This window comes from Mesoplodon mirus (genome assembly GCF_964341445.2).
Source record: "Mesoplodon mirus genome assembly, chromosome: 18".
Lineage (NCBI taxonomy): Eukaryota > Metazoa > Chordata > Mammalia > Artiodactyla > Ziphiidae > Mesoplodon > Mesoplodon mirus.
The window spans coordinates 7940783-8081820 of record NC_138994.1 but is presented as its reverse complement, the minus strand read 5'-3'; the positions used below and the strand labels follow the sequence as shown (position 1 = coordinate 8081820).

Sequence of the window (141038 nt, the reverse complement as noted above, 5' to 3'; positions counted from 1 at the left end):
ATTCAATATTCTGTGATAGACCATAATGGAAAAGAATATTTTATATTTTATTTATTTATTTATTTATTTATTTATTTTTGGCTGTGTTGGGTCTTCGTTGCTGTGTGCGGGCTTTCTCTAGTTGTGGCGAGTGGGGGCTACTCTTCGTTGCGGTGCGCGGGCTTCCCACTGTGGTGGATTCTCTTGTTGTGGAGCATGGGCTCTAGGTGCGCGGGCTTCAGTAGTTGTGGCTCGTGGGCTCTAGAGCTCAGGCTCAGTAGTTATGGTGCACGGGCTTAGTTGCTCCACAGCATGTGGAATCTTCCCGGACCAGGGATTGAACCCCTGTCCCCTGCATTGGCAGGTGGATTCTTAATCACTGTGCCACCAGGGAAGTCCCGAAAAGAATATTTTAAAAAAGAATAAATAGATATGGATAACTGAATCACTTTGCCATACAGCAGAAATTAACACAACATTGTAAACAAAGTATATTTCAATTAAAAATTTTTAAAAATACATCTTGGAAACCTGTATATACCGATGCCTAAAGAACGTCCTCTTTTTTTAAAAAAACAGCTATATTGATTTATAATTTACATAAAAATTCATCCATTGTAAGTACACTGTTTGATGATTTTTACTAAGCTTATAGAGTTGTGCAACTTTGACCACAATCCAGTTTTAGAATATTTCCATCATCCCCAAAGTTCCTTCAGGTCATTTACAGTTTAACCCTCATTCCCACCCCTAGTCCAGCCAACTGCTGATCTGCTTCCTGTCTCTAGGGATTTGCTTTCTCTGGAAATTTCATAGAAATGGAATCATAGGATATGTAGTCTTTTGTGTCTAGCTTCTTTCACTGAGCATAATGTCCTTGAGGTTCATCCATGTTGCAGCATGTTTAATTAGTTTGTCCCTGAGTAATAGCCATTGTATGGATATTTCACATTTTGTTTATCCATTCACCAGTTGATGGATATTAGGACATTTCCAGTTTTTTTTATTATGAATAATGCTGCTTACAAACACATACAAGTCTTTGTGTGGGCATATGTTTTTATTCCTCTTTGGCTGATACCTAGGAGGATTGCTGAGTTGTGTGGTAAGTTTATGTTTAACTTTTTAAGAAACTGCTAAGCTGTTTTTCCAAAGTGCCACACCATTTTACATTTCCATCAGTGATGGATGAAGGTTCCAATTTCTCCACATCCTTGACAACACTTGCTATTATTTGTCTTTTTGAAGAAGGCCATGGTAGAAGATGTGAAGGGTTACCTCATGTGGGTTTTTTGTTTTGTTTTGTTTTGTTTTTTTTAATAATTGACTTTTTTTTTTTTGGCTGTGTCGGGTCTTAGTTGCGGCCCTGCAGGATCTTCATTGAGGCATGTGGGATCTTTCCTTGTGGCACAGGCTTCTCTCTAGTTGTGGCGTGCAGCGTTTCTTCTTCTCTCTCTCTAGTTGTGGTGCACAGGCTCCAGGGCACGTGGGCTCTGTAGTTGTGGTACGTGGGCTCTAGTTGAGGTGTGTGAGCTCAGTAGTTGTAGCACGTGTCCTTAGCTGCCCTGTGGCATGTGGGATCTCAGTTCCCTGACCAGGGATCTAACTCATGTCCCCTGTATTGTAAGGCAGATTCTTTACCACTGGACCACCAGGGAAGTCCCCCTCATGTGGTTTTTAACTTGCATTTCCCTAATGTTAAATGAAATTGAACACTTTCATACGCCAATTAGCCATTCATATCTCTTTTTTTAATGAAATGTCCATTCAAATCTTTTGTTCATTTTTCAATTTAGTTACCTTATTATTGAGTTGTAAGACCTCATTCTTACATTCTTAGTAATCCGTTGTACGGATGGGCCATAATTTGTTTGTCTCCTACTGCTAGTGCTTTAAAATTTTCATTTTATGTATATTTTACAGTGGGCATAATATATTAGTGGAATAGTATATATCACTGACATAAATAACTAAACAAATACATTTGGGGGATACACCTTCAAATCATTTTACTGAGAAGAGAGCAGTAAAGCCTGGTGACCCCTGGCTTGAGCCTTCATCCCCCTTCTGCACCCCCACCAGCCCCACCCCATCCCTCAGGCCTATTCCAGCCATCCTGAGATTGATAGAAATACTGTGAAACGCTTGCTCCTCTGGCAGCCCTGGGACCCCAAAGAGCCTGACCGGTATCCCCTAACCAGTGGGGCAAACGAGGCTCTGAGGGTGACTACCTGGAATGTATGGGCACAGTCTGACTCTCCAGGGGGTCCTCTGCCATGACCCAGGGCCCACGCTTCCCTTAATTTGGGGATCTCCAGGAAGGATGACCCGGTGATATTCATGTTGGGGTTCCCTGAGCCCCGCAGGGCAAGGAGAGTTCAAAGTCCAGGAACGTGGTCTGGGGCTGGGGCTGCCCTTGGCCCCTGTGCTCTGTCCTGGCCTCCCTTCCCCCGCATCTGCCCAGCCTGATGACATGGCCTCACGCATGGGCTCAGCTCAGAGTGCTCCAAGGGACGGGACTCTGCTGGTCATTTCCTTCCTCCCTGATTGGTTCTTTCATCTCCTTCATCATCTTCATCATCATCATTGTCACCATTTATTGCAGACCCTGTGCCTGTATGTGACATACAGGATCCCATTTAATCCTCCCGCCAACCTTGTGAGATGGAGCATATTTGTTCCGTTTTGCAGAAAAGGAAACAGAGGCTCGGGGAGGTTACATGACTTGTCCCTAGGGACAAAGGAGGAATTCAAACACAGATTTGACCAACTCCAAATCCCACCTTTGACTGGATGCTGGAGAGCCTGAGGGTCCCCACAGACCCTGCCCATCCTCCACCCAGCCTCCGGCTCAACCTACAGGGTGGGAGTGGGGAGGTTAAGCCCAGAGTAGGGGGGATGTCAGGGGTACTCAAGCCTTCTGTACTTTGGCAGGAGAAAGCTAAACTCTGTAATCACACTTTGTGCTTTCACTTTCCTTCTGTCTCTCAGTAAGCACTTCTACTGGAAAGCTCCAGACCTGTCTGAGCTGAACTGAAGGAAGAGGGACCTGTGGGCACCAAGGGCAGCCCAGGGTGGAAGGGGCAGGAGAGGAGCAGAGAGGGTCAGGGCCCCTGTGGCTGATGGTTTCAGCTCCCAGGAGCTCAGATCTGATGACCTCAGCCTTGGCTCCTGAACCATCCATGAATGCCTCCCATATTCAATCCACACCCCTTAGCCTGGCATTCAAAGCCTTTCCCTCATCCAGCTTCAGTTCTTGGTCCTCTCTGTGCTTGCCTTCAGGAATTTGCTCACATTGTCCCCTCTGCCCAGAAGGCCTTTTCCTCCCCTTCCCCCCAGATCCAACACTCAAACTCTGGTCGTCCTTCAAGGCCCAGCCTAGATGCATCCTCCTCCATGACGCCTTCCTGGATCCCCTTAACTACAAATGACATCTCCCTCTCTGAATTCCCACAGCCCTTGGTTCATACCTCTCTGAGGGCATATTCCATCATCCTACCAGCAGTATTGATTGTTATCCTACTCAGCACCTGTCTTCCTTCAGATCATAACACCCTAATCTTCCTTGGGAAATCATGTAGCCCCCAACTTCAATCATGTGGTCCAGAAGCAGCTGACTTCACCCCCAGGATCCAGGGAGGAGCCAGAGCATTTCGTCTTCCCTAACCACCCTCATCCCCACCACCAACCAATACAGAGATTGGTTCAGGGAGGGGCCTGTGGCCCAGTCAGAGTCAGTTAAATAAGGGCTTTTCTGGTGTGGAGTGGACAGATTCTTTCAGGTGAGACTGATTATCACAGGATACAGTCCTAGGAGTGTGAGCATTTCCAAGAATGAAGCCAAAACAGAGAAGAGCAGAACCATGCAGATTTCATGTAACATGTTATAAGAACCTGGATCCAGCCAAGCCTGAAGCTGTGATCCCTTCAGACATGAGGACAAAATATTCCCTTTTTGAGATTGGTTCCGTGTGGATAACTCAAAGCATGGACTTAGGGCACTAGCTAACTTAGGGGACCAACAGAGGAAGAAAGGAAAAGATTTCAGCTTTGATAAACGTATTTAGAATTTTGCAATCAGAAAATCTAAAGAGTCAATGTTAATTCTGGCATACACACACACCACACACGTATTCCAAAAAATAACACTTCAGAAAATAGCATTTGAAACGGAGTTACTTTCAAAAGTGAGAAGCACACAATCTTTTCTCTCTAGAGGTCATATTACTTGCAAATGAAAAACCCCAGAGTGATTTACTCCCTGTGCTCTGGTTTTCTGTAGCTAATGTCCTATTTGAGCCTACGGGATGGAAGCTCCTGGAAGGCAGGGGCAAGGACCTCTTGCCTTTGTGCTCTCACAGCACCAAGCACAGGGCCAGGCCCACAGAGATGCTCAGAGATGAGTGTTTGAGAACTGCCTGGATGAGGAATGAACACTCTCACCGTCCCGGCTGTCTCCACTCCAGCCAGGAGCCAGCCCAATGCCCTGAAACCCCCACTTTCTCCCCAGGTATGAACTAAAAGCAGGCAGCCCTGCCCTGAGCTTCCTGCCCGCCACACCCAGCCCGTGGTTCCCGGTGAGCAGGGGTCAAAAGACGGTGATTGCCCTGATTGCGAGAGCTCTGCGTCCCCAGGGATACATCTGAAAGACAATGTGAGGCTCAGAGAAACTTCCAGGCACTTTGGCCAGCATCTGGAGGGCAGCCAGTGGTGTCTGGGCCTTTGCTTCTGGAAGCCATCTGCTGGGGGTGGAGACAGGGGCACTGTGCCAAAGACGAGCAGCTCTGGAAACCAGCAACAGGGAGAAGCCTGATGCCAGGCAGAGGAGGAACCAGAGCAAGAGGCCAGGCCTGGGGGTCCCTGCTGCTCAGGGGGCTCAGGAAGACCCTCAGTATTCTCCCATCTGCTTCTGGAAGCTAGTCTTTGGGCAGTCATTCTTACTCTGGGCACAATACAGTTCACGAAACAAAGTATCTTAGGGACACTATGCTGTCAATAGACAACAGGGTGAAACAGTGATATATTTGGTGTCCTGTCTGGTGTATTAGTCAGGAGAGGCTATGACATGCTGCGGTAACAAATTAATCTCCAAATCTCAGTGGCTTAACACAACAGAGGCTTATTTCTTGTACACACAAAACAGCTGCAGGTAGGACAGCTGTCTTTGTACAACAACCAGTGATCCAGGCTGCTTCCTCCTAGTGGCTCCTCCATTTCAAGCTATGGCCGTTATAGTCACCACTAAAGGAAAAGAGAGAACAGGAGGGTCAGACACCAGCACTTACTGCCTTGGTCCAGAAATGACACGCTTCACTTCCATTCACAGCCTGTTGATCAGAGTTAGTCACTTGGCCCCAACCTGACTGCAAGGAAGGCTGGGAAGTGTGGAGGAGCACATGGCTATTCAATGAGCATTAAGTGCCTCTGCCTTGCTGAGTGTCTCAGGAGACAGAGGCACAGAGGAATAAACAGACTGTAAAGTTGTTTACTTAGGTTTCAACCCAACTTTTCTATTCGCTAGCTATGTGACCTTGGGAAAGTTCATTTCTCTGAGCTCTGCTTTCCTTGTCTACAAAATGGGGATAAAATAAGAGTCCTTGCCTCATTAGATCGTTGGGAAGATCAATAGACAAGTCTTAGTGCTTCGCTACACCTGGCACATGGTAAGCACTGATAAATGACACTACTTGGGGGGAATTCCCTGGCAGTCCAGTGGTTAGGACTCAGCACTTTCACTCCCGTTGGCCCAGGTTCGATCCCTGGTCAGGGAATTAAGGTCCCACAAGCCTCGTGGCATGGCCTAAACAAACAAACAAACAAATAAGTAAATAAATGACACTAATTAGTCTCATTTTGTTTAGAAAAATTTGAAGATGCTCAACATATGATGATTGAAAAATATAAAAAATATAGCTGAGACGTCATCAAAGCTTGCATCAGGCCTGACACCTCCCTTTCCCCAGCTGGTCCCTTTCTCCGCTCAGTCCAGGGTCCCCTTGCTCTCCTTCCCTCCCCTCTAGAAGAACTTATAAGGACCTACAGGGTGTGAGAATTCTGCCCCCTTTCCCAGGGGTACGCATATCTGAAGCCTTAATGTTGGTTGTGGACAGAAAGTCTTGGTCTTCAGTTGAAGGAATTCCAAACCTTAGGAGCAGGTGAGAAAGTGGGAGAAGCGCCCCTAAATGTTGCTCCTGCTCCTGTTTATGGCAAACGGGGTCCCCAGAGAATGGAAGACTTCAGTGTGGATATTGAAGTCCCTGAAAAGCTTCGTGGAGGAGGTCAGATTTAGGCAAATGTCTTAGAAAGAGGGGGACCTTGGGGTAGCTGAGTGAGGTGGAAAGCAACGTCAGAGACAGAGGAAGCTGTGAGGAGCCCAGCTTGGGGATGGGGTGGGGGACAACCCTTCACATACCAACAGCCCTCTACAGTTTACAAAGCAAGGTCACAAGACTGGTTAAAATGCAGTGGGACTCAGTGGCAGGGCCAGCAAAATTCAAGCTCTGCCAGTGTCACTTTGTCACTGGAAAACAGCTGCGGAGCCAGGGACCACATTTCCCAGGCTCCCTTGCATCTAAATGTGGCCTAAGACAGATTCTTGCCAATAGAATCAAGGCTTTTGAGAAGCGGTTATGCCTCTTTGCTTCCAACTAGATGGGTGCCAAGGATGACAACTAGACCAGGGGATGGTAGAGCCTCAAATATGCAAAAATCCTGGCCTCAAATCGCTGCGTGGAAGAAATGAAAACCAGGAACAGTTGCTATAAACTGGTGCACAAGTGAGAAAGAAACATACTATATGTGGGGGGGTTACTTGTTACAGCAACTAGCACTGGCTTAAAGCATGATAAGTATACCTTTCTTTGAAGGGGGTTTGGGAGCACTGTGGGGAGTACAGAGGGGTGACAGTCCCCCTCCTCGACACTGCCACTGTCCCCCCACCAACAGCCCTTTTGCCTTGCAACAGGGCAGCTCCCGTGCCTTCCTCTCCTCCCTTCCTCCCCTCCCACGCCCTTCCCCACGAAACAGACAAGCCCCAGGATGGGTGGAGTTTGGACTTGCCCAGTTTTCTCCTCGAAAATCGTTCCTCGGAGCGTGAGTTGGAAGTTTTGGCCCTTGTGAGAGGTCTGGGCAGCTGACTCTGTAACTGGGTGGGGCGACATGAAGCAATGGGGCTGGAAAATCCATTGAGGGTGGCAGTCAGTGGGGGCCCTGGAAAAGCCAGCCCAGGAGTTTGGCTATTTTGAGCAGATTAAATCCCAGGTATTTCAGCCTCTCTCTCCTCCCCGCAGGCTGGGCCAGCAAAGGACCAGAGGCTGTGGCAGCTTCTCATAGAGTGGGCAGAATAGGTCAGCTATACCACTGACGCTAGCTTACCTGTCCACAGAGGGCCACACGCGTCCCAGGCCATGATGGCAGCAACCCCACCAGAGGGCTCGTTGAATGATGTGGCCCAGAAGGTTGGGGAGGAGGGACACGAGAGCACTTTCCCAGGGCCCCTTGGCACTTCCCTGCCTTCCCTTCCCAGGAGGGTGTTAAGGAAGGCCTTCCCTTCTCAGGAACAGGATAGAGAAAGGAATTCAGTCTTCCACACCATATTGTGCCTCTTTCTCCCTCCCAGCACATGGCCACAATATTCTTAACCTTCCTAGACCTTCTACAATTGCCTGTAAATAAATGGCACCTCCCCACTCCCACTTGCCAAACCTAGGATCTCCTGATGGGCTGTCTTTTCTGTCACTGTTCTGGCATTCAGCTCTGCTGCCAACAACAGAAAATGAAATTTGAAAATTTTCCATTTGCAATAACATTTTTTAAAACAACATGAAATACTTAGGAAAAAAGTTCACAAATTTTGTGTAAGGCCTCTGCACTGAAGACTACAAAGTATCGCTGAGAGAAATTCCAGAAGACCTAAAGAAATGGAGAGATATGTTCATGGATTGGAAGACTCAATATTGTTGTGATGTCAGTTCTCTCCAAAACGACTTTTAGATGCAGCTCAATTTCAATCATAATCCCAGCAGACTCTTTTGTAGAAATTGACATGTTGATTCTAAAATTTTTATGGAAATGCAAAGGACCTAGAATATCCAAAGCACCTTGAAAAAGAAGAACAAAATGGAGAATGTATCCTACCTGTCATCATGACTTATACGGCTACAGTAACTGAGATATTGCAACACTGTCATAAGGATGAACGACAATGGAATAGAAGAGAAACCAGAAATAGACCCACAATTAGACAGTCCTTTGATTTTTTCATAAAGTCACCAAAGCAGGGACTTCCTTGGTGACGCAGTGGTTAAGAATCCGCCTGCCAATGTAGGTAACACGGGTTCGAGCCCTGGTCTGGGAAGATCCCACATGCCACGGAGCAACTAAGCCCGTGTGCCACAACTACTGAGCCTGTGCTCTAGAGCCCGCGAGCTACAACTGCTGAAGCTCACATGCCACAACGACTGAAGCCCGTGCACCTAGAGCCCATGATCCACAACAAGAGAAGCCACTGCAATGAGAAACCCACCCACCGCAACCAAGAGTAGCCCCTACTCACAGCAACTAGAGAAAGCCCGCGCACAGCAACGAAGACCCAACACAGCCAAAAATAAATAAAAAATAAAATAAAATAAATTTATTTTTTTAATAAATAAAGACACCAAAGCAATCCAAAAGGAAAAGGGAAGTCTTTTTAACGAATGGTGTTAGAACAACTGAAAATTCATATAGAAAAAAATAAACTTCATTCCCTCCCTCACAAAAGTTGATTTGAGATGAATCACAGACCTCAGTCAAAAGCTGAAATTCTAGAAGAAAATATAGGAGAATATCTTTGGGACTTGGAGGCAAAGTATCTTAAAATAGATCATAGAAAGAAATAACTGTTTTTAAAAAGATTGAAAAATTAGACTTCATAAAAATTAAAAAATTCTGCTCATCAAAATACACTATTAGGTGGGGCTTCCCTGGTGGCGCAGTGGTTAAGAATCCACCTGCCAATGCAGGGACCAGGGTTTTGATCCCTCGTCCGGGAAGATCCCACATACCGTGGAGCAACTAAGTGCACCACAACTACTGAGCCTGCGCTCTAGAGCCCATGAGCCACAACTACTGAAGCCTGTGCACCTAGTGCCTGTGCTCCACAACAAGAGAAGCCACCGCAATGAGAAGCCCGCGCACCGCGATGAAGAGTAGCCTCCGCTCGCCACAACTAAAGAAAGTCCGCACACAGCAACGAAGATCCAACACAGCCAAAAATAAATAAATAAAATAATAAATAAATTTATTTTAAAAATACACTATTAGGTGTAGTATAGACAAGCCTTAGGTTGTGAGAAAATATTTGCAAAATATATCTGACAGGGACTTCCCTGGTGGCACAGTGGTTAAGAATCTGCCTGTCAATGCAAGGGACACGGGTTCGAGCCCTGGTCCAGGAAGATCCCACATGCTGTGGAGCAACTAAGCCCGTGTGCCACAACTACTGAGCCTGAGTGCCACAACTACTGAGTCTGCGTGCCTAGATCCCGTGCTCCACAACAAGAGAAGCTACCACAGTGAGAAGCCCGCGCACCGCAACAAAGAGTAGCCCCAGCTAGCCGCAACTAGAGAAAGCCTGTGCGCAGCAACGAAGACCCAACGCAGCCAAAAATAAATAAATAAATAAATAAATTTTATATATATATATATATATATATATATATATATATATATCTGACAAAGGACTTGTATGCAGAATATATAAAGAATCCCTACAACTCAATAATAATAAATAAGAAGAACCCACTGTTTTAAATAGACAAAGGATTTAAATAAAGACTTCACAAAGGAAGATATACAGATGGCTAAGAAGCACATGAAAAACTGCTTAACATCATTAATCATCAGGAAAATACAAAATAAAACCCACAACAAGACACCAATATACACCTACCAGAACAACTAAAATTAAAGACTGACAACATAAATGTTGGCAAGGATTTGGAGCAATCAGAACTCTCATACGTTGTTGGTAAGAATGTAAAATGGCACAACCACTTTGGATAAAGATCTGGTAGTTTCTTAAAACAAAAGCCACCTATGATCCAGCAATTCCACTTCTAGCTATTTACCTAAGAGAAAGGACAGGGGCAGTTGAGAGTCCGCCTGCCGATGCAGGGGACATGGGTTCGTGCCCCGGTCCGGGAGGATCCCACATGCCGCGGAGCGGCTGGGCCCGTGAGCCATGGTCGCTGAGCCTGCGTGTCCGGAGCCTGTGCTCCGCAACGGGAGAGGCCACAGCAGTGAGAGGCCCGTGTACCGCAAAAAAAAAAAAAAAAAAAAAAAAGAGAGAAAGGACAGTGTATGTCCTCAAAAAGACTCACACAAGAATGTTCATAGCCACTTTATTCATAATCTCTAAAAACTAGAAACAGCTGCAGTGACTATCAACAGAAGAATAAATAATTCTTCTGGTATAATCATACAATGGGACGTTGCTTAGCAATAAAAAGGAATTAACTACCAATACATGCAACGTCATGAATGAATCGCCCATTATGCCAAGAGAAAAAAATTAGACACAGAAGAGTACATGTAGTATGATTTGATTTCTCTGAAGTCCTAGAACAGGCAAAACGAATCAATGGTGAAAATATCGGAATAGTGGCTGCCTGGGTCGGGGGAGGAAGGGACTGACTAGGAAGGAGCATGGGGGACCTCCTGAGGTGATGGTAATGTACTATATCTTGATGGAGGTTTGAATTATATAGGTACAGGCACCTGTCAAAATTCACCTAATGTATCATTAAGATCTGTGCCTTTCTTGTATGTAAATTTTACCTGAACAAGATAAATATTGAACTTTAGTTAATTATATACCTCCTGAAGTGTTTAGGGGTAAAATATGCTAATGTCTGCAATTTTCTTTGAAATGGTTCAAAAATTCTTTCTGTTTTGTTTTGTTTTGTCTAGTTTTTTGTTTTTGTTTTTGTTTTTGTTTTGCCACACTGTGTGGCTTACAGGATCTTAGTTCCCTGACCAGGGATTGAACCCAGGCCTTTGGCAATGAAAGCACCGTGTCCTAACCACTGGACCTCCAGGGAATTCCCTCAAAGATTTTTTTAAATGGAGGTATAGGTGAATGGATGGATGGATGGGGAAAGAAAGAGAGATGCATAGACATGTGATTAAGCAGAACAAAATCTTAATTGTAGAACCTCAGTGGTAGGTATGTGGGTGCTCAAATGCAATTCTTTTTTAACTTTTCTGTATGTTTGAAATTTTTCATAATAAAATGTTTTGGAAAAAAGGGCAAAACAAACAAATCTTCATCAACACAGTCTGGACTAATTTCTCTCCTACTATGAGACCATTGAGACTATCCCATCAGGCCCCACACCCTGGTCCACATCACTCGCTGCAGGTCATTGTGGATCCATCATCACTCAGACACTCATTCCAAGCTACCCAATCCCTCTCCTCCCCTTTCCAAACCCTCCCCCTGGGATCTCTGGAACTCCCACTCTACCTCTTCTGGAAATTTCCCCTACCTCCTGGCCCTAATGGAAACCAAGTTCTCCCCTGAGACACTGCCTCCTGCTCAAGAGGAAGCTATTTTTTCTCTCATTTTCCAAGTACCTCAGAGCTGGGGGTGGGGCAGGTGTTTTTCTTACTCCCCACAGCTCCTTCAAAGTCATCTCTCTTCCTTCCTCCCTTAAAAACTCTAGTTCCTTCGAAGTCCGCACCAACTGGCTAAACCTCCGTGCCTCTCCCCAGTGCGTCCACCTGCCTCCTGACCAACCTCCTAATTCACTGGGAACTTTCGCTCCAGGCACGGTCCACACGTCACTCCCACACCCCATCGATATTCTTGTGACCTCGCCGTCCACAGGGATGACTTTTCAAGACGCTGGCCTCTCAGTTACTTGACCTCCTCACCTCCAAAGCTATTTGCCTTCACACCATCTCAGCCACCCATTGCCCTAGAACATGCTAGACTTTGTCCCACCCTCAGGTAACATCCGCCTTCCCTCCAGCTCTCTCTCTCACTGCACCAGTGCTCCAACATCTCCGGTCCAATCGCCCCAACATGTTTCCCCACAGCCTCCTTTCTTATTTCCTTCCTTTCTTCCCACCAAAATATCCTGCCTCCTTTTCCTGCTTTAGTTTTCCCTGTAGCATTTACCTCCTTCTAACATCAATAAAGCCTACTTATTCATTTTATTCGTTGACTCCACCCAGGAGAATGTATGCTCCGTGAGGTGTTGCTGTCTGTTTAATCACTGCTGTAACCTAGAACAGTGCTATGGCATGCAGTAGGTGCTCAGTAAATGCTTGTAAAAAGAAAGGAAAAAATAAAGAAATAAAGAGGGCCAAGGGAGAGACAGCTTCAATTAGAAAATAGAAGCAATCCCTCAGGAGCACCCTCACCTTCCCATGTCCCCATCCATACCATGTTCTCCTACTCCTCGTGACAAGTGGAAGAGCGTCCCTGCTCCTCTCCAAGACCATTCGCTCCACATGGGCTCTAGATGCCGTCTCTTCTCACCTTCTCAACAACCGGACTCCTGAGCTGTTGTACCCCCTCTGCCATCTGTAAATTCTCCTGAATGAGATTACGTCACTTGCCTCTACTGTCTCCCATCTTTTCAAATTCATCTTTTGACCTCATATGCACATCCAACTACTGTGCCATTCATTTCTTTGCTCCTTTTGCCTCAGTCCCCATTCATTCTCAACCCTCTTCAGCAGCCATCTCAGCCCAGGAAGTGAAGCTTGGGATGGGAAATCATGTGCCAGGACAAAATGGAAAAACATAAAAGAGCCTGGGTTCCCAGTGACGCTGAGGAAAGATGGTACCAGCCCTGGACTACCCCTCTCCAGGCTTCCTTTTTTTTTTTTGGCTGTGTTGGGTCTTCATTGCTGCCCATGAGCTTCCTCTAGTTGCGGCGAGTGGGGGCTACTCTTCATTGCAGTGCGCGGGCTTCTCATTGCGGTGGCTTCTCTTGTTGTGGAGCACGGGCTCTAGGCACGCGGGCTTCAGTAGTTGCAGTACACGACCTCAGTAGCTGTGGCTCACAGGCTTAGTTTCTCCGCAGCATGTGGGATCTTCCCGGACCAGGGCTCGAACCCATGTCCCCTGCATTGGCAGACGAACTCTTAACCACTGTGCCACCAGGGAAGTCCCTCCAGGCTTCTATTTAGTGTGAGTGAAATAAATTCTGTCTTGTTTAAGCCATTGGCATTTTAGGTTTTTATCTTGTATCAACGAAGTGAATCCTAAATGATAGGTCTTATCTCTCCTATGATTCTGTGAAAAATGGAAGGCAATGGCTATATTTCTTTTCTTCAAAGTGCTTTGCAGGGCTTCCCTGGTGGCGCAGTGGTTGAGAATCCACCTGCCGATGCATGGGACACGGGTTCGTGCCCCGGTCCGGGAAGATCCCACATGCCGCGGAGCGGCTGGGCCCGTGAGCCATGGCCGCTGAGCCTGCGCGTCCGGAGCCTGTGCTCTGCAAAGGGAGAGGCCACAACAGTGAGAGGCCCGCGTACTGCAAAAAAAAAAAAAAAAAAAAAAAAAAACATTAAAAAAAAAAGAGTGCTTCGCAGAGCATAGATTCTAAATAAATGCTTCTTGGAAAATTAGGCAGAGGCATCAAAACAGAGGACCACGTGGAGCACCAGCCTAGGGTTTGCAACCAGGGTTCTTCTGTTAGGTCCACAAGTTTGTGGTCAAGGGGGGGGTTGAGCGAGGCAAGGGAAAACATACTGAGGAAGTAAGAGGAAGCGAGAGGCTGAAGGTAATGAATGACTCATACTTGGTTTCGTTCTGTTTGTGTCTAAGCTGATGAACTTATCAGTCAGAGGGTGCAATGAAGTTCCACTTCTAGGTTTCTTTTCTTTCTGTAACAGCTTTATTGAGATATAATTCGCATACCATACTATTCACGCGTTTAGAGTGTACAACTCAGTGGTTTTCAGTATATTCACAGACTTGTGCAACCATCACCACAGTCGATTTTAGAACATTTTCATCACCTCAAAAAGAAACCCCATACCCTTTAGCAGTTGTTCCCCATTCCTCCACCCCACCCCAACCCTAAGCAGCAACTAATCTATTTTCTGTCTCTATAGATTTGCTTATTCTGGACATTTCATATAAATGGGATCACACGATATGTGACATTTTGTGTCTGGCTCCCTTCCCTTAGCATAATGTTTTCAAGGTTCATCCATCTTGTAGCCTCAATCAGTACTTCATTCCTTTTTATTGCTGAATAATATTCCACTGAAAAGTCCATTGTGTGGATCTGCCACATTTTATTTATCCATTCATTAGTTGACGGACATTGGGCTGTTTCCACTTTGGGGTTAGTATGAATGATACTTCTATGAACATTCATTCGAGTTTCTGTGTGAATGTATGTTTTTAATTCTCTTGGGTACATACCTAGAAGTGGAATTGCTGGATCATATGGTAACCCTGTGTTTAACCTTTTGAGGAGCTCACCCCTCTGGCCTACAGCTGCTTGTGCTTGTGCTGCCCCCAGTCAGAGGTCTGTCGGGGCCTCCATTAGGGTTAGATGAGTTTTCAGTTGTTTTCCAAAGTGTCTGCACCATCTGTGTTCCCAGCAGAAGTGTATTTCTCCACATCCTCACCAATAGTTGTTATTACCTATTGTTGTTGTTTGTATCCTAATGGGTGAGCAGTAGTATCTCATTATGGCTTTGATTTGCATTTAGTTCCCTTAAGACTATGATGTTGAGCAGATTTTCATGTGTTTACTGACCATTTGTATATCTTCTGGGGGGAAATGTCTATTCAGATCTTTGCCTATTTTTTCCTCCCATTCTATGGGTTGTCTTTCACTTTCTTGATGGTATCCTTTAAAGCACAAAAGTTTTTAATTTTGATGAAGTCCAATTTATCTATTTTTTTCTTTTGTTGCTCATGCTTTTGTGCCATATTTAAGAAACCAGTGCCTAAGCTGGGGTCACAAAGATTTATCCCCCTACTATGTTCTAAGAGTTTTACAGTCTTAGCTCTTACATTTAGGCCTTTGATCCATTTTTAATTCATTCTTATATATTGTGTGAGGTAGGGATCCAACTTCATTCTTTTATATGTGGATATCCATTTGTTCCAGCACCACTTATTGAAATTCTTTCCCCGTTGAAATGCTTTATCCATGCCAGAAATCAATTGACCATAAATGTGAGGGTTTATTTCTGGACTCTCGATTCTATTCCATTGATCTCTATATCTATCTTTATACCAGTACCACACTGTCTTTATTATGTAGCTTTGTAGTAAGTTTTGAAATTCGGAAGGGCAAGTTCTTCAACATTGTTCTTTTTCTAAATAGCTTTGACTTCTGAATCCCTTGAATATTCATATGAATTTTAGAATCAATTTCTGGAAATAAAACAGCGGAGACTTCAATAAGAACTGAATTGAATCTAAAAAATAAATTTATCATCTCAACAGTATTAAGTCTTCTAATCCACAAATATAGGATATCTTTTCATTTATTAAAGAAGCTAGATCTTCTTTAACATCTTTCAGCAATGTTTTGTAGTTTTCAGGAGTATAAAGTTTCACTTCTTTTGTTAAATTTATTCCTAAGTATTTTATTCTTTTTTATGCTATTGTAAATGGAATTATTTTCTTTATTTTCACATTGTTCATTACAAGTGTATAGAAGTACAACTGATTTTTGTATTCTGAAATCCTTCTGTACTTGCTTATTAGTTCTAATAGTTTTTTAGTGGATTCCTTAGGATTTTCTATATAAAAGATCATGGTATCTGAGAATATAGATATTTTACTCCTTCTTTTCCAATATGGATGCCTTTTATTTCATTTTCTTCCCTAATTGCCCTGGCTAGAACCTCCAATTCTATGGGGGTTTTTTTTCAAATATAGTTTATTTATCTATTTATTTTATTTATTTATTTTATTTTTGACTGTGTTGGGTCTTTGTTGCTGCGCGCGGGCTTTCTCTAGTTGCGGCGAGTGGGGTCTACTCTTCATTGCAGTGTGCAGGCTTCTCATTGTGGTGGCTTCTCTTGTTGCGGAGCACGGGCTCTAGGCGCACGGGCTTCAGTAGTTGCAGCACTCAGCCTCAGTAGTTGTGACTCTAGGGTTTAGTTGCTCTGCAGCATGTGGGATCCTCCCAGACCAGGGCTCGAACCCCTGTCCCCTGCATTGGCAGGCTATTCTTAACCACTGCGCCACCAGGGAAGTACCTCTCTGGGGGGTTTTTAAACAGCTTTATTGAGGTATAATTGATATACAAAAAACGGCAGATATTTAATGCATACAATTTGGACACATTTGATGAATTCCATACATCCATGAAACCATCACTACAGTCAAGGTAATAAATCTCCAAAAAGTTCCCTCTTGTCCCTTTGTTTTGTCTTGTTTTTTGTGGTAAGGACACTGAACATGAAAGAAATCTACCTTCTTAACAAAAATTTTAAGTGCACAATACAGTATTGTTAACTGTATGTAGGCACCACGTTGCACAGCAGATCTCTAGAAATTAGTCATCTTGCATAACTGAAACTTTATGCCCATTGAACAGCAACTCCCTATTTTCCCCTCCCTCAGCCCCTGGCAACCACCATTCTACACTTTGCTGAGTACAGTATTGAATAGAAAAGGCAAGAGTGATCACCCTTGTTTTGTTCCTAATCTTGGAGGGAAACCATTCAGTCTCTCACCATTAAAAAACCTACTGTGGGCTTTTTGTAGGTGCCTTTTATCAAGTTAAGGAAGTTCTTTACTATTCCTAGCTTGAGTGTTTTTATCACGAAGAGGTGTTGGATTTTGTCAAATGCTTTTTCTGTGTGCTTTGAGATGATCATATGGTTTGGGTCTTTAATTCTGTTGATATGATATATTATAAATAGATTTGGGGATGTTCAACCAACCTTGCACTTCTGGGGTAAATCCCACTTGGTCATGGTGTGTAATCCTTTTGATAGGTTGCTGGATTTGCCTTGCTAGTATTTGGTTGAGGATTTTTTCATGTATATTCATGATATATATTGGTCTGCAGTTTTCTCTTCTTGTGGTATCTTTGCCTGGTTTTGTTATTAGGGCAATACTAGCTTCACAGAATGAGTTGGAAGTGTCTAGGTTTCTTTTTCACTCATGTTTTGGTCAAGCTTATCTCTTGATCTTTACAACATTCTGAGAAAAAAGCCAAGGCCTGGGAAGGTTTATCTGGGGTTCTCAAGTTGAGCATGCATCACGATCAACTGGGAGCTTGTTCAAAGCAGGTTCCTGGGTCCTGGCTCCATATAATCTTGACTCAGAAACGTTGCAGCAAGACTGGTGACCCTGTATTTCTAACAAGCGCTCCCCAAGAGATTCTGAGATGTCTCTCTCATTTCACTTTAAAAAACATTGGTAGGGCTTCCCGGGTGGCGCAGTGGTTGAGAGTCCCCCTGCTGATGCAGGGGACGAGGGTTCATGCCCCAGTCCGGGAGGATCCCGCATGCCGCGGAGCGGCTGGGCCCGTGAGTCATGGCCGCTGAGCCTGCGCGTCCGGAGCCTGTGCTCCGCAACGGGAGAGGCCACAGCAGTGAGAGGCCCGCGTACCGCAAAAAAAATAAAAAAATAAAAACAATAAAAAACATTGGTAGACTTGCCCAAGCTGACCCAGTTAAGTAGCCTCAGAGGATGGCCTAAGAAAATATTGTTTCTTCATATAGGAGTCTCAGAGGCTTCAGTGTGTTCATGTCCCTCATGAATATCTAAAGGGGAAGCTAAAGTAAGCGCTGTTTCCCAGACTTATTTATCCACAAAATCTATTATTTGTGGAAGACCGATGTTCCACAGAGCATACTCTGGGAAACACTGCCCTCAGAATTATTCAAACGTCCCTCTGAACTTTCACGGGGCTTTGTTCTAAGCACTCACCCCTTTGGCCTGCAGCTGCTTATATATGTGTGGCTGTGTCAGACATCTGTCCAGGCCTCAGTTAGGGTTGGATAAGTTAGGCGTTTGCCTCAAGAGCAAAATTTCAGGAAGTGCCAAGAAACTCAATTATCAAGATAAATTATTATTTGGAGGATGGGTCAACCAGATAGCCCATCAGGCAGCCAGTGGGATAAAGGAGGGTATAATAGTGTAAAGGGAGCTTAATGATTACTGTGTGGAGACCAAGAGCCACGGTCTGTCCAGGCGGGGTCAAGCCCTGGAGCAGTGGGATGGTTGAGCCAGCTCTGTTGTTTGTCTCCCCCATAGACTGCGACCCTCTCCAGAGTAGGGGCGGGTCTTTCTCACCTCTGAACCCCCAGTCTGAATCCACAGCGCCTGGAGCACAGACTGGCTCCACTCCCTCACGGGAATAATGCCACATTTTCTTACCTCCCAACTCCTACTTGAGCCTCTAACCCAGTGCTGGACACAAGGAGACTCAGCCAATTCATATTTTGAAGTGATTGAATGGATTTCATCTAGAAAGCTTCCCCAGAGTATCTGAGCCGTCTGCATGATGGTGCCTTGCTTTGGATGTGCTCCCAAATCTGAACTGGAGAGAGGGGGGCTGGGTGCCAGAGAATTTCTGGGAAAAGCCTGTCCTTTCCCAAATACCCTTCCTCTCTGTGTCCAACAGCGCTTGACCTCAAATGTGCAAGCTCTAATATTCATAAAACTTGGGCTGATTGGGCTGCCGCTAGATGTTTGTGATTTGTGCAGTCATCACGGCCTGATTGGGCTCTGTGACTAGGAGGCCCTCAGCCCTGACCTTGGAAAAAACTCTGAAAGCCAAGAGTGGTTGCTCAGGGGTACCTTCCTGGGCCCACCCTTCAGGCTGGTTCCAGGGCATTTCCCTGCCTCAACCCTACCCATTCTTTGCCTCATTAAAACTGCTTTAGGGGCTTCCCTGGTGGCACAGTGGTTAAGAATATGCCTGCCAATGCAGGAGACACGGGCTTGAACCCTGGTCCGGGAAGATCCCACATGCCGTGGAGCAGCTAAGCCCGTGTGCCACAACTACTGAGCCTGCGCTCTAGAGCCCACGAGCCACAACTACTGAAGCCCGTGTGCCACAACTACTGAAGCCCGCACACCTAGAGCCCACGCAGAAGCTACCACAATGTGAAGCCCCTGCACCGCAACGAACAACAGACCCCGCTAGCTGCAACTAGAGAAAAGCCCACGTACAGCAACGAAGACCCAACGCAAGTAAAAATTAATTAATTAATTTTTTTAAAAAACTGCTTTATAGGCCTAAAATCTCATCAATTAATTGGACAACAAGGAATAAGAACAGGGTTCCCTTTAAATAACTTGTGTAAAAATTATTACAGTGGCTCCATGTTGACCTGCTCAAGAGAGGAAACATGTTCACTCTCTTAGGCAACAGCTAACTGTAAATAAGCCTCCAGCTGATTCTAGAAGATTCTCGTCTATGCCATAAAAAGCTGATTCCCCATGACCTCTACTTATCAACACCTCATAAGTTTACTATGGGTTGCTTCAAGGGAACAGTGATGTCTTCTGGGAACTAAGCTTTATAGTAACTCGATTGTGTTAAATAAACTTCAGGGAGACTTCCCTGGTGGTACAGTGGTTGGGAGTCCTCCTGCGAATGCAGGGAACACGGGTTCAAGCCCTGGTCCAGGAAGATCCCACATGCTGCAGAGCAACTAAGCCCGCAAGCCACAACCCCTGAGTCCATGTGCCACAACTACTGAAGCCCACGTGCCTAGAGCCCGTGCTCCACAAGAAGAGAAGCCACCACAGTGAGAAGCCCATGCACTGCAATGAAGAGTAGCCCCCACTCGACGCAACTAGAGAAAACCCGTGTGCAGCAACGAAGACCCAACGCAGGCAAAAGTAAATAAATTTTAAAAATAAAATAAAATAATAAATAAAAATAATAAGTAAATAAAAATTTCAGGAAGCAGGGCAAGCTAGAGTCCAGGGAATCTGTGTGGATGAGCAGGGTTTAGGATGGCTGGAAAGCTGGTTCTTAGGGATTGTGGAATTGGCCCTGGCTCTAGGATGATGGCTTTCAAAGGAATGTCATCTCAGAGAGGGGTTACTGAGACCCAGGTTGGGGGAAAGGGGTGACTTGTCTATATTTACATGGTGGCAAAGCTGAGGTTAAGACGTGGGTCTCCAGACACCAGACCCTCTCTCTCCTTTCCCTTCCAACTCCCAGGGCCCAGCCTCTCTGCTCTAATCCCCTTACTGCTAGGAAAGCAGAAAAGAATCTGACAGCTGACTGAGAGCATGTGTAGGAAAGAAATTCAGCCATTTTCTCTCCTCAATTCGTCCTCTGCATTTTAAGCCATTACTTTTTATTGTGCCATGAAAGTCTTTGCGCTGTGTCCAGTGAACTTCAGGCAGGTGGGAAGAAGGCAGTGTAGAGGTGGGAGGCCACCGAAGTCACACGTGGGGTAAGGCAGCAGGTCTCACCCTTGGCTGCGTGGTAGAATCACCTGGGCCTCCAGGCCACGCCCCAGATCAGAATCAGAATCAGAATTACATCAGAATCCTCTGGAGCTGAGCTCAGGCATTAGGATTTTTTTTTTAACTCCCCTTTGATTCTAACATATAGCCAAGTTTGGGAACCACAGCAGTAGCGCCATTCTAAATCAGATGAAGCCAACGTCGGAGTGGAACAGCTGTGGTGGATGTTCACCATTGATGAAGACCAAGTCAGTGGGTCCCGGGCCCTCATCCCTCACCCGCCCCTGTCTCCAGAGAGACCCCCCATCATAGCAGCCTGCTCCGCTTGCATTTGTTCAGTGCATGCTTTGCCCCAACAGGCGTTCTGCTACGTGCTTTATGGGCGTTGCCTCACTTTCCCCACAGTTGCCCGGTAATCCGGGTGCGATTATTACCCACACTTTGAAGATGACAAACCTGAGGCTGGCTGAGACGGCACATGAACCCAGGTCTGTGTGACTCCTAAGCTTATCTTCCCGTAAATAGTTGTTGAAGTCATTATTCTATGGATTAGTACTATATGCTTAGACATAATAATGGCGTCAAGAAATATTTCCCGTGGGCCTCTTGGGGGCTGGGCACTGAGCTAGCGCTGGGTGTAGAGTGGCGAGCAGCACCGGACAAGTCCTGACCCTCGGGGAGCTTACGGGCCAGCGGGGCAGATGCCCTCAATTTAAAGACTCCACGCCAACACTCATGCCCATAAACGGGTCATTTCCAGACGCTGAAGGCTGTGAAGAAGGCCACCGGGAGTCTGGAACGGGGAGTAATGATGCGCTTGTGTCAGCCGGAGGGACAGGAAGTGAGATGTGGAGAAGGGGCCAGCTGGTTCCAGCGGGCAGGGGGCATGGTCCTGCTGGGCTGGGGCGGTGTACAAGCCAGAGGGGCCCCTCAGGGTTTCAGGCAGAACAGTGACAGGATCAGATCTGGGTCATTAAGAGACCACCCCCAAGCAAATGGATTCCCCTTCCATTTGAAAACCGATTAGCTGGGTGACCTGTCCTCCCCACCCCTACCCTCTTCCTCCTCTGGCAAAGGAGGGTCAAGACCAGTGGCACCTCAGGCCACCAAGCCACGGAGTCCATGCGTAAAGGGCTGAGGAGCACATTTGTCATCCGGCCCCAGCTCAGATTCTTAGGAAATACCAAAATAACAAGAGACCAACGTGGCCTAATTCAGCTAGAAGAGCTGGGAGGTTTTAATTAGAAACATCACAGAAATAAAAACCTTAATCCAAACCAACCCCACCAGCTGGAAATTCAGTCTCTCTTTCAAGGTCTTTAAAAAGAGTTTGCTTTATACTACACAGCGATCAGTTTTTGTACTTAAACAATATTTATGAGCTGGGAATTCTTCTTCATCCTGGGGCTAAGACTTCTTTACTGAAATCTAACATGAATACCAGCTTTTCAATATATTTCTATTTGTCAAATTATGTATATTTGAAGATAAGAAATTATTGTCCAATAAAAAGTTAAAAAGTTAAAGATGACTCTGGAGCTCTAACATAAAATAGTGGCCGTTCAGGCTTCCCTGGTGGCACAGTGGTTCAGAGCCCGCCTGCCGATGCAGGGGACACGGGTTCGTGCCCTGGTCCGGGAAAATCCCACATGCCGTGGAGCGGCTGGGCCCGTGAGCCATGGCCGCTGAGCCTGCGCATCCAGAGCCTGTGCTCCGCAACGGGAGAGGCCACAACAGTGAGATGCCCGCATACCGCAAAAAAAAAAAAGTGGCCGTTCTCTTAAGCCACTTTCTTCCCTGGGTTCTGTACCCAGTGGGTGCCTAACTATGTTGCTACTAAGGACACAGCGAGTGAAGAGGAGCAGGAGCACAGAAAGGAGGGGTAGGGGTGCGTCCAGAGCAGCACAGCAAAAAGCTGGCCCTGGCCCAGGCCCCGAGCAGGGCAAAGACAAAAGTCCAGATCCTCAGGGACCCCATGGGGGACAGCAAGAGACATGTTACATCTATGAACCCCCTGTCAACACATCCCAGCAAGGTCCTGAGCCCTTCCACAGTCACTCCAATCCTTGACACCTCCTTGGTCACAAGAACCAACACACACACATACACACACTGGTTGCCGTGAACACCTTGGGGTGTCAGGTTTAACAGAGTCAACTGAGGTCAGGGTTGACAGATCTAAACTCTTGTCCCAGCTCTATCCCTGCCAGCTGTGTGACCTTAGACAAGGTACCTAACCTCTCTGTTGGTCAGTATCATCTCTGGGAAAATGGGAGGAATAAACACATAAGACATTCTTTGTGGGGTTGCTGTGAGGACTGATGGGGTTATGGGGTGAAGTGGTTTGTGAGCTGGACCCACACGATTCATTAGATTCATTGTTACCTTGGGTCTGGCTCTGAAGCAGGGGTCAAAGAGGGACAGACAGGAAAGGAGGGAGAAGTTAAAGAGGTTGGAACTCTGAGACTGTCCCCAAACCCCAAGGCCCTGGCATCTTGCAGCTGCTATGGTCTCCCCCTGGGCTCTGAAATTCACAGACACTGTGAAAACAGCGGCGGGGGGCGCCCTCCGAGCAGGTCCTGGGCAGACACTTTTCACAAGATCAGATGTTCTCATGGCCCCATTCTACAGAAGAGGAAACTGAGGCTCAGCGAGGTTCTATTTCTAGGCTGAGCCAGGCATTCCCCTCTAATGTCTGAGTGCTAATCCCTGTGTCATGGGGCCATGTGTGGGAAGCACAGCTTCTGCAGAACAGGAAAGCACTAGAAGCTTCCCCCACGGAGCTGCCTTATCTTTTAGGCACAGGGCCCACAACACTTTCATGGGCCCATGCAAATGTTTTCATTTAAATTTATTTTAAAATCAAAAGATAAATTGAATAAAATAATGAATATATAATCATGAATCCAGCTTGGATTATATTCATTTTTATACCGAGGCAGTTGTATCATATACTTTTTAGTATTTTTTATGAAGGAAGAGGCCCACAAAGGCAAAAGTCATAAGTGGCCCTGGTGCCCCATAATTATGTCCCCACATGGGAGAGGAAGGTCAGGAGCTCCTCCTCCTGACACCCCACCTTCCCGCATGCTCCTGGTCCCTGGGGGTGCTCAGCAAGGAGCAAGCCCAGCTTATTAAGCCCAGCCCCTCAGCGAGGCGGCCGGGTCCAAGCCACCCTGGCTTGGGCTGCAGAGTGCCAACCCCACACGCTGTCCCGTGTCCTGTCCCCAACACCATCACAGTGTCCTCCAGCCAGGGCTGAGGAAGGGTGTGTTCTGATTCCTGGCAGAGCCCAGCTTCCTGTTTTTCTTCAAGTAGACGAGGTCAGGCTACTGCTGGAAAGGGACACAGGGACCAGTTATGGGCCAGCAGATACCGGCTGCGCTGATGGGCTCAGCAGCTGAGGGGGGAGGGGCCGGCAGGCAGGCACACTGGGCTCCAGGACCCAGAGGGGGCCCGCTCTTCCTGACACCCCCTCGGACCCCCCACAGACCTCTGCAAGGCCTCCTCGTCCTCTCTGACTTCCTGGGCTTCAATTTGCTCATCTGCGAAACAGACAGGGAGGTTCTGCAGTGCCTGCCCACCTTCTAAGAGGATCCAAGTCAGGCTGAGATGGGAGCAGAAAGGGCTTTGTCAACCGTAAAGACCCCATCGGCCATCTGCACAGTAGGGCTAGTGACCAGGAGCTGCAGTGTAACAGCGTCTATTTATTGCCTCTCTGCCCCTTGTGGGGTCTGTCCCTGTGCAATTTCATTTCCACAAAGACCCTATGAGGACGGACCTACTATTCCTATTTTCTGATGGAGGAAAGTAAGCCTAAATGCCTCAACTCTGGCCCCAGGGGCAGGAAATGACCGACGTCAAGCTGTGCCCATACCACAGCCTCCCCACTCCTCACACAGCTGGTGTGGGCTGTGGGAACTGAGAACTGGTAAATCCAGGTCTCCTTCTGGCTGGTGGATTTCGGGGCCCTGATCAAGGTGGCTGAGGAATTATGGGGTGGGGAAGGTAAGATGCTTCACTAACCGGTGCTGACAGACACCTGGGATTTATATAGTCAGTTCGTAGCCTTCAGCCTCAACCCACCTGAATCCTCATCAATTCAACACTATTCATCGAGTGCCAGCTGTATGCCAGGTGCACGCCCTCCTCCTCAGGATGCCTTGTTGGGACTTCTGCACCCTCCCGCCTCCAGGGAATGGAGACAGACTCTGAGTTCAAATTCCAGCACTGCCACTTACAAGCCATAAGGCTTTGGGCAAGTTTCATAACCCATCTTTGCCTCCTCCCCTGTAAAATGGGGATGATAATCGTACTGACCTCACAGGGCTATTATGTGGATTAAGGCATCAATGGGTTAAATTCATGTCACATGTTGTCATCAGCATCCTCCCTCCCCCCTTCCGTGCTTGGCCTCACTTCTCTCTTCCACTTGCTCTGCCCACTGCTCTCTCTGGTTTACCCCTCCTTCATCTCTTCCAGGGCCTTTCCTGACATCAGGAGAGACATCCAGGGAAAGAAAACACAGGCCAAGAGTACACAAGGCCAAGGACAAGGTAGGATGCGATCACATGAAAGAGCAGGGCTCCATGCTGCAAAGGGCCTTCCCTCCCACCGAGCCCTCTGGGGTCCAAGAGGAAGGATCCACGGGGTCGTTTGTGACGCTCACTCTCAGCCAGCAGCTGAAGGTCCAGAGGGGAGGACAAGAGGTAGCTGGGTCACATGGAGACTGGCTTTACATCTGGGTGACTCTGAGCGTGTACAAGAAATGGGGGTGGGGGGGACAGGGCCTCCCATCTGCAGCAAAAGCAAACCCAAGGCAGGACTTGTGGGATGCTCAAGGATTTGTGAGATGCAGAAAACTAAAACAAGAATTTAGTGGCCAGTACCATGGGTAGGCACTCAAGAAATATTTGTTGAATGGATAAATGACTCCATGTGGGAGTGGGGTAGGGTGTGTTGGAAACAGGAGCAGAAGGAAGATGGGGACCAATAAGGGTACCAACAGCCACATCTGCCATGCAGAATGTGGACCAAGATGGCAGCTCACAGGGTAATACCAGTAGCTAACCCTGGAGAAGCATTTCCTGTGTGCCCCAAGCACTGTTCTAAATGTCTTACCCATAGTTCTGTTATCATCACCTCTGTCTTACAGACAAGGAAACTGAGGCACAGAGAAATCAAGAAGCTGGCTCGAGGTTACAGGAACCCAGGCAGTGGCCTGTCGCTAAGCACTGTGCTCTCCTGCCTCTCAATTTACTCTGGAGAGGGAAGAGCCTCAAATTTCAGGTAATGTGCTGATTTTCCAGATCAAGCATCGTGTCTGCGGCTTTCCTAAAGTTTGTTTAGTTCATATGCTCTACTTGAGGCTCCTTCAGTTGTCTTATTTTTTTGTTCTCATTGTTACCTGTCTTTTCAGCAGCTCCAACCTGTTGGCCATCTTGGCTCAAAATCAAAACAATGTCAGCAGTTAGGAAAGAGGCGGAGATGGAGAAAGGGAATAGTCTGGAGCTCTGTTCTGGAGGTCACAGTCAAAGGACTTCCTGATAGTTTGGATGCGGGGGTGAGAATAAAAATTACACCCTTCTCGCTGTAAATCCAGCGATACAATGCATGTGAAGTGAATGATATAGGGCATGCAAAAGCCACGAATGATCCCCTAAAGCAAAGGAAACAGACGAAGGAAAGGAGGAGAGCTAGCAATGAAGAGGTTGCAGACTGAACCAGCCCTGATGCTGTTCCTGTTGCCTGGGGCTTCATGCCATCCTGCACTGATACAGGGCTCCAGCTGAAACATCCAGCAGGTGCTCCTGCGGTGGGCACCCGAGACAGCCTGGGTTACACCTACTGCCTGGATATGGCTGTCAACATGCCCCTGTGGCAGATGCTGTGAGGCACCATCCAAATCCCCAGCTGTTGGGTTGGCTACCCAAGCTGCCTTCAGCTGTCAGCCCTCTTTGGGTGTAGCCTCGGCTAAAGAAAACAGCCTCCCCCAAGGTCACACCTCCTTCCAGAGGCCACAAGTATCCAGTGACTGCTCATTGTTATACATGATGTTATACAAGCCAGCCCCTCCGCCCTGGCCCCAGCTGGAGATGATACTGAAGGGCCATCTTAGCTCTGGGCTCCCTGTGGGGTTAGCTGAGACCTCCACTCAGGCTGTGTCACATCCCAACTTCTCCGTCTGCCTGGTCTGGTTTCTGTTCCTTCCTTTCCACATGTATTGACCCCAAAAGTACTCCTAATAATCTTTCTGCACGCAAATCCCACTCCCGCCTCCCACCATCATCTTAAAATCTGCTTCCTGGGGAACTTAACCTGCAACAATCACTTTTACTCTCAATAGTGTCCTAGTTAGAATACGAAACACTACGGTCACCCTAGCTCCATGAGACCTACCAGGTCACAGCACTTGTCACAACTCATTGCAATGACTTATTTAGTGACACTAGACTGGGAGTCCCCTGAGGCAGGCAACGAACGTGGAGGTCTCATTCCCAATCATGCAGAAGCCAGTGCTTGTCAGGGCAGTGCTGAGTAAACATTTGTTGAATGGATGGATTAAGCACCTTATCTGAGAGTTTAGAGCCGAGGCGAGCTGGAGGGCAGGGGGGGAGGAGGAGGAGGAGGAAGCTGCTCTGAGCCCCTAAAACGCAAAGTAGCAGCAAGACACACGCAACTACCACCGTCCTCCCCAGTCTGCCTTTGCTTGTAGCTCCTCCTGGCTTTATTGCCTCCTCCCATCAACATCCCATCCCTGACTATAGTTCTTCTTGTTTATGGCTTCACTCATTTGTTCATTCATTCATTCATGGAGGACCTGCGGAGCCCTCCCTGTGTGCAGGCCCAGGGCAGGACACTGGGATACAGAGGTGAATACAACCAGCCCTCTGTCTTCCAGGAGCTCACAGGTCAGAGGAGGAGACAGATGTGGGAAGGGCTCTTGTGATGTAGTATGAGAAAGCGATAGTACACCAAGGCTACCCTTGATTTTTATTTGAGCAAGATTTCACTTGCACTAATGTTGGGCGGAGGGAGGAAAAAGGGTCCTTGGGTTTGTCTGCAGCCCCAGGAACGGCTCTGATCCCAATTGTACCCATACCCCCAAGAACTGCCCCCGACCCCGACACCACTGCTGCTCCACCCCCTCCCCCTCCCACCTCCTCCTGAAATCCATCAGTCCTGCGGCCCAGACCAGGTTAGGTGCCTTCCAAGATGACAAGTACTGAATCCTAAAAATGGCCCTGGGTTCACATTTCCCTTCCTGGGTAGAGGTCATGTTGTAAAGCTGGCCTTCTAGAGACAGTGGCCTCAGGTTGGTGGCCTGCTCCAGACCAGGTGGGCAGAGAGCTGGATCCTGGGTGGGAAGAGAACCTGACTTGTAGACTTGCCCCACACCTTACACAGCAGGCAGCCACCCACCTTCGTGGGTGAGGTTCTTGGGAGACCCAGGTCAGCTCCTGGAGGAAACCTGGAGCCGGTATGCAGAGCGGGCAGTGCCCAGGAGAGCCGCCAGGCCAAGCTACCTCTCCACCCGCCCTCTCGCTTCCCATTCTCATCTCTTGTTAGTCAGGGGGGCCTTGGCAGCTGAGGGAAACACACACAAAGCAGAATTCCAGAAACTCCAGGCTGAGCAGACTCCTGGCTGCTTTCTCAGTTCCTTTTTGCTTTTCTTAAAGGTCTCTGGTGCCGGAGCTCAGCCCCATGACCTTCCAGGCAGAATCCTGGTTGATGGTCTCCATGCTGCCTCCCTCCTTCCCCCACAATTACGCTTCTCTTCAGAGGCTTCTGAGAATCCTAGAAGGTCACACTGCTGGAAAGGACCGTATATAGATAGCGAAAGAGGAAGCTGAGAGGCTCCAGCCTAAGGAGGCGGCCTCCATCTAGCTGGTTCCCACCTGCCAGTTTGCATCTCCCCAGGGTCCCCAGCCTCCAGAAATGCAGCCACTAATTAGGTACCAAGAGGTATGGAGCACTGGAACAATAACACCTTCACACTTGTATGCCTGACCCTTTCTACAGGTGATGAAATAAAAAGGTGGAACAGAAAAGGGTACGGGGGTTGCTGATAACATACAAAGGCCACGATATGAAAGGAAAAGGCAGAGAGCTCCCCATCCACCAAGCAGAACAGGGGGAGGTGCAGACTTTTTCCAGAAGGATGAAGACTAGCTGGAGGGACTGGCTAAATGGAGTGTCTGAGTGCCAAGTGACGAGAAGATTGAGTAGAGGTAACTCCAGGCAAAAAAGAGGATGATCTGAATTGCTTTGGAGTTTTTAGGAAGAGACGTTTCTAGCCTGTGATTCATCCGGTGATTCTGATGATGCAACAGTTTTGGATAAGTGTATATAAGTGCATTACAACCCCCTTCCCCTCCCCTATCCTCACTCCTCCCTCTTTGGGGCCACAGAGGGGAACTCTGGGTAGGAGGGACTCATCCTGCCTTCACATGAAATGTCTATGCATTTATTTATTCATTTCTTTCTTCAGCAAAGATTGTCAAGCACCTGTTCCAGACCCTGATAAAACAATTGTAATCAAGGTAGGTGCAGTGTCTGCTCTCATGGAGCGTACAGTCCAATGGGGACAATTAAATGATTCCACAATAGTGTGGGGTAAAATGCTATGTGGGCAGAAAAAAGTGAGAAAGCTAAGGAAGCACAGATGAGGGACCCCTCAGTGAGACCTGTGTGAGGGAGGAAGTCAAGTCTCCGCCCTCATGACAATGGGTTAATCAAATGACAACGCCTCAGACTCAGAGGCTAGTTGTCTCCAAGATCACACATCTAGTGACAGTCACCAACTGAATCTCATCTCTATAAACTGACTTTGAATCCTAACTCTGCCACTTTCTAGCGAAGTGTCCTTGGGTAAGTTACTCAACTTCTCTGTGCCTCAGTTTCCCCATCTGTTAAATCGGGATAATAAGAAACCTGCCTCATTGGGCTGTTTGGAAAAAGTAAATGCATTAGTACAGCAATTCTTGTTTTTTTTTATTTATTTTTTATTGAAGTATAGTTGAATTACAATGTGGTGTTAATTATTGCTGTACCGCAGGTGACTCGGTTACATATATATATATATATATATATATATTCTTTTTCATATTCTTTTCCATTATGGCTTATCACAGGATATTGAATATAGTTCCCTGTGCTATACAGTAGGACCTTGTTGTTGTTTTTTAACTAATTTATTTTATTTTTGGCTGCGTTGGGTCTTTGTTGCTGCACGCGGGCTTTCTCCAGTTGCAGTGAGCGGGGGCTACTCTTCGTTGCGGTGCGCGGGCTTCTCATTGCGGTGGCTTCTCTTGTTGCGGAGCACGGGCTCTAGGTGCGCGGGCTTCAGCACTTGTGGCGCATGGGCTTAGTTGTTCCGCGGCATGTGGGATCTTTCCGGACCGGGGCTTGAACCCGTGTCCCCTGCATTGGCAGGCGGATTCTTAACCACTGCTCCACCAGGGAAGCCTGACCTTGTTGTTTATCCATTCTACATATACCAGTTTGCATCTGCTAACCCCAAACTCCCACTCCAACACTCCCCCACCCCCCTCCCCCTTGGCAACCACCAGTCTAATCACTATGTCCCTGATTCAGTACAGCAGCTTTTAAAGTGTGGTCCAGGGACCCTTGGAAGTCCTCAGGATTTTGTCTGGGGGTCCAAAAGGTCAAAACTATTTTCATAGTAATAGTAAAATATTATTTACCTTCATTGCTCTCCAGTGTTTTCCAGAGACCATATGAGGTGTGACATCACAACAGATTGAATGCAGAAGATGTGTGAATCAGACTGTCTTTTTTTTTTTTTCCTCCTTTCCTTTTCTTTGCGGTACGCGGGCCTCTCACTGCTGTGGCCTCTCCCGTTGCGGAGCACAGGCTCCGGACACGCAGGCTCAGCGGCCATGGCACACGGGCCCAGCCGCCGCGCGGCATGTGGGATCTCCCCGGACCGGGGCACGAACCCGTGTCCCCTGCATCAGCAGGCGGACTCTCAACCACTGCGCCACCAGGGAAGCCCCAGACTGTCTTTGATTGAACTAGACGTTACAAGGAATTGCAAAAATATTAAAAAAAAAAAAAAAGTCACCCTCTTCACTAAATATTTTTTATTTTGGAAAATAACAGTTATTTTTGCAAAGAATGTTATTTATACTGACATACAATGGGTTTGTTATTAGTTTTTTGTTTTGTTTTGTTTTTTTGCAGTACGGGAACCTCTCACTGTTGTGGCCTCTGCCGTTGCGGAGCACAGGCTCCGGACGCGCAGGCTCAGCGGCCATGACCCACGGGCCCAGCCACTCCGCGGCATGTGGGATCCTCCCGGACCGGGGCACGAACCCGTGTCCCCTGCATCGGCAGGCGGACTCTCAACCACTGCGCCACCAGGGAAGCCCCATCATCTTATATTTTAAGAGCATTATCGAGCAAGCCTCAACCAGATTAAGAAAATCCGACTAAGGGTGCTGCATGAATGCCCCTGGCAGAGGCATTTCCAAATATCTCCAGGGACAGCAATGACATAGAGGCTAGGGCATCTGGGGAACCCAAGTGGAAGAGATTTTGTGAGAGAATGCAAATTGGAACACTTCAACCAAAAAACAAAACAAAACAAAACCAAAAAACCCTTTCATGACCAGAAGTTCAGTGCAATTTAAGCATAAGAATTACCAAGCAAATAGTAAATGATAAACAAATAAGCTGCCTAGGAAGAAATACGGATGCAAGTCCATTTCAACACCAAAGATGAGTGAGGATACAAAATAAACACCAAATACAATAGAAAGAGCCTCACCTTTTCTCCTTGCTTGTTTCCATCAGTGATTTCCCAACCTCAGTCATTTGAATAACACCTTCGCGGGTTTTTCGGGTTTTTTCCACCTCTGAATTCCCACCTATGTTATTATTTACTTAGCATTCTTCTCTAAATTGACTCACCTTTTTTTTTAACTTAAATTATTTTGAAAGGAACCTTCATATTTTGATTATAGATGGAAAATCTATGTAAAACTATATCCAGTAAAAACCAAACATATTATTAAACTCTAGCTAGGCTCTGGCCAAAGACTAATCGAAGACCAACACTCTGTCTTGAAGAGATTAGCAAGTATTAGAGAAAGATAATATTAAAGACATTTTGGCACTAGTGAGACTTTCTCACCCAAGTGAGATTCTTCTTGACATCATTAGAAGGATTGAAAGAAAGTGTGACCCACTTCTAGGAATTTATCCTGTAGCTTTCTCCACTATAGCTTGTCAACTCCATGATGCAAGGGCTGGGCCTGTTGTGCTCACTACTCTGCACACACGCACACATACGCACACACACACCATGCCTAGAGCTGGCCTGGTGCATAGCAAGTGCTTAATAACATTTGTGGAATGCATGGATGAATTAACATGCAAAATGAAATAGGTACAAAGATATTTAATGCAACAATTCCTATAGTAGGAAATGGGTTGGAAACAGGTAACTCCATCAATAGGGGACCAGGTAAATTACATACCAGACATACAATGGGGTAGAATGAAACATGTACGATGTGGAACTCACTGATATGTAAAGTGAAATAAAGTACAGAGCTGTTGTGTATAGCATGCTTCCATTACTTTTTTATATATATATAAATTTATTTATTTTTGGCTGTGTTGGGTCTTTGTTGATGCACACGGGCTTTCTCTAGTTGCAGTGAGCGGGGGTCACTCTTTGTTGTGGCGGGCAGGCTTCTCATTGTGGTGGCTTCTCTTATTTTGGAGCATGGCTCTAGGCACTGGGCTTCAGTAGTTCTGGCACACAGGCTCAGTAGTTGTGGCTCGCGGGCTCTAGAGCACAGGCTCAGTAGTTGTGATGCACGGGCTTAGCTGCTCCGCGGCATGTGGGATCTTCCCGGACAAGGGCTCAAACCCTGTCCCCTGCAATGGCAGGCAGATTCTTAACCACTGCACCACAAGGGAAGTCCACTTCCGTTACTTTTTTAAAAAGGGGCTACCTGAATTTATGTGTTTGTAGATGCATGAAACACATCTGGAAAAATACACAAGAAACTATATTTTTGAATGGTTGCTTCAAAAGAGGGAAACCTGGGGCCAGAGGTGGGAGAAGCACACTCTTTTGAAATTTGTACAAAGTGCACATCAACTATTCAAGGAATAGACAAACCTGGAGGACTGGAGGTTTGAAAAACAAACTGGAGGACTTCCCCAGTGGCACAGTGGTTAAGAATCTGCCTGCCAATGCAGTGGACATGGGTTCAAGCCCTGGTCTGGGAAGATCCCACATGCCGAGGAGCAACTAAGCCCGCGAGCCACAACTACAGAGTCCACGTGCCACAATTACTGAAGGAACCGTTAGGGACTCAAAGCCCATCTAGCTTTCTGCTCTGCCATCAGAGGATGAAGTTTTCATGCTTATGCTCAAACACTGGCTGCTATACCTCCTGGCAGTGGGTCTACATTCTAGACTAAAGAAGGATAATAAGACAAAGGACAAAAGACAAAGGGTATGTGCCAGCTGGGTTGGTCCTCTTTAGCAAGTTTTCCCAGAAGCCCCACCCAGAGACTTCCATGTACATCTATCTCACTGGCCAGAATTTTGTCACATGGCCATCCTAGCTTCAAGGGAGTCCAGGAAGCATTTAAAAAGGAGCAGGTCACCATTAGGAAGAAAATTAGAATTTCAGTCTTAAAGAAGGATAGGCAGGATAACTCGTGAGTGAAAGACATTATTTTAAACTGATAGTAGTTATTAGTAGGCATAGTTTATCCACCGTGGTAGATATGGGAAGGGAAGGCAGGGAAGGTTTATTTTATTCATTTTTCTATCTTTCACTCTTCTAGCATAGAGTTGAAATTGAACAAGGGACATATTTGGGGGAACAGTGGGGGAATAAGATTAGATACCTAAGACGGAGGCTGGGAAGCCACTAGGAACAGGTTTGAAGTGGTGGACAATGAGGAGCCACAACAGGTTCTTGATCTGAGGAATGTTTTTTGAGCCAATTCAGTTCAACACACATTTAGTGAATACCAACTCCTCATACGGTGATAAAAATCTGCCCTTAAGGTGCTGTCTGTTAAGAGAGATGAGGCAGACAATTACCTGGGAAATGTGGTGCGTGGAGAGGATGGCATTTCATCGGGGCCTTGAGGGATGGGTGTGATTTGACAGGCAGAGGCAGGAGAAGACGCATTGCAGTCTGCAGGACAGCCTGTGGTCTGGATGCACAAGACATGGAGTGGTTCGGGTCGATGGTAAGGGTGTGTGCCAGGAAGTTGTGAAAATTAAGAGCCAAAAAGGTAAGTGGGGGCTGGACTGTGAGGACCTTGAGAGCCAGAGAACAAACGTGTACTTTATCAGTAGGCAATGGGCAGGCACTGAAAGTTTTGAGCAAGGGAGTGTCAGACAGACAGTAGGAAGGATCGGAATGGAAATGACAGAAGCAAGAGGAAACGGTGGGACATCACAGGGACACTGGCAGAAAGAGGAGCCAAAGGGAGGCCACAGACTCAAAGGGCGTTATGCAGGCAGGATCCGTGTGGCTCGGGGTGAGTCGAGAGAAGGCGACGACACTCCCACACTCCCGGCGTCGGTGGTGACATCACTAACAGAAGGAGAGGGGCGAGGCACAGGTTTGGGGGACTACGTAGAGGCAGAGATGACAGGCGACTGGCTAGAAGGTGGAAATGCTCTATGGGCCCCTGGAACTTCCGGTTTGGAGCTCATGATCGAGGTCAGAGCTGAAGCTGTTAATTTGGAAGTGAACAGTCAAGAAGGACAATTTTGGGGGCCAGATGTACCTCAGCTACAATATGTCCAAAGCCGATACTCCTCTTCTTCCCAGAACCCGTCTCCTCCTATGGGTCCTGACCTCAGCAGTATCAGCCCAGACTGGCCGCTCCCACCCTCAGTCCACGCCCTACCAGCTGACTTCTCTTCTCAATTCTGAATCTCTCCATATTCTGCTAGACTGTCCTGGCTCCCCATCCCCTTGCACTGCCCGAGTCCAGCCCCCACTGTCTCTCACCTGGTTTACTACAAAGCTCCCCGACCAGCCTCCTAGTTTGTAACCTGCTCCACCACCACCCCGACCCTTTCACACTGCAGACAGAGAAGCGTCTCTAAAACTGTGTTCTACGGACCTGAGGACACAGAGGGGGAAAGGGAAGTGAGAAGTGAGAGAAGTGAGAGAGTAGCATCAACATATATACACAACCAAGTGTCAAATGGATGGCTAGTGGGAAGCTGCTGCATCGCACAGGGAGATCAGCTCGGTGCTCTGTGACCACCTAGAGGGGTGCGATAGGGAGGGTGGGAGGGAGGCTCAAGAGGAAGGGGATATGGGGATATATGTATACATATAGCTGATTCACTTTGTTGTACAGCAGAAACTAACACACCATTGTAAAGCAATTATACTCCAATAAAGATGAAAAAAGAAAAAAATATTTTTTAATGAAATTGTGTTCTAGAAATGTTATCTTTTCCCCAGCCCAGCCTACTAAGTATATAAGGCCCTCTGCAATCCAGATAGAAGCCTGCGGGGCCAGCCTGAGATGCTCTCTCTCTCTCTCTCTCTCTCACACACACACACACCCCTTGCATTCCACACCCAAGTCCACAATGTGCCTTGACATGCCCCTTGTCTCCATGCCTGTACACATGTTATTCCTTCCACTTGAATGTTCTTCCCGCCTCATTCACCTGGCTCACTGCTATCGTATCTGGCAGCAATTGGCTCAAGGGTCACCTCCTCCAGGAAGCCTTCTTTGATCTCTTCTGTGTTCTTACCTCACCCAGGACTTCCTACTACCATCCACATTGTATTGCAACTTTGTCCGTCTCCTCTTTGAGGGCGGGCCTCATGACTCATTCATCTCTCACTGTCACCAGGGGCCTATTCAAGTGTCTGGCACACACCAGGTGCTCAATTAATGTTTGTGGAATGATTAAGTGAAGTTCGGAATGGATGAGAACTCCAAAGGAGAAAGTGCAGAGAAGTGGGGGGCTTAGGACTGAAACTTCGGGTGTGCCTCAATCTTTAAGAACGGGAGAAAGAGGGAATGCCAGGGAACTAAGATCCCACAAGCCACGCAGCACGGCTGAGAAAACAAAATAAAGAACTGGAGAAAGAAACAGAGACAGAAAGTACAGTATCCGTGAAGGCTCAGGAAGAGAATGGGCAAAAATATACCACTGACCTTCTTACTATCTCCATACTTTTGCCTTTTCCAGAATGTCATATAGTTGGAATCATACAGTATGGAATCTTTTCATATTGTCCTCTTTCCCTTAGTAATACACATATAAGTCTTTTAAGTAATATGCATTTAAGTCTTTTCATGTTGGATAGCTCATTCCGTTTTAGCGCTGAATAGTATTTCATTGGTTGGATGTGTCACAATTTATTTATTTATTACTATGGAGATAGTAAAAATATCAGTGGCTGCCAGGGTTTGGGGTGGTGGGGTGGGAGGAGGGAGGAATGAACAGGCAGAGCACAGAGGATTTTTAGGGCAGTGAAAATACTCTGTATGATATTATAATAATGAATACATGTCATCATACACTTGTCCAAACCCATAGACTGTATTATAGACTGTACAACAGCAAAAGTGAACCCTAATGTAAACTGTGGACTTTGGATGATTACAACGTGTCAATGTAGGTTCATCGACTGTAACAAAGGTACCACTCTGGTGTGTGATGCTGACAGTGGGGATGCTGTGCGTGGGCGGGGGCAGGGGGTAGATGGCAAATCTCTGCACCTTCTGTTCAATTTTGCTGGGAACCTCATGCTCTAAAAAATTAGTCTTTTTAAAGTCAGTGATTGCTGGGAACGTTTTCTCCTCCAATTCCCCTTCACCTTGCAGATCTCAGCTTAGTTCCTCAGGGAAGCCTTCTCTGAGACCCCTCCACTAAGTCAGTCCCCGCCTCATCCTCTCCCATCCCATCCTGGTGGTGGTCCTGGGCTGTTGCCCTCCCATCTGGTCCTCACCTTCTCTGCTCTGCACTGCAGGTGACTGACCCCTGCAGGCTCCGGACCAATGAGAGGCTCTGGCAGGAGACCAGAGGGTGGAACGTGGAAGGAGAGGAGAATCTTCGTCCGGTTCAGTCCTGAGCGGTATCTATGGAAGTGGATTGTATCTCCTCTGCGGTTCCAACTTCTTCCAAGTGACCCTGGCCCCCCGCCACTGATTACAGTGTTTTCCCCCCAACCCAGGACTAATAGTGGATTCCTGGTTACCTTGCCATCTCCTCCTGGGCTTCTCAGCTCTTCCAACCTCTGTGTAACCAATTCCTTGTATGAAATTCCATGTTTAAAAACTCGGAATGAGTTCTGTTTCCCTGGTTGGGCCCTGCGTGATACAGTACACTCTATCCATCCTCTCAACATCCTCATCACCTGGAATGATTTCGGTCCTCATCTGTAGTCACTTTTCAAGGTCTGCCCACCCTTGGGAAGGGTGTTCCCTAAGGGCAGGGCAGGGACTGGTCTGGAGGTCCCGCACTCCCTCCCCAGGGCCTGACACAGTAGGTGCCTGGAGCATCACACCTGTAGCTGGCTGCATATGAGAGCTAAGACAAGGTCATCTGACTCGGAGGCGGTTAGTGGGGTATCCATGTAGAGAAGGGATAGTGGGCAAAAAACAGACCGCCGGGGTTACAAACAAGTGGGAGATGAAGCAGACACCAGGAGTACCAAGAAATTTGGGAGTTGAGAGGAGAAAGAAGGCTGGGCCCATAGTGGAGGGGAAAGTCAAGACAGGGGAAGGTTTTTTTTCTTTACTGGTCTGTTTTTCGGCTGGGGAGACTCGATAACATTTGGAGGTTGAGAAGAAAAAGCTAAAGGTGAGGAACTGAAAGGCAAGAGATGTGGAGACACTGGGGCTAGAACACATGACCTAAGTGGTCTCTTAGGAGGATTAAATCCACCAGAAGGGTTGAGAATGATGTTGAGAGGAGACTGGAGGCAGGGAGGTGAGTTAGGAGGGGATAACCCATCAGGAAGTGAGAAGAATTTGAGTCAAGCCTTAACTCAGGGCTCCCTAAGAAGCCTAAGAAGGCTCCAAGGTCAGGAGGGGTCTCGGGTACGCCCAGGAGATGACCTCTTGGTAAGGTCAATTTTGCCCAGTGCTCCAGAGACCCCCCACCCAGGCAGCTCTGTGCTTGTGGAGATGAACACCTCTCTCCTCAGCCACGTCACCAGGGCTCCTCCTCTTGTCCCATAGCTCTGTGGCTCACCATGCCCCCTTCCATCTCCCCTTGCTAAGCAGAATTAGTGAGAGTCAATCAGGATCCAGAATGTGCATGCAATGGTGTGCTGGTAAATGCTGAACAACCAGCTTGCAGGTAGGTAGGCCTGGTTTATATTGTTTGCTCATTTCTGTGGCGTAAATACTCCCATCATGCCTGATTTCAAGCAACATGAGTTCCTGGTGGCAGGATAGGAAGAGAGCCCCAGCACACCACTGCCTGCACCCATTCCCTCTCCTGCCTCCCTAGTCCCACCAATACCTCTGGACTGGGTGGCAGCAATGGGGCAGGTCCAAGCCTGGGAGGGCAGCAACAGTACCACAGCTTCAGCCTCGGCCAGGTCCCTGATGGAGAAAGAAAGCTGCTTCTCCTTCAGGGACATCCATTCCCACCCCCCAGTCCTCTCTGATCTCAGCCTCACATCCGAGTTCTTCTCAAGCATAACTTCAGGATCTCCCAGGAAAGTGGGGCCTAAGACCCACAGACACAGAGATGCTTCACTAGCTACTTTCCCACTAGACATCGCTGGACACCGTGAACTGTGCTGACCAAGGCAATAAAAACCAGAATATAATTGCCTTTCTTCCAAAGCAAACAGAAAAGGAGAAATGATCCAAGAATGGCATTCTCTCACTGAACTCACTGAATTCACTCACTCTTCATCACTCTTCTACAGAAGTGATTGGGCAATTTGCTCCTTGAAGCCCACAGTCTCTTTGCATGCAGGAGAGCAGGGGCTCTGGGTCACACCTGGTTTAAATCCCAGATCTTCTATTACAGTGAAGTGACCTTGGGCAAGTTACTTTTCCCTGAGCCTCAGTTTCCTCATCTGTGAAGTTGGGATGATAATAATAGTTACTATTCTATGAGGTTAGACGGCAAAAGTTCTCAACTGGGGGCAGTTTTTCTCCCTTTGGAACATCTGTCAATGTCTGAAGACATATTTTTTGTTGTCACAACTGGGTGTAGGAGGGTGGTGTTACTGGCATCAAGTGGGCAGAGGCCAGGAATGCTCTTAAACATTGTATAATATATATGATAACCTCCCCACAACAAAGAATTATCCAATCCAAAATGTCAGTGGTGCCAGGTTGGGAAACCCTAGACAGGAGTGAATATTTAGCGAGGCTATTATGCATACAAAGCACTTAGAAATATCTGGTTTCTTTCTTTCTTTTTTTTTTTTTTCTTTGCTGCACACGGGCCTCTCACTGTTGTGGCCTCTCCCGTTGCGGAGCACAGGCTCCGGACGCACAGGCTCAGCGGCCATGGCTCACGGGCCCAGCTGCCCCGTGGCATGCGGGATCCTCCCGGACCGGGGCACGAACCCGTGCCCCCTGCATCGGCAGGCGGACTCTCAACCACTGTGCCACCAGGGAAGTCCCTGGTTTATTTTTTATAAGCTCTCAAAAAACAGAAGCTGCTATTCTTTTTGGAAGAGCATAGTCTTGCCCTTCCATTGCCAGACTTGAACCATGGGAGTGGGATGCAGAAATCCTTGACTGCTGAGAACCCAGCTCACTGCTCCAGGTATGAGTCATCCCATAAATACCAATTTATTTTATTTAAAGCAGAGCTGAGGCTGCACAACTGACTCAGGGCTAGAAGCCTTCCCAGGTTGTCGTGACTCAACTAGCTGAGCTGGAAGGAAGTAATTTTACCCTGAAGCTCTCCTTCCAGGAGATGCCAGCATTTGAAGGCTCAGAAGTGCTCAGTGCTCACTTGCAGTGGGTGTCATGTTGTTTCTTCCCTCACCTCACACACAGTTGGGCTTGGAAAGGCCTGGGGAAAGTAGCTGAAACCAGGAGTCCCAAATCTTGTCCTCACTGGTCTGTAGAGGTTTGTTCCTCTCCTGCAACCTGATGTGAAATTCCTTCTTGGGAGTTGCAACTTTAGGTCAACAGGTTCACTCTCTCCCAGTAATACACATTAGTGTTAGTGGATAGATTGAAAGACAGATAATATTGATAGGGTGGGTGGGTCGTGGCGGGGACCGAGAGAAGTGTCGAGGGAAGCTGGGTAAAGTACATGGGCACTGGGTGTCGTAAAGAAGGAATGGTGAAAGAGGGAGAAGGCAAAGGCAGGCCAGGGAATGTCTGCAGACTCTGGCCCTGTGCCCACATCTTTCCTGAGAAGCGGTGTGCCCAGAGGCAAACAGGTGGTGGAAGAGGCAAGCCCTGCATCAGCCCTGCTGATACTGACCTGTAACCCACCATCTGGCCAAGCTCTACCTCTCCCTGAGTCACAGAAATGAAAACCCTGTGGTTAGAAGCAGCTTTAAGGGCCCCCAGCTTCTTTCTTACCCATCATCTCCCATGCCAGTCAGTAGCAAGCCAGTTTATGCAACAGAGACTGTCCAGCTCCAAAGTATGGGCTCTATCTGGACCATGACCGCAAACACTTTAGTGGCCAGGCAAATGACATAGGTTAAGTGGTTGGGTGTAAGACAACGGGGGCTGGGGCTGTGAGGAACTGCAGGTTCTGCTCGAAGGCATTTAAATTCAATTAAAAAAAAACACTGGGCCAGCCAAACAAAATTTATCTATGGCCTGAGTGAGTGGGTGAGGCCTCTAGATGGTTAAATTTTCTGCCTAAATGAATGGTCTTCCATATCCCCTGACAACCAAGATGTCTGTTGGATGCAGATCTCCAGAAACAGACTTCAAGCTATGAACCCCTGTCTGCAAAGTGGTCCTGAGCAGGTCTTTGCTCCAACACTTCCAGAGATTGGGTGATCCTTACTTCCCCAGACAGCCTTGAATGGGGCCTGCTTACTCCTACCATTAGAGCCACTTACCACACCTGCCTGTTGTGAACCACTTATTGGGGTGGGGTGCCCAGGTAGGGGCATATCTTTTATTTTGCAAACTTTTTTTAAGTGTGGAAATATTTTCTTTATTATAAATAAAATACAAGCTCACTGTGGAAACACTGGAAAATATGGAAAAGCAAAAGTTAGAAAAGAAAAAATATCCATACCTCCCTTAAGCACCTCCCCTACCCCTTCCCCAACGCCCACCCCCACAACCCCATTCAGAAAAAAGCATTGTTGACACCTTGGTGCATATCCAGACTCCAAGTCCTTTTTTTATTTTTATTTATTTTTATTTTTTTTACAACTTTATTGGAGTATAATTGCTTCACAATGGTGTGTTAGTTTCTGCTTTATAACAAAGTGAATCAGTTATACATATACATCTGTTCCCATATCCCTTCCCTCTTGCGTCTCCCTCCCTCCCACCCTCCCTATCCCACCCCTCCAGGCGGTCACAAAGCACCATCTGATCTCCCTGTGCTATGCGGCTGCTTCCCACTATCTACCTTATGTTTGGTAGTGTATATATGTCCATGCCTCTCTCTCGCTTTGTCACAGCTTACCCTTCCCCCTCCCCATATCCTCAAGTCCATTCTCAAGTAGGTCTGTGTCTTTATTTCTGTTTTACCCCTAGGTTCTTCATGACATTTTTTTTTCTTAAATTCCATATATATGTGTTAGCATACGGTATTTGTCTTTCTCTTTCTGACTTACTTCACTCTGTATGACAGACTCTAGGTCTATCCACCTCATTACAAATAGCTCAATTTCGTTTCTTTTTATGGTTGAGTAATATTCCATTGTATGTATGTGCCACATCTTCTTTATCCATTCATCCGATGATGGACGCTTAGGTTGTTTCCATCTCCGGGCTATTGTAAATAGAGCTGCAATGAACATTTTAGTACATGACTCTTTTTGAATTATGGTTTTCTCAGCGTATATGCCCAGTTGTGGGATTGCTGGGTCATATGGTAGTTCTATTTGTAGTTTTTTAAGGAACCTCCATACTGTTCTCCATAGTGGCTGTACCAATTCACATTCCCACAAGCAGTGCAAGAGTGTTCCCTTTTCTCCACACCCTCTCCAGCATTTATTGTTTCTAGATTTTTTGATGATGGCCATTCTGTCCAAGTCCTTTTTTTTTAAATAAGTAAAGCTCTAGTCTTCTTTCTGGCTCCATAACCTGTAAACCCAGCGAGGAGATGCTTCACGCAGCGCTCACACCACGTTGCTTCTCTGGCTGTGCAAAGGGATTGCCCCACGCCAGCCGCACGCTCTCACCAGACCTGAGTTTCAACACACAGGTCTGACCTGCGTAGGCCTTTAGCCCCCCCAACCTCCTCGAGGGCAGGCACTAGAACCTACCTTATCCTCAGAGACTCTACAGCACCAGGCTCACAGCAAGTGCTCAATATAAGTGTTTCTAAATACACACCCCTGCCCCGCCCCGCTCCCTCCACAACCTACACACCTCCTTCAGCCGCTACGGCCCGGAGCAAAAAGGAAACACAACCAAAGCCTGGAGAGAGAGCACGCCTCGCCGTCTCCTAGGTAACCAGGTCCTAGTCTGGGGAGGGCCCACGCATGCGCACGCTCACCCTTCCTTCCCGTAACCTCCAGAAGAAAGCAACCCGAAAGACTGCCAGAAGCCGAGCGCGCATGTGTAGTTACACCAACACCCCTACAGCCTCCGCCTTCTGTCGATCCGTCCGCCCAGCAATCTCTTCTCTATAAACACTGTCCGGAAATAGTGCCCATTCCTGGAAACGAGGCCTCATTAACCAGTCGTTGCTTGGGGCGGTAGGACAGAACTGGCTGGTACGCGCTGTCTCATTGGTTAGATTGGGGGAGTGGGCGGGGCCAAGGGTCTAGGTGAGGCCAAAGCAAGGAGGCGCGAAGCGAGGCAAATTTGCTGCCGCTGGCGGAGGCGTGACCCCGGGGGCGGCCGGGGAGGCGGTGAGGGGGCGGGGCCCGAGGTGGGGCGGGGCGACCGTGGGCCCTGAGAGCAGTGGTCGGCGACCGGCGGCGGGAGATCGTGGACTAGTGGAGCGCGACACTCGCTGGTGGGGGAGATCGGCGCTCGGCCGGTAGGTGACTGGAGCGAGTCCCGGGGCGAGGGGCAGAGGGGATGGGTCGCTTCTCAACCCGGGGCCGGGTTGCGGCCTGGCCCGCCGCCCCGGAATGGTGGGGGTCGGCGGCGCGGCCGGGGGACCCACTCGCGCGCGGGCCCTCGACCCTGGCGGCCGGCCGCCGGCGCTCCCTCACGCACGCTGCCGGGGCCACGGTCTCACGCCGTGCTCAACCAGCACACCCGCAGGCCACACGCTCACCCGAAGCGCGCGCAGGGACGCCTTGCTTCCCCTTCTCCAACATCCTTGTTCCTCCGCGCCAAGCTGCCCCACCGCCAGGCCTGCCCCTCCTGCTCTGTTCCCTGGATGCCCCCAGGATGAGGGCTCACCTTGGCAGCGGGCGGAAGGTACCTAACGCCCGGGTCCGTGAGCCCTCCCACCTGTCCGGGCAGTGAAAACCTCAGGCCTTTCCTGGGAAGTTCTGGGGTCACACCCCTAGCCTGGGAGAAGAGACAGAACCTGCCCTTGGCACCCAGCGGGGCAGTGCTGGCTACTCGCAGCATCCTCTCTCTCTCCCTGACCCCTCTGTAATTCTCTGTCCACTCCACTCAGGACTTTATCTGTCGGCTCAGATAAAATATCCCATCTTGGAAGCCCATCGTGGCCCTGGCAGCCTGCAGCCACCGGGCACCAGGCAGAAGGAGGCGACTTGTAAAGTACAGAGAGTCCCACCTGCCCGGGAACCTCCTCGGTGCTGGGTAACTTCAGAAAAAGCCGTTTTTTCCTAATTGGAGTTAAAATGTTGCTCTCAGTCCTAAGGGTGGACTAGGGGATGAATGGAGAAAAGAGACAGAAATCAGTGGTGTAAATGGTAAAATTATTATTTTTTAACTGGGGGACAGTGAGTACCTGTCCCTTGATTAAGATCTTGAAAAGCAAATGAAGCTAAATGATGAGAGGTGGGGCCTAATACAAAATAGAAGTCTGAAGTTTATTCCAGGAAAAATGTTGAAAACCCCTTGACTAGAAACATGGTCTTTCTGAAAGATTAGAGGGAGATAGTATCTTAACATTAGTGATGTGTTTTTTACTTAGTATCTTCATACCTGTAACCTCCTTTTTCCTTCAGATGTCTGTGTGATAAGATAGTATTGTCCTACTTTAGAGGTGAGGCACCTGAGGCAGGTGTGTGTTTGTCGGGGGCGGGGGTGTAAATAGATCTTGCCTAATGCCTCATAGCTAGGACTCAGGGTGAAGACTTGAACCTGGGCCACTGGAGTCTTTCCCAGGCTCCTTCCCCCTGGACCAGGACCACATTATGGGACTTAAGATGCAGGACAGAGGGAGAAGTGTTTGCTGGGGTATTTATGCTTTTAACATGAGAGAACAGGTGCTTGTTTTACAAAGTGTTTGGATTTACTCTTGGTGTTTTTTAAGTGATGTCAAAGTCAGTTCCTTTGGTGCAGCAATGCCAGACATCTGAGATTTTCAGACACCTTGAGGACATCCTCGTTTATTTTGAAGGGTGTGGTGAACTTCTCAGAAGGCCTCAAAGTAAAAGTACTAGTCTCTGACTTTAATTTTAGAAATATATACCCAGGTATATGTTCCAGCACTTTTGCGAAATCAGACAGCGGTAAGCCACCAAGCTTTAGGTCGCCTTCTGACTGTTTTCAGAGTATAAGGAGCAGTTAGCTCTGAAGGGGGTTTTTCGCCCCTGGTATTGTCAGTTAGAGTTTGTGGGAGCGTCACCGCAGAGACCCTGCCAAAGGAGCCTTCATCTATTAAACAAAAATGTCTGGTTGGCCATTTCGCCTCAACAGACGGAGGTTTGGTTCCTCATTTTGGTTCTCCTGTTGAACACTGACTCCATTGTGATCCGCTTGGGGTGTTTGTATATCACTTAATGTTGAGAAGCAGTCCTGCCCTGATTGGTTGTCCAACTCCAGGCAGCTGTTGTGATTTTGTTTGGTGCGTGGTAACAGTTCATCCTGACCAGGGTCTGGTGAGAGATCTGTAGATGTGTGAGAGAGGTGAAGCCCGATCCAGGGTTGTTTTCCTCATTGTTGGCACCCTCTTACGAGTGTCCTATCACTTTGGCCTGCAAAGTCACTTTTAATTTCCTATTTTTTTTCCTGTCTCTATGGACAGCACATGAGCTTTCCTAACAGGCCTGCCTGCCGTGATGAAGAGCTGAGAGATTCATGTTGGTTGACCTGACACATGTTTTTTTCTGGGAGAGTAATTAAGAAATCTTAAAACCAAATTCAGTCCTAAATCAAAAGTGTAAGTCAGCTTGATACACACATAGGCAGCATCTTTTGTACCAATGGCTTCCATCATCTCAGAGGTGTTTTTTTTTTCCTGGCAAAAGGTTAAAATGCAACTAAAATTCTGCTTTCATGATTAATAAGTCACTACCGCAGTTGTGTCTGATGCTTCCTGTTTGCCCCATTTTAGTATTTCAGTTAAACTGGAAACATCTGAGCCTTATGGGCACTTTTGATGGCACCAATGTGAAATTGGCGGGAAAGGGGACAGTCCCCTGTCAGTGGATTTAGGGAGCTTTAAGGATAAGCCAGCCTCCCTGGCCGCCGCACGCCTGAGATCCTTCAGCAGGGAAAGGAATGGGGGTTGAGCACCGTCAAGGGGTAGGTGAGCGTTTAGAGTGATGCACGTGTGAAGGCTTTGCATTTGCTCGGTGATGCTGACTGAAATGTTGAAAGCAGTAGATTAGAAATGGAAGGCCAAACCTAGGGCAGATTGTGTGGTAGAACATTTCAGTTGAGCTGAGCGAGACACTGAAGTATGTTGGATTGGGGGTCTTCAGTTCTGGCCTTGTCTTTCTGCCTGAGTGACAATGCAGAGAAAAGTCACTTTTTCTCAGCAGCCTGTGCACCCTTCTTTGTACTCTATCAATAGTTTAAAAGATCCCCTTCCTGTGGTTGCCAAGGTGGGGGGGCGGGGTTGGATTGGGAGTTTGGGATGAGCAGATGCAAGCTATTACATATAGAATGGATAAACAACAAGGTCCTATTGTATCGCACAGGGAACTATATTCAATATCCTGTGATAAACCACAATGGAAAAGAATATGAAAAAGAATATATATATGTATAACTGAATCACTTTTCTATACACCAGAAATTAACACATTGTAAATCAACTATACTTCAATTAAAAAAAAAAAAAAGATCCCCTTTCCCTTGCTATTTTTATACCCTTTAATCTCTTATCCTCCTGATATAAATCCCTTGAAATTATATGGCATCCAGAGTAGTGGTACTTAGTGGCTATTTTCTGTATTTTCTCACAATACTCCCGTAAAGAAAGGCAGGGACAAAGATCAGGAATGTGAGACCTAGTAAGGAGAAATAAAGGGGATGAGATTACTCAGGAAATCAGTGTCATGCCTAGAAGCTAAACCCACGTTTCTTGATATCTAGTTCACTGCCCCTTCTACTAACTTACTCATGAAAGGGTAAGTTGTTTTCTTTTTTTTTTTTTTCCAAAACAGGTCAGTTTTGAATACAACTAAACCAGGGTAGCTGCTTTATTTATCTATTTATGTTAACAAGTATTAATTAATAAGTGTTAACAGTTAATTATTAGTTGATATTGATTGTCCATAATAATTATTAACAAAAGTCTAAAAGATGAATAGAGCATCCTCTGGGCGAGTCTGCTTGTCCCCATTTTACAGGTGCAGAAATTAAAGCAGAGTGGTCAGGTGATTTGCCCAGAGCGATAGAGCAAGTCCACGGTATCTTCGTATCCAACTTGGGGGTTTAGGCTGTCGCGTCAGGTCCAGGTCTGCCACTGTCCGCCTGTGTGACCTCAGGCAAATCACTTCGCTTCTCTAAGCATTGGGTGCCTCGTCTGTAAATACTTCGTCGTGTTGTTTTGAGTAGAAGAGGAGAGAATGCACGTGAAGTGCTGAGCTCGGTGCCTGGCACAGACTAAGCCATAGGACACAATGGCTGTAACTGCTGATGCTGGTTGTAGTAGTAATCACGGTACTAGTCGCTGCCGATTACCACTCTGACTAGACCTGTTTTCTGTAAGATGACGTCAGGAAGGGTCACACTGCCTGATAAGGGCAGTCAGTTTCTCCGCAGGACCTCCCGGGGGACACTGCTTCTGTCTAGAGGGTTTAGCTGTCAGGTTTTCCCTGTCTTACACTAAATACTGCCCTTACCACCCTCCAAACGACTCCGGCTCTGCCTGGTCAGAGTTGGCGAGCCTAACCCTTGGCCACCCTCGGCCCTCCCAGGACTCTGTGCGAGACGCAGAGCTGAGCCTTTCTAGGGCCGTCCTGTGTCCCCTGTGCAGCGAAGTGGGTCCCAGCCTTAACTCTGGAGGGGAACAAAAGGAAAACACTGTGTAGAATATAAGTCAGCAAGGACTCATTCTTCTCTGTTTGGGAGACCAGGAGGGAAACCTGGGTTCTGTGGGGCAAGGTTCCCACCACCATGTGGCAGCCTCAGCTCACTACGCTTTGGCGCCTTATTGCCAGTCTGGGGGCCCTGGATCCGCAGTCAGGGACTTGCAGATTTCCCTTTAAATCACCCAAGAAAAAAAGCAGTTTCACATTATATTTTAAATTCTTTTTTTTCCGCTTCTTAATACAAAACAAAAATACAGGCTCCCACCAGGCTGACGTTGCCTTTAAATAACATTTTGTTTTCTCTTGGGGAAGCTGCCTTCGTGGCCAAACAGTCATTTCTAAAGTGAACTTAGTTTTTAGAAAAAATAGATTACCGGATGTCAAGCCTCGTGTGGGGCTCGGTTCAGATGAAAATGAAACCAGCAGATCTGGAGTGGCAGCTCCACACTTCACTTCAGGCTGGAGGTGAGAGGCAGAGTGTGTCTGGGCCCAGCTCGGTAACTGGTCGGCCCCACAGGGTGCATTTGATAGGTGCCTTAGTCATTTTCCAGGCAGCTTTGCTTAGGTGAGCAGAGAACTTTCTCTGGAAGGTGAGTCACCCTTGCAGGGGTGTAGGTGACAGGCGATTTATTCCCCAGCTCAGTCGCAGAGGAAGTCTTGAACAGACCTTGCTGAGAAGCCCTCTGCCAAAGATCACGTTCATTTCGGTCCAAGGGCTTTGGAGGCAGGGGTAAGGAAGCAAACCGAAGGCTCCGGGGGCTTGTGGACTGACAGAGAGATGGATCCCCCGGCAGGGGATTCATGTGGACCCGGCACAGAGCCCAGATCAGCAGTGTCACTGCACTCTTGAGTCCAGCCACCTTGAGGGTGGAAGATGGCCCACTTCCAGTGAGAGTCAACAAAGAAGCAGGAGGGGAGCTTTGGCTCTAGGGAGCTGGGAAACCCCTTGGCAAAAGGCAGAGAGATACATACCATACTTTGGTGTGAAAGGCCTTTTGGGGAACCCTTTTCTACCTGCCTTCTTTTTCGCCGCCTGAGTTGGAGGCTCTGAAGAGCTCCAGTGATTAGGAAGGCTAGCTTCAACCCTGGCTTTCAGGAAACTTTGGAATTCTGAGCCTGCCACACTTCTGGAGCCAGTGTTTGGACTCAGAAAGAAGCCGCAGGGCTTCCCTGGTGGCGCAGTGGTTAAGAATTCGCCTGCCGATGCAGGGAACACGGGTTCGAGTCCTGGTCTGGGAAGATCCCACATGCCACGGAGCAACTAAGCCCGTGTGCCACAACTCCTGAGCCTGTGCTCTAGAGTCTGCGAGCCACAACTCCTGAGCCCACGTGCCACAACTACTGAAGCCCACACCTAGAGCCCGTGCTCCGCAACAAGAGAAGCCACCGCAATGAGGAGCCCGCGTGCCACAACGAAGAGTAGCCCCCACTCGCCACAACTAGAGAAAAGCCCACGCGCAGCAATGAAGACCCAACACAGCCAAAAATAAAATAAATAAAATAAATAAATTTATTTTAAAAGAAAAGGAAGAAACGGCAGAGGGAACTCCTGAGCCATCTCTTCCACCCGGTTTCTGGGTGCTGTGCCTTCTGACCCTCTTACCACTAAAGCTGTGACCAGGTGTGCTTCCAGGCAAAGAGTTTGTTCAGACTCTGTGTTCTAGACCAGTGCAGTTGGTGTTGAACTTGACTGCTGAGGGTCAAGGACCTCTCTTAAGCAATGTCCAGATCACCCCACCAGGTGGGCTTGACTTTATTGAAGCCACAGGGGAAGAGCTAGTGTTACCTTGTTTCCTTTATCTGTTGCAGGCTCCCCTCCAGCACCCCCTACCCACACCTCATCCATCTGGACTAGCCAGCAGTCACTTTGGGTGGGCGTGGCTAAGTGACCTTAGGCCTGAACCACTCTGTCAAGAAAGAGCTCTTTGAGTTATAGCCTGGAATGATCATAACCATTTGCGTGCTCTGTTTTACAAACGAGAAAATGGTGACGCCAAGAAGCTGAGTTGCCCAAGGCCACACGGCTAGTTAATTGCAGAATCTGAACTAAAGTCCACGCTCTTTGCACTGTGCTGTGCTGCTCCTTGAACGAAAGAACTAGTCCTGGAGTAGGAATTGTATTTTTTAACTATCTCCTCCTTCATATCCACACCCAATCCCATCACTCCCGGCCTTTCTTCAAGCTTTGCCAGACCTGGGGAGGGTGGAGCCAAAGCGGCAGCTGCTCTGAGTCTAAGAAAAAGTAAACAGAAAGCTATTTATTTGACACTGTCTTGTACCATAAGGTTCGTGTAAGCAAAAGGAGGTGAAGGTTGATAAGAAAATACAATTCTGGGCAGGGTTACCCGGAAGTCTCAAAGGTTGCCTACACCTGTAGGTCACTGTCCTACCTCACCAGGCAGTATCTTACCCAAAGTGGATCTCCAGTAGCTATGAATGACTGATTGAGAGGCTGTGAACCCACTGGGCACCAAGAAGCTCCCTGCATCTTCCTCCTGTTGTGTTACCTGCGGTGTGCAGGTAGCCAGAAGACCCAGAGTAGTTGGGCATCATTCCCTCGGGATCCGTCCAGCTCCTCTCAGTGAAGAGGCTCTTTCTTGTGGGCAAAGCTTGATGTCACATCTAGATGGTGGCCCCCATAAGTGCAAAGAGCTGTTGTATCTGAGATCCACCACCCACCTTCTGCTGACTGCGACCTTTCCTTTTATCAGAACAGAATTAGTCCTGGTCCATACTAGGGATAGGTGGGAGGCTTGGGAGGAAGGGGGCTTTGCCAGCCTCAGATGAGGATGCTATTGCCAATTAAGATTAGAAATGGAGGGACTTCCCTGGTGGCGCAGTGGTTAAGAATCCGCCTGCCAATGCAGGAGACACGGGTTCGAGCCCTAGTCCGGGAAGATCCCACACGCCGCAGAGCAACTAACTACATGCACCACAGCTACTGAGCCTGCACTCTAGAGCCCGCGAGCCGCAACTACTGAGCCCGTGTGCCACAACTACTGAAGCCTACACGCCTAGAGCCCGTGCTCTGCAACAAGAGAAACCACCACAATGAGAAGCCCTCCCACCGCAACGAAGAGTAGCCCCCACTCACCACGACCAGAGAAAGCCCGCACGCGGCAATGAAGACCCAGCGCAGCCAAAAATAAAATTTTTAAAAAATAATAATAAAAATATAAATAAAGAGTCTGCCTTCCAGAGATCCTCTGCGAACATTCCCTGTCATACCACAGGTCCCAAACCCTTTCCTCCCTTCCTGGGTGAGGATAAGAACGTGACCCTGTGTTGAAAGGGACATGTCCTCAAGCTGCTCACTCAGGCCAGTCTGTCAAAGGATGTGTAGGGCAGCATCTGAAACGAGGCCGTGGTCAGGGTGCCACCGCCAAAGGACGGAGCTGGACTGTGCACTTCCTTCCATTTACCCCCGTACGTTGGAAGCCTTCTGTGGAAAGCCAGGTTGTTTGGGTTTCTTGTTTATTCTGAAGTTCCTCAAACTAGTTCCTCAATTTCAGGACCAGTCACCAATACCTACAATGAACCTGACGCCTCTTCCCTTCCAAAGAGGCTGAGCCCATCTTTCTCCATCTCCGAAAACAGGTAGACCCTGCTGGAAGCCAGTCCCACCTGTGAAAAGGAGAGTTACCAACAGAGGAGGGAAGTGGTTGTGTTGCAGCAGGATTGACCGTAGCCCGGGGCACTGCTCCTTGCTCAGAATCCAATCCGAAAAGTTAAATAAGGAGTTTTTCACAAGCAGACCTTGCTTGCAATGATGACCTCAAGGCTTGGCAAGAACCAGAAGTACATTCTGACTCATCAGAGAAAGCTGGTTGTGTTTGGCACGATTTTAGTGTTGAGGGCACTTAATCGCACTGTAATCTTTGGAAACTGATCGTTACTGAGTGGTACATGCTGCAGCCCCCACTTAATCAGAATATTCAGTTACACAGAACACCCCAACCTACAGATATCAGTGACCCCATGAAACTTTTGTATATAACATACATGAAAAATTCCTTGCTGTGTAGTGTAGAAAATGAAGTGGTTGAGGTTTTTCTCAATACTACCCCGCCCCCCGTTCTCCTGCGTAACTGCCTCTGTGGGTCAGTGATGCCCCAGTGGCATCTTTTCTATATGCTATTGGCTGTCCTCATGCAAAGGATTTGAAAGTTGAATTGAAAATGTCAATGACATTTTATACAATTGTTTATACAATGCCTATATCAGGGCCTGGAGACAAAGTAATAACCATATTTATGAGTTGAGTAACTGATGCTCAAGGCTTTGCTATTAAAAACAAAAACAAAAAACAGTAAAATAGGCTCAAGAAGCCTGGAGCCAGGCTTTATAAAATGAAGGGTGAATGTGAACTTTTTCATACTGTTGGTCCCTGGGATGGGTCCAGCTGTGCATGGGTGAGCTGAGGAACACAGGCCTGCTGCACGCTTGGAGTCTTTGGAGTCTTTGATCCCCGTTGCCATTTTAAAGTTGCTTTTTCCAAAACCTAGGCTGGCTGTGTTTATGCTTCCTAATTGAGATGCTTCCTCCTGGGTCAGTCCCTGGGTTTCTCACTAATAAACCTTTGGCTTGTGGCAGCCTCTGCATTCGGGTCCCAATTTTTAAAGCTTGAATCGTTTGAAAATGGATTCAGTGTCATGGTTAAGAGTATGGACTTTGACATAGAAGAGTCCCACGTGCAAATCCTGCTTCTGCCACTTCCTTGCAGTGTGACCATGGGAAAATTACTCGACCTACTGAGCCTTGATTTATTCCTCCGTATAAGGGGAATGACGCTAGAGTTATTGTGAGCATGCAAGAAGTAAGACACATGTAATACATAGCACACATTGCCTAATGTACCTCATGCATAGCAAACAATAATAGCTGTCGTTATTGTTGACAACCAGCATGTAATTCTGTGTATACATATAGCAGCAGCTTGTTGAAAACACCCAAAGATGTCCACAGGACAACTGATTTCGGCTCTAGGTGACGAGGAGTTCTGGGTCCCTGTTCATTGTGCACTGGTGGGTCATTCTTGAGTCCATTCAGAGCTGAGGCACTGCCAGGAGAGAGAGGCTGGATGGCGTGTGCAGAATGCTCTTCAAAGAACCACCCCCTCAGGAATTCCCTGGCGGTCCAGTGGTTAGGGCTCTGCGCTTCCACTGCAGGGGACACGGGTTCGAGCCCTGGTCAGGGAACTAAGATCCTGCATGCAAGGCGAAGCCAAAAAAAAAAAAACCCAAACAAACAAAGAACACCCCTGTCGTGGGTGGTCCTTTTCCTGCTGGCCGCTTCTGCCTCCCTGCTCTTGGGATGCTCCCCTCCTCCTTTGACAGTGCCTGTTCCAGACTTTCCTTCCAACACTAGGGCTGCTGGCTGGTGGGTTTCAGCTCTTCACAGGCGAGGACTGTCAAACAACTGGCACTTCCAGTCCCGGAAAGGACTGCTCATCTTGTAACAGCTTCCCTCTCACTGGAGGTTCTGCTAATGTTTCTAGAGCATCCCCTGTGTGCCAGGCACTCTGTTGGGCATTTAAACATTGTTCCTTGTGTTTAATTTTCCTGTAAAATCCTGTTATGTACGTTTGAGGATCCTTATTTAATAGATGAGATACCTGAGTCTCAGATTAAGTGATCTGCCCATGGTTACACACCAGAATGTTAAGACTAAGATTCAAACTCAGATCTTTTGATGCCAAGACCATCCTGTTAAGTAGCTGGATGGCCATCCCTCAGGATCATTGAGTGCTATGTTGGAATAGATGATGTCCAGGGCTCTTCTGATCCCAAGGTCATTTTGAGATTCCTTGATCATCTATTTATCCATCCACCCATTTGCACTGACTAGATTATAAGCACCTTGAGGGCAAGGATAGTCTTTCTAGCAAATAACTCGTGTAGTGTTTGGTAACCACCTGTCCTTAACTGATGGATGCTGCCTACTTCCCTGACACATAGAAACAGGAGAGAAGAAAGGGCCACTAATCCACTAAGAAAAGGGTTACCCAGGAATTCTGATCCCAGAATTTACCACCTAGAGTTACTTGTAAGAGTGCACAAAGAGGGAATTCCCTGGTGGTCCAGTGGTTAGGACTCTGCATTTTCACTGCCGAGGGCATGGGTTCAGTCCCTGGTCAGGGAACTAAGATCCCACAAGCCGCAAGCTGCGCGGCACGGCCGGAAAAAAAAGAAAGAAAAGAAAAGTGCACAAAGAAGTGAATAAAGGTGTTGTTTTGCAATATTACTTACAAGAATAAAAAATGGAAACAATTTGAAAATCCATCCATAGAAGAAAAAGTGGGTAATGATAGTACATCTGTACCATAAAATCTTATGGAACCATTAAAAAGAATGAGATAGATCTACATATACTGAAATGGAATGGTATTCATAATTTATTGTTAAGTGAAAGAAGCAACGTGTAGAATATTATGTATGTATAATCCTATGTTTATTTTTAAAATAGTCCCAGGGCTTCCCTGGTGGCGCAGTGGTTGAGAGTCCGCCTGCCGATGCAGGGGACGCGGGTTTGTGCCCCGGTCTGGGAAGATCCCACATGCCGTGGAGTGGCTAGGCCCGTGAGCCATGGCTGCTGAGCCTGCGCGTCCGGAGCCTGTGCTCCGCAACGGGAGAGGCCACAACAGTGAGAGGCCCGTGTACAGCAAAAAAAAAAAAAAAAAAATTAGTCCCAAACTCTATGTTCGTATATGTACAGTAATGGAACTAGAGGGGTTTACACCAAACCTGTTTTTAACATTGCAGGGAGAAGGGAATGGTGCAGGGATTTTTTTTTTAATATATACACTTTTTGTATTGTTTAATTTTTTATAATGAACAAGTATTATATTTGTATTTGAAAACAAAATAATTTTTTTTTTTAAAGCAGTGTCAGATATACAAGGAAGCAGCGTCAGATATACTAGCCTGAAACCCTTGCCTCTTTCAGGTTCCCCGGGTTGGGACCAGCCCTCAGATCCTACCCCTTGACATCAGCAACCACGGAGGGGCCAGTGGTTTTCTCTCAGGTCCAGTTCTGCTGTTTCCTGCTCTTTATGGGGCCACTTGTGCCCACTAGCATGTCTTACCCAGCATCTTCACCGCTGCATACACTTGTCATTGGATGGTTATAAAGTAAAAGCAGGGAAGCACTGGCCATCAGAGTTGAGGACGGCTGGCACAGCCATCGCTGAGCACCTTCCTGCTTCTTGAGTCCCAATGGATGAAACTCACAGTCCCCCGGGGAAAACTAGAAAGAGAGTGAAATGAAAACCAAAACGAGGAGGGACAAGCTTACCCATCTCTGGCTTCTGTTTTAGCGGCCCTGCTGCCAGAACTCACTGGACAGCCCCCAAGGTTCTGGCAAGGTTTCCTGTGTGTGTGGTGTGTGTGTGCGGGGTGAGGAAGCAGTCATCACGTATTTATGAAGCCCCAGTCACAGATGTGGACCAGATGCCTCCTAAATTCTCATCCCATACCAAGAGACCTTACTTTAGTTATAGCTTGTTTTCACCATAAAAGTAATATCCCGCAGAGAACACCTCTGAAGGGATATGTAAGAAACTGGTAATGGAGACCCCCTCAGAAGAATGGGGGAGTGGTGGGAAGGACTTATATTTCTTATTGTTTATCCCTTCTGTATTTTATTTTTACCACTTGGAAACATCTGTTGAAAAAATGCAGACTGGGAAAAGTAGTACTTGCTCACTGCAAAAAATGTGGAAAAATTAGAAAAATATAAAGAATATTACCACCACCAAGGGAGAACCATTGCTGCATGTCTGTGCTAGGTGTCTGCATTTTTATAAATGTTGATAAAATATACAGACACATGCTAGGTGGGATCATACCTTAGATATAATTCTGTATCCTTTTTCTGTTAACATTGTATCCCATAAGCATTTTTCCATATAGTTAAATATTATTTGTAAGCATTTTTAATGGATGTACTATGACTTATTTAATAATTATCCTCCCCATGTAATTAGACATTTTTGTTTCAGTGTTTTACTATTATAAAAATACACTGAACATCTTTGTACATCTTTTCCCATATTTCTATCTGCTCCATACCTCCTAGATTGCAATTATGGAGTTGTGCGCACAAGAAATGGCTATCTTCCCTTGGTGTATGATGATTTATCACATTTAGAGTTCTTTCACCTACATTATTTTATTTAACGAGTAAAGGGAGTGAGGGTGAGGAGAGTAAGGAGACCAGGTGCTATCAGCGGGGACTTCCTGGAGGTGGAAGGCCTGAGCTTCGCCTGGGAAGGACAAGCAGGATGTGCAGCATGGCCCACACAATGACGAAGCACACACGGAGACCTGTAGATCTGAGTAGCCAGCGGGGTGTGGAGAGATCAGACTGGCCAGAGCCAAACCCTGTGTTTAGGGAAACAGTGGTAAGACAGATTATGGACCACAGGGTTGGGACCAGGCCCATAAGCAGTGCACAGCCAACAGATGTCTTTGAGCTTGAGGTTATCTTCAGGACATAATGATTTAAGATTAGCTTGGCCTCATTGTGAGATGGGAGGGGTCAAGGAGAAGCTGGAAGTGGGTAAGGCCTGTGCTAATAGAATAGTGAGGTGACTTCTTGTCTTAAACATTTGAAAGGACCTGTAGACAGCGGTGTTCCTGCACATGTGGGGCTGGTTAACCTTTTTTTTTTTTTTTAACATCTTTATTGGAGTATAATTGCTTTACAATGTTGTGTTAGTTTCTGCTGTATAACAAAGTGAATCAGCTATACATATACATATATCCCCATATCTCCTCCGTCTTGCGTCTCCCTCCCACCCTCCCTATCCCACCCCTCTAGGTGGTCGCAGAGCATCGAGCTGATCTCCCTGTGCTATGCGGCTGCTTCCCACTAGCTATATGTCCATGCCACTCTCTCACTTCGTCCCAGCTTACCCTTCCCCCTCCCCGTGTCCTCAAGTCCATTCTCTACATCTGCATCTTTGTTCCTGTCCTGCCCCTAAGTTCATCAGAACCTTTTTTTTTTTTTTAGATTCCACATATATGTGTTAGCATATGGTATTTGTTTTTCTCTTTCTGACTTACTTCACTCTGTATGACAGACAGGGCTGGTTAACCTTGATGTGTGGTGGGAATTAGGGATGGTCATAAATTTTATTCCATACATTTCATCTACCTGGCAGTTTGACCTATGGAATTGGCAGCGAGATTAAGTTTTGTGGGCGTGACAGGTTTCTTTTTTATAACTGACCTGTAAGATTTTAATGATTAATGTATTACATTCACATTTCATATCCTCTTTAATGGGAAATGCTTATGCAGAAATTGCTCTCCTGGGAAGCAGGCCTCAAGCCGGCGAGGAGGCAAGTGTTGAAATTCCTCCAGCTGCGTTTCACTCAGGGTACTCCTTCCTCCGACGTCTGTTTCTAGGTCCCAGTGCCCACTCCGTCTCTCTGCTGAAGGGGAAATTAGCAAGCCTTCCAGAGGCCTGTAACTTGTGATTTTATCAGCCCAGGCTGGGCAGATGGTGGAGAGTTCTGTCCCAGTGACAGGATTTTCATTTAATGCCCAACATCCACCATCTGCCCTTACGCTGTAGGTTCCTCCCTCTGGATCTCTGCCCCTGAATTAGACGCCTCTCGCTCTTCTGAGAATTTCACCCCTGGGGGTGTATCAGGACCAAGCACAGTTCCATGACCTGAACTCCACGGGCAACCTCACCTCCTGCAGCTCTCGACAAGCTTTGCTCACCAGCAACTTCAAGCTGTTTGTGATTCCCACATAGATTCACCCCTGTTCCTTAACTTTTGCCATCCCCTCTACTTGGAATACCCTCTCCTTTTTTCTTGGGAACTTCTCACTCACCCCTTGAGACTCAGCCCAGGTGTCACCTGCTTTAAGAAGCCTTTCCTGATCCCCACCAGGCTGGGCTAGCTGTCCCTGCATGTGTTCCCACTGCATCTGCTATGTGTCTGTGCCTGTCATTGCATCTCTGTGCAGTAAGAGACTACTTGTCTCTTTCCCCAGTAGACTGTAAGCTCCTCAATGGGCTGCTGTATCTTCTTCCTCGGTGTACACCCAGTGCTCAGCAAAGCCCCTATACCCAGCAGACCAATACATGTTCAAAGAATTCTGTGTTATAAGATCCTGCAGTTCTCTGCAGTGTGACAGGACACTCCAAAGGCAAGACCTTACTCATCCAGAAAGCCTCAACCTGCCACGTCTCTGGATTTAGAGGCTCCTTATTGCGTGCATATAAGTGATTGTTATATCTTTTTGTCTTAAGTGTTTAGTCTGATATTAATATTAAATGTTTTTGGTTAGTATTGGCCTGGCATATCTCTTTGCATCCTTTGTTCTCAATCTTTCTGTATAATTTTGTTTGGTCTCTTTTAGTTAGCATCTAGAGGGATCTTTTAAAATCCCGATTGTCTGACTTGAAAACTTAATGTTTTAAAGTGCTTTAAACTAATTTTTTTTTTTTTTTTGCGGTACGCGGGCCTCTCACTGTTGTGGCCTCTCCCGTTGCGGAGCACAGGCTCCGGACACGCAGGCTCAGCGGCCATGGCTCACGGGCAGCCGCTTGGCGGCATGTGGGATCTTCCCAGACCGGGGCACGAACCCGTGTCCCCTGCATCGGCAGGTGGACTCTCAACCACTGCACCACCAGGGAAGCCCTAAACTAATTTTTTTTTTTGAGATTTTAAAATTTCTTTATTTTTGCTATTTTCTCAAAGGCTTGTATAATGTAGAAACCATCCTATATATTTGATAGAAAAGTATAAACTACTGGATTGTTTACTATTTTTGACTTATAAAAACGATGATTTCGGGCTTCCCTGGTGGCGCGGTGGTTGAGGGTCCACCTGCCAATGCAGGGGACACGGGTTCGTGCCCCGGTCTGGGAAGATCCCACATGCCGCCAAGCGGCTGCCCGTGAGCCATGGCCGCTGGGCCTGCGCGTCCGGAGCCTGTGCTCCGCAACGGGAGAGGCCACAACGGTGAGAGGCCCACGTACCACATTAAAAAAAAAAAAAAAATGATGATTTCATATTGTTCAATCTAAAAGTTTCCTCATTTAATCACATATAATTTTGGTCTGTTTGAGAAATACTTTCCATTGATTTGTTTGTTTCATCTACCTGTTCTTGGACATTTTCTATTTGGCGAAATGTTCATGGCTATCAAATGTAGTTTTTGTTTTTAGTGGTAAAATGAACAAGTTATTTCTGTTTCTCTTTTACATTATAAAATAATTTTTTTTAAATGTAGACCATATGTGCTTATGTAGATTAAATTCTTTTTTTTAATAGATCTTTATTGGAGTATAATTGCTTCACAATACTGTGTTAGTTTCTGTTTTACACCAAAGTGGATCAGCCATATGCATACATATGTCCCCATATCCCCTCCCTCTTGAGCCTCCCTCCCATCCTCCCTATCCCACCCCTCTAGGTCATTGCAAAGCACTAAACTGATCTCCCTGTGCTATGCTGCTGCTTCCCACTAGCTAACTATTTTGCATTCGGCAGTGTATATATGTTGATGCTATTCTCACTTCGCCCCAGCTTCCCCCTCCCACCCCCTGTCCTCAGGTCCATTCTCTATGTCTACATCTTTATTCCTGCCCTGCAACTAGGTTCATCAGTACCATTTTTCTTTTTTTTAGACTCCATATATATGCATTAGCATACAGTATTTGTTTTTCTCTTTCTGACTAACTTCACTCTGTATGACAGAGTCTAGGTCCATCCACCTCACTACAAATAACTCAGTTTCGTTTCTTTTTACGGCTGAGTAATATTCCATTGTATATACGTGCCACTTCTTCTTTATGCATTCATCTGTCGATGGACACTTAGGTTGGTTACATGTCTAGGCTATTGTAAATAGTGCTGCAGTGAACATTGTTATACATGTCTCCTTTTGAATTATGGTTTTCACAGGGTGAAACTAATTTTTTTACATTCAATTGTTAATTAAATTGACCAACATGTCATATCGATTCCTATGCCTACCATTGTTTCTTGCATCCCATTTTTTCTCTGGTTTACTTTTCTGCTTGCCAAAGCACAACCTTCAGTGCTTCTTTCCCTGAAGATAGTACCATCTTTCCTGGAACTCTTGTTGCTGTGTTTGTGTATTGTGTGGATTTTTTTTAATTGTATTAAGAAAATGAAATGACCTGTTAAAACTAATCAAGTGAAAAATGGTAACATCCCAGGAACATGTACTGGAGTAACTCCACTAGAAGTCTGACCAATTTATTGCTGATCCAGCCCTTACTGATGAGACCCCACATTTTTAGTTCTTGTCCTTCCTACCTACACAGGCTAAGAAATTATTACCAACAGTGGACAGATCCTGCGGGTAAAATAGGGGTAGTAATATGCACATGGGTAGTAATATTGCTCAGTTCCTGAAGTTCCAGGTACCTTTGCCAACAAGCTTTTATCCTAGAAAGGAACTAAGGATCCTTGGGTTCCAGGGGAAAGCGCCAGGAGTGTCCTGCCTTTAGCCCTAACCCCATGTTAGATGCTCTAGTTGTATAAATTGGGCCTTTTTAGTTTCTGCAGGCAGTTTACCTCTCAGGGCCTTAGTTTCTTCATCTGTAAAAATATTACCAGCCTTGCAGTGTTGCTGTGAGGTTCATCAATAACATGGATAAAGCCCCGAGCACATGCCCAACACACAGAAGATGTTTAATGAATGGCAGTGACTATGACAGTCCCTGGCACTTAGGAGACTGTCATTTAATACCTGTTGAGTGAATGCAGGAGCCTACCAGAAAAGGTTTCATTGAGGAGATAGGTTATAAAGGATAGGTGAGATCTGGACAGATAGTAATAAAGGAAGAAGACACTCTTTACAGGGAACAGGATGAGCAGAGGAAAAGAATCAGGCTCACCCATGGCTGCCCTGCTCAGGGAAGTGAAAGGAGCAGTGTGGCTGGAACAGAGGCTGAGGGTAGGGGCTTGGGGAGGGTAGGCAGGGCAGAAAAGGGAGCTGGGATTGAGAACGCATGGGGATCTCTGGGTCCGCCTGGCCAGCTCACTCTGCCCGGCACTTGCCCTTGGTTCCCCTTCCTGCATACCCCTTGTTCTTGATAGGCAGAGGCTGGCCCAGTGTGGCCTAGTAGCCAGGCAAGCTGAAGGCTTAAAAGAGGAAGCATCAGAATGAGATTGGTTTTCAACTAACATCTTATTAAGGAAGTTGAGTTATTCTGCTTCTGTGATGTGTCCCCTCTGGGCATTCAGAGAAGGACACGTTTTTATTTCCAGATGAAATATCCTGAGAGGGATTTGCCCTGCTCTTCCCTGGCCCCTCAGTGGACATTTTCAAGATGGCCCTATATTTCTCTTTGATATACAGCGAATCAAGGCTCAAAGTGTTGAGTGCCTTAGGTAAGGCTTGACACCTTGGCTGGGTGATGCTGAAACAAAGAAGTCCCATTGTCTCAGTGAGGGCGTTTATCAGCTTCTATTGGCCAGGCAAGCTGATTGCCATGTCAAGTACTCTACCTCCTTCAGCCCTCAAAACTGCTCTGAAGAAGCTATGAGAAGAAACTCAGTGGCCTGCTCAAGGCTTAGCATGAAGGCTGGGGAAGCAGCAGTGCACGTTCAGCCCCGCTTCTGCAGCTTGTCCCTGTGTGACTGTTCTGGCCGGCTACTGAACTTCTCTAAGCCTCAGTTTTCACATCTGAAATTGACATTAATAATGGCGGTGCTAGGGCTTCCCTGGTGGCGCAGTGGTTGAGAGTCCGCCTGCCGATGCAGGGGACACGGGTTCGTGCCCCGGGCCGGGAAGATCCCACATGCCGCGGAGCGGCTGGGCCTGTGAGCCGTGGCCGCTGAGCCTGCGCGTCCGGAGCCTGTGCTCCACAACGGGAGAGGCCGCAACAGGGAGAGGCCTGCATACCGCAAAAAAAAAAAATAAAATAAAAAAAATAATAATGGCGGTGCTTAGTAAATATTGACAATTATCATTCTGAATTAGAGTCATCCAGCCCTCAAATAATCCTGACAAATCAGTGGCATTTGGGAAACTAGACGGAACCTCAAAAGGACCTAGGCCACTCGTTTTCAGACTCTTTTCCTTGGAGACCTAGGATTCTGGGGAGGTCTGTGGTGGATGAAGGGAGTATGAGTATGTGTGGCCCTTGCCCACCTTCTTCAGCAGAGCAGCTGTTTCTAATGTGAATTTCATAGCAGTTGCACGTTTCTGGCTCTTTTATATTGTGGGGGTTGAGGTGGATTTCATTTAATAAAAATGGTCCTGCTGCTTTTTAAAAAAAGCTTCCGGGCTTCCCTGGTGGCGCACTGGTTGAGAGTCCGCCTGCCAATGCAGGGGACACGGGTTCGTGCCCCGGTCCGGGAAGATCCCACATGCCACGGAGCGGCTGGGCCCGTGAGCCATGGCCGCTGAGCCTGCGCGTCCGGAGCCTGTGCTCCACAACGGGAGAGGCCACAACATTGAGAGGCCCACGTACCTCAAAAAAAAAAAAAAAAGGCTTTTTGGGGCCTCCCTGGTGGCGCAGTGGTTGAGAGTCCACCTGCCGATGCAGGGGATACGGGTTCGTGCCCCGGTCTGGGAGGATCCCATATGCCGCGGAGCGGCTGGGCCAGTGAGCCATGGCCGCTGAGCCTGTGCGTCCGGAGCCTGTGCTCCGCAACGGGAGAGGCCACAACAGTGAGAGGCCCGCGTACAGCAAAAAAATAAAAAAATAAAAAATAAAAAAAGCTTCCAAGGTTTGACCTCATATCTCCTGGTTCCTAATCTAGTGTTTTTACTGACCTTACTAAAACAGGGAACTGAAATATGATACATTTTAGAAAGGTTGTCATCAAAATTTTAAACATTATTCTTGTACCTTCCAGTTAATCAAGCACTCATTTAGTCTCAACCCCATTCCTGTCCCAGAATCCCAGGAACAGAAATTTTGCTGTCAGAGACAGCATTGCTACCATAGCCTTAGACAAGAACTGTCTAATAGAACTTTCTGCGGTGATGGAAATGTTCTCTGTGTGCACTGTCCTATATGGTAGCTACTGTAACTGAGGAACTGATTTTTAAATTTTCTTTTAAATGAATTGATTTAAATGTAAATAGCCATGTGGCTAGTGGCTGCCATATTGGACAGTGCAGCCTTACAGTATAGAGCAGGGGTCAGATGGCAGTCCCCGGCCTCTGGGCATGAGAATCATCCAGAGAACTTGTCAAAAGTACAGATTCTGGGCCTAATGCCCAGTGACTGATTCAGTAGACCTAGGGCGAGTGCGTTTGAGATGGTTATTCTAACTTGCAGTCAGGTAGGAAGGCCCTACATTAGTGAGCTTTCCCTCGGCCTAAAAATATGGAGCCAGAACAAGCATTTTGCCCTGGCCTTGACCTTCTGGGGAGACTAGAGCAACTTTCTGAGGAATGTCAGACCCTTGGAGAATGTGATGAAAGCTATGGACCTCTTCCCTGGAAAAATACAAGAATAGTTTCTAGGGCTCCCAGACCTCCCTGAAGCCATCCTTGAACCCACATTAAGGACACCTCAACTTGGACAGAAGATCTTTACTAGCTGGTGAGGGAGTTGAGCTTGAGCCCAGGAGCCTTGTGACATGCAGGCATGTCACACAGATATGCCCAAGGGTTAATCTGGTTCCATCCCACTCGTTCCTACCCCCGGATCCCTCCAGGGGGTCATGGAGGCACCACAGAAGAGAGGATAGGCAGTGTATGTGGATCAGGCCCTGAAAGAATAGTGAATTCGTTCGGCCCCTTTCCGTTCCCCTTGTGTTTTCATAGCCTTGTGGGTGAGCTGAGAGGGTGTGGCTATTGTCACTGCTCATGTCCTCAGCTCTGACACACAGAGCAGAGGGAAGAATGCATCTGGCGCCTGAGTGGAGCTGTGGAGAGAGTCCAGCTGAGTAATGGATCAGGATTTTGACCTGCCTTCGAAGGCAGAGACACAACGGGCTCCCACTTAGTCCTCACTTCCCACAGGCTGCAGGAGTGAGAAAGAAGGGGCAAAGCTGCGGGGCTCTGGGCTGGGGCAACGAGCCAGGGACCAAAGTCCAGAGCTGGGCAGGCCACCCAATCAGCAGCCCCAGGCTTAGCGCAGAACCCCATTTTTTGTAGATCAGAACCCATGTAGAAGTGGGCAAGAGTGAAGAAGCAAGCGTGTGTGTGTGTCGGAGAGCTGCTGTCAGGCCAAAGCGTCCTGAAAATAGCCTCCTGAACTTGGAGACTTGTCGGTGAGGGTCTGAGTCATGGTCATGTGGCACAGGGAAGCCAGACACAGGAGAAGCTGTACAGCTCCCGGGCCGAGATTTCGTGCCCCTGGGAGGTGAGGGTCAGCCTGTTTTCCCCGTGCCCTTCACAGATTCAGCTGCCAGCTGCTGGGTTAGCTTCTCAGGCCACCTTGTTCCTCTCTCTGCCTGCTAGGCTGCCAGATGAGTCATCAGGGAACTACAAAGGAGGAGGCCCCAAGCTCAGCTGCCTCAGCCTCGGCTTCTCTAGGACAAGGGAGCCTGGAGTGCTCCTGGAGGAAGGATCAGGGCCCCTGGCCAGCTGCCTACCTAGCCACCAAGGTGAAAGGGCAGCTTCTGGGGGAGGGGGTGCCCCACAGCCTGTCTGGAGGAGCTCCAGCTCAGGATGAGCCGTGTCGGGCAGGACAGGCCACTTGAGCCTGAGTGCAGCTCTATAGACCTCTAAACATCTGGGTTTAAGATGTTGGGTTTAAGATCTTGCCCTCAGAGCGAGATTGACTGCTGGCCTCATTTCTTTCCCCGTCAGATGAAACTCTCTCTTCATCCCCGATGCTCAGCACTGCCCTTTGATTCCCTCATGCAGCCAGCACCGGCTGTTCCGTCTATGCCCCACTCTGCTCTACACTCGCAACACCACCTCCGACCCTCGGAAGCCTTCTGCCCAGGGAGGACCAAGACTTTCCTCCTTGTGTTTGCCTGCAGCCCAGGGGACTGGGGAGGTCTGGCCCTGCACTGCCCCACACAGGCTGGGTGATCTGGGGCAAGTCTCCGCCTAATTAAGCCTGCGTTTCTTTTTTTTTTTTTTTTTTTCTTTTTTAAATTAATTTATTTATTTTTGCTGTGTTGGGTCTTTGCTTCTGTGCAAGGGCTTTCTCTAGTTGTGGCAAGCGGGGGCCACTCTTCATCGCGGTGCGCGGGCCTCTCACTGTCGCGGCCTCTCTTGTTGCGGAGCACAAGCTCCAGACGTGCAGGCTCAGTAGTTGTGGCTCACGGGCCTAGTTGCTCCGCGGCACGTGGGATCCTCCCAGACCAGGGCTCGAACCCGTGTCCCCTGCATTGGCAGGCAGATTCTCAACCACTGCACCACCAGGGAAGCCCAAGCCTGCGTTTCTTCAAGTAAAAATGAGGAGAGGGACTTCCCTGGTGGTCCAGCGGTTAAGTCTCCGTGCTCCCAATGCAGGGTCAGGGAACTAGATCCCACATGCACGCCACAACTAAAGGAGCCCGCATGCTGCAACTAAGACCCAGTGCAGCCAAATAAACAAAAAAAAAAATTTTTAATGAGGAGATTAAAGCAACGTCCCTATAGGCACGCTTCTAATACTATTAGGTTTGGAGGGCTTGGGGTCTGTTTTTAAGATCTCATTTCCCTTATAAAGAGGCTGAGAGAGGTGGGCCCTACTCTAGGCCCTGGATCAAGTCCTTTTTGGAGATGGAAGGAGCTGTGGAGGTGTGGGGTTGGGATGACAGTATGGTTACAAGTAAAACAGCCTGCCTTGGAGGGCTTTCACCTAATTGAAGTCAGAACACCGCTTAGACTTCTTAAGGTCATCAAGAAACAATGAGGCCACCCATTCAGCCTCCTGAGCATCCAGCCTGCAGGACCACACCCAGGCATCCAGGCTGAAAGCTGGAGCTGCTGAGTTCAAAGCTAGAAGGCCCTTGAAGGCACCCCACACACCCACACCCCAGTCAAGCTGACTCAGCCTTTCGTAGCCACTGTGGTGAAGCAGATGCAGTAGGAAGGAGGTTTCAGCCTAGTGTTTCCCAGCATCCCACTGTCTCTTGTAAGCTTCCAGCCTGATCCGGCAGAAGGTCAGAGGTGTTGGAGGGTCGGCTTCCCACGGTCTGCCTTTCTCGCGCAAGAGCAGATTCAGGAGTGATCCGGGATGAATGGAGCTACCGCAGGGAAGACCTCATCTGTTAGTAACAGCCTTAGGACCAGGCTGCAATCAGAGAGCGCTTATTGAAGGCCTGTCTGCAGTTGATGCCTTCTCAGGCTTTGTCTCAAGCAAGTCACGACCCAGAAGGGCCCTGCCCTTGGGAGTCCACAGCCCCAGTCTTTAAAAAGGTTCCCAAATGGTAACAATCTCAGGGCGGTGCCATTCTCTTTCATGACAACTCTAGCCCACGTGCTGTTAGCAGATTGTCACAACAGTGGGCTCTCTCTCCCTTCTGGCTTTATGGGAACGCAGAGCTGGTAGAGATGGAGCCCAGAGATAGGTGACGTCTTGTGCTTTGTCCTCATATTTCTAGAGGTGCCGGTTGGTGTCGGGGGCTCTAATATAAATTCCACTACTAATGTTGCCTGAAAGAAAAATGATACTTAGGAGAGATTTTCAGCAAATGAGTTTGGACATTACAGAAGGAAGCATGTCAGTGCCTTCTGGAGAGCCACAAACAGATGCATCTCGTGAAAGGAGCCAAGTGCTGCTATTGCCATTTGCATGCTGGTTTTTCAATTTGCAAGATTTCATTTATGTGTATGTATGTAATGTTTATATAAATATACACACAAATCTATATATGTACACACACACACATCTGGATGCCTATGTACACACACGCGTGCACACACACATATACATACATATATCTACCTCTAGCTAGGGAACAAAACAAAACCTTGGTTCTCTCCACTTGGAGAAAAGCCATCATGGATGGTGCAGGCGTGTCCTCTACGAAGCAAGGCTTGTGTGGAATCAGTGATGTGACTGATGGTTTTGGAGTATAGGATCCACCACCCTGTTCTGGGGAAGCAAAGTTCACCACCAAACAAACAACAGAAAAAGATTCAGCCATTATTTATAAAGGCAAGAAAGAACCAACCCAGATGTTGGTCCACGTCTCTCCTGGAGGAGGCGGGCTGGAGTTCCCCGTGTGGGGCGGAGAGAGGGGCCATTTACGGTGGAGGGGCCAGTAGGGCTGGGGGGCTCACCCCACGTGGAACAATGGTGAGGTTGCCATTTGGAACATTTGGAGGATAGCTACGTGTGGCGTGAGGAGGTAGAGACCCTCTGCCCCCTGCTTTTCTCCTCCCACCCAAGCCTGACCTGGGCGCCTCGGGGGCTGGGGGTGACCTGCTCTGTGTGTGGTCTCTCACAGGGTGAGCGTGAGCCTGGGAGATGGCAGTGATGGAAATGGCCTGCCCAGGCGCCCCCGGCTCCGCGGTCGGGCAGCAGAAGGAGTTCGCCAAAGCCCAGGAGAAGACACAGGCAACGGAGACGAAGCAGAGCTCCGTCCACAAGCTCGAGGCCGTGGAGAAGAGCCCCATGTTCTGCGGGAAGTGGGAGATCCTGAACGACGTGATTACCAAAGGCACAGCCAAGGAAGGCTCCGAGGGCGGGCCGGCCGCCATCTCCATCATCGCCCAGGCCGAATGTAAGGAGCCCTGGGCTGGGAGTGTTGGCAGAGAGGGCAAGTGGGGAGCCTGCAGGTGGGTGCAGCACTTGTGCAAGGGTGGCTGGGCACCGATGGGGCTGGGCTCAGGGTCCCCCTGTGGAAGAGGGACGTCAAGGTGACTACCATAGCAGACTTGCAAGACACACCTGGGAATTAAGCCAAGGATCAGTGTGAAGTGGGAGCTCGAACAGTGCAGGGGAGTGAAGCACAAGAAGGAAGAAGTGGCAGACAGAGGCCTTGCTCATGACCAGAGCAGGGGAAGGGAGCTGGGAGACAGGAATGCTTGGGCTCCAAGGTCCTGGGCACTCCCTGCAGGACCATCAGGCAGGCCTTCTGCTGGGACCTTGGGCAGCCTGAGCATCTCTGGAGAGGCCCAGGCAGGAAAGGCCAAGTGTTCCGGAAAGCCTCTCTGGACCCTGGGACCTGGGCCCTTCACCTCCTTCCACACTGGTGCTTGCCGCCCCCCACCCCGCCAAAGAATGAACGCCTGCCCTCGGGCCTGCAGGGCCGATGCAGGGTCTGCGGGGCATCCCAGGCTGACCCTTTCTGCTTCCACTCACAATACCTCAAGATGGCTCAGAACAGTGGCTGCCACCGGAGCCTGAGAAACTCCCAGGGGCGTGGGGAGGGCCAGGAATCCCCTCTCTGCCCCACACCTACCCTCCACCCCAGGAGGTTTCCTGGGGTGGAGCCTGGCGAGACCTACAGCTCATAACGGTATTTTCTCACATACACACATCCTTCCCCTCATCTTCTGCTTCCTTCTGGCTGGCCTTTGACGAGAGACGAGAGAATAAAAATTAAAGTGGAGTGAGTGGCAGAGTAATGGTAGTACTGCACACGCGCGCGCGCACACACGCGCGTTGTATGTAATAGTGTATATTTGTGGAGCTGTTACTGTGTGCCAGGCACTTAGTTGAGTGTTTTAGATAGCTCCTCTCACTTACACCTCACAGTACGTGAAGGTGAGGTGGGCACCCTGTGATCCCATATTGTAGGCACGCCCTGTGCCTTGACCCTCAGGCTGGGAGGGAGGGGTGAGGCTGCCAGTGAGAGGAGGTGAGCCGCCAGGCGGAAGGGGTCTGGGAAGGAGGAGCGGCCGGGAGGGTATCTGCAACGTGCCTCTCTCCTAAGTGCTGAATTCCTGTTCTTTCTGTCCTTTCTGCTCATCCAACCCCTTTGCTTTTACTTAAAAGGTGAGAATAGCCAAGAGTTCAGCCCCACCTTCTCAGAACGGATCTTCATCGCTGGCTCGAAACAGTACAGGTAAGGAAGTCAGCTTGAGTGGGGTGGCAGGGAGCTGCCGCGGGGGCGTCCCCACCCCAGCTGCTTGCCCAGGCCGCTCCCAAGTGACCCCTGGCTCCTTCCTTCAGCACCTGTGGTTCGGCTCTTGGAACCCACCCAGGCGTCCTCGCTGAGCTGCTCTTGCAGCCAAATAAGCTTTTCAAAAGCTTTTCCCAGCGTGTGGGTGACTACCTCTGGGTCACATCAGGGTCACATCAGCTTGACATTTTATTTTTATTCTCCTCCTCGGAGTCCTTGCTGCTCCCCCTCGGTTCCCATCAGTAGGGAGGATGCTGGGAACAGGAGGCACTTTGCCGCTGGCACGTGACCACGAGTGCAGGCCCAGAGAAGCCGCTCTAACTCGGGGAGAAACCTGCTGTGTCTTTCCTTCTGTGAGACACACCCAAGGAGGGATGAGGGCTTGGAAACAGGCAGGGACAGGCTTGCAGCTCGGCGGCCCTGTAGAAAGGAGGCCAAGTGCGGCTCCGTCTGTTCCCAGCCTCCCCAGCCCCAAAGAAGATTCTTGGCAGCTGGAGGTTGAACCTGGAAACGGTTCCTCCCCTACCACCAGGTGGACTTCTTTATCGTTGGAATTTGGGAACTGCTAGCGGGAAAGTGACCAAAGCTGTCCCTGCTTTGGAGGCAACAGAAGCCAACTCAGAGCCGAGAATGCCTGCCGAGGGCTGTGGCCCTCTGAGCCACATGCCCCCCTTCCGGGACCTCTCAAGGGCAAGCCCCCCTTGGAGAGCAGGGAGAGAACCATGTCTCCCCCTCCACCCAGAAGAGCCGTGTGCACCCTCACTTTAGTGACAACCACTGTTGATCGGAAGCTTGCCGTGGGGCCGGGCACCGAGGCAGGCTTTTTAAATGAGCTATTTCATTTAAACCCCGTCTTCGCCCTGCCTGGCAGGAAACGCCACCTCCATGTTATCAATGAGGAGCCTAAAGGGCTTTGGGGCTCAGGAACTTTCCCACGTTCACACAAGTCCTGACCAAGCTGGGATTTGACCTCGGGTCTGTATGTATGACTCCAGCCGCAGCTACCTGAGCCGTTCTGTCTCCCTGCCCCCTCACACTCAGAATGCGTGTCTGTGTCCCCTTGCTGACAGCCAGTCCGAGAGTCTTGATCAAATCCCCAACAATGTGGCCCACTCGACCGAGGGCAAAATGGCCCGCGTGTGTTGGAAGGGGAAGCGGCGCAGCAAAGCCCGGAGGAAACGCAAGAAGAAGAGCTCCAAGTCCCTGGCTCAGGCAGGAGTGGCCTTGGCCAGACCCCTCCCCAGAACCCCTGAGCAGGAGAGCTGCACGGTCCCGGTGCAGGTGAGACCCGCCCCTACGCCCAGACCCCTGTGCCGGGCACCCCCTGGGCTCAGGGGCCTTCGGAACATCACCTGTGCCTTGGCCCCAGCCCCGCGTCCTAACAGCTGTGTTTCCCCCGCAGGAGGATGAGTCTCCGCTAGGCACCCCGTATGTTAGAAACACCCCCCAGTTCTCCAAGCCTCTGAAGGAGCCAGGCCTCGGCCATCTCTGGTTTAAGAAACTCGGGGAGGGCCTGCGGCCAGCGCTGCCTCGACCGGAACTCCACAAACTGATCAGCCCCCTGCAGTGCTTAAACCACGTGTGGAAACTCCACCACCCCCAGGACGTAGGCCCCCTGCCCCAGCCCGCTCACCCCTTCCCCTACAGCAGACGGCCCCACCCCTTCCCATTCCACCCTCTCCAGCCCTGGAAACCTCACCCCTTAGAGTCCTTCTTCCTAGGCAAACTGGCAAACTGTGTAGACAGCCAGCAGCCCCTGCCCGGCCCTCCCCTGGGCAGACTGGCCTGTGTAGACGGCCAGAAGCCCCTGCCTGGCCCACACGTGAAGCCCAGCTGCCCGTCTCACGGCTCGAGTGACAAGCTGTCCGTGGAGGAGTACCTGGTGCACGCTCTGCAAGGCAGCGTGAGCTCCGGCCAGGCCCGCAGCCTGGCCAGCCTGGCCAAGACCTGGTTGGTGGGGGGCTCCAAGCCTCGGGAGCCCAGCCCTGAAACCGAGGACAGTGAGGGGGTCCTGCTTATCGAGGCGAGTAGTCCCCAAACACACGTACACCTACCACCGCGTCCACCTCCAGGGCCGTCCACCTTCACTACCCCCTTCCCTTCCCCTTTTCCTCTAGTTCTCTTCCTGGGTCACTGTGTAATGTTATGTGATTTTCCCAAACTTAGATTTCTGGGTGTTATCCCGTCCATCTCTGACACTATCCCTTGTCCCCCGCCCCTCTTCACTGTCCTTCCCTTTCCTCTACCACTTAGCTCCTGAGTCATTTTTTCTCATGGTCAGGGCGGTTGACAGTTTCGTTTCTGTCCCACAATCACAAGTCTGGGGAGGAGGTTTCTTCATCGCAAGGATCGGCTTGCCTCAGCCCGTGAAGCTCTCCTTTGCCTTCGCCTGACTCCTGCAACCCCCTCTCGGGGTCCGTCCCCACACCCCGACCCCGAGCCCTGCCTCAGACCTGCTGGTATTCTTGGATGTGAGGGCTCAGCCCAGCAGCCTGGCAAGGGCCACCAGCTGGAGAGCCTTCCTCACTGTAACCCTTCGTCCCTCCACTGCCCTGGCCACTGAAACCGGCCTCTGTCTCCTGCCAACCCCAGAAACTCAAGCCGGTGGATTATGAGTACCGAGAGGACATCCACTGGGCCACGCGCCAGCCCTGCCTGGGCAGAGGCTCCTTCGGAGAGGTCCACAGGATGGAGGACAAGCAAACCGGCTTCCAGTGTGCCGTCAAAAAGGTATGCCGGGCTCCGGGGCTGAGGAGGGAAGGCGGGCAGGAGGCCTGTCGCATTCCCTCTGCTTCCTTTCAAGGTTAGCACAGGGAGGCCATGGGTCTGACTCTTTAACGGCGTCTGGCTATCCTGGCTGCCCTGGGTCAGCTGGAGCTGGAAGGGGACAGTCCAGGTCACGTGTCCCCGCCTGGGCGCCGCACTTGGTGCGCGTGTGTGTGAGAGGGAGCACGAGAGTGTGCACGCAGCTTGGGCCACTCCTGATGCCAGGCCCCTAGAGCAAGTCAAAACCTGGAAGATGGTTGGATTGTCATGAAATTCATGTTGAGCTGAAACCCCTAAGCTACGTAGTGGACCAGAAGGTAATAGCAAGTGCATAGCCTCCACCTGACAGGCGCTTCCCAAAGGAGGCCGTGCACCTTGGGAGTCAGGTCTGACTTGAGTTTGGGCTGTGCCTCCTGTCGGCCGGAGGCACTAGGTCCTGCGAGATGGACATCATGGGAAACGAGACTTAGCAAGAAGCCCCGGGCTTGTCCGACTGTAGAGTTTGGCTTTGAACCTCTCTTCGGGAAGGGACAGGGGAGGAAGACTCATGCTTCTAGGATTTTGATTAGAGGCAGAGGCCTGAGTCACCTCTCCCACTCCCTCGTCTCACTGATGTTAGAACTGGAGACCAGAGAGGGTGTGCACCTCACCCACAGCTGCATAGCTGGGCCTGGAACTGAGGCCTCCTGTCAGATCACACTGCCCAGGCCTCGCAGTCCTTGAGGGTGTCAGCCGTGCTCTCCTTCAGATGCCATTTCTCCTCCTCTCCTCTCCTCTCACCTTGACTAGAAGCCACCTTGTCCTTGACCCCAACTCAGCCTGAGGGCTAGCGCCAAGGACTTCCTAAGATGGAAATCAGAAACGTTTCCATGGGCCATTTCCTTGGCCCTTGGGCAGCGTGAAATAAGCTAATTCAAAGATGGACCTTGTTTTCCAATGGCTTTTGTCAAGGACACTCTGATCCCCAAAAGGAAAAGGACCAAATAGCCAGCCCAGGCAGGTCCATCCCGCTCAGGCCCCACGCAGAGTAGACACTGCTGCCGCCACTGTCTTGGGTGCCTGTGACTTTAAGGGGCGATGGTACAGATTGTGTTGTGAGTAAACCTGGCTGCCCTGGCTTGTGTGTGACCAGGTGTTAGAGTTCTAGAGTTTGGGCCTCGGGGTGATGGGATGAGAGAGGGGACTATCCGTAGGTATTACCCCAAGCTTCAGGCATACCGTGTCAACTAAGCCAGCTCCACCCCTGCCCACCCCCACCGGCCGAAACACGTGCTTAGTTCTTGCCAGCACGGGTCATCGTGTTTTGCTGGGATGCCAAGGCCACGTGCCTGACCCCCTCAGCTGCAGTCCCCTCCCCGGGCCACCGGAGAAGGCTCAGCTGTTCCTCCTGAGAGGCGGGTGGGAGGAGGGCAAGAGAGTGTGAAGTGTCCTGGAGATGAGCGCCCATGCTGGGGAGCTTAGTCACTGGGCTCCTCAGCTGTTCCCCTGCTGAGGTTCTCAGAGTCCCAGGCAACAAGGTAAACAACCCTAATATAGTAGAAGAGAACAGAGACTCCCTTTCTCACCTCCCCGAGGCAGTCAGACAAGCTCCAAGAACAAGGCACGGACTTGCCAGCCCCAGAGCCGCTGCCCCAGCCCACCAGAGCCAGCCCTTCTCAGAACTCCGCCTCCCCCATCCAGGATCTTAGCGGGGTTGGCTTTTGGCAGCCCACACAGCTGCCTTTGGTCGGGCAGACCACCCCTCCTTTCTCTCCAGGGCAGCGGGGTAGGGAAGGCAGTAGTGTCCTTTAGCGTTTTCAGCTGGAAGATCTCAGAAGCAGTTCCCTGCTAGGGGGTCAGGGTGGAGGGTGGGGACCAAGGATCAGAGGTCAAGCCGCACAGGGGGTCAGAGCAAGTCTGCACACCCTCTGACGCTCCCTAGGGAGGATCCAGGATGTGCGGTATCATGTGGTGACATCAGCACCCCATTGGCCCTCCTTCTAGAACATTCATGGCCCCAGGTCAGATGTTGATTGGTCACAAGTCCAGGGCTTAATGTAGGGTTTGGGGCGCGGGGGGTGGGGGGCGGTTAGGGTTTTGTTTGAGCTTACTTTTAATTTCAAATTAATAGAGGCTCATTGTAAAAGAATGATACCCAAAAAGCAAAAGTCCCTCTGTTGCCCAGTCCCCTTCTGAGGTAACCAGCCTTTGACATAAATCTTTTTTAGACTTGTTACACACATACAAACATGTAGTTGTTTCTTTTATTGAAATGAGATTGCACTCATTTGTTGTTCTGTACCATGTTTTTTCAGGTAATAGTGTATCATGGATAGATTTCCTTATTGGTACATATACATCTGTCCAGTGCTTTTTAACAGCCAGTGTGTAAGTTCTTAACCTAGTCAGTGGATGAATTCATAAGATCCATGAATTCCTGGAACTTTATTCTAAAGTGTGTATGTGTGTGGCACGTGTGGACACACACACATTTTTTATTTATTAGATTGTCAAAGGGGTCTGTGGCTCAAAGAGGGTTAAGAACTGTACGTTTGAGAACATCTGGCTCGAGCATGGAGTTCTGGGAGCCTCCTTTTGCCTCTGCCCTGATCTGGGATAGGGTGGCCTTGGCCAAGTCCAGCCAGCTGTTGTTACCAAGCACCTGTTCTGTGCCAGACGCCGTGCCAGGGAGACAGAGGTGTGGAATCCACACGCCTGACCTGAAGGAGCTCAGATTGTAATGGGGGGTGGACACTTACATGGTGTAAAGGTGGTAGAAGCAGCCATCAGCCGGGGACATGGTGAAGTCAGCCAGGACAAGTGTTAAGAAGGAGATCAGTACAAGGACCGAGGGGAGAATATCTCTATGGTGATGACGAAATAAGGCGGAAAGCTATGTGCCCAATACTGTGTTAGCCACCTTACATATTTATGTTCCTGGGATCTTTAAAAGAACTTATTAGAGTTGCTGTTACTCCCGCTTTTACTGATGAAATAAAATGGATACGAATACTAAAGAAAACAAGAGGGAAAGTTTCAAGAAGGAAAAAGCGATCCGCAGTGTAAAGCGGGCAGGCAGTTAAGCAGAGGGAAGTGGCTTGTGGATTTGGCAGTTAGGTGATTGCTGACCATGTTTCCACCTGGGTAGGCGCGTGCCTGAACGTAGGTAAAAACGTCCCAGGTGTAAAAGCTAATATACCTGGAAGGGCCTTCAGCGAGGTGGGGTAGCTGGGAGCTCTGGAGTCAGGCTTCCCCCACCAAAATCCCAGCTTTGCTACTTTATATCCAGTGACCTTGAGCAGATTACTGGTCCAGTCTTCAGCTTCCTTGTCTGTAAAATGAGATAATATCACCTCCTAGGCTATCGTAAGATGTAAACGACTAATGCTTATGAAGTGCTGAGCACAGTGTCTGGCACGTGTTAAGTGGGCATTAAATATTAGTCCGCATTAATTAACATCCTCATCAGAGTCCAGCCCTCACTTGACAGACGAAGACACTGAAGTCCAGGGAGGAGAGGTGGCCGGATGGGCAGCTGGCCTGGACCAGAAGGCCGTCCTTTCTCCCTTGGGACCGCCCTTTCAGCCTGCTCTCCCTGGGGCTGGCCCAGACTTCTAACGCACCTTGTGTTTTGAAGTGTCCCTTCCAACCCCCTCTGATCTGGGTGGTTGGGAAGGGTTTTAATATTCCTGGGACCCTCCAGAGGACTTACGGATTTCTTCAAAGTTAAAGCCGAGGCTCCCAGACTTTCTTGGTTCACAGCCCTTAATGTCTCAGTCATTTTTTCAAGGTGCTCCAGGCCAAAACAAGTACTGACCAGTTCCATTTACTAAATAATTGGGTCCAATAATAAGTCTTTATCCTAATAACCTAGTAGCCATTTGAATAACAACACACATAAACTGAGAGATAAATTTTGTTCTTAAACAGGCGTTAATTACTAACGGGATGCATGCCTTGTTGGGCAGGCACAACTTCTCCAACTTAGAAATCACTGGACGCCATCACTTTCATTTCCTGCTCCACATTATCCCCCTGAAGTACCTTTTTGTCACAACAACCTCCAAAAACCTAGCTTCATAAAGATACGTCATCAGAAGAATGCAGTTCGATCGTTGAAACTGAACTGTCTCACGCTAGTAGTTTGTGTGGTGTCCCCAAATGTCAATCGTTGCTGTTTCCCTCAAATGCAAAATACCCTGTAGCCCCCTTCCAAGTTCTCTGTGGTGCCCCAGGGTGCTTCACCCCACAGTTTGGGAGCAGTAGGGTTAAAGACATTTGTTAATACAAGTCCGGTTGGCAAATTAGTTCCAACTCAGGTTCAGAGCTGGAAACACTGACAGGGAGTCAAAGTTCATGTGAGTTGATTAACCAAACCAGATATTCTGCAAGGAACCAAAAGAGGGACATTTTCCACTGATAGGCTAAAGTCCAAAAGCTGCACAAGTCAGCAGGTCTCGGAAGAAAACTGCCAGGCCCTGACTGACGGCTTCCAGGCTAGTTTTGTTACCACTCATGCCCCCTGGTGGTACTTCTCAGGGCTAACATGAGAACCAGCTGCAGCCGGAAAGGACAAGTCTCTATTAGGAAGTGTAAGCATTCAGTAAGCTGCTCTTACTTGAGCTGGAGGGAGGAGGCGGGGAGCTGGCATTCCCTGAGCACCCACTAGTTGCCAGGCCTGGTGCTGGTTATCACCCCTCCAGATCCCCACTCCACCCTGGAGCGGATGCCACTGTCCCCACCGTTCACATGTGGAGGCACATAGCTTGGGGGAAGTGATCTACCTTTGGAAATGGCCAAGCCAGGGTCTCAGCCCAGGTTGTTTGTACCCAAGGCCTATTTCTTCCCTCCATGTCGTGCTGGTCCCTGCAGAAAGGAGTGGGTGGTCCCTGGCCTGCCAGTCCCCTGTAGGAGGGGCCTTGGCCAAACCCCTCCCCATAGGAGAATCCTCTCCTATGCCCAGATCCTGGGGAAACAGCTGCAAACAGAGTAAACAAGCACTGCCCCATCTACATGGACATTTTAGCCCTCAGGGGAAAAGGCAAATAATTATGAGCAAATAATAAGTGCTGAGAAGGACACTGAGGATCCAGGGGCACTGACAGAGCCAGAATCTTGGCCGCATCAACTCTGGCTACAGAAGCCCAGCATCTTAAGAGTAGAAGTGGATGTTGATACAGAAGAGGTCCCATGACCTAGAAACTGTCCAGATATTTGGGTTGGGGAAAAGAAAGTTCTGTGTTTGGCCGATCTCTGAGGGTGGGCAGCATGCCAGGGGCCTGGATAAGGATTGTAGTTTTTGTGACTATATTTCCATAGGCATCAGCACTGCAGAACTTTAATCGAGTACTAGGCGTTGACCCCGACCCCCAGGGGGCACAGTTTAGTCTCTAAGGCTCCAGTAGGCCCACCAGGGCCCCTGCCTGGCCTCAGGATCGTCACCGGGAACATCAGCGGCCTCTGTGCAGGGAGCTTCAAGGATCCTGACAGGATGCCAGGGAACCAGCCCTGGTCCATCACCCTGACTCACACCCACCTCTGGGCCCTTCCAGGTGCGAGTTGAAGTGTTTCGGGCTGAGGAGTTGATGGCATGTGCGGGATTGACCTCACCCAGAATCGTCCCTTTGTATGGAGCTGTGAAGGAAGGTCCCTGGGTCAACATCTTCATGGAGCTTCTAGAAGGTGAGGAGCCAGCTGCCGCTCCTTCTCCCTCCACATTCAGAGCCAAGGGTTTCCCTGAGTCTTGCCCAGGTTGACCCTCATCCCTAGTCAATCCGTTTTTAATCTCTTGACCCTGTGACATCGGCAAGAAAGGCCTGCTTTCTACCACCTGCCCTTCGAAGGCACTTGCCCTTGGCTGGCTTGCAGGCCTGGAAAAGCCCCATGTAAAGACTGGCCATTGGTCTCCTAGGTGGCTCGCTGGGCCAGCTCATAAAGCAGAGGGGCTGTCTGCCGGAGGACCGGGCCCTTTATTACCTGGGCCAGGCTCTGGAAGGGCTGGAATACCTCCATACCCGAAGGATTCTACATGGAGATGTGAAAGGTAAGGCTCAGGGCGCCTGTGGCCCTGGACCCTGTGGGGCTCCTTCCTCACCCCACCCTGCCTGGTTTCCTCCCAGGTCTTCTGGGCCTGCTCCAGTAGGAAGGGGAAGTGTGTTCTCCCAGCGCTCAGCCTGGCACTGTAGTTTCCAGTGGGTGATGCCCACAGAGAACAGCAGATCAAGCTCCTACCACACTGGTGACCACTGGGGGAGGGTGGGGACAGCAGAGCTGAGTGGCACTGTCCCCTCACCCTCAGAGATCCTGCCTGCTGCCTGCCTCCAGGCTGAACTGATTCCCTCCTCCCTCCCTCCATGACTAATGAAACTAATCAGAAGCAGCAGCTGCCATGCAGGGTCAGCCAGAAAATTGCCTCGCCGGAGGTGCAGATTGGGCCGGGGCCCTTGGTGACTCACCTGTTCCTCTTCTTCCCGGGGGTGGCCTGGCAGCCGACAATGTGCTCCTGTCCAGCGATGGGAGCCACGCAGCCCTCTGCGACTTTGGCCATGCTGTGTGCCTTCAACCCGATGGCCTGGGGAAGTCTTTGCTCACAGGTACGCCCCTCCCCGCCGCCGCTCCCCACAATGATAATAGCTAGTAGCCTTTACTACGCATTAGCCATGCGCCTTCTCCTGTACTTTCCTTAATGGCAATCAGAGATGTGAGCACTTTAGGTCCACCAAGATACTTCAGCCCCACAGCAACCCTAGGTTATCATGAGGCTTTTGTTGTTAGGCTTAAATGCAACAATGCGTATCAGGTGCTTGTTTCTGATGTTCCTATTATACAGGGTAGGGAACAGAAAGGCTGGGTGCCTCGCCTGAGGTCCCCAGGTCTCCTACCTCAGAGCCCCCAGAGCTCCACCCCTCTTATCCAGCCTTTTCTGGGGAGCTGTGCTCCCACCCTGTGACCTCAGCCCTCCTGTGCCTCTGAGAGCACAGTTTCTGAAAGCAAAATGGGAAGGCTGACCAAGGGGCTGGGGCTCAGTAGCTGAAGAAATCCCTGTTTTTAACTTACATTCTTCTGATTATCAAAATAATCCATACCCACTGTAAAATATTTGGCAACTACAGTGTTAAGTGGAATGGAAGGGGAGAGAAAAAGAATTCTCACCATTCCTTTTGCCCAGAGAGATAATCATGAATATTTTAGATAATTCCCTCCAGGTCTTTTTTTTTTCTGTACATGGTTAAGGCCATTATAACACGATTTTGTGCCCTGCTTTTTTATTTATAGCATTAGCATAAAATTATTTCATTTTGACCAAAGGAAAAAGAGTCTTTTAGAAGTGATTCTTTGTTGTTAAAGGACTGTTGGTAATTCTGAAGATGTAAATTGAACATGGGCACCTGCCCTCCACTTTGAAATAACTGTAGTGTTTTCTTCTTATTACAAAAATATCTTTTCTAATATCTTTTGCAGAAAGTAAAGCTAAGCAAAAATAAAAAATACAAACCACCAGAAAAAAATACTGTTCACATCTGGCATCAATCTTTCTAGTCTTTTATGCATATAAGTTTCCTTTTTTTTTTTTAACCTACATTTTAGGAACATCATACCACTAATCAGTCTTCTACAACCGAACTTCCAGTGTCTAGGCCCCTCCCCCGCCTTTGGAAAGCACTTTAAGGGTTTGGTCCACAGGGCAGAGCCTGTGTTTTGGATGATATATATTCTTCGTCCTGGTCCCCAGGACAATCCCCGACTTGGCTCAGCCCCAGCAAGTTTGATTTGGAGGCTTTATCTCTATTTAAGGTACTTTGAGACAGTCAGGGTGTTTCATGAATTGACTCGGGTGGTCATTGCCAAGGCTTGTGCCCATCAGAGTTCACAGTTGCCTTTTCTGTCTCTCCTCACCTTCTCAGGGGACTACATCCCCGGTACAGAGACCCACATGGCGCCAGAGGTGGTGATGGGCAAGCCCTGTGATGCCAAGGTGGACATCTGGAGCAGCTGTTGCATGATGCTGCACATGCTCAATGGCTGCCACCCTTGGACCCAGTACTTCCGAGGGCCGCTGTGCCTCAAGGTCCGTGACAGCACCTGGGACAGCCAGCAGGGCCACGGGGCCCAGGCTGCAGGCTTGATGTGGCCTCCCATTTTGGCCGCTCTTCAGTGGCAGATGGGAGCAAGCAGAGGCCTCATCATAAATGTGGGATCCTGACTAAAATACTTGGCTACTCGAATCTGAGGGTCCAAGGGCAGATCCTAGGTGAGGGGTCTTCTTGAGTTTGTGGTTCAGGGCTCTCTTGCGTCCACACCCCGGTCCACCTCTGCCTGCCTCCTGACAGGCTGGGCCTGGGAGTCATGGGTGCCTCACCCCCTAGCTCTGTGCTGTCCTACCTTTTCTTGGAAAAGTCCCAGCCCTCACTCTAGACCAGGCCACTCTAGTCCTTGTGACCGACCCCAGCACAGCAGGGCAGGGGAGAGTGGAGGGGGAGCAAGAACAGAAAGCTGGGGGCCAGGAAGTGACGGGGAGGCAGGCCTCATATGTTGCCTTTTGACCCCCAGATTGCCAGCGAGCCTCCGCCTGTGAGGGAGATCCCGCCCTCCTGTGCCCCCCTCACAGCCCAGGCCATCCAGGAGGGGCTCAGGAAAGAGCCTGTCCACCGAGCGTCTGCAGCAGAGCTGGGGGGGAAGGTCAGCCTGGCACTGCAGCATGGTAAGAGCCCCATGCTGGCTGCAGGGGGCGAGAGAGGCGGCGGGGTCATGTAGTGGCCAAGAGCAAGGTACTCAGCCTTTCAGAGCCTTGGTTGCCCCGTCTAGAGCATGAGCATGACACCAACCTCAGGCTTGTTAGGAAGACTGAGGTCCCGTGAGTCAAAGTGCTTAGTACTGTGCCTTGTACTGTGCTTAGTACTGTGTCTTGATGCAGAGGCTGCGCTCAGAGATGGGGCAAGGGGTTACAACATATAAAGGGAGGCTTGAACTCAGTATCAGAGAATTTAAAATAAAGCCAGGTATCACTTTCTAGCCATTTGTGTGGGGAAAATCAGGAAGTTGGTTCCACGCCAAGTGTTGGTGGGGATGAGGGACAGTGGCCTTTACGCTCTGCTGGAGAGCACCTGGCAGCACTCCAGCAGACGTCTGCAGACCCAGGACCCAGCACCCTGCTCCAGGGCACACCGCCAAAGAAACTCTGCCCAGGTCCATAAGGGGACACGCCTGCGGATGCACGCTGCAGTGTCGTTTGTGGGAAGGGAGTCGGGTGTCCCTCCCTGGGAGCTTGGAGAGGCCAAAGGTGGGGGTGGGGGGTGGAGGATGCTCCACGCAGCGCTCACAGCAATTAAAGCAACTCAGTGCTCACGGGGCAACCTGGCTGGATCTTCAAGCCATAGTGCTGGCTGCAAAGAGGACCAACAGAGCAAGGCCTGGAACACAGTGCCTTTTCTGTAAATTAAAAATTGATAAATAGGGCTTCCCTGGTGGCGCAGTGGTTAAGAATCTGCCTGCCAATGAGGGGGACGTGGGTTTGAGCCCTGGTCCGGGAAGATCCCACATGCCGCGGAGCATCTAAGCCCGCGTGCCAGAACTACTGAGCCCGCGTGCCACAACTACTGAGCCTGCGCTCTAGAGCCTGCGAGCCACAACGGCTGAGCCCACGTGCCACAACTACTGAAGCCCACACACCTAGAACCCGTGCTCCGCAACAAGAGGAGCCACTGCAATGAGAAGCCCGCACACCGCAGCGGAGCGTAGCCCCTGCTCGCCACAACTAGAGAAAGTCCACGCACAGCAACAAAGACCCAACGCAGCCAAAAATAAAATAAATGTATTTTAAAAACTTGATAAATAAAAACAACACATGCTTTGCAAGAATTCGATCAAACCCAAAATGACACGTTGAACATAAGAGAACATCAGCCGGGGGCGGGGTAGGGGGTGGCAAGGGAGAGACAGTGGTTATGGGAACGAAAGGGAATAAGTAAAACAGAAGAGAGACCTTGCATAGCCCCTGACGCCAAACATAGATGGTAGTTGTAATGGCCCCAGGGCTGAACTGCCCCCCACTCCAGAGGAATGGTGTCTTCAGGAAGCACTGACTATCGGGAAGGGAGGGGTAAGAGAGACGGAGGGTCAGTGAGGCCCATTCGCCTGGGAACTGTGAGTTGGCATGACCCCAGAGCTATTTTTAAATCTTCTCTTTACTATTAATATTAACAAAGTCCTCCTCTGGAGCCAATTCTGTAATTTTTAAATTTGCAGTTGTTACCTAGGAGGAAAATGGAATAAAAGAAATACTGTCTTAGTCCCGTCATCGGGGCCATCTTATGGAAGAGGCCTCCTCTGGAGGCCACACACTGCCCTCCAAAGTCATGTCCTGGCCGGGCAAAAGGCCACCCTCACTGCCTGCTTCTGGCCCTCTTCGGCTCAGGAAAGGCCACCTGGCCTGGCCCATTTCCACCTCACCATGTGTGCTCTCTGTTTTGTAGTGGGAGGTCTGAGGAGCCCTTGGAGGGGAGAGTACAAAGAACCAAGACATCCGCCGCCACTCCAAGCCCACCCACCGCCAAGCCAAGGGCACCCTCACCAGACCCTACGTGCCCCACCAGTGGAGCTCTCGCCAGGGGAGCTCTCACCAGAGGCCCCGGGGCCCCAGCCAGCCGAGGATGCAGCAGGCGGGGCCCCTAAGCTCCAGCCTCCTCCACCCCCAGAGCCCCCAGAGCAGAACAAGTCTCCCAGCCTGCACTGGGGCAAAGGAGAGTCCGGGACGTGGGAACCACTGGCTCTGTCCTCCCTGGATCCGGCCCCAGCCAAGAACTCCAGCTCACCAGAGCGGAAGGCAACCTTCCCCGAGCAAGAGCTGCAACAGCTGGAAATAGGTACGGGCAGCCACGGCCTCCAGGTCCCCGAGCACGGGCCTGGGCCCTGCACCAAGGCCTGGGCTTCGTCCTCTGCCCCAGGGTCAGCAGTCTGTGCAGAATGCCGACGGCACAGCCGGACCCTCCCAGTCTTTCACAGCCGTCTTCTGCTTTTCTCTGCAGAATTATTTCTGAACAGCCTGTCGCAGCCATTTTCTCTGGAGGAACAGGAGCAAATCCTCTCATGCCTCAGCATCGACAGCCTCTCCCTGTCAGATGACAGTGAGAAGGTGAGTCGGCCGTGGACCAGGAGCCGGGGCACAGGGCAGGTGGCTTTGTGTCCGGCCAGTGAAGGGGCCGTGTGCAAGTCGTGGGTAAAGGGCAGGTGACAGGGGTGCCCATTCCTTCTGGGAGGGGTCCTCACTGGGGCAGGGGTCCTGGTTTCTCAGAATGAGACAGTCCATCTCCAACACACCTGGGAATTAGGGACTGGTTTGGCTACTAGGATAGTGAGGGGAAAGGCTTGGCTTTGGTCCCCACAGAATGACTGTTCACCCTCCTGCAGCCCAAGGGCCCCTCAGGAGCTCAGCCCTGTGCTGAGCCCCAATGCTCAGGAGAGCCACACTCCAGCCTAGGACATGGCACTTCCTCGCCAAATCAGACCAAGGCCAGAGATGGTTCCCTGAGCCCGGGGGCCTGAGTCTGTGCCCACTCCTGTTTCAGAACCCGTCCAAGGCCTCTCAGAGCTCGCGGGACACCCTGAGTTCCGGCGTGCACTCGTGGAGCAGCCAGGCGGAGGCCCGCAGCTCCAGCTGGAACATGGTGCTGGCCCGGGGGCGGCCCACCGACACGCCGAGCTATTTCAACGGTACAGTCCCCTGATCCGCCTGGGACTGGGGAGTCTGAGAGTGGGGCACAGTGGGGAAGGGAGAGGAAGGCACCTGGCACCCAGAATTTGAGGTACCTGGCCATTAAGTTGGTTTAGAGTAAAGGCCCTGATCACCCAGAGCCTTTCCTTATGGGGCAGTCAAGGACCATTGACCCTTGTGAGCAGTTGATAGAGTCCCAGAAGGCCTCTAGCTTGGGGCAGAGAGCAGTCTTTCCTGGCCTGGAGTCCAAAAACTGAGCAATTAATGTCTTCTAAAGGGAAAAGGAAGAACAGGACCCCATGAGCGTTTTAATCAAGAAGTCAGCAATAGGGGCTTCCCTGGTGGGCAGTGGTTAAGAGTCCACCTGCCAGTGCAGGGGACACGGGTTCGAGCCCTGGTCCGGGAAGATCCTACATGCCACAGAGCAACAAAGCCCGTGCGCCACAACTACTGAGCCTGAGCTCTAGAGCCCATGAGCCACAACTACTGAAGCCCGCACGCCTAGAGCCCGTGCTCCGCAACAAGAGAAGCCACCGCAATGAGAAGCCTGCTCACCACAACGAAGAGTGGCCTCTGCTCTCCGCAACTAGAGAAAGCCCGCGCACAGCTACAAAGACCCAACACAGCCAAAAATAAATAAATATTAAAAAAAATAACCTCAGTAGTAGGTTTGCTGAGATCCTCCTCTGACATTTGAAGTCAGAAGATGAGAAGGACAACATATGTAGAACTCTGTTTTCAAGCGTGGTTGCAGAGGTCATGTTGTGATTTTGACACAATGAGGGTTTCATCAGCTCTCGGTTCCCTGGAGACAGTGAGATCATGGCATAAGCCCGCATGCCTGGCCACAGGCCGCACCACCTCAGGGACTTACAATCTAAGTTGCCCACAATCTAATTTAAGAATCTTTGTTTCCAGTTCCTTTCTGCTTTGTAAGTTGAAATACTACTTCCCCACAGCAGCCAACCTTAGATCTTTGCACTGTGCAGGCCAAATTCCTGGTGGTGACAGGAAATGGCCAGTAAGAGCTAGCAGGGGTATAACATGACAGCCACTCCACCCTCCATGTCATCTCTGCAGCTTCCCCACAGCCACCCTGCTTCCCCCTACACAGGGCACCTTAGGGAGCTAGCAGCCACTCTCCTGATGGTCACCTTACCTGCCTTCTAGGTGTGAAAGTCCAAATACAGTCTCTCAATGGCGAACACCTGCACATCCGGGAATTCCACCGGGTCAAGGTGGGAGACATCGCAACCGGCATCAGCAGCCAGGTAAGGGGGCAGGTACACGCTTAGGGGCAGAGCCCCAGAACCCAGTGCACCTAGCCCAGTCCTCCAGGAAGGAGGCTTTTGAATAAGTAGAAATGGCACCAGAGGGAATAGTTGGCCCCAGATGTCCCCCGGGGTCCCAGGGCAAGACTGGCCGTGGTGATTGGAGGGTCCTCAGGATCCACACTTGGACCAGGTGAGATTCTGCAAGTGTTCCAGAATGAAAGGCAGATGATACCTCAGGGCTGCCTACTCGGCTGGAGGGAGGTGTCTGCCGGCACGGCAGGAGACCATCAACACCGCGCTTCTAGGAACCTTCAGTGCCCCTTGCCACCCTCAGGCCCATTCGTTTGCTCTGCCCCCAGATCCCAGCCTCAGCTTTCAGCTTGGTGACCAAGGACGGGCAGCCCGTGCGCTACGACATGGAGGTGCCAGACTCGGGCATCGACTTGCAGTGCACCCTGGCCCCTGATGGCAGCTTCGCCTGGAGCTGGAGGGTCAAGCACGGCCAGCTGGAGAACAGGCCCTAACCAGCCTTCCACCACTGGCTCCACTCGGCCAGAAGCGACCTTCCTTCTTGGTGCTTAACGCTGCCCCTGAGACACAGGCTCAGCCTGCCTGCTCCCAGGGGTCTGCCAGCCTGTGGCTCAGCAGTGGGACCAGGGGCTGGCAACAGTAAGGTGGGGCTAGCAGAACACCTCCCAGGATCTCCCACCTGTGTCCTTCCTGAGCCCACATGAGGAGGAGGAGGAGGAAGACAGGAGGCCTCTTCCCATGGGGAACAAAGAGGGTCTTCTCTGCCTTGGTCCTGACAAGCTGGCCTGACCCATGAGGATCAGTGACCACTTGCTGGCAGTCAGGGGAGAGTGGCTTCTGGCCCAGGTCCCAGAGAGGTGGGCGGGCCCCTCCCTCGGGTTCCAGGCAGGTATGAGCATCTAATGACCTACCCCCAGGCCCAGTACAGGACTGGGGCAGCAGGTGTACCTACCCTTGGGTTAATGGAGGGGGCCCTCTGACCCCCTTGGCCAGCCTTGCCTGGCCATCAGCCCCCCTTCTATCTCTAGGTGCTTTTCAGACCAGGTCAGGGAGGGAGGAATACCTGACACTGGGGGTCTCCCTGGGAGAAAACACCACACTTCTCAGGGAGCCGCAACCCAGGCCCTGAGCTGAGCTCAGCTTCAGCCAAGGGCCAGAGAAGGCGTTCAAGTGACATGGTTCTCAGTCCCTAAGCACATACCCCTTTGCTGCTGGCCACCAGTCTTCCCCAGAGCATCAGGCCCCGAGCCCCAACCGCAGGCCCAGCACCGCCCCTACCCAGCTGGCACTCAGCCCCCTCATCTGCAGTAGTGAAGGGTGACGTGAGACCTACCTGACGGGAACGGCCTGAGGACAGGGCACGATAGACTCGAGAGAAGGCAGCAGACGCAGGCGCTCCTGCTACCCAGGCCACGGCTCTCAACATCCGCACATGAGCTTCCCGAGACACTCACTGGTCCTGCTGCTCCTGGTCTCGGGGGCACCGCCAGCTGCACTTTGCACTCTGATGACCTCAAGCACTTTCATGGCTGCCCTCCAGGAGGGCAGGCCAGCGGTTCTGCATGAGCACAAGCAGGCCAGGAGATGGGGTGAAGGGACTCAGCTCTTGACCCTTCTCCATGCATGTGACCCCTCAAACCTCCTTCAGGTTTCTTTAAGGTGAGCACCCCTACCATCACCCCAGCCTCTTCCTCCCCGGCGAGCTGATCAGCACTCATGTAGCATTAATCAACTGTGAATTGTTGTGGGGTGAGGGGTTGTCCCCTGAGAGTCCGTCTGGGGAGAAGCTCATCCCCACGGTTTGCCAAGGCGGCCTCTGCCCAGCTCTCCACATTGAGCCATGCTGCTCCCCAGGGAGAGACCCCCGGCCCCCCGTACGTGAAGAACTGCAGCCTTGGTCCTGCAGAGTTGAGACGGTAGAGAACTCCTCGTGGGCAATAAAGTTTGAGGTAATGATAAGTGTGTTTGGGCCACGGTTGTCTCCACTCGCGCCTGCCTGTGTGCTGCACCTCACGTCCTAACGGCAGCCTCCTCGTGCCTTCTGGGTGGGAGCTTGTCAAGTCTTGCCCCGTAGGCAAGGACTGTTTTCAGCCCTTGAATGGGGCTGCTTTTCCCACCACTCCTCCCAGTTGGTGCTTCCAGTTCTGCCTCTGAGCTATCCGTTCAGACCAGTCAGGCAAGATCCCCCACCCAGCGACAGCAGGGAAGTCCCTGGCAGAACACTGCCAGGCTGAGGGGAGGAGCAGGAGGGTGTCGAGGCCTGGGCACTGACCCAGCAGGGGTAGGTGGGGACAGACCACATGCCCAGAACAAAGACGTCCCCCCCCCACTCCCCGCCCCTCCTCTGTCCCTGAGGCCCGGCTTCCCGGGAACTGAACTGGGAGTGAGCCTGCACTCCCAGCCTTTCCAGCCACCCAAGTGTCTGCAGGTGATCAGAGATGACTTTCCCAAGGTCGGTTCCCTGGTGGTGGGAGAGGCCCTGACTGAGGATGGACGCCACCACACACAGCGTGCCTTATCTAATCTGGCCCTGCACCCCAAAGCTGTGCCCCACTGTGTGTGCACTGGACACACGTGCACAACTTGGGGTAAAGGTGGCAGGTTCAGCAGGTTCTTGGAGGGTCCTGGGCGCACGGAAGGGGCAGCGGCCTTGTGCCAGTGTGCCCAGGGCAGGTGCAAAGTTCAGCCTAGCACGCCCCAGGCGTACAGGTCGCCGCCCCCCACCAATCTGGGCCTGCTGCAGAGAGCAGAGCTGCCCCATGTCTCCGGGAGAGGGGCATCCGGCTGCGGGGCGAGGTGGGGCAGCCCGGAAGATGCCCCCCAACGCCAAGCCACCCACGCGCCAGGATCGTGAGCGCTGTTCCCTGCCCGCAGGGGTCGCGGCAGGGATGTCACAGAGGCGGCGACATCACAGACGCCGGCGCCCCCGGCATCTCCACCGCCCTCCACAGCCCGCCACCAAAGAGCGCACTGGAGGCGGAGGGCCAACAGCCACCAGCCCGCTCCCCGTCTCCCAGACAGAGCCTCCGTCAGCATGGGGGTGACAGGTGGGAGCGGGCGGGCGCGCGGCGAGGCGGGGCCGGGCGCGGAGGGACGGCCGGGGCGGGGCCGGGCGGGAAAAGTTAAAGTGAGGGGCGGGGCGCCGGGGGCGGGGATCGGCCGGGGCCCCTGCCTGGCGCCTAAAAGGAAGGTCGACCCCAGCCAAAACCCTACCGATCCCAGCGAGGATGAGGCGCGGTGCTACCCTGACCACCACACCCACCCAGCGTTGGCCCTGCGCCGTGCACAAGCGTGTGTGTACACACGTGCACACCGAGGGGTGGAGGCCGCAGACCCGGCGGGTTCTTGGAGGGCTTCAGGGTACCCAGAAAGAGCAGTGGCCCTGTGCCCAGAAACGACACATGAATCATCCCAAACTGCCGAGAACCACCCCCAAATCAAATCAAGTTGTTCCTGGTTGATGCTTGGAGCTTTTGCAGGGAAAAGCAATCTGCTTCAACAGATGTTTACTGAGCGCATCCGTTTTGCTTTGCACTCTTCTCTGTACCAACGAGCAAAGATGTTTGCCCCTCAGGGCCCTGGATCTCCCAGGTTTCTAATAATGGGGGCTCAGATCCCCCCTCCCCCGAAATGGAGGCTTTCTTCTCAGGACCTTCTCTCCCAGGAGGACATGGGCCAGCCTTCAAAACGTGCCAAGAACCAACTACCAGAGAGCAGCTTTCCCCCGTCCCAAATGCCTAAGGCAAACAAATTGATGCAGACGACTTAAATCCCTCCTGCAACAGTTACTGTAACCCCTCCAGGACTTACTCTTTTTTTCTTTTTCTTTTTTTTTTGTTAATCTCAGCAGAGAACAGTATTTTATTTTATAAATTGATTTATAAATTTACTTATAAATTTATTTATTTGTGGCTACGTTGGATCTTCATTGCTGTGCGTGGGCTTTCAGCGAGCAGGAGATACTCTTCGTTGGGGCGTGCAGGCTTCTCATTGCGGTGGCTTCTCTTTGTTGTGGAGCACGGGCTCTAGATGCGTGGGCTTCAGTAGTTGTGGCACGCGAGCTCAGTAGTTGTGGCTCACGGTCTCAGTTGCTCCTCGGCATGTGGGATCTTTCCAGACCAAGGCTCAAACCCGTGTCCCCTGCACTGGCAGGCAGATTCTTAACCACTGCACCACCAGAGAACTCCTATTTTAGTTTTTAATTGTATAGTTGATTTACAATGTCATATTAGTTTCAGGTGTACAGCACAGTAATTGTTTTATATATATATATATATATTTCTTTTTTTTTCAGATCCTTTTCCCTTATAGGCTATTACAAAATGTTGAGTATACTTCCCTGTGCTATACAGTGAGTCCTTGTTGGTTATCTATTTTAATATCCAGTAGTGTGTATATGTTATCCCTCCCCCCCCGCCCCCGCTTTCCCTTTTGTAACCATAAGTTTGTTTTCCGTGTCTGTGAGTCTCTATTTTGTAAATAAGTTTGTTTGTATTTTTTTTAGATTCTACATATAAGCAATATCATATGATATTTGTCTTTCTTTGTCTCTCTTCATTTAGTATGATAATCTCTAGGTCCATCCATGTTGCTGCAAGTGGCATTATTTCAGCCTTTTTAATGGCTGAGTAATATTCCATTGTGTATATATGTACCACATCTTCTTTATCCATTCATCTGTCCATGGATATTTAGGTTGCTTCCATGCGTTGGCTATTGTAAATAGTGCTGCAATGAACATTGGGGTGCATGTATCTTTTTGAATTAGAGTTTTCTCCAGATATATGCCCAGGAGTGGGATTGCAGGATCATATGGTAACTCTATTTTTAGTTTTTTAAGGAACCTCCATACTGTTCTCCATAGTGAGAACATTCCCGCCAACAGTATAGGAGGGTTTCTTTTTCTCCACACCCTCGCTAGCATTTATTATTTGTAAGGGCTTAGTATTGTGCTAGGCCCTGAGTCTGATGAGTTAACTAAAAATTAAAATGTAGGTTGGATAGCTAGGTTTATCACTGAGATGACAACAATGGAGATTTGGGCTTTCAGGCATGAGTAGGATTTTGTCAGGAGAGAGACTTTCTGAGTATCAGAAATAGCATGTGCAAAGGCACTGGGGCACAAAAGACCCTGCCATGCTCCAGGGTGTCTTGGGCTTGGGGAAAGGCAAGGAACTGGATACCAGGAGATGAAAAAAGAAGGCAGAGGTCAGACCATGCAGGATCCTTGAGGCCACCCTAGAGTCTGGACGTGAGCAGAGGCAGGGATGATGCAGCAGGCTCACTCTGCAGCCACTGAGATGCCCAGTGGGGATGGGGGTGGGGGGACATGGTTCAGTGGTCCATTTAGAGACCTAAAGAAATTTCAGACAGCACAATGGTTAGCACCACAGGGTTTGGAGCCAGTCCGACTTGTGTTCAGGTCATGGTACTGCTCTTAAGAGCTGACTTGTGCAAGCTTTCTCATCTGTAAGAGGAGAGTTGCGGCCACCTGTGCATAGAGTGGCTCTGAGGATCAAATGTGTGCAAAGCACTCAGAACTGAGTTTTGAGGGGTAGTGAGTCCTGGGTTTGTGTTGACTTTGGTGTCAGAAGAGAAGGTCAGCAACAGCAGTGGTGGAAATGTCAGAAGCCGGGGAAGTGACAAATGACCCAGGTCTCTAATTGGGGTGATAGGATGAAGGATGAATCAGGCAGAAGTTATCGAGAGATGAGAGATTGGAAAGGAAGACAGGTCAGACATGCAGAACCGTGTTGGCCAGGCTAGAGTCTGGACACCAGGGTGTGAAGTTGAGGTCAGAAATGGGGGATAAACCTCAGGGTTTGGCAGGGTGAGAGGGATAAGGAAACCATCTTTTTGCACAGACTTCTGCTGGGCATCCATGTTATGTCTGACTCTCCGTGTAGAGGATCAGAGATTCAAAGTGAGCAACCCACGCACCCGACCCACCTCTAACTGAGGGTCAGCAAGAAGCTGTGTGCTTAGATGGAAGTCCGCAGGGGTGGGGTGGCGGCAACTGGACGAGGAGTCCCTAGCTCAGCAACTCAAGGTAGAATCTGGAAGGTCTTCGGGAAGAGGCGAATCCTGAGCAACGTCACAATAGGAAACAGGGGAATTCCAGGCTTTGACAAGGAATCCGTAGTGTTTTGGACAAGGTGAAGTTGAGGCCCCCTGAGGGAGAAATGTGTAATCAGTGAGTCTAGAACTCAGGAGAAGTGAGAGTAAGAAATAGAGATTGGAGGGTCTCCTGCGGTCACAGCCACAGGCTTGAAAGCTCCAAGGGGGCAGAGACTGTGTATGTCCATCACTATCTCCTCCGCCCCTAGCACAGTGCCTGGCCAGTAGCTGGGGCTCAACATTTTCTTTTAACTTTATCAGAGAAATATATGCATGTGGTTAAATAGTACTGAAGAGCTTATTCAGTGCTGAGAAACCAGAATCCCCTGTACCACACACCCCCAGCCTCACTCCTCAGAGCAACCACTCCTGTTTCATGTGAACAATTTTTCTGCCTAGTTACCTTCTTATCTCTCTACAAGCTCACAGGCTTTTTCTTGGTTTATCAGCTCTAGACATTACCACTTTCTTGCTCTAATGACACCACCCTCCCCCATCCTCCCAACTTCAATTGTTTTTAAATATGCTGATAACCTCTGTAAATTTAATATACTTATATCTTTATTTTTTTCATCAAGTTTAGAGAATATCTTTTGACACCACACATAGTAAGATGAAGTTTTTAGTGACCCTACCTTTCCCTTCAGCTTTCCTCCCTGCCTTACACCTCCCAAAGCCTCTAACCTGTATTTTTGTTTTTTTAATGTCAAGGTTGGTAACATTCATAGTGTCCCATAACCATAATTATGTTTTCCAAATTTTGTTTATATATTGATTCTAAAAGTTGAAAGTTAATAAACAGGATTTACCTTATTGTGACTACATAACAACTGTTCACTGCAGGGCCAGAAAAGGTACCACAACTACCTTTTCTTTCTCATACAGCTTTTTGTTTTTCCTGGAGCTTTTAGTGGCCTTTTCCTTGTACTCTTTGCTTTTATTATAGTCTTTGTTTTCTTCAACCTCTATATCTAGCCAACTACCTTGTCAGGTCTTCTTTATTTCAGAGACCTACTGCTCAGGATCCTCTATTCTCCTGCACCAATGTGTACTGGTTGTAGGCCTCTATACAGTTAACATCTGGGACTTAGCTTCTTTCCGGGGGTGGACACACTATTTCATTCCTGACTCTCTTGTTTTACACCTTTATTTTGCTTTAGCACATCCTCAAATAACTTCCCCCCCCCAAAAAAGAGGTAAATTTTCTGAATTTTCCATGGCTGAAATAATAGTTGGGCTTGATATAAAATTCTAGGTTAAAAACCATTTTCCTCAGAAATTTTAAAGACAACCTTTGTTGCTAACTCTGCTGCCAGTATGATTCTCCTCCCCTTGTAGGTGACTTGTTTTTCCACTTAGAAACATTTAGGAATCCTTTGTTCATGGTGCAATGAACTTTTACAGCAAAGATCTTTTGACATCTGTAGTGCTGAGCATTCAGTGAACCCTTTTAAGCCAATGACATCCTTCAGCTCAGGGAAATATTGATTTCTCTTTTCTTCTCCATGTTCTCCATTCTTTCTGAATCCCCTTTCTGTAACCCAGAATTAGATTTCCTTTTAACTTTATGTTATTTATTTATTTTTGGCTACATTGGGTCTTAATTGCTGTGCGTGGGCTTTCTCTAGGTGCGATGAGTGGGGGGCTGCTCTTCGTTGCAGTGTGCAGGCTTCTCACTGCAGTGGCTTCTCTTGTTGTGGAACACAGGCTCTAGGTGCGTGGGCTTCAGTAGTTGTGGCTCGCAGGCTCTAGAGTGCAGGCTCAGTAGTTGTGGCACATGGGCTTAGTTGCTCCGCGGCATGTGGGATCTTCCCGGACCAGGGCTCAAGCCCGTGTCCCCTGCATTGGCAGGCAGATTCCTAACCACTGTGCCACCAGGGAAGCCCTAGATTTCCTTTTGATCCTTTTCTCTCACATTGTCTTGATATTTTGGTTCTCCTTTCTAGGAATATTCTCTGTATTTTATTTTCCAATTCTATTTGCCAAAAAGCTCTTTCTTTTCTTAATTTTTTTTAAAATAGTATCCTGTTCTTGTTTTCTGGATGCAATATATATTGTTGAGTATCTTCATTTCTGAATCTCTGAAGATGATTAGAGTTTTTAAGTTTCCTTCAGTTTCTCAAATTACCTCTCGTACTCTGGAGTACTTTTTTTCTCTTGGTCTGTCACTCCTACGTCAGCAGTTTTCTCAAATGCCTGGTGATGCTTGGTTGTTCATGTGTAATAGTGAAATCATAAAAAGCTGATTGGGAACCTATGACTTCAGGAGCCTATTGACCGGCAGATGTCACTTTAGGGTGACCAGACAGGAATCAGACATAGCTCTGGCTGGTTCAAGAAGACCAACAGGGCTTCCCTGGTGGTGCAGTGGTTGAGAGTCCTCCTGCCAATGCAGGGGACACGGGTTTGTGCCCCGGTCCAGGAAGATCCCACATGCCACGGAGCGGCTAGGCCCATGAGCCATGGCCGCTGAACCTGCGCATCCAGAACCTGTGCTCCACAACGGGAGAGGCCACAGCAGTGAGAGGCCCGTGTGCCGCAAAAAAAAAAAAAAAAAAAAAAAATTACTAGCATGAGGAATGAAAGAGGTGACATCACTACAGATTCTGTAGATATGAAAAAGATAACAAGGGAATATTAGGAACAAATTGTGCCAATAAATTTGACAACTTAGGTGAAATGGATAAATTCCTTTAAAAAAAATTACAAATTCCAAAAGCAGACTCAAGAAGAATAGATATTCTGAGGATGGATAGTGTTGGTTGCATAACAATGTGAATGTACTTAATGCCACTGAACTGTATACTTAAAAATAGTTTTGAAAGGGGAATTTATGTTATGTATATTTTACCACAATAAAAAAGAAGAAATAGATAGGCTAAATAGCCCTGTATCTATTTTTGAAAGTTGAATTTGTAATTAAAAATCTTCACACAAGGAAACTCCAAGCCCAGGTCCACAAGCTTCATTTGTGATTTCTACCAAACATAAGAAGAAATAATATCAATTTTACACAAACTGTTTCAGAAAATTGAAGAGGGGATACTTCTCAACTCATTCTATGAAGCCAGAATATTAAAACCTAACAAAGACATAATAAGAAAAGAAAATTACACACCAATATACCTCGTGAACATGTATGTGAAAATCCTTTTTGAAAGTTAGCAAATCAAATTCAACGATGTATAAAAAGATAGTACATCATAATCAAATGAGATTTGTCCCAGGAATGCAAGATTGAGTTAACATCTAAAAAAATCAATTTAGGGCTTCCCTGGTGGTGCAGTGGTTAAGAATCTGCCTGCCAATGCAGGGGACATGGGTTTGAGCCCTGGTCCGGGAAGACCCCACATGCCACGGAGCAACTAAGCCCACGCGCCACAACTACTGAAGCCCGCACGCCTAGATCCTGTGCTCCGCAACAAGAGAAGCCACCGCAATGAGAAGCCCACGCACCAAAACGAAGAGTAATCCCCACTCACCGCAACTGGAGAAAGCCCACGTGCAGCAATGAAGACCCAATGCAGCCACAAATAAATTAAAAAAATAATTTAAAAAAAATCAATTTATTTCACCATAAACAAATTATAAAAGAATTATTAACAGAATAATATGTAACATAGGTTAACATAATATATGCTATATATAACTTACATAATATATTAACAGAATATAAAAGAAAAACCATATGATAATCTCAATAAATTCAGAAAAAGCATCAGATAAAATTCAACATCCCTTTCTATTTAAAAATTAAGTAAACTAGGAATAGAAGGGAACTTTCTCAACCTGATAAAGGGCATCTATGAGAAAAATTATAACATTATACTTCATGGTGAAATACTGAATGCTTTCCCCCTAAGCTCAGGAGCAAAGCAAGGATGTCCACTCTCAATTCTCTTCAACATTTTACTGGAGGTTATTCTCAGTGCAATAAGGCAAGAAAAGGAAATTAGAGACATCCAGGTTGGGAACGAAGAAGTAGGACTGTGTTGAGTCACGAACATCATTGTTTACATAGAAAACCCTATGGAATCTAAAAAAAGTTACTAGAACTAATAAGATTTTAGGATGGTTACAGGATACAAGATCAATACATTTCTATATAATAGCAACCCAAAATTGGAAATTGAAATGATTTCACGCACTACAGAATGTCACTTGAATCCCTAATAGAACATCCCCAAGTTAGGTACAGAGGCTCCAAGTTGGGTACAGAGGCCCCAAGTTGAATCAACCTCAGACTTTTGCTTCCATCCCCCAGTGCTGCAATGAGGTTTACACTATAATAATTTCTACCCTTCTATCCATATCCAGTTGCTGTTTATGGAAGGTTTAAGGCTGCAGGTGTTGATTAAATTTCCCAGGGAAACTTTGTAAAGCAAGCAAAAGAAGTCTCTGATGTCAGAAGCCTGAGGAATAGCAGCACTTGGGGCAGGTAGAATTGCAAAGGAAGAGAGACGTGGAGAGAAAGCCAAGGGATGGTCGAAGGAAGCATGGTGGTCAAGGAGGTGATGGGTTCTGAAGAGACCACTGAGCCCACCACTGTGAGCCTGTCCCTGGTGTACTCTTAGCCCAGCACTCTTGATCCCAGGCCCAGACTGAACATGGAGGAAGCCAAATCCCAGGAACAGCACCAGCCATTCAAGGACACTCTCCAACCTCTACATCTCTAAGGAGAGGCCACAGCACATTCTAATCCTTCTGGTCTAATCCTGGGAGCAATTCTTCTCAGCCAGAGCCAAGGCTGTCACTTCCTGCCACACTCCAGGCTCGTAGGGACCCAGCTTGCCCATTGCCATGATGGCCCCACCAACAACTTCTATCCAGTACGCTAGGAAGCAGAGAATGGGACAGCCTGGTGGCCCCTATCCCCAAAAGATGAAAAAGAAGCTTCTGCAATAAAAGATACAAGCTTCCAGGAAGGGGACTGGGGTGGGGGGGCCTCCCCCAAGGAGTCAGTCTCTCCTGCAGAGGATGATTGGAGCTCATAAATAACCAGATGGGTGTCAGCCTCACCTCAAATCAAGCGCCTGGGGTGAGAACTCTGGCCCAGAGTTGGAGATAGATGACCCCAGGGTGTGATGGTGTGAGAAGCCAGGGGAAGAGAGGACAGATTTCAGGGCGGGAGAGGCCAGGGTTAGAGTGAGTGGCAAATCTGAAGCCTGGCCAGAGAGAGTGGAGAAAGGGGGCAGGGGGGCAGGAATGGAGAAAGGTGAAGTTCATCTGGGGTGCGATGGGGAACCCCACACAGTTGTAGGCTCCAGGGTAGGACGGCATGCGGGACAGGGGAGTAAAGAGTTTCTTGAGTGGAATCTGCATTCAGGTCCTGACTTCCTGAATGATCAGCTGAGGGACTTTGGGCAAATGAACCTCTTCTCATTTTTTGTGTTGAATCAATGAGCTAAAGCATATAAAGTGCTCCACACAATACCTGGGCTAGAAGCCCTCAATGAACGGAAGTGACCACTGATAGTATTCGCCCTAATGGAGGACAGTGATGGATCACGGAAGGTGGAGGGACAGACGTGGAGGATAGGGTTGGTGACCCTGGCAAGGGAGGGCAAGGAGACGAGGGGCAGGATGGGCGAGGGGATGGCACATGGGCTTAGGTGAGGGACAGGGAGGGAGGGGGTGGCTGGAGCAGCACCACCAGCCCGGGCTCCAGAACCCCTCAGGGACTGTCCCCGCCTGCAGCTCCCCTGCCCTCACCTCCTTCTCCCTGCCAGGTGCCAATGGATTTCCCTGCTGTGACAAGGAGTCGGTGGACATTGTGGATACACAGTGAGAACTAGTCCCCCCCATCATTGTAGGACCTCTCCCCAACCCTCCAAGATCACCAGCCCTCACCAGTTGCCATGGCTGTGAGGTTTTCATGTGTACCCACCCAGGATCTCCTTCTATCTTGCCCGTTTCCAAAATCCCCCCAAGGGCAGTATCCAGGCCAAAAGGCAGCAGGGGGTGGGGGTACTATCCTCCTCTACTTCTGCCCCCAGCCCCTGAAGTTGGAGGAGGACTGGGGGGGTTGGGGCACACCCAAGACATGGATGGGACCTGACCCCTTAGAGCTGCCTTTCTCTGAGGACAGAGTTGTCCAAGGGAAGGTGGGCAGTTGCCTAAAGAAGGAGAGGGGTCACAGTGGCTGAGCCCTGAGGGCAACGGCCAAGATGACAGCAAAATACCAACAAGAACCAAGGGCACCCTCCATATACACCCCTGCATTTCAGATCTGCCAAGCTGAGAGCAGGCAGGTCCCGGAGAGGGCGTTGCTCTGGGCTTTTCCCTCTGCGGGGAGCCGCTTTCAAGGGCACTGGCTCACTGGAATGCTGGATTAAAATGAAGATTCCTGGGCCTCACCTCCAACCAACTGTATCCCTCTTTTGTGGGTGGCGGGGGGCAACTTGGCCAGCTCTGTAGGCGCTTCCAGAACTCACTGAAGTTTGAGAATGAGTCTGGAATTCTTGGTGGGAGTGGGCACAGACAGGGGAGTGAGCTGAGGGCACCTTGCCAGCTCGTGTACAAGGCAGGGGGCCTTAAGGGCTCCAGACACCGTCCCCTGAAGCCACCCCATGGAGCCCTGTCAACCATTCTGTCTCCTTTTGTCTTAGGGGTGGCATAAACCAAAACCAGTTCCAACCAATACAAGAGGAAGATGACATGGAGGTAATAATGGGCAGTGTCACATCTTATGGGGAGGTGGGAGTCCAGGGGCAGGGCTCTTTGGGGCCTGTCTTCTCTAAAGCCCGACCAGCCCCTAGCCTGCACAACTCTGGTACCCTAGCACCAGGCCAGTGTCAGCACGAGCACGCACACCCGCCCTCACCAGCTGCCCACACCGCCTCCCTGCCTTAGGCAGGTCACCTGGAAGAGGCAGGTGTGGGAAAGGAAGTGAGAAGAAGCACGAGGGGGGCAGGGCAGGGAATGGGTGACGGGGAGGACTTTGGGGGGCAGGCGCCTCCTCAGCTTTCTGTTGAAACCTTTCAGCTGGAGAAAGAATTGCTAGAGCTGGAGCACCCAGACAAAGAGGTCCTGAGCCTAGACCCAGAACTGGAGCCAGAATGGAAGCCCAAGCCTTTCCCGCAGCCAGAGATGCACCCGGTTGTCATGCTCAAGCCCGAGGCCAAGCTGGACACAGAGACCAAGCTGAAGGTGGTTAACTTGGAACCCTTCAGTGAAGACCCTGAGCCACAGGGGTATAAAACAGAGTCACTCCACCCCTACATGGAAGGGCTAATGCAGCAGGACATCAGCCGATGGAGTGTGAGGTCAAACTCCAGCTACCTGAGTACCACAGAGGAGGACCCGGTGTCCACCGACCACTGCTCCATCTGTGTGCAGACCTCCAAACACCTCTTCTGGGCAGACAAGCTCGTCCAGGCCTCAGAACACAGCCTGCAACAGGAGATCAACGTGCAGCCCATCAAGGAGAGCACAAAAGAGACCGCCTGCCACCCAGACCAGCCGTCGGCCCCCAAGGCCACTGTGTGCTCCAAGAAGCAGAGCCAGGCTCCCAGTGCCCAGCCAGCTCTTCCAGACAAAATCTCCCAGCAGCCTCCAAGCCCCCAGCCGTCCCCCTCCCCACAAACCATCGGCCTGGCAGAGCTGATCAACTTCGCATCTTCCCTGGCCATGGCCTCCTCCAGCAGGAGGGACTTGCCCAATTTGGGGCATGTGATCAAAGCCCCACTCCAAATGGCCATGACGCCTTCCACGGAGCCCACTGTGGATTACACTGCCCAGCCCACCGTGGACAAGCCAGAGCAGGAAAACCTCACTAAAGATGTGCTAGAGAAGCCACCAGAGGAACCATTAGAAGCCAGGGAGCCGCAGGATACTTCAAAGCAGGAAGACAAGCACTTCCCTCACCCTTACCTTGACTTCAGCAAGCCAGGGTTCAAGAGGGCCACCATTGAGGGGGAAGTGAAGTTTCTCCAGCCCCCAAACATGTCCCCCCAGCCGCAAGGAGCTGGGAAAGAGTAAGTGAGGCTGGCCCAAAGCTCCCCCAGGAGGGGGCTGTGTTATGATGTGCAGGTGGCCCCATTCCTCACACAGCCAGGTGGGGGTGGGGACAGTGGAATGAGGGACTGGCTGGGGGATGGGTGGGCTGTGGTGTCTCAACCTCAGTGACCTTATAAAGGCTGCTGGAAACAAGGTTCCGGTGGGCTGAGGCTCATTGCCAAGGCCAGGGCTGGAGGCCTGGAGGGTAAGTGCTCCAGGGCAGGGACAAGGACCTGGCTTCAAAGCAGGAACTAGGTTAGGAGGCTTCTCACCCAGAGCACAGACAGCCTCACCCTCACTGGAAATGCTCAGGCTAGTATCTTCCTTACTGAGAACCCGAGGGCCCAGCTCTGGGCCCAGGACACCTCCATCAAGCCAGGAATGAGGAAACGGGGTTCCCCAGCACCCCGTGCTTCCTGGTGCCGAATGAACACAACAGAACACCAGCCGCCCATCAGCATGGCAGGAAGAGGCCTTCTTAGCCCCAGGGCCTTCCTCAGAGAGGCCTCTGGCTCACCCCTCTCTTTTGACCTTCCCACCAAGGCCCAAGTGACACTCTCTCTTTTGCGTTGCAGTTCGGGAGGGAGTCCATTATTGCTGAAAATCCATTTTAAGCTGTCGTCCCCCACTTCCCCAGAGAAGACTAGACAAAACCAATAAAGCCTACAGTGCCGGCCCCCGCCTCAGACTTTTTGTGCAAATTCTCCTGGACCAGTGAACTCCTCTGGCTGCGGCATCCTGGTCTCAATTTTTTTAGGGATGCCACCCCCACTGTAGCTACCCCGGCAGCCCCTGCCCCCTGAGGGCTCTGCCAGCCCTGTTTTGTGCCTGCTCACTCCCCATGGGTGGTCCCACTTCCCCCGCACCCAGCCGGACCTCCCAGCCAGCAGCACACTCATGACTAGGGGAGGCCTCAGTGGTGCCCTTTCTGAGGCTTCTGTTTCTTAGATGTAAAAGGGGGCATGTTGGGATCGCCTGAGGCGAGAGCCTGCTGGGGGTGGGGCTGGGCAGGTGAGAAGGCTTCTGGAAGGAGTTCTTCCTGCTTCTCTCCATGGGGAAGGCCTGGCATGGGAAAGAGGTGGTGTCCAGGGCTTGAAGGAGAGCAAGAATGAAGCTAAAGGATTGGTCCTCCAGGGGCCACTGCCTTGAGTCCGAGGTACCTCCAGCGTAGGGGAGAGCCCATGTGTAATGATGCACTTCTGCATGCAACCCAAACACACACACACACACACACACACACACACACACACACACCAGCAGCTGACCAGCATGTTACACATACAGATATTCACATGACATAGCCACATGCAGACCGAGGAAGCATGTTCCACACATGCCGTGCACACAGGCACACACAAACACAGTACCTGTGACCCAGACACATGCACACAAACGCACAAGCCTCCCCACGGCGGGGGAGGACAGGCAATGTGGAGAAGCTTCTGGAAGAGGAGATGGCAGCAAAGGAGGGAAGAGAGCTTGGAGTGCGGGGATGGACATGGGCAGGAAGAGGGAAGTTGGGGAGGAAGAGAAGGAGAGGCAGCGCCGAGGCTTGGGACCTGGTGAGCCCTGAGACCTACTCTGGGCCAAGGCTCCCCGTGCAGTGAAATCTCCACCTTGCAGATCCTCAGAATCCTGCCCCACCTTGAGACGGGGCTGAGAAGGGAGGTGCCCAGGGCCTGGGAAAATGGGATTAGGAAGGGGTGAGCAGTTAAGAATGGGCCACAGGGCCAGAGAAGGGGGCAGGAGGCTGGAAGGAAGGATGAAGAGACCCAGAGGTGAGTGTCTGGGGAGGGGCTGGGCCAGAACGGTCATCTGGCTGTTGGGATGCATCTTCCCAGAGTATTTTGTTAATGTGGTTTGTGGGTTTGCATCGTTTGGAGGAAGGGATCCTGCCCTCCTGGGGGTCCTGGGGTAAGGTGGGCCACAGTCCCAACTTGGCTAGATCCTACCCTCCCACGCCTTGACGTGGGGCCTCTGGGGCCTGCTTCTCCCCTGGGCCTCAACCATCCTGTTAGCTTCCAAGTGGAGTCACAAATTTACATGCCTTAAGGGAGGCAGAAACACAAAAGACAAAACTGCAGGTTCCCCAGCAGAGAGGAGCAGGCCAGTGGTGAGGGAGAAGGGCACCGCTGCCAAAAGTTGCTAAGATCCACCCGGAAGCCAGCCTGGGGACAGTGGACCTGGGACACTGGACCGGCCTCCGAGCCTGTGACTGCCCTTTAGGCAGCAGAGGATGGAAGGCCAAGATATCACCATCAGCAAAGACAACGTCCAGGGGACGAGGGCAGGGGGAAGGTCCGCCACTCCTCCAAGCTACTGCCCCCGGAATCCCCCAGAGAGAGGACTGTGGGTGCAGGCTGGCGGGGGCGGCGCGGGTCCTGGGAGGGGAAGCTGTGCACCCACAGGTCTGGTCTGAGGTCCCCTGGAGTCTGAGCACTCAGGTGGGCTGGGCCCTTCGGCCCTGTCTTCTCCCCGCCTCCAAGGCCTCCACAGAAGCCTCAAAGACTGCTCACGCGAGACCCAGGAGAGGAGCAGGCCGGGAGGACGGGGGAGGAGGCTCCAGCAGCGCGTACCCTGCTGACCCAGACAGAAGCAGCAGCGGCCACAGCCACGGGCTGAGCAGCCCTCCCAGGGGGCGAGGGAGTTCAAGGGCCTTGCGGCCACCCGTACAGTACAGACAGGCCCAAGCTCTGGGTCTGAGAAGTGAGGGCAGGGACTGAGGCCAGGCCTGGGGTGCTGGGTTTGGGGAAAGGCCTGCCTGGCCCTGGCATCTCTCTGCAGCAGGTACAAAAGCCTTTCCAGCCTCCTTCCCGCGAGGCGGCTTTGCAGACAAGAACCCGCTACCCCTGACACCCAGGCAGCTGGCAGGTGAGGGCCTCAGGGCTGGGAGCAGGGAGGAAAACTAGGGGGTGCTCGGAGCAGAATACAATGGAGTTGCCTGCCCAGAGGCTGGGGACACAGCGAGAAGCCAGTGATTGTATTGTAACCTCTCCATGCCAGCCTCATTTGCTCCTCTCTGCAATCCCAGAGCTTGTTGCTGTGTGTGTGTGTGTGTGTGTGTGTGAAGGAGGGAATGAGGGATGGGATTGGTGGATAGCAAGGTATTTGGATGGTGGATCGATGGATGGTGGATGGACGAACAGGATGAAAGGAAGAAGGGAAACTGGGAGAAAGGATGGAAAACAAGAATCTGAGGTCCCTGCCCCGCTGGGGTTTGGAGCTGTGGGAGTAGGGCTGGAAGGAATCATTTCTACATTTGGGGAGCCCAATGTCCCTGCAAAGATCATGCCCTGATACTGGCAGGGACCCCTCAAAGCAGAATCATTCTATTCATCATCAATAATTTTCAGTGCCTACTACAGGCCAGGTGCCAGCAGGGCTCCTAGAGCCTCTCGGCATCGTAGCTCCAGAGCCAGAGTACCCGAGTCCAAAGCCCAGCATTGCCCCTACTGGTGGTGTGGCCTTGGACATGAGTTATTTTGTTGTTTGTTTTGTTGTTGTTTGGGTTTTTTTTAATAGGATCGCTAGAATGATTTAATATTTATAGATCCTTAGAATTGCAACAGATATACAGTAACATAGGGGTTAGCAAGCTACAAGTCTTGGACCAGGTCCAGCATTTGGCCTCTTTTTGTACTGCCTGTGAACTGAGAATGTTCATTACATTTTTTTTTATGTAACATATATTTTATCTATTTATTTTTTTAACATCTTTATTGGAGTATAATTGCTTTACAATGTTGTGTTAGTTTCTGCTGTACAACAAAGTGAATCAGCTATATGTACATATAAAAAACATGGGATGCTTCATGAATTTGCGTGTCATCCTTGCACAGGGGCCATGCTAATCTCCGTATGATTCCAATTTTAGTATATGTGCTGCCGAAGTGAGCATGTTGTCGTTGTTTTTAAAATATTTATTTATGGGGCTTCCCTGGTGGCGCAGTGGTTGAGATTCTGCCTGCCAATGCAGGGGACACGGGTTCGTGCCCCAGTCCGGGAGGATCCCACGTGCCGCAGAGCGGCTGGGCCCGTGAGCCATGGCCACTGAGGCTGCGCGTCTGGAGCCTGTGCTCCGCAATGGCAGAGGCCACAACAGTGAGAGGCCCGCGTACCGCAAAAAAAATAATATATATATATATATTTATTTATTTATTTGGCTGCACCGGGTCTTAGTCGCGGCACGCGGGATCTTCGTTGCCATGTGCGGGAATCTTCATTGCAGCATGCGGGATCTTTAGTTGCAGCATGCAGGATCTATTTCCCTGACCAGGGATCGAACCTGGGCCCTGAGTTCAATTTTTGGACATGAGAATTGAATGGACACTTAACAACAAGTGCCAACACACAGCAGCCACTATTCTCCATTAAGTTATAATGCACAGGGGGTTGGTGAACCCAAGTCCTCAGTCCCATCTGAGCTAGAGTGGGTGAATCTCAGGGTTCATGTGCCTGTGGTTCACCTTGCCCACCTGCCCCCCTCCCCACCCTCAGCGTTCCAGGATGTCTTCAAACTGTTCAGCTCCAGCCCGACAGGCACCATGGACATGCGCAGCAGAAAGCTGCCCAGTGCCATGTGGGTGTCCAGCTGAGCCCTCAGGAGATGTGTGAGGTTCTACGGCAGGCAGACTTGGGTGGTGGGTGACCCTGTCCCTGCCCTCCTGTCCTCTCCCACCTCGAGCCCTGAAGAACGCCTCCCTTGCCCACAAAATCCTGGGCCTGGTCCTATTCTAAAGTTCCCTCTTCCAGGAAGCCTGCCCTGATCAATACGCCTATCCCGGAGTCCCTAAACATTCCTGTTGTGATAATCATCCTGACTTGGGGCTCCCAAGGGCAAGGGCTATTTCTCCCCCACTCAACCTAGGACAACACTTGGCCAGAGGCAGGACTGGATGCTCTATCTATGCCTCGAACTGCTGGCAAGCCCCTAATGCATATGCAGAGTAGGGCTTTGGCAGGGGGTAGGCACCTACAGCACCCCCTCCTCTCTCTCTTCCCAGGTGATGGAACCGTAAGCTTCAAAGACTACCTGGGTGTCCTCACTGACAGCCACCAACTCACTCAGTGCTTGGGTGAGGGGCAAGGCTGGTGGGGCAGGAGTGGACCTGGCCAGGGGGAGGCTCTTCCTTACCTGCCCCCATGTCCTCTGCCCCTAGGCAAGGTGAGGAACAGCCGGGTCTGTGATCCCCAGGGCTTGCAAACCCTGTTCTTAGAGATGTTGTTCAAGCTGATGAGTCTGGGCTTTGTGCCCTTCAAGTCGGTACAGGAGGTGATGAGGTGGGCACAACTGGACCCAGCTTCAGGGCCCAAGATGGGGGAAGCAGACTGTGCCCCTGCAGGAGTCCCCAGATGTCCCTGCCCCAGAGACGGGAGCCCTGAATTCTGGGTCAGTTTCCTGGGCCCCAACTTGCCCCCAGACCAAAGTGGCTTTCTGTCCTGCTTTGGTTCCCCCACCGGTGAGATGGAGAGGACTGGGGGAGGCGCTGTGTGAGGCGGCTACCCACTTTCCTCCTTCAAGCCACTACTCCAAGAAGCAGCGGTCTCTGCGGCTGAACTCGAACTGGAAGGGCGCGTCCGGCGGCCACGGCCGCACCTCGCGCTCTCAGGCGGGCCTCGCGATCTTCTGCCAGGCCGCGCACCTTAGCGGCGTTTCCAGTGCCGAGCTGGCGTGCTCGCTGCACGGACTGCACAAAGCGGGTGCGCCCCGGGCTGGGCGGGGACCTGCGGGACTGGGGACTCTCTCTCGGGACCCGCTCTCAGAACTGGCCGCTCCTTTTCCTCCTACCGGCTTCCTCGCCCCAGGTGCGCGCAGCGCCTACTCCCAGATACCTAACCTGAACGGGCGGGCGCAGTCAGAATTCCACACGCGGAACCGCACCCCGCGCCCAGACGTCCGACTTCCCAAGTCCTACCAGCCCAGCCAACCCAAGCGCCGGCCCAACCGTGGGCGGCTCAGCCAAGGTGAAAGTCGAAAGAGGCAGGGCCAGCGGGCGGGGCCGGGTCATGCAGATAAGGGGCGGGCCATGTGTGGGGTGGGGCGGGACCGAGAGCATAGGGGAGGGGCAGGCGAAGAGTGGAAGAAGAACTCCAAGAAATTGGGACCTGACTGGCGGAGATGCAATAAGTCACTCAAGGGCGCGACTAAGGATACGGCGGGGCATAAGAAAACGAGGCCGGGGACCCAGGTAGGAGGCGGGACTGACGGAAATGGGGCGGGGCCGGCAGAAAGGTGGACTGAGGTGGAGCTAACCCTGCGTCTCTAACCCGAGCAGCAGGCTTGACCCTCTGCACGCCCCCTCCGCGCTTCCGCAGGGTTTGTGGGCCAGACGCTAGGGTATACGCGCCATTCGAAGCTGGCTCCCTTCCCTCCAACTCTAGTGCAGAAGCAGCCCTTCTCCCCCCTCCAGCCTGTTTGCAGAGACCTGCTATGAAGAACTTGTACAAGTAAAGCATTTGCGGAGCGGAAACAGGTTGCGCTTGGTGGGGGCGGACACGGAGCGGACGCGGATCTTTTGCAAACGTCTTTATTAATCTTGTATAAAAATAAGGTCCACGGGGAGTCCCCGGAGTTGGGGCGGGGTGGGGGTGGAGGGGGCGCGAGGTTGCACTTTATAAGTTACAGGCCAGGCTTCGGCTGAGGCTAAGTATGGCTACTGGGGGAAGAGGGGTGCTGCAAGCAGCATTTGTGGGGAGGGGCCAGAGATGCTGCCCCCAGTGGCCAGATGAGGGTGCAACCGCCTATCTGAGGTGGGCGAATGGTCGGGGACCTCGGCGGAGGAGACTGCCCCGCCCAGCAGAGCAGAGGACCACCTTCCTTGAGTCCTGGCTTGCCACCCTCCCTGCCCCCCCGCAGCCTCCCAGTCCATCTGCAGAAATAGTGGCTACAGCGAGAGGTCGGAGGTGACCTGAAGGGGGGGTCCGGGGGGGCGCCGACGAGCGCTGCGACGACCTGTGTCTGCGCGGATGTATGGCTGGTTCCGCAGACCTGGAGGCGGAGAGGAGAGACATTTACCTTTTCGGAGTCTGCCCAGGGTTGGGACACCACTCCAGGGCACAGGCCTCACCCCTCTAGGGACACAGGTTGTCTGCACGTGGGAAGGAGCCTGTTTGTTTATCAGACCTCCCTCCAACACAGCCCAGCCATGCATGGTCCAGGGGAAGGCAGCATGACTCAGTCCCCCCAAGGGCCCCCAGGGCTGTGGGCAGCCACTGGGATCAGAGGCCAGGCCGCTGGGTACCTGGGGGCTAGAGGGGGATCTCCTCTCCCAGGCTGGCCTCACAGAGGAGCCTGGACGTCCTCTTGCCGGTGCGAGCAGTGAAGGGCACCGTCTTGAGCACTGAGGGTTGGAAAGGGAGGAGGGGAGAGAAAGGGAAAAGGAAAAAAAGACAGAAAAGTAGCAAAGAGGCAGTGAGGCAGCCAGACCCCCAGGGTTGGGCGGCGGATGGAGGACAGCATAGGCCAGACCAAGGACGGGACAGGCCCCACCAAGTCCTCACCTGTGATGATATCTTCAATGGCCCCATCACGGTCACTCTCATAGATGAGTGGCTCCTTCTGCTGCTTCCGTTTCAGCTCAGAGATGAGGTCCATCTGTTGCCGCCGGATCTTGGGTGGGGACTGGGGGGGAGGGCGAGGGTATATAGCTCCAACTCCAGGGTCCCCTTCCCCCCTGTGCCACTAAACCCTAGACCATCTGCCTGGTCCCCCACGGTAAGAGGAGCTGGCTTGAGGAAAAGGAACCCATTTCCACCCCAGGCTACTGGGGCATCCTGGCCTTGGGCAGGGTCAGTCCATAAAAATAAGGGTGTGCAGGAGGGCCAGATCTTTGGGGTGAGGATACCAAGCATCACTGGATCCTAGTACCAAGCTCAGGGGCAGCCGCCTACCTTGGGTGCTGGGGCCTCCCCTTTCACCGGGGTGTCGGTGTCTGCCTCCTGGGCAGCTGCTGCTTTCTTCCACTGTTCCACCTCCTGCTCGGCTTTCTGAGGGGCCAAGGCGGGTCTGCGTAAGGGGAGTCCTCCCTTCCCTTATTCCACCCCCCAGCAGAAGTAACCCCTACCACTCCCACTGCCCATGTGGAGAGGCTGCAATGCCCTGCAGGGGTCCCAGCCTGCCCACCAAACACACACACCTTATAGGCTTTGATGAAGCGACTGAAGAAGGAAAAGAAGATGGAGGGGGACGTGGTCTTGGGGTTCTCTCCGAAGTACTCCACCACAGACTCGTAGGCTTCCTGCGGGCACAGCCTGTCAGCCCCACCAGCACAGACCCCTCGGAGCCTGACCACTGCTCTGTACTCCCTTAAGACACTGGCCACTTCATCTCTCCTCCTCCAGGCAGATGGCTGCTCCCTCCTGCCCCATCCCCCAAGGCGTCCCTGCTGTGGTCACAGCGCTCCAGGCCTTGGCTACACAACCCCACCTAGGTAGTCCTTCACCCCCCACCCCAGCTTCCCCACCTCCTGGGCCGGGTCAGCCCCAGCCCACCTGAGCCGTCTTGCTGTCTGCCAGCAGCTTATCCATGATGGGCGAGTTGGCCCTCAGGAACTCCTTGAGCACCGCGCAGTCATCCTGCCGTACAAACTCCCGCTGGGTCAACTCCAGGCCTCGCTGCAGGGAGCGCACGTCGGCCAGCACACTGTCCAGGGACACTGAGTGGGAGGTGGGCCAGTAGAGAAGCAGGGAATCAGAGAGGCAGCCTTCCCGTCCAGTTACCTCCCGTGGTCCTGTTGCTTTCTCCCAACCTGTATCCGTCCCCAGGGCTGAGCCCCTCCCCCCACCCATACCTGAGCCTGCCTTGTCCAGAAAGTGCAGGTCGCTGTGGAAACCTGTGAGCTGTGGGTACTTCTCAGCAATGACCTTCACCAGGTAGTGCAGCAGTGTCTGCTTGCGGTCAGTCGACTTCATCTCCAGCAGCTGCAGTGAAGACCTGCTGTAAGCCCCAGGCCACCAGCCATCCCCCAGCCCCCGGGCCAGGGGACCCCATGCCCCCCCTCACCGCATCCAGACTCTGGAGCCGGAAGCCATAGGCTGCTCCACGCTTGCTGCTGTTCATGTAGTTGCCGAAAGCCAGGACGATCTGCAAGAGGCGGGGTGGGGGTGGCGAGGGGAGCTCAGCCAGGTGCTGGGGCTGAGGAAACCCCCTAAAGTATAAATTGCACAAGAAAAGGTGGTAAAGAGCAAGCCCTGCACTCAGGGCCTACCGAACTCCTGCGTGGATGCCTCAGGTCCACGACGCATGTATATGCGTGTCTGACACATGTGCACAGCCAACACCATGGCACACCCAATTTTGTCACCTGCTATCCTTACCCAAAACTGTGCTGCCAACACCTCCTCCAAGGCTGTGGGGTCACCGCCTCCCTCACAGCCATATCTATTGGTTCCCCGACAACACGATGCTCTGCTAATGAACCCTCAGGAAGGGTATGAGGTGCGCTGTTGTAACATGGCCCCCATCCCCACCTTAGCTTTGCCCTTCTGAGCCTGGATGTTAGAAGTGGGAACCTTATAGTTGTTGCATCCCAGGGACTCAGGGAAGGGCCTGGGTCTCCCTCTCACACAGCCCAGAACAGGCAAGGTATCATGGGGTGGGCCCCGCCTCCTAGACCCTTGCCCTAGGCTCTCACCTCCAGGATCTGGCGGAGTTTGTCCGAGGACTTGATGGACATTGAGGCTGCAATGATGGCATTCAGTTGCTGGGGGTGGGATGGGGGAGGCATGGTAAGTTGGGGCGGGAGTTCGGGGAAGCCCATAGGAGGCTCAAGTACTCCCAGATGCCCTCTTGGAGACCAGGCTGCAAGCTGCCTCCTCCCCAGTCCCAGCCCAGGCCGCATCGCCCTGCCAGCCCGCGCACACCGGCATGAGCAGCTGGGCAGTGTCTGGGAAGTTTCCCAGGAACGTGAGTGTGTTCATGCGCTCGGGCAGGCGGGGGATGCGGCTGAAGCGCAGCATGAAACGGTCCTCCTCTGACAGCTCCTCTATGGGTCGCTGCTCCCGCTCGAAACGGGCGATGAGGCTATGTTCATACTCTGTGGGCAGGAAGCGGGTCAGCAACTCCAGGAAGTCCAGGCCAAGGGTTTGTAGGTCGTACCTGAGAGGGGAGGGGCTGGTATCATTCCACACTCACCAGTTCTTGAGAGCAGGACCACTCCTACCCCATTACTTGATTGAATAAATGAACTTAACTATTTGCTATTGCCAACAGCTTCAGAGAATAAGAGATAACAGTCAAGGGAAGCTGGGAGCTAGGAAGCCCAGAGTCCCAATCATACATCAGTGGCGGCGTCCAAGCTGTAAATGCCTGGGCCTGAGTGTAAGGAGGCAAGAAGGCAAAAGGAACATCTCCATCCGGGCATGGACTCACAGTATGACCTCAGTTTTCTTCACCTGAAAATGGGAACACAGTTCCCTGCCCTACTCTCCGACCAGCATTGGTATGAAACTTGATGGACTCTGTTCCATAGTTGGGGCTCTCTTACTATCTGCCTAACAACCCTGGCCTAGCAGAGGGGCTGCGCTGCCTATAAGCGTGGGGCAGAGGTACTCACGTCTCGATGGCCTGGCAGATGCGGTCCGCCCCCAGGTTGCCCTTGCGCAGGGTGATGGCCAGGTTCTTGGCCCGGTTGGCCTCGATGAGCGTGGCTTTGCTGGGGGCCTTCTGGGCTGCCTTACTCTTGAGGGCACTAAGGTCTACACTGGGGCCTTGGGACTTAGTTTTGAACTGCTGCTCAAAGTCACTCATGTCCAGCTCCTGAGGGTGTAGAAAGAGGAGGTGGGGCTGGGCGGGGCCGGGGGCTGGTGCGTTCCTGGCTGTGCGCCGTGCTTGGTGCTAGAGCCACCTATCCAGCCCTGACCAGGCCACCAGCAGAGAAACAAACCAGTACCCAGCCTGACCATGCACCTTGATGGGGGATACAGGGAAAGCACATGGAGCACTAAGGAGGGGCAGGAACAGCACCCCATCCAGGGGACCCAGACTCCAAGCCACTTCAGCTGAAGGAAGAGCCAAATTGGCCAGAGTTAAAAAGAGGAAAGGGAAGGGCATTCCAGGCAGAGGAACAGCATGAGCAATGGCCTGGAGGCAACAGAACACAACCCTTTTGGAAAACTGAAAGTGTAATTAGAAGGGCTGAGGCCCTGGCTGTCTGTGGGAAGGTGGTGGGAGAGGGGCCTGAAAGGAGGAGAGAGGCCAGACTTAGGGGAGGGATGAGCCCCTCCGCAGGGATGGAGGGAAAGCCTCCAAGGGAGTCAGGACACACTGCCTACGAGATGCACTAGTCCAGTTTGGCTTAACCCCCAGTCTTGGGCCTCCATGTCCTCCATAAAATGGGGTAGAGGAGGTGACCACCCCCAGTGCCCAGCATGATCCAGGCAGGTCCCCCCCTCCTCTGGTGCCCACACTGGCAGCAAGGCAGGACCACTCACCTGCAGCACCTTCTCGTCATTGAGCTCAGTGAAGACAGTGCCTGTGATCTGATCGGGTTTCAGGGCCACCCAGTTTAAGAGTGGCATTCTGAACTTGGTCTGGATGGGTTTCTTGGCCTTCATTCCTGGGACAGAGAGGGAGTGGTCACTGGGGCAGTAGTAGGTGCCATGGCTGGAAGGAACCTGGGCCCTGGCCCAGTAAGGACAGACAGAGCAGACTGGAGGCAGTAGGAGGTCCACAGACAGAGGGTCCTGGAGGATACTGAAGCCAGAGTACCCCCCACCGCACCCTCGCCTCGTCCCCATGCCCTGGGCAGTCTACTCACCCGGGCCCATCTCTGAGCCAGGCCCTCCAAGAGCAGCAGAGGGACCTCCCGGAGGCGGTGGGGGCGGTGGAGGCACCGGCCCTTCAGCGCCGGGAGGCAGCGGTGGCGGCGGGGGTGGGGGCTGCTGGTCTCCCGGCAGCGGCGGCGGGGGCGGGGGCTCCGGACTGCCTGGGAGGGGAGGGGCCAGTGGGGGCGCCAGGGGCGTGGCTTCCTGCTGGGAGGGGAGACCAGGTAGTGGGGGCGGGGGCGGGGGCGGGGGCGGCGGCGGCGGCGGCGGCGGCGGCGGTGGGGTTGCTGCTCCGGGAACCGGCTCTGCTGCAGGTGGGAGTTCTGAGCCCAGCGAGAAGCGGGGAGGGGGCGGGGAGAAGGGCGTGTCAATTTCTTAGGTTGAGGGGTCGTGTCTCCGCCCCTCCGCCCTACACATGCGCACTGGGCTCATTGCGACCCACCCTCACCTGCCTGAGCCACGCCCACAATCCAAACCTACGCCTCCCACCTCTCCCCACCTGAGATGTCCCCAGGCTCCTCATGCAGGTCCCGGTTCCGCCATTCCTACCCCACCCGGCTTGAAGCCCCTGCATACCTGGGCTGGGGGAGCCGGTGGGCACCCTCGGAGTCGGGGCATCGCTGCCGCTAGGAGTTGCCACAGCGACCGGGAGGATCTCGATGGAGACGGCATCCCCGGGCCCCCTCAGGATACGGATCAACCCCTTTTCCTCCAGCTCCTCCACCTTCAGCTCTAGCGCTGAGGGCCGCGCCGGGGCAGGGGCAGGCACTTTCTCAGGCTCCGAGGGACGTCTGGAGGTGCCCATGGGGGTCGATTCGCTGAAGCGCTCCTGCGAGCCCCCGGTAGGGGGTTAGTAACCACCGGCAAGCCTGGCACAGAGCCCCCATTTTCTTGCCGGGGTGGAGGGAGGTGTCAAGCCTAGAAGCCCCAAATGGTCTGTTCTTGGGAGTCCGTCCCACCCCTAGCCCGGCCCACCCACCCCCCAACCCCCCGTCCCCCCAACCTCACCCGCAGTGTCTCCAACTCCTTTCGGGCCTGGCTTAGCTGCTTTTCCAGTTCTGCGATATTGGTCATGGATTCGTTCTCCGCATCCCGAAGCCGCTCTGTCAGCTGTGGCACCAGCACATGGTGAGCTCCCACCCGCAGCCGGGCATTGGCATGGGCACCGAGGGGGCGGCACCAGGCATGCCTGCCTGGAGGGCTAGGGGAGGCTTCCGGGCGTGCTTAGCCCTGGGGTGCCGCGGGTCAGCCGAGCCTGGCACTTGAACCCAAGTAGGTGAGGTCCTGAGAGCACTTCAGTGCTCTCAGGAGGGGAAACCAAGGCACCACTGATGAGGGAGGGAGCTGGAGTGGAGACTGAGCTGGCAGGGGCCCCAGGCACCCAATTCCACCCAAACCAGGGCCTGGGGTCCAAGCACCTGGAGAGGAGGAGACCTGCCTTCCTCAGAGGTCCAGCCCAGTGGAGGAGCTCAATGAACAATTCATTCATTCAGAAAGGCACCCAAAGGATTCAGGTGAAACTCAGGGGCCCCCAGCTCACACCTAGAACCAGTGCCTGATATCTGTGTGGGGCTCTGTGGGCCTACTCTGTGCTGGGCCAAGTTCAGGAGCAGCTCTCACCAGGGCCACCTGCTCCTGCAGCTCCTCTACGTGCTCCAGCACAGCATTCTTGGTCTCAGTGTCCTCCAGCAGCGCGCCCACATCAAAAACGTTGTCCAAGTAGGCCTGAATCTGCACCTGCAGCTTGTCACTCTCCGTGAGCCGAAGCCTCTGTCCCCAGATGGAAGGTTCAGGTTGAGGCCTGGTGTGAGGGATCTTTCCAGTACCCCCCATCACCACCAGAGCCCAGACAAAGGGGCCTGAGCCCTAGCCCACTTTTGTTTCTTTATTTTTTATTGAGATATAATTCATATACCATAAAATTCACTATTTTAAAGCATACAATTCAGTAGTTTTTAGTATATTCACAAGGTTGTGCAAACCATCACCACTATCTAATTTCAGAACATTTTCATCACCCCAAAAAGAAACCCTGTACCTGTTAGCAGTCACTCCCCATCCTCTCCTCTCCCAGCCCCTGGCAACCATCAATCTTTCTGTCTCTATGGACTTACCTATTCCGGACATTTCGTATAAAGGAATCATACAATATGTGGCCTTTGTGTCTGGCTTCTTTCACTGAGCATAATAGCATAATGTGTAGCTTTTCAAGGCCCATCCACGTTCTACCATATTTCACTACTTTGCTCCTTTTCGTGGCTGAATAATATTCCATTGAATGGACATAACACCCTAGCCTGCTTTTCACCTTTTGTTGATCCTGGCTTTCAAAAATCCAATCCCAAAGGCCCTGCTCCTCTGGGACGCCTCACAAAGAAATCAGAAGAAAGCTACAACTTCTCTGCTCAGGCTGAGCCACGAAGTACCAAGCCCTGTGCCCATCTTCCCCAGAGCAAGGAACTCCCCCATGACCCAGACCCATACAGCATGAGCCAGCTCCTGCTTTGGCCCAATATCTCCGTGCTCCCCATTTTGTGCCTCTCTGAGTCTGGTGCTCCCAGAGCCAGGCCGAGGGCCACCTAGAGCCTGTTCTAGCACCTGCAGCAACAGCCCCATGGTCTGAATGCCTGTTCTGCGGCAGGCGCCACTCTATACAGTTACAGTCTTTATTATTTCTATGGTTCTCCTGTCTTACAGATGGGAAAAGTGAGGCTTCGAGAGAAGAGACCGATCTAAGGTCACAAGAGCTAGGAAGTGGTGGCAGAGTCAGGATTTGAACTTTGAACCCAGGTCTGCCTGCCCCCGGCACCTGTGCTAACCACTGAGCCATACTCTGCAGCAAGCAAGTGATTAAGTCTGGGGGGGAGTGCAGGGCTCACCTCCAAGTACAGGTCCAGGCCCAGGTGGGTGAACTCATATTGCAGGAAGACGCGGAAGTTCATGTTCTCCACTGAATGCACCACAATGTTGATGAATTGCATGCAGGCCACCTGGGAGGCGGGGCAGTGAGCAGGTCTACGATCCTCTTGGTGGGGGGTTCTCAGTGACTTCCACCCCCCCCGTTTAACCCCAAGTCCCCCACCCTTGCCACATTTCTCACCCCACTAATCCAGCTTTGTCCCACCCATATTTCTCCCACGTCCCCTCCTCCCAGCTTCCCCCTCACTGACATCCGCCCCTCCCCCACCAACCACTCAGTCCACATATCTGCAGGAGCTGAGCCCAGATCCCAGATACCCAGGCTCCTAACTGCTCCTGGCACCCGAGGGTGACCTGGCCCAGGCTGGGCTCCTGAGCTCACCATGAAGTCAATGTTGCTGTCCTCATTCCGGAAATATTCCATCAGCTTTTCAAAGCGGTGCTGCTCCCCACGTACCTGGGTAGGAGGAATGGCTGTCACTGAGGTCCCAGTGACACACCTCCTAATCTATCTTCCAGCTGCCCCCTTTATGCCTCTGTGAGTGCCTCTCAAGTTAAATCTATGTCGGGCCATGTCACTCTTCTGCTCAAAACCTCAATTCCCTCTTGATCTCTCACAGCCCTCCCCAACACTGACCCATTCTGGCCACTCTGGCCACACTGGCCTCCTGGCACATTCCTACCTCAGGGCCTCTGCACCTGCTGTTCCACCTGCCTGATGTGCTCTTACTCAAGACAGCCACCACATCAATCCCTCACTTCCCTCACAACTTTGCTCAAATCTTACCTTCTCAGTGAGGCTTCCTAACCACCCGGCAACCAGTTCCCCTCCCCTGACAGCTTCCCTGACTTTTTTCCCCAGAGCATTTACGATTTCTTTATAGACCGTGTAATTTGCTTATTTATTATATCGCTTATTTATTATATCGCTGATTATCTGTCTTCTACTGCCTTCTTTGTTTTGTTCATTAATGTATCCCAAGTGCCTACTCTGTGCCTGACACATAGTAGGCCCTTGATAAATATTCATTAAAGGAATGCATGCTGCCTTATACATCATATTCTCATGCAGTTACTTCTTGCGAGCCTGTTAACCAGAGTCAGCAACTCCGAGATGTATGGATCAAGGCCAGTTTGGGCAGAGGTTCAACAGATCCCCATAGTTGTCCCTGTCGCCCCAGGCAGTGCCCCTGCGTGACCCTGTACCTTCCCTTCATTTGAGGAAACTCCCCAAATACCCACCCAGCATCCCTAGCTGCCCCCAGCAGAAGCCACAATTGCCAGCAACAGGGCTCCAAGCAACACTAGGGGGCAAGTACATGTTTGGGTGGGGGCTCCAGTACCTCCTTGAAGTTGTCAAAGGCGGAAAGGATGATATCGTGTCCTCCCCGAACCAGGCACACTGCCGCCAGCAGCTCCAGCACCAGAGCCTTGGTTCTGGGGAGAGAAGAGGCAGGCTGTCCCTTGCAAACAGGCAGGCCCCGCAGCAAAGGTGGATGTGGGCCTGGCTAGGGGGGAGGACAGGGGAGCTGATGGGGTGGGAATGAGCCTGGGTAGTGGTCCTGAGAACTGAGGGGACAGAGTAGGCAAGGGGTGAAGTAGGAGGAGAATCTAGACATGGAGAAAGGTTAGGGGCCTGGAAATCACCTAGGGTTCTTGTTGCTGAGGCTCAGAGCAATCTCATTGACACAGGCTGGGTGGTTCATGACGAGGCTGAAGCCAGACTGGGGAGAAAGGAGAGGTCAGCTCCTCCAGGCAGATCCCCCAGGGTTCTTTTACTTATTTATTTATTTTTGGCTGCGCGAACCCAGGGCCCCGGTAGTGAGAGCGTGGAGTCCTAACCACTGGACCACCAGGGAATTCCCAGGAAGTTCTTTATATCCAACCACGACCTCTTGGGTGACAGCCAAAGCCTGGTCCCTCTTTTTAAATACCTTTGTCTGGGACTTCCCTGGTGGCGCAGTGGTTAAGAATCCGCCTGCCAATGCAGGGGACACGGGTGTGATCCTCGGTCCGGGAAGATCCCACACGCCGCAGAGCAACTAAGCCCGTGCGCCACAGCTACTGAACCTGAGCTCTAGAGCCCACTGAGCCTGCGCGCCACAACTACTGAAGCCCGCGCACCTAGAACCCGTGCTCCGCAACAAGAGAAACCACCACAGTGAGAAGCCCACGCACTGCGACGAAGAGTAGCCCCGCTCGCCACAACTAGAGAAAGCCCGCATGCAGCAACAAAGACCCAACACAGCCATTAATTAATTAATTAATTAATTAATTACTTTTTAAAAAATAATAAATAAATAAATACCTTTGCTCAAAAGCCAGTGTCAAGACTCAGTACCTTGGACAAAGTGAGTCCTTTAAGGCCAGCTGAGTGAGGGGGGACCAGCTTCACCAATCACCCCTCCAAATGAAATAACCCAGAGGCTGCTCTCCCTGGTGTGCAGCCTTTCTTAGTGGGGTGCTTAAGTGCCTAAGTCCCCACGTGAGGCATATCCATGCCCCCAGCCATGTCCAGGGTATTCTAGGGGACCTGACCAGGAAGGTGCAGAAATCTGGGCTTCCCCTCAAGACTCATCAGCCTCAAACCCTGAACTAACAGCCCAGATCCCCAGGGTTCTCCAGTGCGGACAGGGTGGGGGACAGTTGGTCCTAGAACCTCAGCAGCTTATGCAGCTCCCAGGGAGGACAGTCAGTGTCAATGCCCCGGGCCCATTGACCAACCTGGTAGTTCATGATGGCACGCAGACACATGATGCAGATGTGGACGTCATCCTTCTGGCTGATGATGCGGGAATTCCTCAGGGCCTTCCTGCTATGGGCCGGGGTCAGCCTGGGCAGGTGGGGAGGAGGAAGCAGGGGTCAGAGTCCCAAACCCAGCTTCCTATTCCCCCCACCACTCAGATGGCCACTGGAGTAAGAGGGGGCACATCTGGAATCTTCTGCTTCCCGTCCACCCAACCAAAGAGGCCAGCTGAGGGCCGGAAGTCTTCCTCAGTTCTTAGGCCTGGGGCCTGGCATTTCCGGGGGGGAGGTGAAGAGGCGGGGGTCAGGGAAGCAAAGACCCCCTAACAGCGACTTGGTATTAACAAGAGTTGCTGGGGCTTCACTGGTGGCGCAGTGGTTGAGAGTCTGCCTGCCGATGCAGGGGACACGGGTTCGTGCCCCGGTCCGGGAGGATCCCACATGCCGCCGAGTGGCTAGGCCCGTGAGCCATGGCCGCTGAGCCTGTGCGTCCGGAGCCTGTGCTCCGCAACGGGAGAGGCCACAACAGTGAGAGGCCCGCGTACCGCAAAAAAAAAAAAAGAAAAAAAAAAAGATGCTGTATTGTGGGGATGGAGAGCTTAAAGAGGGAAAAGACCGCCAAAGCTTGTGAACGGCCATGAAAATGCTCTCCACAAGGTGGCGCTCACAGCCACGTGAGTTTACCTTGCATCTGGACAATTCAGACTGCCGTGGATCAAATCCCAGCTCACTGATTACTAGGCATGCATGTTACTTAATCTCCCCGGGCCTCAGTTTCCTCTTTTGTAAAATAGGAATGGTGATAACAGTACCTTCCTGATAGGGTTGTTGGGACTATGAAATGAGCTTAGAACAGTGCCTGGCACAGAGTAAGTGCTCTATGAATGGTTTTGCTGATTCTTTGCTAAAAGAAACATGATTTTCTCCATTGTCGCAGAACCGCCAGTCAGTACTGGGAGGCCCCACTCCTCGCTCTTCCCGCCACATCTCCCTTTTCCCGGCATTGCTCAAACGTGCCTCTGAGTCTTTGCTTGTGCTGTTCCTTCTCCCTGGAATGCCCTTCCCTGCTCCCACCACTGCTTCTAAAGCCTGTATCCATCTGCAAGACACAGTTCCAGTGTCATCTCTTCTGGGAAAGCCTTCCTGATGCCCCAGGCAGTGGCCACCTCCCTACTCAGAGTTCCCAGTCATACTTCCATGACAACCTGTCACACACTGTCTCCTACTAGATGGAAGGCTCCCAAGGGCAGGGTAATCTGTCACCTGAGAATCTACCACCTTGCCTGGTACATAGTAAAAGCTAAAAAAAAAGTTTGTTGAATGAATGAATGAATGAATGAATGAACAAAGAAATATATTGTGAGAGTTCGGAGCTTAAGATGAAGTTGGTTTCCTAGACCCAGAGTGGGAAGGAAGGTACCTGGGGTCCACATGAGGCTCCAGGGCCATCTCCTTCCCTCTCCCCACCTCCCAGCAGGATGTCATAAGTTAGAGTGGGCTGACGTATCCGAAGCAGCTGAATCCAGGGGTGTCACCTGAGTTGAACACCTCACCCAACCCCACCACCACCCTGGAAGCTGACCAGGCATGCACCTGCCCCTAGGCGGCTACGTACCGGGGAGAAGGGGGGCATCTGGAGTCCGCATGGGAGAAAACAGGGGGTTAGATGATACAAAAGGGGCCCCACCGACCCCGAAACCCCCCCTTACCTCAGACCCCACTGAGGTTCCAGCCTCCAGGTGCACCCCAGAGGCTTCTTAACACACACATCTCCCGAGCCCTGGGTGAGGCCCTTACTCTGATCCCCGATGCCAGGCTACCCCTCCCCCCACTCCCAGGGCCCTGGTGGAGCAGGCTGGGTACAGCCGTCCATGGGTGAATTCTCCATTCACCCCGCCACCTGCCACCCTGCCAGGGGGCCCACATACTTGATGGTCGGGTGGCGGCTCCTGGGCTGTGGCTGCAGGGATGAGGGCGGGCCCTTGCTGAGGTCTTCCACTGACTGCTCCAGCGGCTTGCTCTTCTCGGAGCCCGGGGCCCCATTGTCTGTGCTCTCCATGTAGTATCTGCGGGGGTTAGACTGGGGATGGAGGCCAACACTGCAGGGCACTTCAGAGGGGGTGGGGGGAACCCAGGGAGAGACAGATCTGCAGGAGAGACTGGGGGCGGGAGGAGAAGTCTGTGTTCTTGGCGCTGTGCTGGGCCTAGCAGGTCCCAGCTGGCCACCGCAGGCCACCTCCCTCCCCGTCCATGGCAGGCCATCAGGAAGGGGCCTTGCTCAAGCCAACTGCAGGGCCCCAGGGTGGACCCAGGCTAAGTTGCCTGGAAGCGGCCTGAGGAGTGGGTGAGGCGCAGGAAGGCACGGACTCTGGGGGTGGGCACCAGGGCAGGGCCAGGCTTACGTGACCGAGCACTGCACGAAGGCCAGGTACTCGAGCAGCACGTCCAGGCCACGGTTCTCCTCGTTGAGGAACTCCTGCACCCACCTGCAGGGCACAGGGCTCCCTGAGTGCCGCCCAGGAAGGAGGTCCTGCCCAGCGTTGGCACAGAACGGGCATAGCAAGGGCCCCTGGGCTGCCCTTTCCCAGGAAGACAGCAACCAGCCCTGGCCTCGGAAGACCCAGCGACGCCAGGGGATGATGCCAGAGGCCTCGGGCAGGACCCACGGCCCAGCCGTGCCTCAAGGGGCAGGCAGAGGGTGGGCAAGAGAGGACACCCAGCCTGGAGGGGGCCCATAGGCACAGCCTGTGGGGGGGATGGGGGGATAACAAGGGGAACCCAGGGGCTGCCTGCTGGCAGAGCTCTCCCCCTCCCCTGACCTCCCCAGGGAAATCTGAGCCCTTGCTCACCCAATGTGATTGGTCCTCAGGGAGGTCTCCAACTCGCGGAGCACCTGGGTGGACTCCTGGACTCTCCTCTTAAACTGGGAGCCAAGAACAGGGGAGTCTGGTGGGTGGAGCCCAGGCCTCATCCCACAGTGCCTGCCCACCCCGACAGCTGGCCTTTCACACTCAGCTGTCTCCACCACCTCCACACACCAGCCCAGCGGAATAAGCATACTCAGGCCACACGTACACCGCCCTATACAGACACACAGGGTGCGCACCGTGGCCACGCACAGACACGAAAGAGGCACACACGTCTCTAGACACAGACATAAAATGCGCACGTGCACACACACACACCAGTATATGAGGACAAAGGGTACACACACATTCAAACATGAACACCCTGGGTACACACACACGTGCATATCCATACACAAGTACAGTGGATACACAGACATAAGACACTCACATATCCACACACAGACATACGGGGTACACACACACACCCCTATACAAAGACTCAAGGATACACATACATCCATATGTGGACACAAAAGGAAGTACATAATACACACACGCACATCCATGCCTGGGCACACAGTGTGCACACATGCACACACACTACACAAGTACACACAAATGTACACATCTGAGTACAAATAGGAGCTGCAGAGGAACCCGTGAAAGTGCACACCCAGGGCACTCTCAGTCCCCTGTGAATACCCACACACACTCGTCCATGTACCCACACAAGCCTGCAGAAAAGTCTATACATACAGTTACTCCAGCTGCCCAGAGCTTGGAAAGTGCAGGGGGAAAGGGACAGAGAAAAGGGGGAGACAAATACCCCTAAGTTGGACATCCAATCTGCTGCTACCTTTCGGCTGACCCCACCAATTTCCAGGTAGCTCTTCAGCTTCTGGATATAGGCTTCAGGGGGGTTCTTGACTTGAAACCGCTCCTGCGGAGATGGAATAGGATGTACAAGGGACCAGCCAGGGCCACCCCGGGGCAAATGGCCAGCCCTTGTCCCAGAGTCCCTTTCTCAGCTCTGACCCAAGGTCCCAGGCTGCCTTAAGACCCCCCTGAATACCAAAGGCATAAACCCAAACATTCCGCCTGCCACTTGAAAAGACCCCAGTCCCCGGCCAGGCCGTCCCTTGGTCTATGGCCACAAGCCTAGAACAGCCTGGATGGAGTGTGGAGGGGTCAGTCCTACTATACACCCCACCCTGGAGGGGGAGACTCAGGCAGGCCAGTGAGTGGCACCCTCCCAGCCCTGTGCCCTCCCTGGGCCACATCCCAGCCCAGAAGTGGGAGTACCAGGAGGAAGAACACTCTGGAAGGCCTTATGAAGTGCCCAGCTCCTAGCAGGATGGGGGCCCCTCCCACAGGGCTCCACCCCAGTCGTCCCATTCACCTGTGTGTGTGTGTGTGTGTGTGTGTGTGTGCGCGCGCGCGCGTGCGCACACGCGAGCACGTGACCTGTGCTCAACCAAACAATCCTTAACTCCCCCACCCCATCCAGGGCTCCAGGAGCCACTCACACAAGAGGCAGGGGCCCCACTAGAGGCCCTGCACCCAAAGGAGCTCCCACCCTTCCCAGTCCAGACCCCTCAGATATGCCCAGCCACCCCCCTCAACCTCCCACTTCTCCCAGGCCTCTGTGAGCCCAACCTGAGATGCCAGGCCAAGGGGCAGGGACCCCTACCCCAGCCCCAAAGCCTCCGGAGGCAGCTCCCCACCCTCTCCCCATAGCCCTGCCCTCACCCCCCAGACTCCTGCCCTGCCAGCTCATCCCATCCTGGTCCATTAGCAGAGGCCGAAGGCCCAGCCCCGGCTCCCAGGAGAGGCTCCCTGCTCCCCAAATCCCCACCCCCAGCCTCCAGGGCCACAGGCCCGCCTCCCTCCCCCTCTGAATCACTGCGGCAGCCAGGCCCCGCCCTGCCACAGCAGGGGTCCTCCCTGCTACCAAGGACAGCAGCCCCACAGCTGAGGGGCTGGGGCAGCCGAGAGAGCCACGAAGGTGGCAAGTCCAGGCGGCGGCTGAGAACCAACCGGGAGACGGGGCCTCCAGTCCCTGCTCTGCCGCTTGGGAGCTGGCTGACTTGGGGAACTGCTTGGCTGACTGCAGCTCCTCTGGATCCAAGGTCAAAGGAGGACAGGAATGCCTGACCCTCCTCCCCGCCTCCCATGGGGTGGAATGAAGATACCCAGCCCTAGGGCTCCCCCTCTCTTCCCCAGCCCAGAGCTGGAGGGTGGACAGGAGCTGCCCCGGGAAGCTCAGCAAGCAGGATGGGGACACGGCCCCAGCTGCACTGGCCAGTACCCTGGACCAGCCCCTGCCGGCTCCTCAGAGGGCAGACCCAGCCCTGCTCGTGACTCATAAGGTCCCTGGGGAGGCCCGGGCCCAAGAGAGGGGGATTCCAGAGTCCTGCATATGCCCTCAGCACCCTCCCCAGATGCTACGCTGGCCTCTGGGCAGGGTCTTGGCCCTGCGGCAGCGTGGCAGTGTCCCCTCTCCTGCCAGCCCCGGCCTGGCCAGGGCAGGGCACCCCGATGACAGAATGGGCCTGTGCCCACCTGGTCACAGATGAGCTCCCACTTCTTCTCGTTGTCATACTGGCTCAGCAGCTGGGCCTTGTCCGGGGGCAAGTTCATGCAGTTCTGGGGAGGAAGACGACAAGATGAAGATGCGGAGTCTGGGGCCCTAACACGATGGGCAGAGGAGCACGGGCATTTGCAGGGAACCCACTAGAGGCCAACTCCCTAGGAGGCCTGTGATTCATATGAGTCCCGTCACCACCTCACCCCTGGAAATAAGTAGAATTAGCCAACGAGAACACCACCGAAGCCCAGAGATGGAGCACCTTTCCGAAGGCCCAACAGCTGGAAAGTGACACTGGGATTTGAATCCAAGTCTGCCTGACTCCAGGGCCTGGGCTCTGTCACCTCTAAATCGCCCCCCCGCCCCCGGCACAACTGGCAGGAGGCAGGAGCGTGGGTTCGCAGCCTAACTTCCTGGGACCTCAGGCACCTCTGGGCTCGTTTCCCCACATGTGATAAGGGGGTACCATCTCTTCTCCCATTTGCATGGGAAGCTAACAGGGACCCATCTCTGGCCAGGCCCAAGTGTGGCCAGGCATGGACTGTGCCCCATTCCCACATGCCACCAAACAACACGTGCATGTGGTCCCAGCCCAGGGCACCAGTGTCTCACAAACACCACAAAGCCTCTGCAAGGACAGCAGCCAGCAGCCCCCGTCCCTCTCCGGCCCCCTCCCACTTGGTCACTTCGGGACAGACCGAGGGAGATGAGGTCAGACGGGCAGGGAGTTCCAAGCCGGTGCACGGTGGCTGCAGGGTCCAGGTGGATTCCAGGGGAGGGTCACCCAGTTACAGGAACCGGGGAGAGCAGCCAGCACGCTGGGTCTGTGGTGCCGGTGGTCCAGGCTGGGACTCCCCTCAAGAGCTAAGAAAGGTCAGCACTGCTCTGCCTGGGTCCTCCTCCCCCAGCCACAGATGACAAGGGTACAATGTGCCTGCCCAACTTCTCCCCACAGGACAGGCTTAGTGTCCCACCCGGTGCTATGGAATCACCAGGTGCCGCCAGCACTAGGAGCCCCCTGGACCCCCAGGACTTGGCGTGTCTACCTAAAAGAACCAGCAGATGATGCCAGTTCACCCCCATTCAGTAAACCCCAGGTTTATTGAGGGTCTACTATATGTCAGGCTCCAAAAGACAGTTCTGGCCCTCAAGGAGCTTAGTCCGTACTGGGGATGTGGGAGCCCCAGGGAGCCCCAGCCCAGGGTAGAAGAGGCCCCTGTCACTAGTTCTGATGGCTCAGACTACACATCCACAGTCACATGGCCCTGAGAGGTGGCCACAGCTGGAGCAGAGAAGGGGCCACACCCACCCAAGACTTCTCGGCCAGCTTCCTCTCCCGGGCGCTAGGCCTAATTCGGGGGCTCTGGCCAGACCTCACCCCGAAAATCACTGCCTTAGGTCGGCCCCAGACAACAGGAAGCTTGGTACCCTCTGCCCCGGTTGCCCAAGCTTTCCGGCCGGGGCCCCACTTGAGAGGTGAAACTGCCCATCCACCAGGCCCTCTCCCCTGGGCCGGCTGGGCATGGCGATACGTCATTCCTCTACCCCGTTGCGAAAGTGAGCCCAGATTGAGGAAACCGCCTGCGGTCTCATCTGCTGCCCTCCCCCAACCTGCCAACAGCCAGGACAGCTCCTGCCCCATGGGAGGGACTGCCCAGGAAGGGGCCCTGGAGCCCAGAGAAGGATGTACCTGGCCAGGGAGGAGGCCTCCCTGGGGCCATTCTCTGTCTCCGTCTCTCTCTCTTTCTCCCTGGTCCCTCCGGATCCATCCCCACCCCACAGAGACCCAGGGTGGGGGAGGGCCGAGGTGGGGGTGAGGGCCAAGGTTGAGGGGGGAGGAGGAAGCAGAGAGAGAAGGCAGGCGATGCCAGGGAAACTGGACCCGCAGCCAGCAGGGGGGAGGAGGTGGTGGCGGGGGAAGGAGGGCGCAGAGGCGTGAGGGGGTTGGCTCAGCAGCTGAGCCTTAGAGGAGATCGCCCGCTCCCTGACATGGGTCCTTCTGGGCCCTCACCCACCCTGGGGACTTGCTGGCTCCAGGAATGGCCCCAGTGGCACTTCTAGAGACAGCAACTAATCATCATAATGACTCTGACAACTGTGGTGCCAGCTTTGCCCGAAGGCTTACCAGCCCTGCTCACAGATGGCAGCCTTCCACCCTCACCACCAGTATTGGCACTGCCATTAGTCCCATCCTACAGGTGCAGCACAGCTTAGTTTAGTCACCTGCCCAAGGTCACGAACCCAGTAAGAGGGGAGCCGGGCTGACTTTGAGCCCTGAGCCAACCCAGAACCAGCGCCCAGGTCCACTCCCCCAGTTCAGCCTGTGGTTATTACTGGGGAGGGGGAGGTCTCTGCTGGGCCAGCGCCCCTGTCCCAGCAGTGGTGGAGGGCAGGGCACCCCTTTGCCCCTTCCCCACCTGGGCCTCGTCAGGCACCCGGGTCTACATGCCAGCCTGCCAGACGGGCTAAATTTAGGCTCGGAAATCAGAAATAGCTCTGACAGCGCTGAGCGCTAATTAGCAGCTGTTCCTCGGCTGTGCCCACAGAGGAGATGGGGACCCTAGGAAGCAGGAGAGGGACCAGCAATGCCACTCACTCAGAGTGGGGTGAGGCCATCCAGGAAACAGTGACAGACCCCCAGACTCGGGGCCCTTAGCAAGGAGGCAGCGCCGTGGGGCTGGGGACTGGGAGACAAGCAGAAGGTTGGCTGATGGCCCTCAGATGGGACAGGGAAGGGCCGGGAAGTCCAGGTGTGGGTGGAGGGTTGAGGGGGGGAACACCCACCTCCTGTGAGGGGAGGGGTTGGGGCGGCTGTGATGTGGAGGAACCCGAGCAGGATTCAGGGGACCCAGGCTCTGGGCCCACCTAGCCTGACTGCTTCTTTGTCTCCTTGAGCCTCAACTTCCTCCTCCATAAAATGGGCACACTTCCCTCCTGCCTCAGACTCACAGGGCTCCCGGGAACACTTCAGTGAGAAGCTGTGTGGGTTTTTCTTTGTTTGTTTGTTTTTGTTTTTTTAACATCTTTATTGGAGTATAATTGCTTTACAATGGTGTGTTAGCTTCTGCTATGTAACAAAGTGAATCAGCTATACGTATGCATACATCCCCATATCTCCTCCCTCTTGCATCTCCCTCCCACCCTCCCTATCTCACGCCTCTAGGTGGACACAAAGCACCGAGCTGATCTCCCTGTGCTGTGCAGCTGCTTCCCATGAGCTATCTATTTTACATCTGGTAGTACATGTAAGTCCATGCCACTCTCTCACTTTGCCCCAGCATACCCTTCCCCCTCCCCGTGTCCTCAAGTCCATTCTCTACGTCTGCATCTTTATTCCTGTCCTGCCCCTAGTTTAGAAGCTGTGTTTTGACGTAATAATACTCTTCAGGGACATACCACTATGAAGAGGCATGTCACAGGTTGGGGGTTGGTCAGGGGAATCCACTGAAGACCCCAAGGTGAGGGCTGTGTGGCGGACAGAAGTTGGTGCAAACATTCGGAGAAGCGGACCTGTCTCCAAGGCTTGGCCAGAAATGAACTGAGCCTCCAGCTCCCACCCGCTCACCCTCTCCCTAGGAAGCCCAGCCCTTCAACCCCCAGGATGCCCTTGAACTTAGGCACCAGCCCATCTCAGACCAGCCCCACAGGCATTCCACAGCCTGATGGATCCAGAAGACAGTCCTGTCCCCCGGCCCCACTTCCCCATCCATCTCCCCTGCCCACCTCTACATGGCTTCAAGCTTGGTTTTAGAGCTCTCGGGGCATCTCCAAAAACAATCGTTATCCTCTTTTAAAAATTCTGGTATATAGATTTTCTAGGGCTCTTAGAAGCAATCCCAGGCTTAGAGGAGGGTGTGGGGTAACACGGCCCTAGGGTGCTAAGAACCCCAAAAAGCTAACAGCTTCTCCCATCAGGGTTGAAGGGTCCCCATGGCAGAAACAAGGGCAAGCAGGGTAGGAGCCGGGGCAGCAGGCACCGCCCTTATAATCCAGGCTGGTAGGAGAATACCGACAACAACAATAATTAATATTCCCCCAAACATTCAATCCGTGCTAGGTGCCATGCTAAGGGCTTTCCATCGATTAACTCATTTAAATCTCTACAACAAGCCTACAAAGTAGATACTATTATAATCCCCTTTTCACAAATGGGAAACTGAGGCACAGAGCCATTAAGCTGCTTGCCCAAGGTGACCTAGCTGGCAAGCTGGTAAGACGACTCAGTTTCCTCGGAAGAAGGAGAGCTCAGAGCAATGAGAAACATGGGTCCTGGCCTCCCAGGGGTCTTCTGCAGACAGCCTGGCCCCCGCGCCTGTCTGAGGAACCAGGAACAGCCGGCCCCATTTCCTGCCACCCAGCACCCTACGTTTCCTGTTGTTGCCCACACTGAGCTCTTACTCACTGGGGAACCCCCCCCAACCAGCACACCCTCTCTCTGAGGGAAGTGGAGGCCTCCCCACCCCTCCCCATGTGCACACAGCTACCGTTGGTACCACCGCTGCCCCACCCACCAGGAGAGGTGGGCCCTCCCTCTCGTGGTTTCCGGCCACCAGGCAGTTTTCATCTAGGCCCCTCTGTGGCTGACATGCGTGATGGCAGGGCGGGCAGCCTGGCCTGTGACGGCTGAAGACTAAAGACGGCACCCTTGGTTGGTCTTGGAAGCGGAGGTGGGGGAGGGAAGAGGCAGGGTCTGGGCTCCTTCACCTTGAAGGGCCCCAAGATGCAGAGGACCAGATCAGCCTCAACATCATCCCATCCTCACAGTGGACAGTGTTTACTGAGCACTTGTTCTGTGTCAGGCATTGTGCTAAGCACTCTGTTTAATCTCCTCAACAATCCTAGCAGGCTGGCATATACCCTTTTCTTTTTGGGGGCTGCACTGCACGGCCTGCGGGATCTTAGCTCCCCAACCAGGGAGGAACCCACGCCCCCTGCATTGGAAGTGTGGAGTGTTAACCACTGGACTGCCAGGGAAGTCCCTGGCATATACTATTTTTATTATCTTTTTACACAGGAGGAAAACTGAAGCTCCGAGAAGATGGGTAATTTGTTCAAGGTCACACAGGTAGTAAGTGGCAAAGACAAAACTCAACTCCCAAACTTCATGACCCCAAAACCCAGGAAGCTACTCAGCGTTTCCTGTGAGTGACCCCTGCCCTTCTCAGAGGCAGGGAGGGCTGAGCCACCTTCCAGGGCTCCATGTTCCCAGGAAAAATTTAGAGGTGGCCCCAAGAGCAGCCCCACCTGTTCCTGCCCATCTCCCCCAGCTCTTTGCCAACTGGTCCCAGATGTCACTGTGAATCATGCCTACCGCATCCCTGTGTTTCCAGGGGCAGCATGTGCCAGCGCTGCCTGCTGGGAATGGCACCCCACGGCCTCTGCCCAGCCCAGCCTCTGACACAGGGCCACAACCCCATTGGGATCCTCCATGTGAGACCCCAGAGATGGGAGGCACAGGGCCTAAGCGGCCCACAGCTCCGTGCGCCAAACTTCATGTGCCCCACCCCAGAGGAGGGAGCTGCCTGAGGAGGCAGCGCCTCGGTCACAGCCTACAGAATGGAGACACCCACCTCTGCCTTTAACCCCCAGTCCCAGCCCCAGCAGGGAAGGAGTCCAGCGAAAAGCAGGACTCCCAGCATCCACACCCTGTCGGGGACTGCCCTGACCTCCCCACACAGCCTGGACAAGTGCCCACCAGCCTGGGCACATGCTAAGGGCAGCCCAGGGTGCCAGGCCCCATCAGGTAAATTCCTCTCCTCTTGTTTTTTTTTTTTTTGCGGTACGCGGGCCTCTCACTGTTGTGGCCTCTCCCGTTGCGGAGCACAGGCTCCGGACGCGCAGGCTCAGCGGCCATGGCTCACGGGCCCAGCCGCTCCGCGGCATGTGGGATCTTCCCGGACCGGGGCACGAACCCGTGTCCCCTGCATCGGCAGACGGACTCTCAACCACTGCGCCACCAGGGAAGCCCAATTCCTCTCCTCTTGAATGGCAGCATCACTTGGCCTCCAGCACATCACGGCGCCTTCCCTTGACCCCTTTGCCCCTACGTTACAGGCTCCTCCCTGCCCAGACACATCAGGGGTGTCCTAGGCCAGGCCGTAAGCCTGGCACTTCTGGCAGGCCTGGAAAGAGTGCCTGCCACCTCAAACCCTGACCCCGGCAGGGGAAGGCCTGAAGAAGCTGGAAGACACCCAGCGTTCAGCGTGGTGTAGGAGAGGCGAGAGCGTGGAGCTCGGTGGGCAGGTTTTCCCACCGTTGCGGCAGGCAGCCATCACTCCTCCACTGTTGCTAAGGCAGAAGGTGGAAACCCTGGATCAACCTGCTCTTCCTCCGCACCACCATTTAAGCAAGGGCACCCCTCTCTCTCAGAGCTTCCTCAGAAAAGTAGCTCGCACCACCCATTCTTGCATGGGAAAAAGGCTGCCCAGGGAGAAAGGGAGAACAGCACCCTCATCTCCTGTCTGGCAGTGGGCCTCGGTCGGGATACCCCTAACCCACAAGAGGAGTTCCACAGCCAGAAGCCAAGGAGTGGTTTTAGATTTCAGGATCCTACTCCCCACCAGGGATGAAAGTGCTGAGCTTCAGTGAAAGGAAGAGGTTCCCTGGGGCCATGTGACTAGATCCCAAGGGGAGGGCTGTGCTTCCCCCTTCCAGAATGGGGGATCCCTGGGGGTGGGAGGCCCACCACTCAACCGTCTGAGGTTCTTCTCCTTTTATTAATTTTTTAAGGATTTTATATTTATTTATTTGGCTGTTGGGTCTTCATTGATGCACATGGGCTTTCTCTAGTTGCGGCGAGTGGGGGCTACCATTTCATTGGGGTGCTCGGGCTTCTCACTGCGGTGGCTTCTCTTGCTGCGGAGCACGGGCTCTAGGCGCACAGGCTTCAGTAGTTGTGGTTCGCGGGCTCTAGAGCGCAGGCTCAGTAGCTGTGGCGCACGGGCTTAGCTGAGCGGCATGTGGGATCTTCCTGGACCAGGGCTCAAACCCATATCCCCAGCACTGGCAGGCGGATTCTTAACCACTGCACCACCAGGGAAGCCCTCTTCTTTAGACATTCATTGAGGACAGGGCTCAGCTCTGGCCAAGGAGGCAGTGCTCAGATGGAGGCACTCCCTGTAATCCCCATCACTGGGACTATAGTTTTAGCCAAATCTGCATCCCCCCCCACCTTCCCCACCCCCCACCAGCCTCAGGCAGGGGCCAAGGGTATATAGTCCCAGGGCACGGTGAGGAGTGCAGAACGAGGTTCTTAGCCAAGTGACCTTGGGTTGGGTGCCTTCTGTGCATACAAGACATGGGACAGGCTGATCCGTCCCCAGGAAGAAGGGGGACGTGTAAACACACTGGGGTTCCTTGGGGAGGGGGGCGGTGAACCCCAGTGGGTGCTGCTGCCCTAGATTTCTACCTAGCCACCTCTGCTTTCTCCACCAGGACACCTTCGGACCCCTCTCTGGGCCTTCACCCTCCACGCCCTGGTTCTCAGGGACTCCCAGTGGCACTTAGTGTCAGACTCAGCCAACCAATCGGAGCTAAGGCCAAAAAACACGCAAGCATGGCAGTCAAGTCCTACACAGGCATCAGAACCTCACCACTTGACTTTTGGAATTTCCAGGGGTCTGAAATTATTCACCCATCTCCTCCCCATTAGGTGTGTGTAACAGAGAAATGACCAGGACCTGGACCTCACCCTGAGAGCCCATCCCCCCCATCCATAGACACACACTTAAGGGGAAAGTCAGGCTGGCCAAGGTCCAGGGATCCACCACCAACTCGGGCTCCCCAGGTGGCCCCCGCCTAGCTCATTCTTCCCCCTCGCCCTTCGCTCCGCTCAGCTCAGCTTTGTGAAGCCATGGGTTTGGGACAAGGGAAGCAGGTGGAGAGGTGGGGTATTTGGGGACTAGCCTGATGTGCGGTGTCCCTCAGCGTCCCTCCCTCTCCCCGAATCAAGCAAGGTGCCTTCACGTGGACAGCTCAGACCCCGCCCCACCCTACAGCTCCTTCAAATCCCTCCCAGCCTTTCTCCTGGGAGGGGGCAGCAGACAAGACTTCCTGGAACTGGGAGGAGGGGCCACACAGGGGATCTGGCAAGTAGGGCCTCACGGCAGGCCAGGGGAGGGGAAATGATGTCAGGGAGGTGGAGAAGACGAAGAATCAACAGGGCCACCAGGCTGCGTGGCTCTGCTGCCTGCGTCTCCCTCGGGCCCCCACCCTCAGACCTGCAGTGCTAGCCTGCTCGGACTTGGAAGTGCCTCTGGGGAAAAGCACGGCCTTATTTGCCTGTCACCCAGGATCTGGCAAGGGAGCTGACAGCAGACAGGCCACCAGGCAATTAGTTAGAGAAGGAGCCTGGGACAGGCTTGAGATAGGGAGAGGGAAGTGAGAATGAGTGGCCATTTCCCCTCCCTTCTTCTACCAGGTCTTAGAGAACCCTGACTTTGCTCTGGAGCCCCTACCCACCAAATCCATCCCAACTGCTCCCAGGCTCAGTTGATGGCTTCCTCCCCGGTGGCCTAGTCTCCAAGGCCCCCAATCCCCTGGAGCAGGTGACAGTGAGGGAGAGGGGCTTCCAGACTTCTGCTCCACCCCAAGACAGAGTGACCAACCCATCCTGACCCCGCCCTTCCTAACCTTCATCCCTCCAGCGGGTGTGAGGGGATGCACAGGATAAAGACCTACAGACAAGCTCTCCTGGACATGCAGTGAGGGAGAAACACAGACACCCCCAACTGCATGATCTGACAACCCAGCTCCCAGAAGCTCAGGCACCAGCAGATCAGGACCAAACACCTCTACTCAGTTTCCAGCTCCCAGGAGGTTAAAATATAACCCCTTCTGTCTTTGACCCTGAGACACAAGTAGATGCTCTTACACCCTGTGGCTGGGCCTGCGTGCAGTGGGGAAGGGGGTGCTCCGGGACCCCCTCCCCGCGTGCTGCGCTCCCAACTTCCTCACAGGACATTTTTGTTTAGACCTTTAGACCCAGAAGCGCTCGGGGAGGGGGTATCTTGGGGAGGGAGACTGGACGGTTGCAGAAGAAAGTTTTGGGGGGAGAGTGCTAAGTCACTCTTTAAGAAACCACTGTCACTCCCACCCCCTGGAAGGGCCGCCACCGAGCCGCCGGAGATCTCCAAGCGGTACCTGAGCCCCCGGGGGCGGGGACGCATGGCGAGCCCCTGCCGCCCCCCGCCCGCGCCCCGCGCACAGCGGGCCACACTCACCAGGACCCGGTTAAACCTCTCCTCCAGCTCTCCAGCCGCGGGCATCGGCTGCTTGGGCGCCGCGGGATGCTTGGGGGACAGCGCTGCGGGGCTCGCGGGCTGCTCCGCGCTGCCGGCCGCGTTGCCCATGGTGGTCCCCACCCAGTCGGCCAGGCGCCTCCAGCCTCGGAAATCCAGCTTTCCCGGGGAGGGCGGATGAGGCTCCCGGCCTGGGGGGCGAGGAGGACAGCGGCTCTCGGCGGCGGCGGGGCTCGGCGACGCGGGCGCTCGGCTCAGCGGCGCGCAAGGGCCAGGGCGCGGCGTCCCATCGGGGCGGCCCCGTCCGAGGAGCCGGGCGGCGAGCTGCGGGGTGGGGGGAGGAAGTCAGGCTGCAGGCCGCCGGGGCCAGAGGGCTGGGCCGGGGGCAGGAAGCTGCGGCACGGGCTCCCCCCTCGGCGATCTTCTAACTTCTGCTGTCGCTCCCTGTGCTCGCAAACCACATTTCGCCTCCGCCGCCGCTACGCACCCAGCCCCAGGGGGGCGGGCTGGAGGGAGGGGAAGGGCGCCGGGCGCCGGCCGGGGGTCGGCCGCAGCCATGGCGTGGCGGAGAGGGGGCTACCGACCCGCTTCACCTGCCGCAGAGGGGGCGGCCGGCGCCGCTTCACCTGCCGCAGCGGGAGCAACCGAGGCGAGGCAGAGGCGGCGGCGCGCTCGGCCGCGCCTCGGGGTCCTAGAACCGCAGGCTCCCGCTCGCTCGGAGCCGGGGAACTGGCGGGGTCTGGGTGAAGGGGGTCACGGCCTGGGGGACGGAGGGGGCAATCATCGGAGTCGAGGACTGCCACCACTTACGAGAGCGGCTTGGAGACCCATGACGGTGCGGCGTTGGGGCGCAAGGGCTGCGTCCCCCTCTCGGGTTCCCGCCGGAGAAGGTGGGAACCCCCTTCCAGGCCCCCCACCCCTTGCTTCTCCCCTCCTCTGTTTAGCCCAGGACCGAGCTGAAGACCAGAGGAAACCATCTGCAAATAAGAATCCCAAAGCAGGGCGGGGGGCGCAGATCCAGGCCAGCGGAGACCCCCGCGACCTGTCCACTCTGGACCAACTCTGCGCCTGTGCCGGCATCCCCAATGCTTTTAGAATGGGGGCGCCCAAGGAAAAAGGCAGGCTGCGAAAATCTGGGGACCACCAAGGCGGTGTCAAGGAGAAGCGCGGGTACTGGGGAACGGGAGGATTAAAGCCAGCATCCGCGCTGGGAAAGGAGCAGGAACCGCAGAGGGGTAAAAAATCTTGACGCTGTCACCTCCAGAGACCTACGGTGGCCTCTCGCTTGCCTTGACGAATAACAATCTCTGATGTCTGGCAATTACAGAAATACTTCCAGAGGTCTCCTTTCATTCATCCTGACAATGACCAGGGAAGGTAGGTATTGATATCCTCATTTTAGAGGGGGAAAATGAGGCTCAGAGTGGTTAAGTGACTTGCCGAAGGGCACACAGCTAATAAAGGGCAGAAACAGGCCTCCGTTCTCTCCACCTCCAAAATCTACGATGCCTTGGAGCTGCTGCCCCTTCCTCCCATTGGCCCTCTCATTCAGGATGGACCAGAGGATGAGAGAGTATTGCGGTGGGGTCAGGGGTGGGGCGGTTAGAACCCCAGGTCTGGGCACAATCTCCAGCCTGAATTTGAGACTTTTCTCTTTCAGTTGCTCTTCCCACTCCCATCTATTATATATCTATATAGATAGAGATAGAGATAGAGATAGATAGATAGCTACATATAGATATAGATTTTTGTTTGTTTGTTTTTGTTTTTGCGGTACGCGGGCCTCTCACTCTTGTGGCCTCTCCCGTTGAGGAGCACAGGCTCAGCGGCCATCGCTCACGGGCAGCCGCTTCGCGGCATGTGGGATCTTCCCAGACCGGGGCACGAACCCATGTCCCCTGAATCGGCAGGCGGACTCGCAACCACTGCACCACCAGGGAAGCCCCCATCTATTATAATTTGTGGGGATCCCCAGCTGGTCCTTCCTTGCACCACCAAGGCATTGAGGACCGGGGGCCCATTAATGAGCCCTGGATTTTCTCTAGGCCAGGCAGGGGCCATAAATATCCCCTCCACCATAGCTTCCTCTTCCTTCTGCCCTCCCTCTCAAATTCAGAACCACCGAAGTTTAAGCAGGAGCTGGGAATTTATCTAATCTTAAGGAAGGCCCTGGAATGAGCCAGTCCCTTCCCCCAGGCTGACCTGATTTAAGCCTTTCTTCTGCCAAGGTCACCAGCACCTCTGGTGGGTGAGAGATGTCATCACTTATTTCATGTCCCAGGCAGGGACCCACAAATTAAGACAAAGCAGGATATTCCTTGGGTGTGCTAAGAAGGTGATCCATTCTGTGCCCACTGCCCTCACTTCCAGCCTAGAGCAGACCACAGTCTTGCCCTTGGATTCTTGCCCTTGAGATTAGGTAAGACCTCTCTCTCTCTCCCTTTCTTTCTTTCCTTCTTTTTTATTTAAAGAATTTAGTCCCTGTTCTCCTCAGTGACTGTCTCTTTCCATTTAACAAGGCTTTACTTAGCACTAGCTCTGTGCCCGGGACTGTGCTCACTCCTGAAGATTCTGTGGCAGATGAGAAGAGTCTCTGTCCTTGGGACACACTAAACACATCTGGGAGAGTGACTGGGAGAGTCAGCCTGTGGTGCCAGGTGTTCATGCTTACTCTTGCTCAGAACTACTTCTTTGAATGGGTAGGACAAGAGTGGGAGTTGTGCCCCACAGCTGATAATCCCAGTGGGGTGGGGAGCCTCTAATGACTTAATAGTTGCCAGCCTGCACCCTCGGTCCCTGGGGTTGCTCAGGCCATTGCCAACCACTGCCCACCCAAGGCCTGATGGAAATAAGCCTGGGCTAAGTAGGACCTGTTGTGTGGAAAATGATCAGCCCAACAAGCCTACATTATCTCTCTCTCATGCTGATCAGAAGTGTAAGGTACAAAAAAAGGTGGGGGGGGGAGGAATTTTAATCAATTATTACCTAATAGATTTGGTTGGCTTGGCAGGAAGTGCCTTTCCAATCGTGGTCCACAGAGGAGGAAATCCTAGAAGGGATGCTTGAAGTTTGGGACCAATACTTTGGTGGGTCTGTGCTTCCCCCTGCTGGGCACAGGCGGTATGACAGCCAAGACAGGGCGAGGCCTCCAGAGGTGATAGAGATGGAGTCACAGCATGGGTGACATTTCTGAATTGTTGTCGCCTTGTCACCTCCGATGGAATGATTGTGCAGTCACTGGGCACACTCGGAGCTCAGGTGACTGAGCAGGTTTCCCCAGGAATCTCCTCCCTCCCCATCCCTGCTCACCGTTACTCAGTTGGTGCCTCATTTTTTTGTAAGGTAATACATGTGTACAGTTTAAAAGAAAAACAATTTTAATGTATCTTTCCAGAGATAGTTTGGATATATACAAACAGTATGTTTGTGTGTGTGTGTGTGTGTGTTTGACACAAATGATAGCACACATTCCACACTGCTTGACACCTTGCTATTTTCACTTAATAATATATCTGCCTCCACAAAATCTATATAGTCTTCCAGCATATGGAATGTGTCACAACTTATTATTTTTTCAATAATTTTTTAACATATTTATTGGAGTATAGTTGCTTTACAATGTTGTGTTAGCTTCTGCTGTATAACGAAGTGAATCAGCTATACATTTGCATACATCCCCATATCTCTTCCCTCTTGCAACTCCCTCCCACCCCTCTAGGGGGTCACAAAGCACCGAGATGATCTCCCTGTGTTATGTGGCTGCTTCCCACTAGCTATCTATTTTACATTTGGTAGTGTATATATGTCCATGCCACTCTCTCACTTCATCCCAGCTTACCCTTCCCCCTCCCCGTGTCCTCAAGTCCATTCTCTACGTCTGCATCTTTATTCCTATCCTGCCCCTAGATTCATCAGAACCTTTTTCTTTTAGATTCCATATATATGTGTTAGCATACGGTATTTGTTTTTCTCTTTCTGACTTACTTCACTCCGTATGACAGACTCTAGGTCCATCCACCGCACTACAAATAACTCAATTTTGTTTCTTTTTATGGCTGAGTAATATTCCATTGTATATATGTGCCACATCTTCTTTATGCATTCATCTGTCGATGGACACTTAGGTTGCTTGTGTCCCAATTTATTTTGCTATTCTCTACCTAGTGGATATTTAGGGCATGTCAGCCTTTTGTTACTATAAACAATGGTTCCTTCAGGAAATATCTTGGTACATATAATTGTTTTGCACTTATGTGTCTATCTGTAAGACAAATTTATAAATATGACATTGCTGGGTCAAAGGTTATGTGCTTTTAAATTTCAGATAGATTTTCACTGGAATTTGGATAGATTTGGAATTGACTTCCAAAAAGTTGCACCAATTTGCAACCTCCAGCAATGGATGAGATCACCTGTTTCAACCATCCTAACTAACAAAGGATATTTTCAGGCCTTTTGGTTTTTGATAAGGCCTCTTTGAAAGTCTTTGTCACAAGACAGGTGATGATCTTTCTCTTTCTTCAAGACAGAGACTGTGTCTTTTCTGAACCTGTCTCCCCAGCACAGGACTTAAATATTAAATGAAAGAAAATAGGACTGCATTTTGGTAGGACTGGAGAGGGAAGTAGAGGGTTAGGGTTAAGCATGAAGCCTGTCCTTAAGGGTCACTCTTGTTTCCAGGCCCTGGTCAAGCCTGTGCCTCAAACCCAAAAGCCCTCATCTTGAGAATTCCCCGGCGGTCCAGTGGTTAGGACTCTGTGCTTCCATTGCAGGGGGCACAGGTTCGATCCCTGGTCAGGGAACTAAGATCCCTCAAGCCACACTGTGTGACCAAAAAAAGCCAAATAAAAGGGCTTCTCTTGCAGGAGCCTCCAAGATTTCGAGATCTGAGGTTGAAGGTCCAGCATTCCCTAGGCAGTTCTCACTTAGCTCTCTTGCATCCCAGGGATGGGACTCATCATCCCTCAGCTCTTAAAGACTGGAAGTAAGCCAGATGTTCAGCTATAGGGGATCAGTTCAACCAGCAACTCAAGAGAACTTTCTGCGATGATGGAAATGTTCTCTGTGCTGTACAATATGGTAGCTACTAGCTACATGTAGCTACTAAGTGCAACTGAGGAAATGAATTTCAAATTTTACTTAATTGCAATTTTCAGTGTAAATAGCCACATGTGGCTACTATATTGGATGGTGAAGGGTTTAATAAACTGTGGTAAAATGGTATATCCCCCCAGTGGAAAACTATGCCACTGTAAAAAAAGAAAAAAAAAAAAAAAAGAGAATGACTGATATGGAAAGATCCTCAGGATATATTTTGAAGTAAAAATATGGTGCAGAACAGTATATATAGCTTGTTAACTTTTGTATAAGAACGAGAGGTGGAAATAAGAATAAATGTTTGCATTTGCTTGAATTTACGTAGGGAAGGTAATAAAAGTGGTAACCTATAAGGTTCTGGGGAAACAGGGTGGACAAGGCAGAGGTGGGAGCAAGACTTCTCAATGCATTTCTTTTTTTTTTTCTTTCTTTATTTTGGCTGCGTTGGGTCTTCATTTCTGCACGCGGGCTTTCTCTAGTTGCAGCGAGCAGGGGCTGCTCTTTATTGCAGTGCATGGCCTTCTCATTGTGGTGTCTTCCCTTGTTGCAGAGCACCGGCTCTAGAGCGCAGGCTCAGTAGCTGTGGCACGTGGGCTTAGTTGCTCCGCGGCATGTGGGATCTTCCCAGACCAAGGCTTGAACCCGTGTCCCCTGCATCAGCAGGCAGACTCCCAACCACTGAGCCACCAGGGAAGTCCCTAATTGAATATTTTGAATACTCTAGTTGACTACTGGAGAACACACTGTTGATTTCAGTCACACATTTACAAAAGTGACCACAGATCAGATCATAAGGCAAGTCTCCACTAATTCAAAAAAATCATTCAGACCTCATTATCTGACAGCAGTATAATTAAATTAGAAATCAATTGGGAATTCCCTGGTGGTCCAGTTGTTAGGACTCCCTGCTTCCACTGCAGGGGGCCCAGGTTCAATTCCTGGTGGGGGAACTAAGATGTCATAAGCCATGGCGGCCAAAAGAAAGGAAATCAATAATCAAAGGCAGGGCTTCCCTGGTGGCGCAGTGGTTGGGAGTCCGCCTGCCGATGCAGGGGACACGGGTTCGTGCCCCAGTCCGGGAAGATCCCACGTGACGCAGAGCAGCTGCGCCCGTGAGCCATGGGCGCGTTCAGAGCCTGTGCTCTGCAACGGGCTAGGCCACAACAGTGAGAGGCCCGCGTACTGCAAAAAAAAAAAAAAAAAAATCAAAGGCAACCCCATGAATTTGAAAATGTCAAAATGCACTTCTAAATAATTATGCGTTGAAGAACTCATACAAGAAATTAGAAATTATCTAGAATATTTGGGGAGGTTCTGTAAAACAAACTTGGCAGTAGTCAGTCTTTTTTTTTTTTGGCTGCGTTTGGTGTTCATTGCTGCGCGCGGACTTTCTCTAGCTGCGCGAGCAGGGGCTACTCTTCACTGCGGTGCATGGGCTTCTCATTGTGGTGGGTTGTCTTTGTTGCGGAGCATGAGAGCTAGGGCGCACAGGCTTCAGTAATTGTGGCACGTGGGCTCAGTAGTTGTGGCTCACAGGCTCTAGAGCGCAGGCTCAGTAGTTGTGGCTCACGGGCCTAGTTGCTCCGTGGCATGTGGGATCTTCCCGGACCAGGGCTCAAACCTGTGTCCCCTGTACTGGCAGGCAGATTCTTAGCCACTGTGCCACCAGGGAAGTCCTCATTAGTCAGTCTTGAGGTCAGAGGAGAGGAGAAAGTGTGAAAGACTTGAGTTTGAAGGTAACTACTGAGTCTGGGAAGGGAAGACCCAAAGGATGAGTTACAAACAACAACCCTGTGAGTTGGGGATTATTCTGGTCCCATTTTCCTAATGAGGCCACTGAGGCTGCTAATGGTGAGGGAGCCCAAGTCACCTAGTCAGAAAATGGCACAGCCGGGATGCAGACTCAGGTTGGCCCTCTCACTTTCACAGTGCCCCTGAAAGGACAGCTGAGGGAGGCGGGGATGGGCTTGTCAGTTAACAATAAATCTTAATCTCAGATCAACGTCTTAACCTTCGAAATAGTCTGCCAAGGAGCCATTTGCTCACCTCTCAAGCTCCAAGCTGTCTGGCTGAGCCGAGAGGCCACAAACCACAGCCGTCATAGGTCTGTCTGTCGGTTGGTCTGTCTCAACCAGCTCTGCTAGCCCAGCCAGAAGTGAAAAACGTGGTCTTTCATGCAGGGCCCTGAAGTCCACACAAACCAGGGCAGATGGGGCCCCATTCGACCAGTGGCCAAATGAAGTGGGTCACACAGGTGCCCAGAGCTGCCGAGCTGAGAGGCGAGGGTGGCCTGAGGGAGCCGCAGGGAGCACCCAGACCCACCCTCCAGGCTAGAGGTCACCTCACCTATGATGGGGAACAAAGCCTTTTGCCTGGCACACAATAATTGTTTAATGAATGCTGACTGAGGGACATTTATGGAAGACCTGCTGCATACAGGCACAGTGTCTGTGAAAAGGTCTTATCTGGTTTAGTTTGATTCTCATGGTAACATGCTAAGGTTAGTGTTATTACCCCCAGTTTTTTACAGATGAGGGGACTAGGGCTCAGAGAGATTATGTGACTTGTTCAAGGTCAAGAAAGTGGCAAAGCCGAGACAAGAATCCAGGTTTGGGGGCCCTGCTTTCCCTACCATGTCTCCCAGTCCAGGGACAGCTGCTTTTCAAAGGTCTCCCTCTCAGCCAGTCCACTGACCCAGAGGTCACTGTGATGAAAGCCAAGATCAGGGCAAGGCCTTGGGCAAGCAGCTGAACCGCTTTACTCGATAACAATCTCTGGTGAGCCCACAGCCTGCCAGGCAGCGGGGAAGAGAGAAGAATTAACACTGGGCCTGACTCAGAAGAGCTCACAGCTGAGAGTGGGGGGTTCTGTGTGCCCCAGGGGCCACAGAGGAGGAAATTAACCCCAGCCCCACTCCTGACGCTTGTGGGTCCAGGACAAGAAGTCAACTGGAGCCCACTTACAATTCATCTAAATGTTTAACAGTTATAAAGCAAGCCAACCCAGGGACTTCCCTGGTGGTCCAGTGGCTAAGACTCCATGCTTCCAATGCAGGGGGCCCAGGTTCAATCCCTGGTCAGGGAACTAGATCCCACATGCCGCAACTAAGAGTTCACATGCCACAACTAAAGATCCCGCATGCCGCAACTAAAGACCCCACATGCCACAACAAAGATCCTGTACGCGGCAACAAAGATCCTGCATGCTCAACTGAGATCCAAACCAGGGACTTCCCTGGTGGCGCAGTGGTTAAGAATCCGCCTGCCAATGTGGGGGACACAGGTTCGAGCCCTGGTCTGGGAGGATCCCACATGCCGCGGAGCAACTAAGCCCGTGGGCCACAACTACTGAAGCCCGCGCGCCTAGAGCCCGTGCTCCGCAGCAGGAGAAGCCACTGCAATGAGAAGCCCATGCACTGCAACTAAGAGTAGCCCCCGCTCCCCACAACTAGAGAAACTCCGTGTGCAGCAACAAAGACCCAATGCAGCCAAAAATAAATAAATTTTTTTTAAAAAGAGATGATTCTTTAAAAAAAAAAGAGAGACCCAAACCAGCCAAATAAATAAATATTAAATAAATAAATACAGCAAGCCAACCCAGATAAATACATTCTATCCTCTTACCCTCGTAAATATACCTTCAAGAGGACCTGGAAAGCCAGTTATAAAAATAAATTCTCAGACTAGAGCTCTGCACTGGAACACCCCCGGCTCTGTCCTGCACTAAGAGGAGCCACAATCAAACACACACACACACACACACACGCACACACACACACACACCCCTCAAGCTGCATAGCCAAGCCACACCCACACCCACACCCTTCCAAGCGCCCTGACCCACCTGTACAACTAGAGCTGTGCACACCAGCTGTACAGTCTGCCCTTAGGACAATAAACCTGGAGGGTGGCCTGTGTAGGCCCTGGAAGCAGGCTTGGGACCCTCTGGGTAGGGAACCAAAGGTTCCTAAGGCATGTGCTAGCCCTGGGTGATCCAATATGGTAGCCACTAGCCACATGTAGCTACTTACATTTTGATTTAAACTATTTAAAATTAAATAGGTCCCTCTATTAAAATTATGTGGTCCCACTGAACCACATATCAAGTGCTCAATAACCACATGTGGCTGGTGGCCACCACACTGGACAGCACAGGTAGAGAATATTTCTATTACCACAGAAAGTTCTACTGAACGGCGCTGGTCTAGACGGTGAGGCAGGCCTCCCAGTGAGCTCCTCACCTGGAAGAAGTCAGAGCTGCACCCCTCTTGCCCAGATGTAAAGGCTGCACAGCCTGAGGATGTCAGGAAGTCTTCACAAAGATGGTGTCATTTGAGCACTTGACCAAATTAGTGGGAGGGGGTGGGAAAGGAATGTGAATGGCCATTCAAACAGAGAGAACAGCATGTGCATATGCAAAGGTCCAGTGGCCACTGGAATGAGGGGCATGGGATTAGAGGGGGGAGGGTGGGAGTCTGGAAGGATCCACAGGCCCAATCCTCAAGGTCCTGGAGGACATGCTAAGGATATGAGACTTGAGCTGGTGGCTGATGGGGGCAGGAGGGGCAAGAGAGACATGGCCAGCTGGGCACATCAGAAAGAGAAGGAAGAACTGAAGACCAGTTAGGGATTTCAAAACAAAACAGAACAACAGACCAGGAGAGAGAAGCAGAGGGTTGGGGAGGGAGAGATCTTTCAGAGGGAAGACATGGCTTTGATGTAAGGGTGAAAAACAGCTCATGTTTGGGGAGGAGATGATGGGGAGATGGTGGGTCACAACAGGGACAAGGACGAAGGAGGAGTCACATATTGGGAGAGAAATAAACAGTTCCATTTGGGATTCCTAGAATCTGAGGGGCATCCACTGGGCCAGTCCAGACTGAGGGGGTGGACACTGGACCAGTCCTGCCCTCCTATGTTAGTGAAGAAGAGAGGGGATGTGGACGCCGTGAGAAGGCTGAGCTCTCACAGGGAGGTGAATGAGTCCAGAGACCCATCTGAGGACAAGAACTGGGAGGATGTCCCCACTGGGGTGTGGGGAGGCTACAACAAAGACCAGAACCTGCAGATTTCCCCAGATAAACCACACTTGCAAGGCTGACTCCCAGAGAAGCCAGCAGGCCCAGCCAGCACTCCATCATTTGTTGAGGAGGGAGGATGGGCAGAGACTGGGGAAGCAGGGCCTGGGAGGTTTCAGGGAGGAGGGTTAGATTCCAGCCCTGGGAGGAGGTCAAGAGGGTAAGGACTATGAAGACGATTGAGTTGGGCAATCAGGGGTCCCTAGTAGCCTTCAAAAAGAATAATGCTTCCCATGGGAGCTCTGAATTTCAAGGGCAAGTTTGGCAGCAGGAGGGAGATGAGGGGAGAAGAGAGGGTCAAAATCTAAGCCAGCCACCAGCAGACAGAAAACACACACACATAATTAATGGTGCCATTCTTAACTTGTGTTGAAAATCTGGTTCAAGTTTTCACAGATAACTCATGGGTTAATCCTTAGAGGTTCAGGAGTTCCATGAACTCCTTAAGGTGGAGAATCCCACCTCAAGAACATAAAATATTGCTTACCTAGTATTCCCTCTCAGGGTGTGTAGACTGAATCTACCCCTAAGGAAACAGCAGACAAACCCCAAATGAGGAACACTCAATTAAAAGAAGAAAAGGCAGGGCGGTCTACTCTGAAAAAATGTCACGAAAGATGAAAAAAGATAAGGAATTGTTCCAGATTAAAGAAGTTTAAGAAATATGGCAATTGTATGCAATCTGTAATCCTGGTTTGGATCGTACACTAGAGGGAAACAAATAGTCTAAAGGACCCTATTGAATCAATTGGTAAAATTGGAATATGAACAATAAATTAGATGAAAGTATTGTATCAACCTGAAATTTCCCAAAGTTGAAAAGAGTGCTTATGCAAGAGAATGTCCTTGTTCTTAGGAAATACCCGCTAAAGTATGTACAGGTAAATGGGCATGACGGTTGCCACTTACTACTCTCGGTTCAGGGAATAAGTAAGTAAGTAAGTAAGTAAATAACTAAATAAATAAATAAATATTAAATACATATTTCACAGAGAATAAGGGAGGG

The 141038-nt window shown here is 51.4% G+C and overlaps 3 protein-coding genes and 1 pseudogene across 12 annotated transcripts; 3 read left to right on the top strand and 1 right to left on the bottom strand.

Annotated features, from left to right (window-relative positions):
• Positions 1-42417: 42417 nt before the first annotated feature.
• On the top strand, positions 42418-85600 carry MAP3K14 (mitogen-activated protein kinase kinase kinase 14). Its single transcript, XM_082604955.1, has 16 exons — positions 42418-42548; positions 66263-66538; positions 67756-67825; positions 68953-69163; positions 69285-69905; positions 70475-70612; positions 76180-76309; positions 76539-76670; positions 77116-77220; positions 78532-78695; positions 79178-79328; positions 81100-81489; positions 81652-81758; positions 82192-82336; positions 83508-83608; positions 83971-85600. The coding sequence occupies exons 2-16, from the start codon at positions 66283-66285 to the stop codon at positions 84133-84135; spliced, it is 2886 nt and encodes a 961-aa protein (XP_082461081.1). The 5' UTR covers positions 42418-42548; positions 66263-66282; the 3' UTR covers positions 84136-85600.
• A 1075-nt stretch (positions 85601-86675) lies between these two features.
• Positions 86676-98509, top strand: SPATA32 (spermatogenesis associated 32; the record flags this gene model as incomplete). Its single annotated transcript, XM_082605445.1, has 5 exons — positions 86676-86932; positions 95456-95542; positions 96367-96421; positions 96611-97734; positions 98332-98509. 5 exons carry the CDS (start codon positions 86676-86678, stop codon positions 98414-98416), a joined length of 1608 nt encoding a protein of 535 aa, XP_082461571.1. The 3' UTR covers positions 98417-98509.
• A 1483-nt stretch (positions 98510-99992) lies between these two features.
• Positions 99993-104207, top strand: LOC309794245 (EF-hand calcium-binding domain-containing protein 3-like; annotated as a pseudogene). Its single transcript has 9 exons — positions 99993-100054; positions 100243-100328; positions 100544-100627; positions 102254-102396; positions 102760-102847; positions 102932-103036; positions 103278-103456; positions 103562-103720; positions 104072-104207. The product of its transcript is annotated as an EF-hand calcium-binding domain-containing protein 3-like (transcript).
• Positions 104208-104287: 80 nt separating this feature from the next.
• On the bottom strand, positions 104288-130177 carry FMNL1 (formin like 1). 9 transcript variants are annotated; one of them, XM_082605087.1, is made up of 28 exons: positions 129841-130177; positions 120595-120678; positions 118859-118972; positions 118033-118106; positions 117586-117669; positions 117112-117249; positions 116799-116816; positions 115163-115271; positions 114086-114162; positions 113782-113875; positions 112821-112895; positions 112399-112509; positions 111140-111289; positions 110528-110629; positions 110096-110348; positions 109513-109842; positions 109187-109311; positions 108310-108512; positions 107618-107852; positions 107389-107457; positions 106758-106838; positions 106546-106675; positions 106247-106410; positions 105892-105993; positions 105647-105742; positions 105257-105377; positions 104998-105096; positions 104647-104744 (listed from the first exon to the last, which is right to left on the bottom strand). In XM_082605087.1, the coding sequence occupies exons 1-27, from the start codon at positions 129967-129969 to the stop codon at positions 105005-105007; spliced, it is 3360 nt and encodes a 1119-aa protein (XP_082461213.1). In that variant the 5' UTR covers positions 129970-130177; the 3' UTR covers positions 104647-104744; positions 104998-105004. The 9 variants fall into 9 exon arrangements, 8 of the variants coding, with proteins under 8 accessions (XP_082461209.1, XP_082461211.1, XP_082461210.1 ...); XM_082605083.1 differs by lacking the exon at positions 104998-105096 and having other exon boundaries at positions 104288-104744; XM_082605085.1 differs by lacking the exon at positions 104998-105096 and having other exon boundaries at positions 104288-104744; positions 118889-118972.
• Between the last annotated feature and the right edge of the window lie 10861 nt (positions 130178-141038).

What these genes read in the sequence shown, in the direction of transcription:
- MAP3K14 (XM_082604955.1), top strand. Translation starts at nt 66,283, where the DNA reads ATGGCAGTGATGGAAATGGCCTGCCCAGGCGCCCCCGGCTCCGCGGTC. An exon ending in GCTGGCTCGAAACAGTACAG is followed by an intron (nt 67,826 to 68,952) that starts GTAAGGAAGTCA and finishes CCTTGCTGACAG; the next exon opens with CCAGTCCGAGAGTCTTGATC. An exon ending in TCCAGTGTGCCGTCAAAAAG is followed by an intron (nt 70,613 to 76,179) that starts GTATGCCGGGCT and finishes GGGCCCTTCCAG; the next exon opens with GTGCGAGTTGAAGTGTTTCG.
- FMNL1 (XM_082605080.1), bottom strand. Translation starts at nt 118,598, where the DNA reads ATGGATGTGCGTGTGTGTATTATGTACTTCCTTTTGTGTCCACATATG. An exon ending in CTGAGGACCAATCACATTGG is followed by an intron (nt 117,670 to 118,032) that starts GTGAGCAAGGGC and finishes TGTGCCCTGCAG; the next exon opens with GTGGGTGCAGGAGTTCCTCA. An exon ending in ATGACGAGAAGGTGCTGCAG is followed by an intron (nt 108,513 to 109,186) that starts GTGAGTGGTCCT and finishes CTACACCCTCAG; the next exon opens with GAGCTGGACATGAGTGACTT.